Source organism: Homalodisca vitripennis, chromosome 6 (genome assembly GCF_021130785.1).
Source record: "Homalodisca vitripennis isolate AUS2020 chromosome 6, UT_GWSS_2.1, whole genome shotgun sequence".
Classification (NCBI taxonomy): domain Eukaryota; kingdom Metazoa; phylum Arthropoda; class Insecta; order Hemiptera; family Cicadellidae; genus Homalodisca; species Homalodisca vitripennis.
The window spans coordinates 150,560,853-150,705,031 of NC_060212.1; the positions used below are offsets into that span (position 1 = coordinate 150,560,853).

Here is a 144,179-nt window from a genome sequence, read left to right on the forward strand (position 1 = left end):
GACAGATACGGCCAAATAAAAAATAATTGAATCGTAAAAAGTAAGCGCTCTGTGGTGTAATGGTAGCACATTCACCCGGCAAGTGAGAGATCCGGGTTCGACTCCCGGCGGAGCAAGTACTTTTTGTGATTCAATGTTTATTGAAATTAAATAAGGCTATTGCCATTTATAAAATTTAATGTATATATATAAACAGATATGCTCGGTTAGGGAAGATGAATTAATAGATTACTTCTTACTTCTATTCAGTCTAAGGTCGACTTGACAACCCTTAGACAGATGTGACGGGTGGTAAGAGCGGCGGCGGAGTTTCCACTGCAATATCGGGGTCGTTGTAATTTATACTCATAAATTTGATTATTCTGTCAGAGCCCCTATCCTTTTTATCGTAGACTTCAGTTAGCAATTCATAGGATTCTGTGGAAAAAACATAATGTGGGCTCAAATTAATATGAATGAACTCATTGTTTGAATGGTTGTTTGTGCTTCGGTATACTTTAATTTTAGTTCTTAAAATCAACTCCAATTATTCGTCTGATGGTCATACATTTTTTTAAACATAAAAAAATTATTAACTTTAATTTCTCTTTTATAGCAACAGTGATTGTGAACACAAACCGGAATCACTGAATGTTACAGAAGGTCGTTTATGAGACGATCACCAGTCATAGCACTCGTCTGATCCATTCAATAAATGATAATGCCCTCCAGAAGAAAAATCCAATTCATTAATAATTTAAAAATTTCTCTGAAAAATTTGTATTGTCAGTTTTATATTCCATAGAGAGACTTTAGAATTCATACATTATCTATAATCATCCAATTATTTTTTAAACTATAATTGTGAAATATATGAGTAATTTGACTCGTATGAACCAAGAGTAATTTTAAATTTCCAAAATCTTAGGGATGTTTCAAAAAGTTAAGGAAACTTCTGGAAATTCTAAGTCCAGTTACTTCAAATGAATGGTGGAGTGAAAAGAGATGAATGTGTACAGACTTTATAATGACATCTGATTGGGATCAGCGCTGTATCTTAATTTGATCTAATCTAAATAATAATAATAAATAATCTTAATAATTAATGCATCTAACATGAAAATTAAATTTATTGTTTAAACAATAAATAATAGATTTATGTATTCAAATTTAAGGTTTCTTTAGTCAAGCTCAGATCACAAACCAACGCATTCTTAGCAATACAACACAGTTTTCCTAAGAACATTTCCTCTATCAATAGCGTTAGATCATCGAATAAATAATAATTATTAAGAACACACACATATTTTGTGAGTAGTAGGAAACTTTAAAAAATATTTTTCAGCAATATTCGCGTTGAAGAAGTTTTTCTTTTGTGCGTGCGGCGCAATATTCTTTAAATTTAACAATTTTAAATGTACAGCAGAGTGGATCAACTTTATAATGTTCAATAACTTTAAACAGCCACAATCTTGAAATATAAAAAATTATCGGAGTATGAACAAATGTTGTATGAGTATTTTAAGAAAAATATCAGTTTTGAGTTATGAATGAATAAGACATTAGAGGTGGAGTTAGGGCTATCAAGCTCTCCCTACAACTTAAAATCTCTCGTACAACCTGGCATCTTGTATATTATACAATGTAATTAGGAGTTAACAAATTGTATAGTAAACAGAATATTTCGTATTCCCTGTAACCACAGTGGTCTCCAAACTTTTTATAAAACGTAATGAAGTTACCAGCAGCTCGCGTAACGAGAGCAACAACCACCCCTAGCAAGATTGGTAGTAAACGTCTAACAACCATCTGCAGAGAAGTATAAAATCTGAGAATGTCTGTGCGGTGTGGCACTGCAATCTGGCTATCGCGATTTAACCAGAGTCTGGAGAGGGGAGGAAACATTTGATTTCTTACAAGCCATTTCATTAAAACTGATTTACAATGTTGATTAATAAAATGAAGACGTACATTTGTTTCCATCGTAATCTAATTACTTAATATGTAAGCCCGTTATTTTACGTGTTCATATCAGACGAGTAATTAAATAACATTTTAATGGAATAAATACTATTACATAGCCTTTTATAAATTAGCTACAGTATTCATTAACTGGCATTACTGGAAAATTTAGACTCCCCATACGTGGAGTGCCGACGCGACGCTCTGCAGAGCGTTTTTCTTCTCACGGGAAAGACAGTCATTGTTTGTATGAAATACAATTGTCATTTCCAACATTTATTGATCATCAAATCTACTTTTCTGTCCTGGACTGTATAATTCCAACAACTATCTTTGTGAGCGACTTAATAAGCAGATTGATCAATAGGAAATGTTGGCCCAGTGTGGAGTAAACCGTAATTACCAAAGTGTTCATACCCCTAACTATGTTTTAAAATATTTTTGTAATCACTTTATTACGTGTGATTGCGTTACTATATAAATCAATATCAATTATCCGTATTTAAAACAACTAGAGTAGTCCGTACGAAAACAGTCCGATGGTGGCTGGTCCTTTTGAATCTTCCCCTCTCCTTTACACTCTCATTCAATATTATTGAGTTTTACATCCATGGAAAGTTACTGACCCGTCTCAACATTTGATGTATATAAACAAACATCATTAGCTGATATGGTAAAATATATATGTACATTTTGTTTCATTGACCTATTTACAGACAGTGTGTAAACATAGATCACATTGTGATCAACAGAAATATGGCAACACCGCCTTAAATGCCGTCGGACTGTTTTCGTGCGGGTTACGATAGTCAATAAACATGAAAATAATTAATTTCAGTAGGAGTTTGTGGCAAAAAAGCGCAGCATATAAAATATCTCAACAATAGCTTGGAATTTGTAAACTCTTTGAAAACTTCACATAGATTTGTAGATACGTTTTATTAATGTGGTACCTTTTTCATTATTTGAAAAATATTAGTAGGCACTTTTCACTCAAATATTTTCGATATGCTCCGTAGAAGATTCATGTGATACACCGACGGGATGACACACACTTAATCATGAATTCTTTTTTTTTAATCGTTATCTTTGAAAAACAGCATTTTAATTTTACAAACCTTTCTAGTTTCTTTCGACTGAAAATTGTATTAAATCGTATTTTTAAACGCTCGAACAAAGTTTTCAATTTGTTTTAAGTAGTTTTCTTTAACGATTAGAATGTTATTTTTTTATTAGTGCTTTTCTTTACATTCTCATAAATTTTTAAATTCCTCCTTTCAAGCTTATTGAACTTCTAACTGAAGTTATACCTGTCAATAAAGCCAAATCTAAGACACAATAAAACTTTTTACGTTATATATTGTACCTAATCAATTTTAATTACCATATACGAAAACGTTAGTTAGATGGTGCTATTCTTGCTTTTGGGATGGATATTTATATAAAGCAGTAGAGTAAAATCTTGCCGTATTAGTCAAAATTCTTTACAGAATTTATAGCTCACCAGTTCTTCGCAACAAATACTCCAGTTAAATCACTTTGGATGTACCCTGTTGTTGTAGCCGTATAAATGGAATTGCTTCTAAACAGGTCATAGCCTTCCTCAACTAAGCCCATTTTCACTTGAAAGATGTCGGTTATAACTCAGTGTTGGGCAAAGGCAAATCCACATCCCGCGTCTGAATTGATAGCGATATCTTGGCACTGCCCTGACTGCTCGTGTGGTCATACATCACATACATTACAGCCAGTATACTACATGTACCATGTATCATTATCATATGATATCTCCTAACATTTCTACTGACAGTATTTTCAGATTAATTCGAATTACTACACGCACTTTGCTGTTCGTTTCGTTGGACAAATTCAAAACATTGAGTGTTGAAATAAGTTGAAAATAAGAGTTGCAACAAGTGTGGTAATGTTCGTCTGATATTACCGCTTTTTCTGATGACATTTAGGAAATTCTTGCAGTAGGAAATTATATGAATCGTGATCTTTTACTGTGAAAAAAATGGTCGTTTATAAATAAAATGCGCTTGAATTTCAGCAAGACAACATTTGTAAAGTTGTATTCTATTAGTTTTGACACCATATTCCATCTGCAACGTACCAGATCCACTTATGCACTAGTCAACCGTTAGAAACAGTAAAACCTTTGAATGTTAAGGAATATTACTAGATTAAAAATCTTCTTCCGGTCTACACGAATTGCAAATTATAAGGAAAATGTAATCACAAACTATAAAATATTACTTTTTAAGACGACTTTGTACTGAGTTAGTTTTGAAAACAAAAATGATGTACTAATTAAATCAAGACTAATACAGTACGTTTTGCAATGTTAGGGATGAACGTACAAACTACGGTATTAATAGATCATTTAAGAAATTCATTTCCGTCATTTCAGCAAATGAACCTTCTAAAAAATCAATATATTTTCAATTTTAAAGTTTCCAAATTGTTTTTTTTTTTTTTTAATTAGACGTGAAAATAGAGAAAACTTGATGCCTTGTAATTATATTCTTTTTTATATTTGAGCCACATATTTTAGCTATTTAAGAGAATCACGACAATTTTTTAAATAAAATCAAATCAAATTGAAAATATGGAAGATGATAGTAACCAGAGTTACCCGGTAATGGCATCTCTTCTTTAGCGTTTGAGAGTTAAGTGACTTAAAAGAGCGCACTACTGTGTTGTAATTTATCGGAGACGTGTGAGATATAAAAGTTGGCCTTTCTCAATTTCACTTTAACCTATAACTCTGGCCACACGTTTTGAATCATATTGTCAAACCGGCTTCCATTTTCATGGGTTTCAATCATTATTTGGACGTTTTTTTTAATTAATAGCCTTTTATTTTCACCGTATTTTCAATTTATAGAAGGTTTTTCGAATGTGTTTTAAAGGTTTATCAATCTCATACTATCAAATTACATACCACTTAAAAGGTACCATTTATAGTTTCGTAATAATTAATTTTTGAATGAAAGTAATGATGAAGGAAACAGGGATTTTTCCGGACATTTGCCATCGTTAAGTGAAACAAAGAAAACAGTAACACTTACGTTTCGAGATCTGCAATCTGATCTTTCTTCAGGTAAAGAACTAACCTAATACATAATTACAAACTAGGTTAAAATAAACAAATCTTACTAAAGCGTTGTGGCACGCCTGAGTCAGGAATCACAACCTACATGTTGTATGTCAACTTCACTAACACTAAAGACATGCACTTAATAAAAAAAACTATACAAAACACCAATCATTAAACTAAACTACGGAATACAGGTCACAATATGTCTTCACTCGTCTACTAAAACCATTTACGACTGACCAGAGGGGGTTGCCAATGGTAATCGTGACGGCCGGCTAAAACAAGATGGCGGAAATACAAGGGAAGGGGAACAGGAATGGGCCCTTTCGTTATTATTGGTTCATGCGAGATGAACTTCTTAAAACCATATTGTGACTCCGCATTGGTTTATTGCAAATATCCGATCCGTTTGATACTTTTGGTATTCTCTTTAGTTCATTTTTTAGAATTGGCAACCAAAGCGGCCTAATCTCGACTGATGGTTGACTGATTGGTTGGTCTGCCAATTTAATGTATGTTGCCTCAATTAATTTCCTTTTGAAGAAATGTGGTTCCCGATGTATTATGTGGGCTTCATCCCAATTCATATGATGGTCTTCGGACCAACAATGGTGTGCAATTTTTGACTTTTCTGTGAGACCCTTTCTCGTGTTTTCTTTGTGTTCTTTTATCCTTATGTTTAGCGGTCTTTTTGTCTCGCCTATGTATTCCCTATTGCAGCTACATTTTATACTGTAAACACAGTTTTTGGAATCCTGTGTGCCATTTTTTGGTTTTGTTTTTACGAGACTTTGTCTAAGAGTGTTGTGTGTTTTAAACGCGGTTCTAATGTTGTACTTTCTACCTACTCTTCTAATTTTCTCCGATAATCCCGGCACATAAGGGATTGACATAAACGCAAATTTATCACAATTCTGTTTTTCTGACTCAGGAATGATTCTTCTGGTTCGTTTGCACTTATTAATTACTAATTGAGTAGTTAATTAGTAATTAATAAGTGCAAACGAACCAGAAGAATCATTCCTGAGTCAGAAAAAACAGAATTGTGATAAATTTGCGTTTATGTCAATCCCTTATGTGCCGGGATTATCGGAGAGAAAATTAGAAGAGTAGGTAGAAAGTACAACATTAGAACCGCGTTTTAAAACACACCAACACTCTTAGACAAAGTCTCGTAAAAACAAAACCAAAAAATGGCACACAGGATTCCAAAAAACTGTGTTTACAGTATAAAATGTAGCTGCAATAGGGAATACATAGGCGAGACAAAAAGACCGCTAAACATAAGGATAAAAGAACACAAAGAAAACACGAGAAAGGGTCTCACAGAAAAGTCAAAAAATTGCACACCATTGTTGGTCCGAAGACCATCATATGAATTGGGATGAAGCCCACATAATACATCGGGAACCACATTTCTTCAAAAGGAAATTAATTGAGGCAACATACATTAAATTGGCAGACAACCAATCAGTCAACCATCAGTCGAGATTAGGCCGCTTTGGTTGCCAATTCTAAAAAATGAAACTAAAGAGAATACCAAAAGTATCAAACGGATCGGATATTTGCAATAAACCAATGCGGAGTCACAATATGGTTTTAAGAAGTTCATCTCGCATGAACCAATAATAACGAAAGGGGCCCATTCCTGTTCCCCTTCCCTTGTATTTCCGCCATCTTGTTTTAGCCGGCCGTCACGATTACCATTGGCTACCCCCTCTGGTCAGTCGTTAAATGGTTAGTAGACGATGTGAAGAACATATTGTGACCTGTATTCCGTAGTTTAGTTTAATGATTGGTGTTTTGTATAGTTTTTTTATTAAGTGCATGTCTTTAGTGTTAGTGAAGTTGACATACAACATGTAGGTTGTGATTCCTGACTCAGGCGTGCCACAACGCTTTAGTAAGATTTGTTTATTTTAACTAGTTTGTTAATTATGTATTAGGTTAGTTCTTTACCTGAAGAAGAGATCAGATTGCAGATCTCGAAACGTAGTGTTACTGTTTTCTTGTTTCACTTAACGATGGCAAATGTCCGGAAAAATCCTGTTTCCTTCACAATCCTTCCATCGTCAAAAATAACCTTCAAACAAAGAAAGTAATGATGACATTCTAAATAGAACACTTATTTTAGTAAATTTTTTTATGGATAATTCTGGATGATGTATTACGACATATAACCTATTGACTGGTATGTTTATTGTTCCATATTCATATGTGTAACTTGCAGCAATGTTTAGTTATTTCAATTCAAAAAGGCAACAGGAACTTTAATAAGAACGAGTCTAGAACAAGAACAGATCATGTGTAAGAGAAAATCAGAAGGTACAGTTTAGCGGGTATATTAAATTCTCCCACTATTTATTCTGTGGTAATTTCAAAGTGCATGTTGTGGTTGTATGGTGCAAGTGCAAGCTGGGACCCCATGCCCAAGTTAGCAAGTTCTGGGCGGACAGCCAAGTAGTTAACCACAACTTCCTATTATTTAGCAGAATTAATAGGACTAGTACTTAGTATACATTTGAACTAGTACTAAAATGTGATGTTCGTAGATTTAACTTCTATTGTATAGTTACCAGCTTGTGGTTTGTATCAGTTAATTATATACGAATATTCGGGAAAGAAAAGGCATAGAATTCCGATTGAATTTTATTTTTAGGCTCAGAAACATTACTTTATTTCAAAACAAATTTGTTTCCAAATAAATATAGTTCAGGATACACATTTACTTCTGGCGTTGCTAGGAAACAGTAGCTTAAGAAACAAAAACATGACTAATTGTTTTATTTATCATTGACTTTGAAGGAATTCGGACATTTGCCATCGGCACGTGTTGCAAGGATAGAACATATGTTGCGATTGTAACATCTTAATATATTCTTAGTCCAGGAGAAATAGCAGTTCAAAATGGTCAAATAAATAAATGTTTTCTTACAGCAAACTAATGGCACAATTTAGTCAAATACATCAAAATAAATAAAAAAAAAAACCATTCCGAACAAAAATCGTCTATTAGGGGGTATAGGAGGGGTGGTTTTTAGGGGTGAAAATGGTTTTTTGCAATTTGTGAGTAAACAATGCATCCTATTGAAAACAGTCAAATGTAAAAAGTTGTTGGAAATAAAAAATCTACAAATTATGTAGTAATCATTTTTGCCCTAACCTCAAAAAATTTCCCAAAAAAATTCAAAAAACCGATTGTTTTGTTTTTAATTTTTTTCTTTTACAAAAATGGTTTGATTGAGCTGAAAGTTTGATCAAATATACTTTGTGCTATTCTAAAAATACTGTATTTTTCATTAAGAAATATTCAGCCGTTATAATAAAATTTCACTTTAAAAAAATATTTTGATTAATTTTCAATCACCATTTTTAAACACCAATCAAACGAAAATAATGAGCCGTCAGAGAACCTTTTTTGATTAAAAAAAGTTTCAATATGGTGATTGAAAATCATCAAAATATTTTTTAAAGTTAAATTTTATTACAACGGCTGAATATATTTCTTAATGAAAAAATTTAGTATTTTTTAGAATTAGCACAAAGTAAATTTTATCAAACTTTCAGCTCAATCAAACCATTTTTGTAAAAGAAAAAATTAAAAACAAAACAATCGGTTTTTTGAATTTTTTTGGGAAAATTTTTGAGGTTAGGGCAAAAATGATTACTACATAATTTGTAGATTTTTTTATTTCCAACAACTTTTACATTTGACTGTTTTCAAATAGGATGCATTGTTTACTCACAAATTGCAAAAAAAACCATTTTCACCCCTAAAAACCACCCTCCTATACCCCTAATAGACGATTTTTGTTCGGAATGGTTTTTTTTATTTATTTATGATGTATTTTGACTAAATTGTGCCATTAGTTTGCTGTAAGAAAACATTTATTTTTTCAATCAGGTAATACGACTGGACCTATCTTGTTTCTTTCAATAGATTAATATTATTAGCTTGTTTATTCATCCAGGAGTATACGTAACCATAATGCCCAAAAATCCCATTTCCTTCTTACTTTTTAATGGTTGATACATTTCAAACCTCATTTTGAGAAATTTCATATCGTACCCTGAGGACATTTTAAAAATAATTATTTAATGATAAATTCCCCAAATTTCAGAATTTTTTTAATTAAACCTTGGTTCCAATCTTGGCTGGTACAACTTGTTGTACGTAAAATGTTCAACCGTTTACATGAGGCCAATGGCGCAGTGTAGCGGGTACGGCGGTTATCGCAAGATAACTGAATCAAGCAACTTAGAGCGTGGCTTTGCTTGGATGGGTGATCGCTGAGCGATCCTTTCCTTGCAAGCTGTCCGCCTGCCCAGCCATTCGTGGTGGCAAGGTTCGGAAGTCACCTTGAAGCCGTTTGTCCCCTGGTGTGAAGTCTTAGAGAGGATTATAACTTCGCCTGGTAAAATAAGTCATCTTTGACTTTGACATTTGAGGTTCATAGTTTTTTTTAAAGCTGTGAATCTCAAGAAAACGCTTACATTTTTTGAGGTTCAAAACTTGGTTTATTCAAATAAAATTTCATGACATTGGTGAATTAATTACCAGTTTTTGATGGATATGGTCCTTGCTTAAAACTACGTATTATCGATTTACATCTTAGGAAGATTGTAGAGCCCAATTCTCGAAACTTAAGTTTTCTATACTTATAACCCGTACTATGGCAAATCTCTTACTTCTTGTTCTCCTTTTAAAATGCCCTCTTTGTGCTGAACTAAGAAGCATCTTAAATTACCACAATGCTAGGAGTTCAAATAATTTCAAACCAGAACTAAGACACAAGCGGTGGTGGGCGATTGTGTGAGCCATTATTCAGGCAGATGTGCGGCCAAGCGAAACATCTCCGTGTTTGCAGCTCAGTTGTGAATTTGTTTCCACGCAGATTAGCACCACTTCCGCCTTTCGAGACCACTTGGCTGCTTCCTTAATCTTCCCTTGTTGAAAGTGAACAGTTTCTTCATGTGAATCTCCATATTTACAAGTTCTGCCCGAGGAATTGTTACGACAGACAATTTCTCTCAAATTGTGGATTCGTTGTTTCTCTCTTTAATCCTTATTTCGTAAATTCTCAATTAACCAGTTACTGTGTTAACTAGTTTAACCAGTTATTGCTCTAGCTTGTTTAAATCTTTATGCAGTATACCGTGAGATTGTCACACAACTAAGAATAAACACAGCTAGGCTTGAGGATATAAATGGAAACATGCTATGTAAATGATTAAAAATTAAAGATTTTAAAGTGTTTTGTTTTGATATTTATTATTAACTTAACAAAAATTAATATAAAGTAAACTGAACCACTTACAATTATTGAGAAGTGAATTAAATATATTCACCAACAAAGAACTTCAAGAATATACAAAACATTAAAACCTTAAACCTTATCTGAAGGAAGCAGGATCTTTTTCTAGATATTATCTATTTTCGTAGCTATCATTAGTGCTAAATTAATGATAACAATTTGATCTTAACTTCTAGATCAAAGTTAAACTAAATCAAACGGGAGTTCATTCTGTTCTTTTTTAATTCTATGTCCTTTCAAGAATTAAGTATGCGTTCATGACAAAAACAATAGATTTTGGAAATACCTTTGTTACAACTCACACAATATATGACACTGTAAATGTTTAGTACTTTTTTTATATATTCTGTTTTACACCCTGGTATCAACACAAACACAGGCCTAAATGATTAAATGAGAACGTGTAGTGAACAAAGACTGGTACAAAGCACACCAAATAGAGTGCAATTAGAACAAACAGGGTACGGATGTAATTAAAAACTCTGTCCACTCTGTGTTTAACCCTTGTTAACAAAATTTAGGGCTGAAATATTTCATAGCACAAACTTTTAGTACTTTCATATCCACAGTAATGACGGAGTGTATATGACATGCTTTGTACCACTGACGCTACTCGCCTGCCAGTTATTATTATGCTACAATAATAATTGTGGATAATAATTATTGTAGCATAATAATAATGAACTAATATATTATTAGTTCATTCCCTGACATCCCAAGATTTATCTTTAAAATAAAATATCATGGCTGTGCATAAGTCCAAAAAACTGTAAATAAAGTATTTTTCATCAAAACCTCCTGTTATAAAAAATTCTAAATATGAAATGTATGTAATTAGATCTTTTCAACAAAAAATCCTTTTATTTCTCACATAATTTTATATTATTCACATGCACTTGAATTACCGGTAGCAAAATTACAGATAAGTCAACAAAAATAAATTATGGTGCTTCATTACCCACATACACATACATAAATAAATAATTTTAAAAATTAAGATGCTAATAATCATTACACCTCATCATTGGTGATAAATAATGTATTAGATACTATAGTGTTGCGTGAATGGTGGCGCACAAGATGTCTCGCTCGAGTGTAAACGTGACTCGAAACTGCTGAAAACTCACACTGAATTAGAAGTACTCCAACTTCGCTATAGAAGTTTTCACTTCATTATTGAGAACAAGTTGTGACTTGTAAACGCAAATTCTATTATTAGAAATTTTTATTCATACAAGCCCACTTGTTTTTAGTTTATGATTTGTATCTTATGTTATAAAGATGAAAGTTTTAAAATTCTCAGTTACATACTATAAAATTTTAAAAGGGTAGCAATAAAATATTTAAATGTGATATATTTTTCATCTTAAATTTAAGAGTTTAGTTTTTTAGAATGTTTGGAACTCTTTTATAGTGTACTCTTTTGGAACTCTTTTAAATTTCGGTTTTATATGCGCAAATATTGGGACGTTTCTTTACCACTTTACTTAATTTTAAAGGAGTAAAAAAGAGGGGGAGTAAAGAATTGGAAGGAAACATTAACGCTCAGTCCGCTTTGGTCTCGACGTCATCGGCTTTAGTATTTACATAAATTTGCGTATCAATAGAGGAGACTTGTAGGCTAGGAAGATACGGTCGATTATAAAAACAAACGTTGTTGTTAGCTTGTCAAACAGATAATTGGCTTTTTGTTGGGTCGATTACTGGCCCAGCGCCATACACTCAGCCCGTCGAGTCATACAAGCGCTCCCAATTACTTTATAATAGCACAAGCTACAGTACTCGTGATCCTCATTTTCCTTACTTATTCTATTCCAGCCTCAGTCAGTTGCGATTGTGTTCCAGGCAATAAAGGAACTTTGTAAGATGAGCGTAGATGACTCCTATTAAATATTTTCTAGCGATCAACGTTATATTTTAGTTCGCCAAACTTTGGCATAGTCGAGATTGATTGTTTTAACTCAGTAAAATGTATACGAGGAATTGTTTTCTTACTTATCGTGTGTAAAGGATAGAATAATTAAAATTTTACTTCAAACGTTTAGTGTGGAAAATAATAAAAAGACAACGATCCCCCCCCCCCCCCACCCCCCCCCCCCCCCACCCCCCCCCCCCCCCACCCCCCCCCCCCCCCACCCCCCCCCCCCCCCACCCCCCCCCCCCCCCACCCCATCTTCTCCATTGTAGATTGCTTCGATGTCATCACCTGTCTGAGGTCTCTTCTTTCCTCCTCAAACAGTTCACAACTTCATGAGCACATGGTTTGCGGTCTCCAACTCTCCTCCTCCACCAGGTTAAATCTTTTGAGGTTCGCCTTGAAATTTCCAGTGACAAACTGTGTCAGGTAATGGTCCATCTCCAACTTCTGCTGCAGTCTCCTTCTGATGTCCGGCATGTATTTGAAGGTCTCCCTCCCTTTTTCGGTATCCTGCCAGCGCCTCTGCCATTCTTCCAGAGTCTCTTCCCGTCTCGCTGCATTGCTCTCAGCAGTGTCCTTGCCTTCTTCCTTATCCTCCCACCTCTTCACCTTCTCTTCTATTTGCAGGTCAATCGGTGTGTCACTCCTGCCAGCACTCTGATTGCGTCATGCGAGACCGCGTTGTATGCCTTTGCTACCTTCAGTAGAACTCTTCTTTGCATGCTCAGCAATTTCCTCTTCAGTGCAATCTTTCGGGCATTTTTCCCCCAGAACTCACATCCGTACAAACATCACCGGCTCCACGCAAACCTTTGTATAGCGTCATAAGGTGACTCCCCTGTCATACCACTATTGGCTCTTGCCAGTGGTTAATTTCAGTGGGAACGCAAGGGAACGGCGTTCCCCTTACCTCCCAAGAGTGCCGGAACGCAAGGGAACGCTTTTTAAAACTACGACTTACAAGTTTTAGTTAAAAAAAATTGTTTTAGGTAGGATCTCAATATTTATGCTATGCTTTGTATGAGAGTGACTCGTAAGCAGATAGTAAGCGCCCGTACAAGCAGTTGTGAGCTGTGCTGTGATGAGTCTTGCACGGAATCAGGCAGGAGGAAGGTGACGGGCGAGTCATCCTAGTTCGCGCATGCGCGGCTGCGCCTCTCAATAACAAAGCAATACCCACCCCACCCCCTTCCTTTCTCCCTCCATTCCTTCACCGCGCCACCGCCCAGTGATCACAAGTGTGTTGATTAGTTGACTTGACCTTGGTGTGTTTCGCGTTTAAGTTACAAGTTGCATCGCATCCCATCACGCTTAAGTTCGTTTTTGAGGTGCAGCAGGTCGTTGATTGTGTTCGTGTTTATGCTTATTAGTGCTGGTGCAGCTAAATAGTTTCCTAATTGACTATGACTAGTACCAGAAAAATTGTTGATTTCTTTAAACCTAACCCTAAGAAACAAAAAGGTTATGCGAATAATGAGAACTGCAGTTCGGAAGCATTGACTACAACTTCAATTGTTGATCAAGATAAAAAAGAAGACGCAATCGGGAGATCAATGAGGATAATTGCGGATTTACCATTCCCCTTCGACTTCCTCGTCGGTCAAAATAGTATCCAGGTTGGTGGGTTTGGGATCTGATGCAGACGAAGCTAAGGTTAGTAATGAAAATAATGATTTTGTTAATAGGGGTGAACAGCCAGTTTGTTGGTCTCTGAAGAACAAATTGTTGAATTTAAAGCTAAAAAATCCATGGTTAATTGTGAACAGAGAACTAGGTTGCAACGTTTGCCGTAGTGTGAGTACTCTAGGTGCAGAGAAAACGAAGGGCCTAAAGATTAGCGAAGAGTGGGTTTTAGGAACTTTTGCCGCTTATGGAAACAATAAAAAAAGACCAGCAATCCTCTCTTAGGAAAAAGATATTTTTTACACCGTGGGTCTCGAGCTCATTCTTTAGCTGAAAAAATACTCATTGAAGCTAAGAAAGATACAATGAAAAAGCTGTTTGCTTCTATGCATAAAGAGCAGCAGATTGTAAACTGAGCGCATTTTCCGCACGGCTTTATAAGCAAGCTAAACTAAATAGGCCATTTTTTGAGTTTGAAACTGAAATTGATCTTCAAATAATGAATGGCTTAGATATGGGGCGAATCCTAACATTCAAATGTTGCTTGCTCCAATATAATTTCATCATATTTCTGATGAAATGAAATCAGACTTGATAAATGGCCTAATCAATTCAGACTCTAAATTTTCCCTGCTTTTGGATGAAGCCACTTCAGTTTCAAACAAAAATGCTTTGGTGGTTTATATCAGAACTGTTCTAAAGGGAATGCAAAACCCTATGACAGTGTTCTTAACACTTTTTGAGCTAAATAGCACAACATCAGCTGGTATATTACAAGAACTTTTAAATCAGTTACAAGCATTAGGTCTAAGCTTTGAATTCATGAAAGACCATATGATTGCTCTTAACTTGTGATGGTGCTTCCAGTGCTACTAGGCAAGAAAATCTGGCCTCCTTGCTATACAGCTTACTGAAAACGTTCCCCAACTTGTTCATTTGGCATTGTTTGAAACCATCGTTTAGAGCTTGCCGTGCACGATTCCATAGAAGAAGTAGCTGGAATCAGTCATTTTAAGATATTCATGGATAAAATTAGAAACATGTTTAGTTGTTCACCGAAAAACCGCAGGGAGTTGGCAGAAGTTGATAAAGGACTAGAGGAGCAAATGTTAAAAATCGGCCGTGTTTTAGATACTCGTTGGGTAGCCTCCAGCTTTAATGGCGGTGTGAAAGCAGTTTGGACAGATTTTAAAGCTTTGTACAATCATTTCATTGAAGCATCTGAAGACAAACAAAGGGACTCGAAGCAACGTTCAACTTACAAAGGGCTTTGTAGTACATTATCTTCTACAACTTTTGTACACAACCTGGCATTGATGTTCGATGCTCTAGAAGAGTTTATCGGATTTGTCCTTACAGCTTCAAAAATCAAGCCTCAAACCTTATCCAAGCCCACAGTGATGTAACACTGTTAATCAAAAGTGTTTGAAAAACCGAGTTGAAAACATGGGTAGACGTTCAGTGGAAGCTAAAATTGCTATTGACGATTTGATGTTTCAAGATGTTAAACTTTGTATAAGATCCAAGATACCCAGTATTCCAGAAAAACAGTTCTATCGGAGACTCGCTAACAACTTGACTTCAAGGTTGCTATCATCCATCTTCAAATGCGGCGCTGAACACTACACCAAAATCATGAATGACATCAAAGTGATCCACCCCATGTATTGGCCAAAAGACTTATCCATCACCTACGGAGAATGTGAGATCCAGCGAATCTGCGATAGATTTAAGATTAGCAGCTCTCAGGATATAATTAGAGACTTCAGACACTTCAAGCAGGGACTGAAGCCTATGTTAAGTGGGAGAGGAAACCTACTATTCTAGAGCAACCGCCGTCGTTTAAGAAACTGATTTCCATCATAAATAGTATTGCAGTGTCTAGTGCTGAATGTGAACGTGGGTTTTCTGCAATGAATCTAATTATGTCTCCTCTTAGATCTTCACTCTACATTAGCACTGTTTGCGATTTATTGCGGATCAGGCTCCTAGGACCTCCTGTGGCTAGATACAATCCCGAGCGACACGTCAAAATCTGGCTGGCGAAGGGACACCATTCTGCACTTGACACCAAGTCAAAACAACGAGGGCAGAAAACTTACCATGAAGACAGCATTGCATTGTGGGAACTTTTTTCCTAAATCTGTTTTTTAAATATCTTTTAGAATTTCAGAACATTAAGTTTTCATTAAAATAACTAGCCTATGCCTAACTTATAGTTGTGTTCTGAACTCAAGTTTCTGAGTTCTTTTTTGTACTTACAGTTAGTTTTTGTGTATTGTTGTTTTGTTTCTTTTGTAGTTTTTACTTTAAAATATTAACAAACAACTAAAACTAAGTTTACCAACAGTCTTGGCATTACCTTACAATATTATTACTACAAATCCGTACATATTTGTTATAATAACTAATAAGCAAATAAAATAATCAACCTTAAACTTTTTAAAACTACACTAAATTTAAAAAAATGAAACCGTGTTACTCCACTCTGTGTGTCATTTATTTTGTGTGTAATTAAACGCTTCCTTTTACTTTCCAAGAAGTTGGTTTATTTTGAATGTATTAATATTGTTTTGTACCCATAAGGTATGCAATTTTTTTTGTAAAATATGCAAAATTGTAAAAAAAGCTGTTATATTAACAAACATCCATTTACATATTAATATGTATTATTATTACTACTGTAATGTGTATAAATAAAAACTGTGAATAAGGCTCAATTTGTTTTTATTTTACCATTCATTAAAAAATTAATATTGGCGAGCTTCATTGATTCAAACAAAATGGTCAATTGAAATCAAAACCAAATATTTCTGGGAAATTTAAAGTAGGCAACAACGTGTTAATGGAGTAGAGTAGAGTAGAGAGTAAAACTCAATAATTTAAATTCATGTTTTTATTTTCTTACATCCTAATCAAGTACCTTAAAGAAAATAAACAGCATTAAAATATCACTTGGTATTTTATGAAAATGAATGTATTATTATGTCTGGGTGGCCTAAAAACAAAGGTTTACAGTTATAATTTTCAAAAGTTTTCCTGGGTGAGGGCCCCCCTCCTTCCTGGGGTGTATTCCATACCCACCGGTCTGAGCTTCCCGCTTTAAGAGTTCCCACACCTAAAATTTTAGAAATTAAGCACTGGCTCTTGCCTGTCCTGCCAGTTTGGTGTAGACCCCTTTCATTTTCTCGCACACCTCCTCCACACGTTTATCAAAACTCATCCTCTGTCCTACTACCACTGCTAAGTACTTCATTTCCTTTTTGTATCGTATATATTCTCCTTCCACTAACAGCCTAGGTGGTCTTACCAACTTTCCTTTCAACATCACTGTCACTGTCTTTGCTTTTGAAAACTTCAGCTTCCTTTGTTGTCCCCATTATATTACCTTTTCTACGGCCCTACTACCTCTATCAGCCAACTGTTGTGTACTCTGTCCTCTGACTATCAGCAGTGCGTCGTCAGCATATGCAGTGATTGTTACTCCTTCCATTGTTTGTTACACCAAGGAGCTCTTACCTTTTACGATTCAATTAATTTGTATTTGTCGGTTTTTTCACAACATAGATAATTACAATTTGTCTACGTCAAATTTTGTATATGCAAAGTCATTTTAAATTATATACAACATAACATGTGTTTACATATGAAATGTGTGAGATTAGAACTTGGGACCTTATGATTCTGGGGCATCCTCTATTTTTGCAGCTGCAATAAAATTATTTTAAACAAATCCTTTAAGACCGAATTAGTGGGCAATCCATTTGAAATACATTTCTACAGTTAGCTGTCTGTCCCACTAAACATTTGAAACACCCTGTATAAACTCTAACTGTATCGGAAAGAATGGAAATAATGGCAAAAACCAAAACACTTCTTAGCGTTCTCAATATGTATTCCAACAATATTACAGAAATTAATAATCTTGGGTGATAGTTATGTTTATTGAATAATCTACTACCTGAATTTTTGTCGTCCATCCCAATATTGTTAGAATTTTATTTTTAAGATTTCAATGACGATAATACATGGATTTTGTATTCTCGGAGTAACACTGCTACTTCAGACAGTGAGTGACTCCAAGACATTCGCTATTAAAGGACGTACATTTGTCTCGAGAGCTTTCTTAGAACCCTTAAAATATATTTGCGTACTTGTTTCATAAATTGGACAATTTTACCTTCCTATACAACTATATAAAATTTGGCGGACAACCATGGAAACAAAACTTTTCGAATTATTTAGCTTACGAGTATAAAACTAGGATTTGCGCAAGTTAAAATATAAGTGTGCTCTTCACAGGACACTTGGAAAAATATTTTGAGATTTTCGCAATGATTATACAAATGGTATATGCAAAAATAGGTTACATGATTTTTAGATAACATGAATGTGTTTTCATTTGAAATTATGATTCAAACATGGAACCTTCTGTTTTGAAATTATTTAAATCAAATTCTTTAGGGCCGATTCAGTAGGAAATTCGTTTGAACTGAATCTCTTTACCTACTTAGTTAGCTATTTAACCGCTAAACATCTGAGACGGATGGTCTAAAACACTCAGTACGTTTACCGTGCATGTTTACCTAGATAAATGTTCAGTAGTTGGTGGTCCTCTTTTGTAAAAGAATTTGTTTTTTCACTTTCCCATCACAACTATATAATAAACACGGGAATGGAAGACACAATCACGTATAACCGACACTACTGTAGTTCCTACGGAGCTTTCGATATCCTACCAGGATAAAATTAAATGTATCCACCCATTTTCTTTGCTTCGAACTTAAATTTTATATTCTATAGATTTAGATATCTAGGTCATAAAGTTAATTGATTGAAAGAGTTTTTAGAATAAAACGTAGTTGTTAAAAGTTACAATTTTTTATTTTTTGTGAATATAGTTTATTCAAAAATGTTATTGCAATATTTCAAAACGAACGTAATTATTTTTAAACTACTGTTGCCGATTAGAATTTTACGAATTATTCATAGTGGAAGATCAATTTCTTGTGATACGTTTCATTACTCAGGGATCGTGGAGATTCTATTTTGAAAGTTAGTTAAAATCCATATGGAGTCAGACCTCTGTCAAACCAAAAAAAGAAATAACCCTACGTTTGTTAGATCATCTGGCTAGCTAAAAAGTCACTAGAATGTATATACAATGTCTGAGGTGTTCTTTTCTTTGTGAAACCTTCCACTGCTACAACAGAAAAGAGCAAGAGTGGTTTGAGACAGGATAAGGTGCTGTGTGTAGTTTCCTAATGAGTGGATCGTGAGACTTTATCGTCTTTTTTTAATTTATTTGATAGCTAAATTGGTTTACATAAACTTATGCTGTTTTATTATTTTTTCCATAACTGCAATACTAGTTAAGTGACATTTTATTAGTCTCAACTACTGAATAGACATTATTTATTGCAATCTATTTTTTAAACGATTATTATAAATAATGACAATTACTTGTAATGCATCCGTCGAATGTAGTTGGCTGAGCTTTAGCGAAACCTTCACTCGTGGGGATGGAAAAATTTCGTTTCTGTCTGTCTGTCTGTTTGTGTCCGATATCTCTAAAACGAACTAACCAATAGACTCCAACTTATGCATGAAGATTCATTACTATATAAGGAAAATGTGTTCGTTTACTCCATCGGATTTAGCTGAGCTTTAGTGAATATTTTTAAACTGGTCTTATGGTTAAACATGATGACTACAAGAAAATATCAGAAGAAGAAAGTTTGTAAACAAACTCTTTTTTTACAATTTTTTTCTCATTTAAGCCTCAGCGTCAGCTATGCCGGCTTCGAAGTGCACTGGTTTTTCTTATTAAAGTACAAAGTACATGATTGGACCTCCCCGAGATTTGAACCCGTGATCTCTCGGTTAGAGAGCCGAGACTATAACCATTAGTCTACGGAGGAGGACTGTAAACATACTCAATACACCCGTAAGAGTGACATATTCCAAACATGTGAAATATTAACACATGGAACTTAACTATCCCAACACATACATCATTTTATCGTGAAGACTACTACCAGAGTTTATACCCTTCCGTCCAAATTTTGTTAGAATTGTATTTTTTGGCGTTTTAATAACGATAATATATGCATACGCACGCACGCACACTCGCAAGAATGTAAACAAATATGATGAATACAGTAAATGAACAACAATGAATAAAGATAAATATTCTCTAAATGTCTTACGAACAATCTTTTCACGTATTCATCTACTAAGTAATAAGTATACAGCATATAATAAATACACTGAACACTTTCTATCCAGTAAACTTTGACAATAAGAAAAATATGTTCTATTTAGTTCATAAAATTGAGGTCATTACTGGAAGAAAATGGACTACAACTAAACAAAAGGTTTAGCTCGATAATGCTACAAATCATTGTGCAGAACTATATTTTCCGCAATAGCTTACAATGATATCGGCACGAAAATACAGTCACAAACGTGTGCCATATAACCCTTATTTGGGTGGTATTTATTTTAAATTCAAAGCTTGTATCTCTTAATATTGTATAGTTTGAGATTTTTCTTACGGAAAAGTGTTTAAAAAAACGTGTACTCAGAATTTATCAATCTCTGAGCACGATTCTTAGAATATCATCCTCGACCTTTTTCCGCTTCCGACATGGTTGAACAAAGTCCTCTTTACCAAAACCTTAACATCCTCCCTATACAACATTTGTTCACTTTTAAAACATTACGACTTTTTTATTGCAGAAGTGGCAACAGAGGGTTCTCAAGGAGCCACTATAATATGCGTAGTAATAAACTCAGACTATTCATGTTACCAAAAGTAAACAAGTTTATAATAAAACAATCATTCTTATATCTGGGACCGAAGTATTTTAACAAGTTGCCTACTGAAATTAAAGAAATAGAAAATATAAACCTTTTTTGTAAAAAACTAAAAATATGGCTTTTAGATAAAAAAGAACTTACTTGTTTACAGGAAAATATTTGTTAAAATTATACGTATGATTAAAATTTTACGTATGATTAATTAAGTATTATAGTATTATTAGAGTATTGTATCTGTTTGCCTTTGTATTTGTATTAAATATTAAACTGTGTACTTTTATATATAAAATCAAATAACTCTGTAATCGTAGTTTTAAACGGTGTATCCATTGCAAACAAGTCTAGGCTCATTGTAAAAAATTGTAACTGTCTTATCTTATCTTATATTATGTATTGTTCGCCTCCCCCACATCAAGACACGCCACAAACACTGCAAAGCTGCACGTCAACCTTAATTGTACAGTATACTGAACTGAACTCAAATATGTTATATTTATTATGTATTGAAAATTTGTTAACTAGCCACAATTACTGGTAACATTGGTTAGTATTATTCCATTATTGCAATGTCTTGTAAATTTGAATTATTGTGGAATAAACTTCATTATATTCATTATATCATTAAGTCAAACTTCGCTCTCAGAGGCTTGTCACGTCTGATGAAACTCACTTAGAACTACTTCTAACTCGGGAAAACATTAACAATGGGAAAGTGTTTAACACTGTCATACACCGGCACGACATCTAAAAGGATATTCTTTTAACGCATTGTTAATAACATAAACATAACGGAATTATACCGTAGTATAGGGGGTTTTTAAACTAGTTAAAATATGTTTTTAGCCTTGTTATATATCGATCGCACTATGTCCTCACGAATGTTTCTGATTTTTCAATGTATTCTTCTAAATTTCCAGTGTATCATTGAACAATTTCCAAATACGACACAATAGTCCCAATTACTTTATTTTACAACAAGTACTTGCCTGTTCTCGATACGTCCACCCTTTGCATTGTGCCAGGTTTTAAACCAATACCAAATTGTTTAGTCACCAACACATCACAATATAAAAATTGTTTATTTAAAATATGACGGTGGAAGTGAGTTGTTATAGAATTCTTTTACTCTCGTTATTCCATCAGCGGTTAATATTCCTAATAAGTGTTTCGCCGGAGACTCTTATAGAAGAGATGTTGTCCAGTCCCGAATCGTGGAGCGCTGTCGCTGCGTTCTGCAAGAGGGTGCTAATGCAAAAAAGAAGAGAGCAGCTATAAAGCACCAGAATAGCTCATGCCGGTGGATTTTAGAATGAAGTAATGCCCATTGGGCGAACGATGGCACCTTCTTGAAGTAGTTGCAGAGATGCGTTCCCGAGAGGGTTTCCAATGCCTGGACCGGTAGGTTTTTAGTGGGTGAGAGTCCCACACACCAGGGCGAACATCTGTCCCTGACGGTGCATAATGCATTTTCCTATCGTAAAAAAAAATATTCCTAATAACATAAATTATTTGTTTCAGATTTTTCACTTTTTTCTCAAGTTTTATAATTTTAACTTGACTTTTGTTTGATCTCTACTACTGATTTACCAAATATTGTGCATGATAAGGATATTTAAAACCATAAATAGAGACATAAATAATGTGAAATACTGCGTATAACACTACTATCATTGCTATTGGTAAAACAAACTAATTTTACAAATAGGTGAGGCACGAGTCTACACTATAGGAATGTATTTGTTACTCAATATGTGGCTCATTTCCAGTATTGTTCTCCGTTGTCTTGCCGTGAAATCTGTCTGATTACTGTGGAGAACACGCTACGTGTGTAAAGATCTACTTCTATTTTTATATACAATCTGCCTTATTTCTCTTCTGGATTTTTATCATTCCAGTTGTACACATTCAGTAGTAAACATATTTCATTCACACGTGTGTGCTCGTTGAAAAATGTAAAATGCAGTTGTGAAAATTGCAAAGTGTAAATTGCACATGCGTGTAAAAACGCACAATGTTACTGACAAATGCGTTAATATGTAGTTATTTTATTCCTTTTAGAGGATTCATAAATCTAAGAACTGTTGTACATATCACCATATTTATTAACTTTATTTCGATACATAAAGTGATTTCCATACTGGCGCGTATGATTTATATTTAATTTAACATTGAACGAAGATTTCGTTTTAATTTTAAATACTGGAAAAATATTTAGCATTTGTTTTTGAGTTTAGATTCAGTTTTTTATTTAGTAATAAACAAAGGATATTATTGCTTATTTAAATTACCCATACAATATTTTTATTAATTAAAATTAAACCTACTTGGAAGAGACTCCATCGTCAGTCTGCACTTCTACTTACTTTCTGATATATACTTGATATTCTTAAATTTCCTTACCAAACAAGGATTTTCGTACATTTTCTTTCTAGTCACTATTTTTATATCCCTTGATTTCATCCTAGGTGTTGTTAGCTCTTGGCAGATCAAAACCCGACTTTGCAATAACTCGAAATACTTAGTTTAGATTGGTAATTTGGTACCAGTTCACTCAAACACATCACTGTAAGAATTTTGATCTGTCTTTAAACCTGAGTGGGATTTTGTATATTTGTCCTTATCAAGTATCCGCTACCAACAACAACATCAACATTAAATGACACATCAACATTAAATGACACATCACATTAAACATTCAACACACACAACACGCATTAAACACAACAACACATTAAACACACACACACGCGCGCATTTGAACATTAAATGTTCAATCTTACTTTCATATATCTAGTCACTCTATACCTACTTAACATAACTTACAACAGTGTTTTTCTGTATTACATTTAGTATATCAGTATTTCCTCTTTAATTTATATTATTTATAATTTAAGGGCTTGCTTTAAAGCATTATTATGTATGTCTTTTCTAATTTCACTGCAATATGTATAAGATTCATCATTTCAGTTTCTATTATTTTGTTATTACTTTTATAAGGCTGATACATACACTTCGGAGTTAATATATTTACGATATATGCTGTTTAATAATAACAATATTTTATACATGTCAATGTGAATGTTTGTTTAAATGGTATACACTTTATTTTACTAACATAAATTAACAAAATTGCATTTTTGGCAAACGTTGTTTATTTAAAATTAGCAGTTACCCACGTCTTTGCACCCGAGTCCTTATTGAATAATAGGTACGTCATTAGCACATCCATTTGAAATGGCATAATGCACATTCCTGAAATCCATAAGATATTTCATCACCCCATCTACACCCGTCGGATTCCCCCTGACTCGTCGGTCACACTCCGAGTGACGGGTGTGTATTTCACAATAATTGAACTTTAAGTTCGAAGAGCAATGTCTTAGGACTATGAATATGGAGAGTAAAGAAGTTTTTATGAGTACCAGAGTTTTTATGAATATCACCAAAAAATAATTTAACACATGAACTATTATAGACCAATAACTCAGGTCTAAAAAATGTCTTTTTCAGTAAAAAAGATTACTTATGGCCATTGTAATCTACTTCAGTCTAAGATATTTACGGTGCCGTAGAAGATAATTGTTTGGAATTGATATTAATGTAATACTCTAAAAGCGATACAAATGGTTATCCTGCTTAAGAAAGTACTTATAGTTGGTCTTAAAATTCTACTTAGGCCTTCTGCCTACAGCCATTATAATATACTTCCTGTGTAAGGTATTTCCTTTGCCGTTAGTTTGTTCAGAGGAAAAACACATGTGCTTTTGCTTTCACCTATCTAAAACAGCGGAAACTTAAAAAAAAAATATGGTTATTCTAGGGGTTGGAACCTTTTTCTTGCGGGCTCTTCACAAACAGTCTGTACTTTGTCTGATAAGAGTATAAGGCACAGGTATTTCGAATTTCTTCGTCCTAGGCCATCGGTAAGTTGAAAACAAAAATGAAGTTTTTCTTAAAATTACAGGCCTATTTCCTTCCTGTGGGTGGTTGAATATGAAAAATGTTTATATTGATTGTTGAGAGCATGACGTACGTGAATTTCATCATTCTGCCCATCAGGAACTTGAAAAACACACATATAGTTCTGTAGGGGTTGTAATCAAATTTCAATCCTTATGAGTAGTTGATTTTCTTGAAAGATATTATTTGCCTTTCACACATGTAAAAACCCTAAGAGTTTAAAAACAAAATATAGTTCTTCTAGAATTTATAACTGCATTTTAACCCCTATGGATGTTTAATCTTAATTAAAATGCTTTAGTTAAACTCTTTATGCCATGAAGCACACGTGTACCAAATTTCAGCTTTCTGTGATATCGGAAAGCTGGAGAACTAGTGATGAGTAAGTGAGGGTTTTGCCTTTTTTATATAGAGATGTCTGTTTATAAATTAAATAGCGTCATTTTCAAATTGCAAATTCTTTTATTGGCAAAGTATTTCCTGCATAATTTAATCCGATATTAAAAATAGCCGAAAAGAGGATGGCGGTGACATTAATACTGGCGCCCGAAATAATCTTTTTCCTTTTTCGCGCCAATGAATGGATTAATTACGTGTCAACAGAAGGAGGGCAGGACACTGTTGACAGTTCCTAACAGCTGTTCCATCCTGGTAGCAATTTGTGGCTCTTGTCGGAACGTGTTTTGCTCTGGTGATCACCACGGCTCCTTCTTTAATGATAACCCGCCATGTTGTTGGTATGTTAACATACGTACTTTTATCTGTTTATCTTTTTTATGTTAATGTGTCTTACTATATATTACACAAAATTAACAGTATTATGAAAATTGCCTATAATGTCCTACTTTCCTCTTCAGATACCCAAAATGTTATGGCTAATATATATATATATATATATATATATATATATATATATATATATATATATATATATATATATATATATTAACGTTTACATCACACTTTTTTATGTAACTAAGGACGTTTGAAAATGGTCTAAAATTAATTCCAGGAAGAGATTAGCAAAATATTCAACGGATTAGGCTACTATATGTGATTTACTAGCGTTATTCTTGTGTAATTGTACTGAATTGTAAAGTCTTACGGAAAAAAGTAATTACCATCTGTGGCATACGGTGTAAATTACCTCAGTATATAAATTTAGATGTTTCTAGATATAACTAATCTGAAAAAAATAATCAAATTATAGTTTTTCTGTATAATCTTTTTCTGACAATATGAGGTAAATTGCAAATATTAGCTAGGATTGAGGTTATACGACTGCAGTTTGGATCGTAAAAAGATTTTTGCCAATCTTATATATATAAAAATCTTGAGTCACGATGTATGTTGCCAATAAACTCCAAAACGACTGAACCAATTTCAATCAAATTTCACATGTATCCGTAATTTAGTCTAACTTAGAAGATAGGATAGTTATTATCTGAATTATTCGCTTATGTCGTGAATATAAACGAATAAAATGAAGAAAAGTTTTCAAAGCGCCTGCACATTATAACCTGCAATTACGAGATAGATACGTATATTAAACAGTGAAACACTATTTGAAGGCGCTAAGTTATGATGTATAATTGTCTAAACTAAATTTTTGGTTGAACTTAAAGGTTGAGTGGTAGACCACTTTGTAATAAAATACATTATGCATGTACAATACATTTTTGACACATTTTTCTTGATCGTGACATCAAGGTAAAATCTACATCGGGGTTGGAAATATAATTTACTTCAACCAGAAATGCTCATACGCGGGCAAAACTTACGAAAAGCGTGCGAAGCCGCGGGAAACAGCTAGTAAACTATAAAATTTCACGTGTCACAATATGTTACAACATGTTCAAAAATGTACCGCCTTTGAACCTTTCAACCCTTTCATTGCAATGACAAACTTAAAACAAAGAATATTTTAACAGTTAAGAAAGTATATACAAACATACAATAACAAGGGTTGTTTAAGCGTAATAAAGGGACTTATTATTTATTAATTATAAATATACTAATTTTAAGAGCCGGTTATGCTGTCGCCCATCTTGAGTTCAGGCCTACAAAACAGTTTTAAACCTCAAAGTCCTTTTAAGTTCTTATTTTTGGGTCATAAAATGGTGCGAGATGTCACATTTCAAAGACGTAATCAATACGCTTCTGATCGCATTTTTTAGATAACCAATGTTTTTATTGGTTTCCATTACAAAAATTTCAAACCTTTTTGTATTTAACCGCAATACTCAACAAGTATACACTGTGTAAGAAAGGATCGCATGTAAATCATTTCGTTACAGCTAGATTATTAAACTGTTAAACTAGATTCAGAACAATATAGATCCAACAAAGTTAACAGTGCCTTCTCCTTATCGCCATTATCACAGAGCTGAACCTGAACATTCACCTACCTAAATACTAACAGTAAATGGAAGGGGGACTGGACTTTTAATGTAAAAATCGCTGTGTCAACGACTCTATCTTCATTTCTAACCTTAGTGGTGGGCCTTTTACACTAACTATCGTTGACTCAACAACTCTTAAAAATAACAAATAACAGAGGGTCTTTTAGTCTACAAAGCTTTAATACAACGACCCTAAATAATTAAACAAAATAAAAGTTGAATTAATAAGTTCTATGTCACAAAGATGTATATTAGAACAACTAGAGATAAGGAAAAAGTAATAAAATTGCAAATAATATGTCCAATTTTATGTCTAAAATTAATATGGCCAATTATATTTTCTTGAATTTTTAATTTATAAGAATGTCAGCGTAGGAGGGTTGTCACCAAACACACTCTCCAAGTTTTACTATTTAGAACTCAAAGTTTAGCTAAAACTAGTTTCAAACTAGATAGTTTCAGAAACTTAAACTATTATAACACTGAACTTAATAGTAGCGTGATAATGCCACCAGCAGCCTTTATAATGAACTGCTACTGTCACGTACAATTAAGTCAAAATATTTATTTTACAGGCCGTGGTGACGTTCTCCTCCACCTACGTGTTGGTGGCTCTCAGCATAGACCGTTACTACGCCATCAAATACCCGATGAACTTCTCCGGCAGCTGTAAGTCCCTCGCATGCCCTTATTTTTGTGATTTAGCATATCAGTTGTTTAAATAGTTAAGAAGTTATCGCAATCGTAAATTATGTAAATTGATAACTTTATAAGTAACAGTTGTATTAAAACGTTGCAATCTCAATATAATTATGTAAAGAAGTGGCGTAGTCAAGGGAGATATTATGTAGTTTGCAATGCCTTCTTGATGTTTCTCATTGGAAGACTAAAGAATAATCGAAGATAAAAATATTGTGAAAATTTAACTCACGCTATATTATCAATAATAGTACGCAATGAGTTAATAATGTTCGATATGTAACTCACACTAGTCGTATTTTGGTGGTCTGTTTTTTTTTCTTGTGTATTATGTCAACTCCTTGCTAAACCTCCTACCCTTTTGAAAATCCTGAGTACGTTAAATACGTTAAACTAAAATGTGGTGAGTTTCGATATGGTTTGAACCGGACAACTTAGACGACAGTCCTGACTCCATTCGCATTAAGAATATGAAATAAAGAGTGATTGATGGATAAAGATATTACTTCTGTAATACAGGTAAATATATAGGTAAGGATAATTAAACTATTTATTTATTTTATTTCCAACGGTAACCCATTTTTACAATTGATTATATTATGGTAGAGATAGCATGCTTGAACAAAATATAATAATATAAAAGTAATTAACAATGTTTTCATAAATAACAAAGATACTAATAATAACATGAGTAGGGTAACAATATAAACTATCGACAGTAACAAGTAACAGATAATAAAGTATAAAGTAAGATAACAATAGATCAACAGTGCAATTACGATATGAGAACTGAACATATTAAAGAAAAATCAAATAGTCGAGCTTAACAACAGAAGTAATAAATAACAAATGGCAATAAACAAAAATATTAAGTACAACAACAGAGAACAACGCAAAACAACAAGAACTATTAAATAAGCTATAGGAGTATACTATATCTGAGCATTAAACCGTACAAAGTAATTTTATTATATTCTTGGGTAAGTCCTTCTTTTTTTAATTCTATCCCTTTTTTTCAAAAAATATATTTCAAGTGTCAAACACTTTTAATTAATACACTGAGGTAGACAAGTCATGAGCAAAAGGATTTAATTTCCTGTTAATGCTCCAAGATATTGTTCTACGCATCCGGTTCTTTTTAATTTAGTTAAATTAATGATTTTCGGCTGAGCGTCAGCGAAGTCTATCTCTTGAGAGTCACGTAATTTCTGTCTGGTTGTATCCATACGAATTCTCAAGACCGAACTGAGCTATAAAATTTTAATTTTGCATCAAGGCATATAAATATACAACATAACTAAATTAAAGTTTACTTTGGATTTTTCAAACACAAATAGTCCATATTTCAAAATCATGTTCATTTGTCAATCTAGTTATTTAAAATTAAGATTTGTCTTTCAGTTAGTTAAACAATATTTTACTGTCAGATTTAAGTATAAAAGATCTTGTTCAGTAATAACAGATATCGACCGAAATTTTCTTATAGACAATGCTAATGATATTTACTTTAAAATTTTGGAAAATTAATGTTTAAAATCTAATACCTTACTTTACATATTAACTAAAAAAAGGTAAAGTATTGCTCACAGATTTAAAGATAAAATTTGAATTTTTTTAATTCCGAACATGAAGCACTACTCAAGTTCAATTCGTACCGGAGAGGGAAAAGCTGGAGAAACTGCAGACCTACTTTTCCTTCCTGTTGCTTTATGTAAGGGGTGACCTCGACAGACATAAACATCTCACATCCTCGGTGAATTGTTTTAATGTTTCTCTCGCCGTCCGCGCCTCGCTGTAAGGCAAAACCTCGTGCTTTGTAATTCCTCAACTTCCAAAAGAACGTAAGGCATGTATGTTTTGCTTTTACCGCACACCACTAAAGTTTCTGTATAGTGGATTGATTTCCAAAGCATTTGGCCAATTGCATTGAATATGCATTCAACATTTAATCGATTTCCAGCATGGCTTTGCGGCCCATTGTAGGCATTCCATCCACATAAATTTTGTCAATAACGTCAATGTTACCTTATTACTAGTAATTAGTCATTACCAACAATAGGTTTCATATTTTTACATCTAGTTGAATATTAATTGTATGTCCTGTGTGGCGTGGTGACCCAATGGAATAAGGCTCAGTATTTTAGGTAGATACTATCAGCAACTTTTAGTTTACCTAAATAAATTCAAATTCAAATTCAAATTCTAATTAACTTTATTCATATTATTTGTACAATTACATTTGAATTTTATACAAATAAGGAATGGCATCATCTTACATGTTTTTATTTGATTATATCCTATGTGTCCATATATTCTCCAAATGAATACAAAGCCTTATCTGTCAAAAATCTTTTAAAATGTTTTTTAAACAATAAATCATTTTCTATGTTAAATAAAATTCTAGGGACTTGGCTTATAAATTTAATACCTGCCGAGCTAGGTTTTTTTATAATGAAATTCCAATGCATGTTTATGAACTGCCAATTGATTTCTATTTCTAGTAAAGTAGTTGTGATTTGACCCCAATCGGGGTAATTTGTCAAAATTTGATCTAACCATCATAACAGTTTTCCAGTATATACATTCCGTAAATAGTTAAAATTCCTAATTTTGAAAAATACTCTTTCACAGATTCCCCATCCTTTAAGTTCATGATTATCTAATTGCTTTTTTTTGAAGTTGAAGAATGCTTAACAGATTTGAATTACTAGTGGCCCCGTACAACACAACACCAAAGTTTATATGAGAATGTATGTGGGCATAATAAATGGTTTTCAAAATTTCAGTTGAGCAATATTTTGACATGGTTTTAAGAGCAAACAATCCGGAAGAAATCTTTTTTTGCAAAGCCAAAATATGTTCGTTCCAAGTTAAGTTCTCATCTAGAAGTAATCCTAAAAATTTAGTGTTAGTTAATTGAGAAATTTGTATATTGTCTATTGTTATGTTTGGCATAAGTTTTTTTCTATTTTGTTTTGTGCAGAAAGAGATCATATTTGTTTTATTAAAGTTTAGTAATAAGTTTTTACTGCAAAAATAATTATTAATACACACATGAGTTCCGTTTTACCTGCAATTTCTATTTCATTCAAACTTTTACCAGCAACTATTAAATTAGAGTCATCTGCATATAGACACAGCTTGCTCTGATCTTTTGTCAGAACATTTGGCAAACCCAACATATAAAGTAAGAAAAGAATTGGCCCAGAATGGAACCCTGTGGCACTCCATGCTTGATATTTTTTAAAGAAGATTTTGCAATGAGTGATTTGATTTAATTTGGTTACAAACTGCAAGTCAACATACTGTGGTCTATTTGAAATATAAGAAGCAAACCAGTTTAATGTAAAATCTTTAATACCAATATTTTTTAAAATTTCTATTAATATTTCATGTGATCACTATCAAAGGCCTTGGTAAGATCCATAAAAATGCCAACCACATAATTCCCTCTATCAATATTGTCCACTATGGATTCAATAAAATCCGTCCCAGCAGTTATGACAGACTTACCAGCTCTGAAGCCATGCTGTTCTCTGTCAAATATATTATTGGTTTCAAGAAAATCAACTAGTCGTAAATACATCACACGTTTCAAAGATTTTTGAAAAAGTAGACAAAAATGGATAAAGGTCGATAATTATTAGGGTCAGTTTCACTTCCTTTTTTGAAAACGGTTATAATTTTAGAGATTTTCAGTTTTTCAGGAAAAGATTCCAGACACAAAAGAGGAATTTATAACATGAGTCAGGGGCTTGATCAGGTACATTTTAGCTTGCTTGACAATTGGCATTGGAATTTCATCGTGGCCTGCTGAATATTTGTTAGGAAATGACATTATAATCTGATTTAATTCTTCCTCACTTACTGGTTGGGTGTGGAACTTTTTAGCATTAGAAGTTTTAAAGGTACCAGTGTTAACAGTGATGTGTGATGACAAGTTTGGTAATATTTCATTATCTACAATGTCAATAAAATGATTGTTAAAAATTTTCACAGATTTCCTCTGGTTCAGAATATTCATGGTTTTCATAAATCAATTTAATATGTTTATTAAAAATTGTGATAATTTTTTTGTTTCATTATTAATATTTTCCAAGTAAGATTTACATACGTTTTCAGAATTTCTAATTTTATTTTCAATATATTCCTTTTTTTGAAGAGTTTAATTTTTTGCTGTAATTTTTTTTTTCAACTGTTTTAATAGCTTATTTAGTGTTCTATCTTTGGTTAATCTTGTAGTTTGACTTAAACTTATAATTTTCCGCTTTTTTCTTTTTCCAAATCATAATTTATCCATTTGTCTTTATTAAAATTTACCCTAGACTTGACCAGAGGAAAACTAACATCAAAATAGTACATCAAAATTTCATGAAAAACATTGTATTTAGTGTCTACTGTTGCATTGTAGACTTCCAACCAAGTTTTCATTGCTCAACATATTTTTAAAGATCTCAATGTTTTCTCTTGTATATTTTCTACAAAACTGTGTTTCGGTCTTAAAAGATGTCTTTTTATTACAACATACATTAATTTTCAAAAGTTGGGCATCATGATCAGAGAGCTCAGTAATAACACCTTCAACCATAAGTGACTTTTTCGGTAAATTTGTTATAATATTATCAATTGCACTTTCACAATCCAGGGTAACTCTAGTCGGAAAATTCACCAAGTACTGCATGTTATGTTGCCTTAAAATATTACTTAATCTATCATGACTTTTAGAACAATGCAATACATTTATGGTTTATATCCCCAGCTAAAATTACATGCTCATAAGTTTCAGTTAAAATAGTTAAAACAATATCAAGTTTATCCAAAAAGAGGCCATCATAAATTAAAACCTGGAGTTCTATACAAACCCCACTAATACAAAAGAAAAATCAAAAGCTCGGCAGGAAACAATACAGCATTCAAACTCTTTATCTATACATAAGTTATTAATTCTAGGAATTACAACTCTCTTAACTTGGTAAGAGTTGCTGCCTAAAATCATAACTCCTCCACCACCACATGTTTGGCGACAATAGTTGGTTATAACAGAATAGTTATTAACTTTAGCAAATTTTATCTCATCAATTTTTAGTTTATGTTCACTCAACACTATTAGATCTGGTTTCAACTCTTCAAGAACTATTTCCAAAGATAATTTCCGCGATAAAAAGTGTTGGATATTTTGATGTAGAATTTTTTATTGTAAGATTTGCATTTCTTGAATCCAAAATTTTTTTATATATTGTGGAGGAGCTATTTACAGTATGTTTTGATCTATTTGAAATATCTACTTTAATGGTGGAAACTGATTTAGGCTTGCTATAAAAAAAGGGAGTCATTGTGCTGTTGGTGTGGCGTATATAGTGTTGGTGTGGAGTATGTTTGGTTGTGCTAGTGTTGTTTGTGGAGACATATGAACAGTTTGTTACAGATGGACTCAGGAAAGAGCTTTGAAATTCAGGAGACACCTTCCCACTCTCCCTCACACTCCCTTCACTTATCACAAAATCGCCCATTTCACTTTCACTACTCTCACAGACACTAGCTTCAGTTGTTGCTGGAAGTGAAGTTATTTCTTGGGTTGGAGTATGTGAGGAGAAAAAACAAGTTCGCTCTTGTAGGCCTGCGGCTGCGGAGTCGACCAACCTCTCCATACTGGGGAAAATGGAACTTGGGAGCTTATTTCCAGTTTATTACTCGCAGTTTCGGTTGAGGGCTGTGATGGTGTACCACGAAGACAATCTATAGAACCCTGAATCTGCTCGAGAAATTCATCATGTGACAGTCCTATCCTGAGTTTTCTCTGAGATTTTTGATCATAAGAAACTATGGTTACTGTAGCTCCAGTAGCCAATTGAAATTTTGAGAGATTGGAAATTAAGTGTTCAATAGTGATCTCATCTCGAACAGCACCTATTGGAGAACAAATCAGGTGCTTGAATCCCCTCCTCTCAAAATCCATAGCCAATTGATGAAAGGCCAAATCATAATCAGTTTTCTTTGGCTTGTTGTAGTACTTGGGTTTAGTAATGAGGCTGTAAATTCCTGCACCATGTCTGTGATTCTGGTACGCAAGATGTGAACTGACACAGTTTAAATCAGAAGGCTTTCCACATTGCTGCTTAAATATCACGGCAACTCCTGCTGTCATGTGGCGATCATGATCGAAGTCTGCTGAAATTGAATGAGCAAAAAGCCACAGATGCATTCTCTTGATGCTTGACGATAATATCTTTCATATTTGCAACAATTTATTTGAAAAGGTTTTTTTCTCTTTTGAGATTTCACAATCATTGGTGGGTTTCTACAGTGCACACTTTATTCTGTAACGAATAGTCACAATTATTTTTGAAACCAGTTTGTTTCGGAAATGTCATAGGCATTTATTTCCTTGCATATCCTGTTAACTATCAATTGCTTTCCTAAGAAGTTTAAGTGGATGCCATCTCGATTAAAACATTTTTCAGATAAAGCTGTCATGTCCACAAAAGAAACATTCTTCATTATTCTGGTTTGCTCATAGTAATGTAGATTTAAATTCATAAATTTTCCTCATTTATTCTATGGAATAGGGGTAGATCTTGTCTAAAGGGTATGCCACACAATATAAGTCTACAATGCCTATAAGACAGTAAGACAGATTTTAAATTAGTGTAAATGGTTTGAGTGCTTCCATTGTAAACATCATTTGCACCTCCCATGATAACTAAAAATTCTTCTGGTGCAAAAGTTATATTTCTTGTTTGGTCAATAATATCCATGAATTTAGCACCAGGTGATACCAACTCATTTACCTTGGAGGTTTTCTCGAGTTTATCATGAATTTTCCTGGCTAGATACCTGCCATGGCTGTCACCAACTATAGTAACATAAGGAGATGGTATTTGGTAAAATGTCCTGTTTAGGGTAACCTGTAGTAGGGGAGGCCTGTTCAGTTTGTATAGCTTTTTCACAGAGTATTTCAGGTTTTGTTTGGTTCCGAGGGTTTTTTCATAGACAAATCATTTTCCCCGATGTGAGTTTTTTATGCTATCATAGTCATTATTAGAACTTGGATGGTTAATAAAATGACAACACAATGTCTTTAGGAGTTAAAATTCCATTTTTTTTAACATAAGCAATGTAGGATCGTTTTTTTTTAGCACAATCATTTTCAGAAAAATCTGGGATCTTTATGTTCTGAAAGAAGTTCTTGCTGTTGAAATTAAGTAAAATGTAGTCAACTGCATGTAGAAGATACACCCACAATCAAATGAATTATTTTGATTCGGGCCATCAAGTGATATTAAAATTAGTTGTTGGTGAGTTCTGAAAATAATGAATAAGTTTCAGAGACACCAGCTTAGCAATTTCAGAGTTACCACTACTTCTCATAGAGTCATAGTGATAATATTTTATTTGCCACTTTTTCATACACAAGTAGACTCCAATGTGAGCCATTTACTGATTTATAACTATCCAACTTCCCCACTGTCATATTTGGCATTGTTTATAGGGATGAGTAGTATATTCCTTTTCATGTAAGGCAAGGGGATCCAGAAGAAATGATATGTCCTCCAGTTCTTTAATTGCTTTCGACTATTGTTGGGTTCATTAAAAAGCGGTTCTCTTTATTCCCAATCACTTTAACGGTAAGTACTGGAAATAAGAATCTATAGTGTCATCTGTTAACCAGGTCTGGCCTAAAATATCCAGTTTTAGATCTGCTGATTTTACCTGTTGTTTTAATCTCTCATTTTCTTTTTGTAGGGCAATCATATTTTAACTGTAAGTCCGAAAAATTGGTTTCAGACTTATTGTTTGCTAATTTTCTAAGGTCTCCTCTTGATTTCTGTAATTTTTTGATAACAAGGGAGATGGATCCTGATGGGCAAAATTTTTTGTGGGTACTTTTTCTGTTGATGTTTTATTTGCATATTTCAAGTTTCCACCTTTATCCTGCAATGAAGAACTTCTCAGGGGTCCTATTTGTGTTTTATTTTTAAGTTGTGCTCTTGTTTTAATGAATGGACTAGTTCCTGTGTTGTCCTTGATTGAAGATTGTTGTGACATTTTAAATTATATATAGACTATGTATAATATTAATAAAACAATAAAAAATGTCTATGTAACTGTTTACTATCCAGGGATTTAGTTTAATATATTTTTATTTAATAATTAATATTTGAATTCACTCTAAAAATTACTTCCAAGAGTAGCAAAATTATTCAGATTCCAAATGGATTTGAAACCAGGTATCTTGAGTGTGGAAGGCAGTCGCATTGCCAACTGAGCTACACAACCTTATCTAGGTAGGACTGATAAGCTTCACTTCACTCATTCAGCTTTACTACAGATAATACTGGAACCTGTTATCTATGGAAAACCCCAGGCCATTCACTTGTTAATCACTTTCATAAAAATGTCATATCAGCTTTTTTAGTGTTATCTTTGATGTTTACTTCTTTGAGCTAATATATTGTCTTATATAGTGTCATTGAAATTGAATGAATATTAAAGGTAAATATTAAAATATATACTTAGTTTTATAGGTTTAGTCCATCAGTTAAAACTTTTTGTCCTGTTAAATAAATAATAAACTTAGCTCAAAAAGTAAGTCCTGATTGCTGAGAACTTAAATCCTATCATAGTCTTGAGTTATACATTAAAAAATTTCACTACTTTTTATGGTTTTACATTTTAAAACTAATAATACCAGTCACTATCAAAACAAACAAAACATGCACTTCACACAACCACACATGTAGGCTCTCCTATCATATAATAGGCCCTTTATCACTCGCCATGACACAAGGGCCCACTTGCCGATGGTTCTCATGAGAATAGCCGAAAGTCGACCATAGTATAAAGTATTTCACCTATCTTTTGGTCTACATTCCTTCGAACGATCACCGCTGACAGCTACCCATCTGGTGAGGACAATTAAAATCTATTATTTCCAAAATTGTAGCGAAATCTGTAAATCCTATATGAGCATAATTCATAATGACGCTATTGTCTGTTACACGAGGTAAGGACCTCCAATTACAAACTATAAAAAAATCATCCAATTTCGATCTAGAGTGAGAACAAAACAAAATCTATTTTATTTATCGGATGGATATGTGTAATGAAAAAACAAAAATAAAAACCCACAAAATGCAAAATCCTTTTATGACAAGAAAAATTAATACAATATTATTAATATCGTATATTATCACTAATGTATATTATCAGTCGTAGGTGGTTAGTAGACGAATGCAGACGTATTGTGACCTGTATTTCGTAGTTCAGTTTTAATGATTAGTGTTTTGTATAGTTTTTAATTAACTGCATGTTTTTAGAGTTAGTGAAGTTGTCAAACAAAATGGTGGTTGTGATTCCTGACTTAGGCGTGCCACAACGCTTTGGTAAGATTTGTTTATTTTAACCTCGTTTGTAATTATGTATTAGGTTAGTTCTTTACCTGAAGAAGAGGTCAGATTGCAGATCTCGAAACGTAGTGTTACTGATTTCTTGTTTCACTGAACGATGGCAAACGTCCGGAAAAAATCCTGTTTCCTTCATAATATTATGTCATTTATGGTCATGAAAAATCAATGACTTTATTACTTTCTCGTATATACAGGACTTATGTAACGTCTGTATGTCTGTATATAACGAACACTCCAATATGTTTTACTACACAAAGTAGGCAAAGCCTTCCTAACAAGTAATCGCGGTCCTCTAGTTCCGAATGGCCCTCCCGTGGACACGTGTTGCCTGGGGTTGGCGACGATCCAGTTTGTCGCTCCCGGCCATTTGTATTGTTTTCACCAATTCGGTTTCTCTTCAATTTATTTTTTACCCTGCTGGGACGATTATGCAAACTCGAGTAAAAATATAACTTACACGCGAATAATAACCACATCCCTGCACGATCAGGAGGGTATTGTACTGGAGACAAACAAATAATAAGCTACAGTAACAATTACTTGATTAATTTACGTGATAAGTAAATTAGTAACTCAGCCATAATTTTATAAGAAACCCTCCTATGTTTGGAACCCGTCTTAAAGTCCTTACAAGAGCAGTATAATAATAATAATAATGGCTATTTTGCCCTAACTATAATTCAATAATGCAGAGCTACTGAAGTACAGGTTTACTAAACCCCTCAATCAACAAACGCCTTTAAACAAGAAACATCTCAAACTCGAATTCTCGTATCACAAAGATTGGATTGCCTTAAAATTAAGATACTTTTAAGTAAGGAAATACATTACCCAGCAGGAATCAATTCTGGCTGGTTTATACCTTCCAGTTGAACCTACCACTGGACACAGCACAAATCGATGTATCACTTAAATCTGGGTAACCTTATGGATGACCAGGAGCGGTACATCACTAACTGCAAATGTCGAGATTCTCGGGTGCAAAGGTAATTTGATAGGTCTAGTCTACTGTTGGATTACTGTTGGAGTTGGTGGGGTTCGTTCCCTAAGTATCAGAAGTTCTTTCTAGCCTCAGCAAGGGTTTCCAACCTCCTACCTGCTTTGACTGGAGAGGCTGGTTCAGAGCCGGCCTCCCCTTCTTCCGGGGGAGACATGACTGAGATTGGTGCCCTAATTCTTCCTCATGGATCTCGATAGGAGGCGGTCCCTACCCCCTAACCTTACCCATCCTGAATATCCTGTCACACAGGAAGCAGTGATAGTGTTCTTATAGGACTAAGTGCAATTTATGACCTTCTTGTCCTAAGAAAACAAAAAAAAGGAAGATACATTTTTTGTACTGGCTGAACGTTGGCGAACACTATCACTCGTGGGGCTGGAAAATTTTTATCTCTGTCTGTTTATGGTTATCACGATATCCAAGAACGACGTAACCTATAGATTTGATTTTTTTACGAAGCTTTCTTTGCATATAAACAACATCAAGTTCGATTATAATTCCTGTCTCTTTATGGGATTTGGATGAGCGCTAACAAACATGTTTACCTTGGTCTTATGGGTAACCGTGATGCCAATAAAACATTGCAGAATAAACCTAGTACAACAATGTGACATTTTAACATGTGACATAAGAACTCGTGTAGCCTAATGAAACAAACTAAAGGCTTGAAATTGTGCCTGCAACCGCAACGAAGCCTATTACGCACTAAGTGGTGTGGCGAACCTATACTTTGTGTTCTAGAACATCGCGTCAAACATGCCATTTTAATTGTGAGGGCAAACAGACAACATCCTACCCGTAATATTCTCACGATGTTTTTTATCTGTGAGCTATTTGAGTTGTCAAAGATGTTGAGATAGTATTCAAAATAAAAAGTCAGAGACGATGTATTCACACCTCTATCTCATGGGTGTTGGCCTAGTCAAAATAACCGACACCATAAATATAACGGTAATGGAGTGTGTTGTGATTTACACCTCCATCTGGCCAGTTGAACAATGTGGTCACCGCGCAATAATGATACGTGTTCGCTGATGTACGGCGCGTCGCGACGCGCGTTGTCCCGGCTATTCCTGTCGTCCTGACGCCGCTGCGCCGAACACGCCGTATATTCTTATTAAGTAGAAGTGAATCTTGACTTCTGTCGGAAGCGGTCTTTTCACTTTCAATAAAAATTAGTACCAATCAGTTAGCTGTTTCTGGTCAATTGAACTGAACGTTGCGTCGTAGAAAAGAAGCGTCGTAAATGGATTGAAAGTTTAAGGGGGGATTAAGCACGTCCAATGAGATCTGTACCAGAAACTGAAAATCATTTGTACTGGAGGGATTTTTACTCCTAAACAGGGGACTTAGAATTATCTGGGGACTGGGGCCTACTGATAGATTTACTAAATAGGGACAGTGACTATCCCACGTTAAATTTCGTCTTTCAAAATTTTGTAATTAAAAAATATCGTAATCACAAAAATTACAACTAGAAATTAAGATTGTATTGTTTCTCAAGACTTACTCTTCTGCTTCAAGAAACTATAATTTTTATTTTGGCCATATTTAATTTAAGAATTTACCATAAAATATTAAAACTTACCAAAGCTTATCGATTTTCAAGAGTTGATTAAAATTAACTCTTCGAAGGTCACCTACAGCCTTGAAGAGACGCTGTTATAGCAAATTTTCGTTTCGGCTATCAACAAAATAAACCTGAAATTGATCAATTAAATTGTAATATCTTTTAGAGTATTTAGTGTATTAAATTATTCTAGTGGTGTGGCTAGCACCAAAAAGATGTAAATTGTGCATGGTGTTAATAAATATGATTCTATTTTATTTACTTAACATTCACAAACCCTAAGTAAGGAATAGTTTGTTCACTAGGGACGCGATTATCCTGAATGCAGTTATCCGAAGCAATCCAAAGTACATTATAAACACGTTTTTATAATTCATTTGTTATTGGTATAAATGTAATTTAAATATAAAGCAATGGAACTAAAATCTGTTATAGGTTTTTTTTATAGATCACTGTAGTAGTAAAATCATACTTTTGCGTGCAAAATTTTCTTTCGTGAGTGCTGTCAATAAACATTTCATAAGTGACATTTTTGCCGAATTATTATTATGTTTTATCAAATAAATTCTTGTTATTTTTCAAACTTACGAACACAACTAAATTATAATTTAGTGTTGTATATACATTACCGCTATTATCTTGCTTTCCGTTACGGGATTATTTACATACTAAGGTTATAGATAGCAAACGCCGCCCTCGCTGTTGGCGTGTGTGCGTGATGCCACTGCTCAGTTTTTAGATATCAACACACGCCGGAAGCAAGTTTTTAATAGCAGTCCGCCTTATCCAATATTTCGATTATCTGAAATAGGGTTAGTCCCATCAAGTTTGAATATTCGCTTCCCTTGTGTGTTATTAAATGCGTCTACGGGCTAGGTGAATAACATTTGATATAAATTCTTTCAACTCCCCATGATCTATTCTTTTACTATCTACTTTTCACTAAACAAATATTTACCTTATAATAACAATATTTTGGTACGTTATACAATTAAAGTTCATGACTTAACTGTCGTATATAAACGTTTAAGATCAAAATATGATTAAAAACGTTTTATACAGGTGGTCAAAGAATTATAACACGTTTAATTAAGATTCACCAAGGATGACTGATGTTAGGTTAGATCAGACTATATTATATATTTATATAAGAATTTATCAAATTTTATGAAGCTTGTTCAAAAAGTTTTCATGGGAAAATTAGTTTTGGAGTAACTTTAAGACGTGTTTTTATAAATTTGGTAATAGCATGAACCTATAAGAATTTTTTAGGAACTCTGAATTGTCAAATTCGTATCTTTCAAAATTTTTATATATCCTAAATGAATTTGGACTGAAGACAACTTCTGTTTGCTCTCGTGCACTTAAGTGATATAACATATTGGCATATAGCACTGCTAATATTATATGGCTAATCCTGTCGTCAAAGTTGATATACAAATTGATTATTAAAACGATGACGTCGCGTCGTCTTTCTGGTCTTTGTTATAAAATCCGCCGATATCTCTTTCGCACAATAAATACGTTTATAAACTTTGGTGCTGTGACCGAATCCCTTCTTCAGTTGTTTTCAAGCCAAACCACGCGAGGGAGTGTCCCTACCACATTAATAATGTTAACCAGAATTAATCCCTACCAGCCTTCGCGGTTAGCTGCATAACAAGGTCTTTGATGCCAAACCAATTTATTATCAGTGCCACCCAAGTCTTCTTTCAGATATAGCTTTAATTTATAACTATAGGGTTATAGCGCAAACATATTTTAGTAACTCTACTATACAGAGTGTTCCAAATTGTATGCACACTGAATGGCTCTTGGAAACTATATGAGATACACCAAAGATTAAGTGGACAAAGATGTGTGTAATAAATAACAAGACCAACAAATAATTGTAATGAAGTTATTTATTGGTTGCGTCATACAATCTCTGAGTTTTAAAAACTGTATTTCATTACATTTTTAACAGAACTTAATTGACTCTAAATTTAAGTTTTTGTAAAAAATGTAATTAAGTTGCTCAACTATTTTTATATGATGATTTTTTTGGATTATAAATGTGATACAATTTGAAACTGACATTATATTGTGCTAATCAGTCACACACATATCAGTATCAATCGTTTTTAGACTGGCCATCTCTTATAATTTCTGTCTCACTACATATGATACCAATACTAAGCGCAATGAAATATCAGTCAGGTTTACCAACCATCCGAATATTATAATAAGAATTCCCTTAAAACAACCATATAAAAATGGTTTTAATTAATTATTTGACGAAGCATACTAAGAAAGTATAAAATATATAGTATTTTTTAATCCAGTAAAACATAAACTTTCATCTTATTAAGCAAAAAATGGATTTTTGCATTTTAAACATTGTCTTTAACCCTACAACTCCTGCTTGCTAGTCTTGAAAAATGATTCATTATAATATTTAAAAAACTAGGAGAAATTTCGTGTTCAAAACGTTCTATATCAGGTACTAATAAGTGAGCTGTGACAGTTTAGAAATATTGACTAAGACAGTTTATAGAACGCAGCGAATGAACGACGGAGCCAAAAATGAACTTATCCACTTAACCACATTGATTTGTTGGTATTGATATTAAGCTAAGTTCTAATGTTTACGGTTAAAGATCACTTCGCGGTTTTCTTATATATTGCTACAGTTCAGGTCCTTGAACCGTTAAATGGACACAATACATCACAATACATACACAATACTGCTAAATACATATAACTCGATACATATGCAATTATTGGATCTATATTTAAAGTTATATAAAAATTATAAGACAAAAAGTAAAACCCTAGTCTACACAATGAGAGTACATAAATGTTTAGAATACGATGTTGAAATATATTTCTCTTAGCTGACTTTTATTATTACTTTTATTCAGTTGTGTGGGTCCGAAGATGTTCTCATTGAGTACGAAAGGCCTCACAAAAATAAAAAGCTTATATTATTGGAGAGTTTGTTTAAATTAATATATAATTTCCAGTAAGAAAAGAGCTTCAAGAATGTAATGATATTACTATTTTAATAATTAAATTTTAAAAGATTTTGAATTTGTTGTCTTGAACTTATAATTTGTATACTTAGTGTTAAAGATATATAGCTCTAAAATAAATTTGGTAAATTTTTGCAAAGCATGCAAAAATCTGTGTAATGGTAGATGATCTCCTTATATATGAAGCAGAATCTACCAATTTCTCAGCAATGCACTTTGATTGAGGGTTTCATCAAAAATATATGTAAGGCACTGCCCTTCAAAATTCTGATTATTAGAAATGCTGAAAACGCCTACTTTGGCCTTGTATATAACCTCGGGGTATTACATACGGGTTGAGATTTTGGGGCAGTTTTTACAAAAATAAACATGAAAGAATATTTCTAAATCGAAAGAAAGTTGTTTAATTTCTTTCCAATTTAAAGTTTAGTAGGTCATACAAAAATGCATCCAGAGGGCTTGGATTGCTGACGTTACATTGTCTCTATATATGTCCCCCTATACTGCCGACCCAAATGTGAGAATAGTTCGTTGAAGTGACGTCTATCATTAGGGGACTAGAGGCATGGAAAACTTGCGTGTCTATCCAAGAACATATAACAAGCACTATCGAACATTTCCCTCCCCAAGTTGGTGTCAAAATAATCAATCGACTCCCTGTAGAATCAAAAACACAAAATGAACAAAAAGTTAAAAACTCGACTATAAAACCTTTTGGTGACTAAAGCGCCTTATTCAGTTGGACAGTTCATTATAAGAACTGGCTGCGATTAAACATTAAACCAAATTTAAAATTTCATCCTGTATTTCTATATATAATAAAACTGTTTTGGATGAGACTGTGTGATGGAATAAAATGTAAAAAATATGAATGTGTTAATGACTGGTTAGTTATATTTTATGACTTAATTTGTTTGAAAACTTAAATCATATTTGTATTTAGACTTAGGGTATTTACGTATTTGCCGCTTATAATACGATTACTGTCACAATTGTTTATACAATACTTCAATATGTGATATTATTATCATTAATACTCTGATGAATTTGAGTGGCAGTTACCTTTAATAATATACACTAAATAACTTATACCAACTTATATTGCTAACTCTATGTTTTTCCAAAGCAGTTAATGTTTTAGAAAAGTTAAAGTACTAGGTATTAATCCTCAGTTTTCAAAACGTTTCAAATAATGATAATATAGTGCGTAATGTGATATTACTATCTTAAACATGTCCGAATTGTTCTCTACCCTCAAACAACTTGTGAAAGCCCTCATATATGTCCCACTAATCTAGTGTTTAGAGTTGATTCCCAATGTTGGCAAGAGAGATTGTCCAAGTAAGAGGCGTAAACAAGTTCTAACGAATCACCAATATTTCTGATTGCTTCTTCATCTTCTCCGAGATCTTGAAAGCGTTTGTCTAACTGTTACTCGGAAACTTCCATAAAATGCTTTAATATACAAGATTGTACAGATCGTGAAACTTCTAAAAGTAACTGGTAAAATGTTAAAAGAATATTGTAAATACAAATACTTTGCCCTAATAAAAAAGAATATTATTGCAATACGGTTACAATGGTACATCTATAGCCTCTTTTGAGAAATGTAAGGTCGTGTTATATAATCTAATAAACTTTTCTTCAAGTCAGAATTGACGAATTGAATTCCAAAACGCGTTCATACAATTCCCTCGTCGTCTCAATTGTAACTGAACTCCATCTTTAGAATGGAAAAACACACACACACACACACACACACACACACACACACACACACACACACACACACACACACACACACACACACACTTAGTATTGCCTTTACGAGAAAAAAATATTTATACGAGAAAAATTTAACCTGGACGAGCTTAGTTGAAATGGTAGTTGTTTCTTAACGCTACAAGACATGAACTCCCTACTGCTTTTACACCAACTTCCTTCTTATTAAGAATTGGTGGAATAAAATCCATCCCTTACATCGCTGACCCTATCAGTATCTGACGTATTCCGTCAGACCCCAAATATCATCATAATGCCCAACTTTCAGGGACAGATTTACGCAATCATCATCTGTGCCCAACTGGAAATGAAGATGTGATAGGCTACATGAGTAAGGACATGGTCACCATTTCAAGCAATGAACTCATGCTTAGAATTAGGACACAATCATTGCCAAATAGTCTTCAAAATTCTCAAAACTTGCATTGATTAATTATAATATAATCTTTGATATTACGTAACAGACATAGTAACCTCATTCTAGACCAGATGGGATAATCAGGGAATTTTACGATATGAGATTAAATACTATTTCTGCTTGCTCAATGCACCCTGTAATTGCATCAAACAAGTCTGTGAAAACGTCTTTCAGTAATAACACCTTACCGACGCAGAACACAGAAAACTCTGGCAACTCAAACTTAGTTTAAAGCGGAGCTTCTGATGCGCGGCTGCCAGATGACTAGAGTGCTCTTAAAAACCGTTTCTTATAAACCGAATCCTAACTACCGACAAGATGAAACCTTATGACACATGCTTATGCAAACTGACTGGCATTTGATCTGGAAGTTGAACTGGAAATGTATAATTAGCTTTGAACCACAAAAGAAACATCTAATGTAGTTGAACGCCGCAGACAACAAATTACAAGGCGGAGTTACAACCAATCAAGCGAGCACGAGCACTACAGGACAGCAATTTGTCTGTTCTTGTACTCTAGATACCCAGCAGTTCCACAAGTAGTATTGATATGTTGAACAGTCCAGACAACAAATTACAAGGCGGAGTTACAACCAATCAAGTGAGCACGAGCACTACAGGACAGCAATTTGTCTGTTCTTGTACTCTAGATACCCAGCACTTCCACAAGTAGTATTGATATGTTGAACAGTCCAGACAACAAATTACAAGGCGGAGTTACAACCAATCAAGTGAGCACGAGCACTACAGGACAGCAATTTGTCTGTTCTTGTACTCTAGATACCCAGCAGTTCCACAAGTAGTATTGATATGTTGAACAGTCCAGACAACAAATTACAAGGCGGAGTTACAACCAATCAAGTGAGCACGAGCACTACAGGACAGCAATTTGTCTGTTCTTGTACTCTAGATACCCAGCAGTTCCACAAGTAGTATTGATATTTTGAACAGTCCAGACAACAAATTACAAGGCGGAGTTACAAACCAATCAAGTGAGCACGAGCACTACAGGACAGCAATTTGTCTGTTCTTGTACTCTAGATACCCAGCAGTTCCACAAGTAGTATTGATATGTTGAACAATCCAGACAACAAATTACAAGGCGGAGTTACAACCAATCAAGTGAGCACGAGCACTACAGGACAGCAATTTGTCTGTTCTTGTACTCTAGATACCCAGCAGTTCCACAAGTAGTATTGATATGTTGAACCGTCCATACAACAAATTACAAGGCGGAGTTACAACCAATCAAGTGAGCACGAGCACTACAGGACAGCAATTTGTCTGTTCTTGTACTCTAGATACCAGCAGTTCCACAAGTAGTATTGATATGTTGAACAGTCCAGACAACAAATTACAAGGCGGAGTTACAACCAATCAAGTGAGCACGAGCACTACAGGACAGCAATTTGTCTGTTCTTGTACTCTAGATACCCAGCAGTTCCACAAGTAGTATTGATATGTTGAACAGTCCAGACAACAAATTACAAGGCGGAGTTACAACCAATCAAGTGAGCACGAGCACTACAGGACAGCAATTTGTCTGTTCTTGTACTCTAGATACCCAGCAGTTCCACAAGTAGTATTGATATGTTGAACCGTCCAGACAAATACTTCAATAGTACAATGTTCAAAACGTGAGGTTAAATTCAAAAAGGCATTCAACATTTTGTAGAGAGTCTATTTTTCAGAACTTGTGCAGTTCAATTGCCCATTGAGGTTCTACAGTTTTGACACGAGGGGCAGTTAAGAAAGCTAAGGAGACAACATTTCAGGAGTACTTATTTATAACAAATATTCTTCCGTTCATTTACAACTGTTATGATTAGCAATCACTTTATTTGAGCTATGAGGAATCACTGAATATTCAGAGTTAAACATAATAATTGTATTTTATTATGGACAATGATATGTGCACGAAGAAATCATAATTAACATGCGCGGTATGTGATCATCAAAGAACACTGGTTCTTATAAAATTTTTGTTCCACTTAAGCTAATGAGAAGCATGATTACATTTTCTAAGGTGTCTATGAAAGGATATGATCATGTAATGAAGTTTTTTTTTTTTTAATTCTATGAATTTTTATTGAGATCGGAAGGAACATACATCTTTCCTAGGACACATTAACTCGTTTTTTAACCCTAATTCTCTATCCATGAGCAAATTACCGGAACCCTTAGAGTGCCACCTAGTTTTAAAATTACATCCCAAAATTTCCAAAAATTACAAAATAAGAAAAAAAAAAAAAAAGTAGAAAATGACCATTTCCCCAAGATATTGCAAGAAGTGCTGTGGTATTTTTAATGTTTATACATTTGAAAAAAATAGTTATTTTTACATAAAGATTGTTCAAAGTGCATTTAATTATAGTGCACAAAATAGTATAAGTTTAAGTAAAATATTAACTAAATAGAAACAGAATTTTTAGAAATTTTTTTAATTAATAACAAAATCTTACTTTTATGTTACGTACAATTATGGAATATTAAACTAAAGTACATTTAAATAGGAACAACTCCTGAAAGTTTCAATAGTATACGTTTACTTTTGTGTTACAATGTCATTTTACACTAAAAATGTGTAGCATATTTATGCATTCTCTAAGTTTCAATCTTATTTTCGATCACATAATTATTACTCGAATATTACATGAATTCACTACATATTTATATTTAATGTGGTGGAAGTTTAGCAAAGATATTAAAATAAATAACGCCGAAAAAAATAAAATACGAAGAACGATATATTGGCGTAATGTATTTTTCTGTACAACAGACTGCAACGATATATCGTTGCGTGGTATTAAAAAGCCTAAACCATTACTTTTGGATTCAGTGGAATAGATTTACTCTAAAAATTGCTATTTTTGATATATTGCTCGATCTGAGCCAATCAGTTTAATTGAGCAGTTAATTGAGGGTCCAGTCAACAGATTAAGCTAGAGATGCATTTCGCCCCGCAAATTGTACTTTATATGTCTGGCCATCAGATCATGCTGTGAACAATGTTCCAGAGAGAATTTAGTGGTCCTCTTTTCCGTCCCCAATCCAGTCACAAAATGATTGTACTATGAGTATTATAACTGCCAATAATGGCCTGTATTAGACTGTGGCTAACAAGCTTAGTAATCTACAATGCAGTTTCTGGACAATGAGTTGTCGTAAAATACAAAGCCGCTCTGACATGACTAATGGTATCGTGTACAATCGCAAAACAAAACTAAAACACTCTGATAAAGTTCACAGAAAATATTCAGTGTGGCGCTAGCCTACTGTGGATGCGGTGGCCATGATTCATCATTTATGCCCTTGTTTTTCCAATACACAGCATCTGAATCACTTTCCCTTTCCCTGTTTACATCGCCGCTCCATGCCAACTGCTGGCGCACTTTGGTCGATGTTATATCCAAAAACTTCCTTCCTTCCTTCCTGGGGAATAACAGCTAAATCGTCAACGACGTCCTGTATTTGTGACCACTGTACTTTACCACACAACTTCAACATATCATAAGGTTACGTCCACTTGTTATAAATAAATATTTCAAATGTACTTCATCTTCTCTACGCTATCGAAAGGAATTGGTTGGCTTGGCATTAGATTTTTATTTTTATTTAATGTTAACGTACTATATTACTTAGCACTTTTGCTCTTACCAAATTTTATCGTTAATTAAGTGGCAATGGACCTCTTGGGCCAAAAAACACGTTTTTGTACCAAAATGTATGTCCACATCATTGTTTTATTGAAATAAAATATGAAAACTTAGAAATTAAAAATTGTTAGTGCTTTTTATTTTAACTATCTTGCGTAAATACCTTAAAATATGAAAAACCTTTTAATGGCAACTTACATACTCTAATCTAATAAATAAGAGTACACGTAAAACGAAACCATTGACGAGTACAAAATAGTTTTATTTTCTTTATGTAAAAAACTAATGATATATTTCTTTATATTTGTCCAAACACGTTTGCCACCAAAGGTCACAGTAACATTATGTGATGTGTCTCCGAACATCATACACTGCGCTGGTTAAATCGATTTTAGATTTGGTACACTTTTGATGCTAAATTCATAGCCTTTAGGATAATAATTTTAAAATATGTTAACTTTTGCAATATGTACATGATTTATAGTTTTAAATTTATTTATTAATTAACTTATTTTTATTGTATTGTGATTTAAGAAATTTATATTTTTGTCATTAAATAGAATTAAAGAAAATTACGAATTCCCATAACAATTTCACGTGGTGTAACCAATGTTTTATGTGTTTAGGGAAATTATATTAAAGGGCTAAGAATTTAAATTACAAATTATTTGTAACGCCCAAAAATCGATAAATTGATTTTCACAACACGTTAAATAATTAACATCGCTCACTATAAACATAATCACATAATTTTGAGATATGAATTGTTACAGCTTACTATAGTGCTAGATTTGTGTTAAAGTTTAATCAATTTCCCCATACTATGCCCAATTTATGCTGGCTATTTTTAAACCCAAAATACGCAATACAAATCTCAACAAGAAATTAATTGTACACTTACTCCACAATTTTAAATAGAGGCAGGATAAAATTAATTTTTAAACAGCATTAACTTTAAATTATTCTGTGCTTTCCAAGCTGAGCTTTAAGGAGGAGTTTAGGCTACTAGTTGAATATTTTAACTTACCTCTCACTCGCCCTTCGTCTTTTTTTATTCGTAAAAAAGATGCATTAAAATATCATTAAAATAAACTTAAATTATTCTTATTAAAATATAAAAATTCTTATACATTTGTTGTTTTATTTTTATTATTTAAAAGTCTAAGAGACTTGCCGTCTTCTCTTTCAGTGACAACAATTTTCTGTTTACAGCAACCATCAGTTTAGTTTTCGTTTAAACCTTTCCAGAAATTAATATATATGATTAAATGTTTCAATTCAAAGTCTTATAAGCCTAGTAAGTGTTAACTAATTAAAACAATTAAATATCAGTGTACGTTAAGCTTAAGAGTTGTGCGTAATTTAAAACTGAACCTAGAAATAAACTCTCTTTTTGTCAGTAACTGCATCAAAATTAAGAAATGTAAAATGATGAAGATTAAACATTAAGATTAACATTCTAACGGGCTGCATATTAACAGCTATGTTGCAATCTACGTAATGCTTCTAATTCTTGCAGAATCATTCTATATAATCACAGCTGTGTTGACGTGAAACTTTTGGAAAATAATCGTTAACACACTACACTAAGTAGTTTAAACACTACTTCTGTGAATGTTGTTGAGGCTTATCTACAACACTCAACAATGTTGTGTTTTAAGCTTATCACCTGTTTGTTGTTGTTGAGGACCCAAGTTTACCTCCGTGAACTGTTAACATAATGTTGACGTCAAGTAGACTTCAGAGTTCCACTCAAATGTTCCCTCCCATCAGGAAAGTTCAATCTGCAACACGAGACTCATCGTGAGCGGGAGTTTACTCATCCTGAAAACGCTGTTCCTTTGGAAAAGAAAACATCGCACCAAGTATAAATGGAAGATATATTTTGCACGCTTTGTATGCACCTGGGGAAGCCAGCTCTTTTACTCTACGAATCATATCACCGATCTTATTTTTATATTTCATAAGTGAATTTCTGCCTCGTGTAGAAGAGAAACTGAAAAGATGAATTACAAACAAAACAACAGGGACTGTAAGGATTCAGATGGTTATCCTCTTAAGAAGTATGTGCGGGGTTGAATTATTTTAGTGAAGAGTAGATTATCTATATTTTTATTTTCACATGTATATCCTTTTCTTTGTCGATTCCATTTATGCTACTGACAATGCTAAAATTATTTGGCTTCTCAAAAGAGGAAAGAAAAGAAATTGAAATTTGTCAATTTATCCTTATTGAGAAATTGTAACTAATCGTTAAGTATTTTTATTTTTTTAGTATCGTATATATTCTTTATTGTCAACGTCAATGTTGGCTGAAATTATTGCCAAAAATTGCCTTTAAAACACCTAGATAAGAATTATTAAAGTTTCCTCATATTATCAAATTGTCAAAGTATATACTTAAGTATTACTTCTTATTTTTCAGAATGTCGTATTGTATCTGTAGAGTTTGGAACCAGAGTGTGAAACCTGGAAAGTCACACGTTTGTAGGTTATTTCCACCCGCTACATCACAGTCGCCAGTGGGGTACGTTGTTGAAGTGTGGTGGGGGGGGGGGCTCAGCACGTGCGGCTGGTTTGGTAAACATCCGATAATCGTTGTATTGGCTGTTTACAATAACTCCACCCCCACCCTCCCTTGCCCACTCCCGTGTACACGGTGGAGATCTGCCAACTGGGTTGTTGTCAGTGTGCTATGTGTTTTTTGTAATTACAGTCTAAATAAAATATTTAGATTTACTTTGGAAATGCGTGATCGCTCTGTACGCACGCCATTTCTACATTTCTCAAGTTTGACACCTTGATAAACGTTTATCAACAATCCCAAACAATGACAAACAAAAGTATTCACAATGAATTAAACTTAAATGTAACCTACTTTCTTATTTGAACTTAATTTTGTTATTCCATTGAGTTCTGTAAATAATTAACGTCGTGTTGTTCTGTTTTATAAGTGCTGCAACCACTGCAAGTAAATGTAGTGTATTTGGAATTTTTTACTTTAAAGGATATAAGTGGTCAACAACAATTATTCTAATATGTGGGATTACGCGTATATCTTTTAGTATTTTGCACTGTTAAGGGTACGCCCTACGCTCAAAGTCAAAAGTCTGAGAAACTCAAAAACTGGGGACCTAACAGAGACCCGAAGGTCTCAGAATCCCCCGTACAGTGTGTAAGAGTTAGTTTAATGTACATACTTGTAACTCTTAACGAGCCAGGTAGTTTAATGATGTAACATACCCTACTTACAATCTGCATACCACTGCGCTTACCATACTTACAATCTGCATACCACTGCGCTTACCATACTTACAATCTGCATACCACTGCGCTTACCATACTTACAATCTGCATACCACTGCGCTTACCGTACTTACAATCTGCATACCACTGCGCTTACCATACTTACAATCTGCATACCACTGCGCTTACCATACTTACAATCTGCATACCACTGCGCTTACCATACTTACAATCTGCATACCACTGCGCTTACCATACTTACAATCTGCATACCACTGCGCTTACCATACTTACAATCTGCAATGAAATCTACGTAAATCTACTGGCCGATTAGCCAAAAGGTAATGTTTGCGGAGCTTTAGCGAAGCCTGTCGTGGAACTGGAAAAGTGTCATTTGTCTGTCTGTCTAACTCTACATTGGTGTTATATATAACCATGATAGTAACGAGAAAATAACAGAGTAAATCAATTTTTAAAGAAACTGAATCCAATCGTTTCAAATTTTAACATGTATTTTTATTCGTGGAGTAAAAAGAAAAAAAATGTAAAGCTAAAAACCAAGTGATATGATTTGTTCTCAGCGCACTCTTGTGTTACAGTACCCTCCCTAGTTCACTGGACCTTTTATTATTTAATTACAGGTATGTTGCTTAGGCTAACACAGTTTCTCTTTTGCCTGCAGGAGGGGATGTAGAAGTATTCTGTATTGTTTTCCACATTTTTATCGGTCCGCAAGAAATATTTAGAATGAAAAAACTTATGATTTGAATGTTTCTATTCAACCTCAGCGAATCTGTTACGCGAAACGTACTGTGGTGTTGGTAATAGAATTACGGTTGATGTCTCATTTTAAAAATATGTAGCTATGGTGGGAACGGTTGGTCCAGTTGTAATTTTGAGGTTAAGTTCACTTCACCTTCAGCTTAGCGAAGCGTCCGAAGTCTGACGCCGTTACAGACTTGACTCATGAAACTTTGAGTGAACGTCCACGAAAGATATCCAAAAACATTCGACGACGAAAAAGCTCTAAAACGAACTCGTTGCATTATTTCGTCATGCAAAACTACAAAAACAAATGTAATCTATATGAAAAAGTGTTCTCAATGTCTCATCAGGTGCACAATTTTGTGCTCTATGAGATTTTAGAGACGATCCCAAAGTACGGCGGAATAACCGAGTTTTCTATACAAAACTGTTATTACATATAGATTACATTTGCTTTTATACTCTAGATGTCTTAGTGCCGCAACGTTCGTTTTTAGCTTCTTCGTAGTCGACTTATTTTGGAACTCTTCAGATGGACATAGATTCAGATTCCGGAGGAAAGTCAGATTTATGATGCTCCACTCAGCTGAAGGATGGAGCTGAACTCGATTCGAAATAAAAAATATATCTAACACCCATTGAAACATTTTTAGATTTTTGTAGTTATAAAAGAAATAATTTATAGTAATCAAACTATAAAGTAGACTACAAACATGTTTCAGATTTTTTTTTGAAAACCTAATAAACAAAAATATTGCAAAGACTAAAGATTTGATGACTTTAATGAAATGCTTTATGTTAAATGTGTTACTTGAATTTTTCGTGTTTTAGGACACCACTCCATATTTTAGATCTTTAGTCGCAAATCAGAATGTTACGTAACATTTGTTTCTGTTGAGAAATCAAAATTCTTGCAATCACTAATTTTTGTATAATATGTACAGTATTTCATAGTCCATGACTTAGTGGCAAAGAAAAGGCGGTATAAATTATTTTTTAAAGATTGTTTTATAATAATTAAGCGCATTAGTGAGAAACATTTTCAATTTAAAAATACTTTGTTCGTTATCTTGATTGAACTCTTCTGTTTATAAAACTTTTTCAGACAAAATTAAATTATAATTAATCCTCCAACAATAACACTTTATTGTGAATAATCATTTTATATTAGTCCAGGATCCGAGAGTCAATTTGCATTGTATAAGCTTAAAACCTGGGGTATTCTTGAAATACATACAGAAATTTCATCTAAGAAAAAGATCGATTGTCAGTCACGTTAATTTGGGTGGGGGTTGAAATAGGAGGGTATCAAAAACTTTAAGGCTATGAATTACCATGTTTCTCTTAGCTTAACGTGCTTTCGCACCGCCCAAGTCACATAAATCAATGTCAGTTAACAATATAGACATCTTGAAGGTGTCAATTTTCTCTTCGTCTCTTTGTCTGACGGTGGTTCAACGATTGTTTGTGAGTTACGCAGTCATTTGTAAGTATGTCAAGCTAGGAAAAATTATTTGAGAAAAAATTACCGTTTCATATATTTAACCCTTTGTATACCCTCACATTTCAGCCCTCAGCCAAAACTAGCGTTCTGACGATCAATTTCTATTCTATACAAAATCCCTCTATCAAGAAAATCTAGGTTGTGTGCTTATACAAACTGGCTCTTGGCTGCTGGACTACTACATCAAGAGGTAATATCAACATCGCTCGTACCAAATGTGTGGTTTGGTTGCAATTAAAGATTAATACATTACAAGATTTCACGAACAGTCAGACAGAAAGGATGACGTGCTCTACAACTTTGTTTCTTCTTAATTTAAATTAATTTAGAATATTTGCTTTAAACGCTTCCAAGCGGCGTGTATCTATTAATACCACGTATCTTATAACGAAAAGAGATTGTATTTCACTGTTAAAGGATGTGTACCGTAGCGTATGACATTCCAACGACATTCCAATTAGTTCTACACACTAATTGTTCTTGGCTAACCATCGTTTCCTTTCGCCATTAATCTAGTTTTTTGAATGAATGATGGGTAACTCAACAGTGATAAAGCGAATAACTAACGTACGACCACTGTTACAATGAATTGTTTAAACCAGTTAGAGGACATTCACCACCATTGAGGATGAGTGATGTGGACTCGTAACAAGGAGCGATGTGAGGAAGCCCGCTAATCCCAGACATTTTTGTCCACTTCTCAGGGAAATGGACCGATCCGTCTGTCTTTATGTGACTGGCCACCAGTGCCATCCATTCTGGCGCGGATTTATATCAAACTTGTCCATTAAAATTGTAAATAACATCTACTGATTGCAAAACTAACTAGAACTGTGTGACATTTAACATTGCAGAATGGATGTTTCAATTCTATTTGTAAGAACGAACATGAAACAAGAGAGAATGCCAGGGAAGTAAAACATAAGGAATGAAAGCCGATATTGTGATCGTAAAATAATACCACTGTCAAAGATCTTCTGCTTTATGATAGAATAAAGTTCCTTTGGATAAAATTAAACTGTGGTGTTCAACTTCATCATACAACTTTATTCGCTACAGTCTCGCCCCCTCCCCCCTACAAGTCAACCGTTGTTTATGAATATAGATGTTTTAATGTAATATCAAGGCTGACGTTTAAGCCCCTAAAAAGTGCATTTACTATTAAATTTAAATAGATAAAATAATTCCTAAAATAATGAATGGATATTTTCTCTGAGATAGCCTTTAAAATCATATAAATATAATGTTAACCTAAATCTTAAATCTTAAAAAAGGTTCTCAGTCTTAATTGAGAAAGAAGTACTTTATTTGTCAGTAATTGGAAAGTACTCGTCATTAATGGACTGTATTCGTAAATTTATCAAATACTGCTTTATTATGATTTTAGGAAGAAATGTGTTTGAATTTTCCTGAATAAGCATGAATTTTTATTGAATATTACAGACTCAGATAGCACCTAAATCCTAATATTCTATATTTTAGTGTTGTCCATGTATAAGGTAAACAGTTTTGAAAGCTGTTATGTTTCTTTGATGGTACCTGCAATTATAAATAAAAGATGCTTTTTTAGAAAGTATTTACAAGCCAATATTGCAACATCGTATCCAGGAGAAGACTCACTACCTTTAAAATCGACTTCCAGGAAACCAATTAAATTCTATGAGGTATTTTAGTAGTGGTTTGGTATTAAATAAAACTATATTCTACGCTTTGTGCATTTAAGTTTAAAATCTCAAAAAAAAAACAAGTATTTTATTTCGTAAATGACAAGTTTGCATAACTTACTTCGACCCAGCCTTAAGCTAGAAAAGGCAACGAATTTAAACTCATGGAATAGTTTAATAGGCAATTTGCTCACCAGATTGTGCTCGTTTTTATTATATTAAAATGTTTATAAAACCCATTACAATACTGACATTCGTAAGGAATTCCGCCACTGAAAAATGTTTTATATTTTCCTGTGCTCGTTTTTATTATATTAAAATGTTTATAAAACTCATTACAATACTGACATTCGTAAGGAATTCCGCCACTGAAAAATGTTTTATATTTTCCTGTGCTCGTTTTTATTATATTAAAATGTTTATAAAACTCATTACAATACTGACATTCGTAAGGAATTCCGCCACTGAAAAATGTTTTATATTTTCCTGTGCTCGTTTTTATTATATTAAAATGTTTATAAAACTCATTACAATACTGACATTCGTAAGGAATTCCGCCACTGAAAATTTTTTTTATATTTTCCTCTGGAAAAGACTCTCAGTTTGGTGTAGCTATTGTCTACATTTTCATAAATATCATAAAAATTACAATTTGTGGCAATCGTTTGATTCAGTTCCAATACTAAGAATACTTGTAAAAGATTATAAGCTTGCTTGAACAGTTTAAGATGTGCTATACACATTTCAGAATAGGCTTTTGTGCAAATGTTATTTTCACTTTTGTGGTAAATCTCGCAATACCACATTAGAATCGTTTTGAAATTAGACACTCTTCTAAAAATGATTTGTCTATTTATTTTTTGTTGATTTTAAAACAGTTAGTGTTCTAATGTTATCTTCTTGACAAAAAAAAATGTCTCCAATAACAATCGCTTGCTAAAAAACAATTTGTATAGACTTATCCAAGTCAAATAAAAATATAAAACCCATTCGATATAAATAGTTACGTTAAGTTAATAGCACCATCTACTTTTAACATTTAGATTCCTAAAGTAGTACAAATTTTAAGCCTGTTAGTGTGTTTAAATAAAGAAATATATTTATGCAATGGATTCTAATTTACAATCTTGTGGATATTTTACATTTTAGATTATTATAGAGAAAGATACTTATCCAATTGATTCTAATCTACAGTCTTGTGGATATTTTATTTTAAATGGATAATCCCCATCATATTTAAATTGTTATTTCTGGTGCCATAAATGGTGACAGTTGGCTAAACTCACAGTCCACATTAGACTGCGCTGAAACTCTTTTTCGAAATAAACCTCTGTTTTTTTATATTCACCAGTTATCATCCCAACTTATTTATTTAGGTGAATTTATTTATTTACTTATTTATTTACTTTTTCCTCTTAGGTGAATGTCAACATTTTAAGCATTGCAGGTTAATCATAATGGAACAATTTTTGCTCTAAAAAATCCTTTACTTGGGGTTATGGTTGCCAAAACCAATAGATATCTTAAATCTCACTTGTATAAAGTACAACTTTTATACAAGACAAAGGCCCAAGCCACTTTTGTAATGGAGACAAAAGTATGGCCATAACATAGGGCCGCAGTATAATAAGAGGCCACCACCACAATAGAATCATATTTATGATTATCTAAACTATAGAAAAAAAAGTGTTGACACGAATTACGTACGTTATATAAAAACTATCTTTTATGTGTAACTATAAAATGTAAGAAACAAAAGGGTTTAATATTTATTTACTTTTCACTGTTTTTAAGGATATACTATTATTCTATTGTGGTGGTGGCCTCTTATTATACTGCAGCCTAACATAGAACTACAAAAGGGTGTGAAAAGTTATTTACTATCATTCATAATGATCGTAGTAGAAAGTCTATATAGTGACAATGCCTTGTTTTAGGGAGAAGAGCTAGAATCCTTGTGGTGACAGCATGGGCTCTGGCTCTGGTGTTGTCCATACCAATTGGCGTGCTGTACCATGAGAGACCAGTCCAGGGCCGCATGCAGTGCTGGATAGAGTTCTCCGAGCCGTGGCAATGGCAACTCTACATGACCCTGGTGGCAACAGCTGTCTTTGTAGCCCCTGCCTTCATAATCTCTATCTGCTATGCTCTCATAGTCACCACCATCTGGGCCAAGAGCAAACTCTACACCCACAGTAAGTAGTCTCTGCCCACGGGGACCAACCGCAGGAGTATTCAAAGTACCGTCACTGACAGTTTTAGTCGAGCCAGCCGTGATGTAATTTAACTTTTACGGTCCTTGCAAAGTTATATTAAACAATAAGTGTTCATAATTAGGCTAGGCCTACAAATCCAATTCAACCACGAAACTTGCAGCTTCGAGATCTGTTGCAATTTGAAACGTGCGCCATCTAGCTGAAAACGAAGGAAACTACAGAAAATTATACCTCAAAAAAAACATTAAACGAATTTCATATTGAGTACACTCTGACGATAATAAATAATAAAATTTATAAAACAAAAATAAACCGACTTCTATATTTGTTCTAAAATCAAGGAGCTTAAAAGACTTATAATAGCTTAAAATATTTTATAAAATTATTTTAATTGTATAAAATGAAAGTTACTCAAAGCTAATACAACTTAAATTTTGAAAGCGGCAAACTGTTAAGGAACACGTGTATTATAGAATTCATTCTATGGTGCATTATAAACATTTCCCCCTTATTTCAATCCTTCTAAGTATAATTCACAGTGTGGTGTGTCTTAAGCAACGGAAGGAAACTTTAAGATTTAGAAATTTACATCACAATTGATACATGTTATACTATGTGCTTATGTATATAAGATGTTATACCCTCTACGAAAGTCTATAGGTATTAAATCTGCCTTACCAGCAAAGTAATACAATGAAAACACTATATCCTTCCAAGAAAGCTATATCCTTTTAAACTTGTTTTACCTAACAGTGTTCTATTTTCAAATTTCATATTTTTGTATTATATTATTACTTTTCTTTTTTTTAATTTGGCGCCGCCACGCCTTCCTGTGTGGTGCTGATTTTAAGTAACTTTTGATTTGCTTAATTAAAATTGTTTTTTTTTTTTTTTGTTTTAGTAACTTGATTTCAGTACAAGTATAGAAATATGCTTATTTTAATTTTAAAAATGGTATTACCTATTTATTTTTTTATTTTTAGTTACATATGTTGTGTATTAATTCCTGTAATTTGGATGTTGCATTATTCAGGGACCACAAACCAACATTTGGTGGCTCCATTTAGTATATATATGGTTTGTAGAAGGACGTTCCGATTCTTAAAGGGCCATTAACCAAGGCTAAGAACCTTGACTTATTCTGCAATGTTATTTCTTTTCGCATCTATGAGGTAAATGATAGTAGCCATTAAAAATACAAAAGTACTTAATCTTTCACGTGTTTCAAAGGCCTCTTGGGGGAATGCTAATACAAGTAAAAGTATTTCCCAAGTGTATGTGGGGTAAGCTACGTTTATTTGAAAAGCATTGCTTTCTGGACTCTCTTTTATCTTAATGTTTAAGACAGATTCCACATTGCTTCCAATACATATATAACTCAAACGATTAGTATATATGATCAGCGGTGCATTCCATAGTATTTGTGAGTTAAATTATGGTCTTCAAAGGAAATATTGTGACGTGTGCAATTTTACTGTCAACTATGGTATCAGTAATGTAGAACTGATCACTCTACATTATAAATTTCAATTTATCAATGTCGTGGCGCGCTGACATTGTACCAATGTCGATACGTCGTGGTTGCCTTTCAGCATGATAAGAGCATGGAATGTTGTTCACCCCAACACCAGACGAAACGCTTCGGCAGGGACGTCACTCCGAAACCAAACACGGAAAGTGTTTCCTAGTAATTCTGAGGCAAATCGTAGTAATTGTAAGAAAACCGCATCTCCATAATTGCTTTGCCTCGCTTCTCCATATGGCTTTATATGTAAAACTTCCAAAATTGTTTGTCAGGTACTTGTCCAATCCATAAAAACATGTGGGAACACTATGGGGCAGCCCTCTTTCGTTTAAAAAGGTTTGATCCAAATCACTTCAGTAGTTTTCGGAAGCATGGAAACAATATGAATTGCATATCCTAGGCGGTTAAAAATACTCATGATTTTAAATTTATTACAAAATATGAGATAATTACTATGAGACTGAAATGGATTAAGACAAAAGATTTAGTATACTAGCGCTGTTAGCTTTACAGAACAACATTGCCGTCTTACAATACATATATTGATGCATGGTCTATTCACTGGAAAGTCAACTCTACAAACTATTCAATAGTACTGAAATAATCATTATATACGTAAATCTTATAATTCATATATTCATACACAGAAAACAATGTAATAGTGGCAAAAAAATTTGAAATAGTTCCTACTTCCGCCGATAGATCGCAGAGAAATACTGTCTACACAAAAACCTGACTTTCTCGTGACCACTGCAGCCAGCAGAGCCTGCCAACTAATACTGATACGCGATACTGTGTTAAATACTCTATTTTCTTTGTAAATTATATGCAGTCATGATGTAAACAGGGCAATTAATGAATCAGCCTCTCTACTAAATTTGGGCTATTTCAGATAGAAAAGTGACAATATTTCAACGCCTTTGATCATACTCACTATTTGAGGTATTTCAAATTTGAAGAGATGATTCCTGGGGAAGGAATTGTTTATAAATTCCACAACACACACAATATTTCTTCTCTAATGAATAGTTATTACAATACATATTATGTTTTACAATGTACACTGTATATTTTTAATTCTTATATTTCAGAACCAACTCTCGATGACACAAGGCGAGCAAGTTCCAGAGGAATCATTCCACAAGCCAAAGTGAAGACTGTCAAAATGACGTTTATTATTGTACTTGGTAAGTTAAGTTGATCAGCTCACTTAAGTCGAGACTAAACGAGTCATCTGAAATAAAAGATTTTCTTTGAAGTACAGACCGAGAGATTCCGCGTGGTCCTCGGCCTGGCGATGCGCAGTAGCCTACTGGTTGAATGGAGGGGGGAAATCGTGACCTCAGTCGTGAGCCGGTTCCCCTCCACCGTCACTTCCCCTCCTTGCCAGCCGCGGTTCCCCTCTCGCGCACATGGAATCTCTCGGCATGTACCCATGATAGTATTTCACCAGCCCAGTTCAGTTTTATAATACATCACTGACTAACCATTTGATTTTGTTTATGGTCAAACGACCTTGAGGTTTACCCCATAAGTACAATGTTAAACTCCAAACACTTTAACAATATTATTTTTAGCCATAATGGGAGATAGTTCATATTAAATATATTGTTGATATGCATTCATACGCTTTTTTGTTTTACTTGTAAAGTTTTTTTTTAAATATTTATAAAGCAAGAAGTAAAGAAAAGTATGATATTCATTTCTGAATAACTAATAAAGAAATCAAAAACATTTAAAAGCGTTTAGATGTGAATTATAATTTTGAAATGAAACATCCCTTATCCTTAATTAATAAAGATAACAGAGTAAACGTGATTAAGGTTTAATATTGTTGTTAAGGGACTAAAATCAAGTCGACTCAAAATTTGTATTGAAACATAAAATTTTAAAATTGTTACAATTCAAAGTTCATAGAAAATCTCTATTTACATTTACATATATGTGTGTGCGCACATGTGCATGTATGTTACAGAAATTTTCACTTTCATAATTCTTAACAACTCCAGAAAAGATTTACGTGCAGAATATGCTCCTGAGTCCAGGTATCCACATTTGGGCCTCAACGATCATTTAGAGAACACAATCTTATAATAAATGTTTGACACGTATTATGAGTGACAATACATATCAAATAGATTAATATAATTATTACATTGCACATTGCCCAAGCGAAATAAAAAGTCCTCGTGTGACTAATAAAAGTGAATTAGCTAAGAATTTATGAGAGTAAACCCTTTGATCACCTTTATCAGTCTTGTTATAATTTATTGGCTTAGTAGCCAATATTGATCAGAATTTTATTCGTAGTTATGATCTAAAGGTAATCAGGATTTGACTCCTATTATAGTTTATATTATACACTTTTCAATTTATAGAAATATTTGACATTAAACTTAAACCATGAATTATAAACCATAATTGTATTGCAATTTTTGAACTGCTTGTTTCAAAAACCTCACCAATATTCTATAAAATGCTTATAAAACATTACTTGCATATTGTAAAATGACGGTGGCAAGACTGATCATCGCAATACTAGTTATGTTCCAGTGTTCGTGCTCTGCTGGAGTCCTTATATAGTGTTTGATTTGCTGCAAGTCTACGGCTACATTCCTCGCACACAGAGTAACATCGTTGTGGCAACACTGATCATCAAAATACTTGTTATGTTCCAGTGTTCGTGCTCTGCTGGAGTCCTTATATAGTGTTTGATTTGCTGCAAGTCTACGGCTACATTCCTCACACACAGAGTAACATCGTTGTGGCAACACTGATCATCAAAATACTTGTTATGTTCCAGTGTTCGTGCTCTGCTGGAGTCCTTATATAGTGTTTGATTTGCTGCAAGTCTACGGCTACATTCCTCGCACACAGAGTAACATCGTTGTGGCAACACTGATCATCAAAATACTTGTTATGTTCCAGTGTTCGTGCTCTGCTGGAGTCCTTATATAGTGTTTGATTTGCTGCAAGTCTACGGCTACATTCCTCGCACACAGAGTAACATCGTTGTGGCAACACTGATCATCAAAATACTTGTTATGTTCCAGTGTTCGTGCTCTGCTGGAGTCCTTATATAGTGTTTGATTTGCTGCAAGTCTACGGCTACATTCCTCGCACACAGAGTAACATCGTTGTGGCAACACTGATCATCAAAATACTTGTTATGTTCCAGTGTTCGTGCTCTGCTGGAGTCCTTATATAGTGTTTGATTTGCTGCAAGTCTACGGCTACATTCCTCGCACACAGAGTAACATCGTTGTGGCAACACTGATCATCAAAATACTTGTTATGTTCCAGTGTTCGTGCTCTGCTGGAGTCCTTATATAGTGTTTGATTTGCTGCAAGTCTACGGCTACATTCCTCGCACACAGAGTAACATCGTTGTGGCAACACTGATCATCAAAATACTTGTTATGTTCCAGTGTTCGTGCTCTGCTGGAGTCCTTATATAGTGTTTGATTTGCTGCAAGTCTACGGCTACATTCCTCGCACACAGAGTAACATCGTTGTGGCAACACTGATCATCAAAATACTTGTTATGTTCCAGTGTTCGTGCTCTGCTGGAGTCCTTATATAGTGTTTGATTTGCTGCAAGTCTACGGCTACATTCCTCGCACACAGAGTAACATCGTTGTGGCAACACTGATCATCAAAATACTTGTTATGTTCCAGTGTTCGTGCTCTGCTGGAGTCCTTATATAGTGTTTGATTTGCTGCAAGTCTACGGCTACATTCCTCGCACACAGAGTAACATCGTTGTGGCAACACTGATCATCAAAATACTTGTTATGTTCCAGTGTTCGTGCTCTGCTGGAGTCCTTATATAGTGTTTGATTTGCTGCAAGTCTACGGCTACATTCCTCGCACACAGAGTAACATCGTTGTGGCAACACTGATCATCAAAATACTTGTTATGTTCCAGTGTTCGTGCTCTGCTGGAGTCCTTATATAGTGTTTGATTTGCTGCAAGTCTACGGCTACATTCCTCGCACACAGAGTAACATCGTTGTGGCAACACTGATCATCAAAATACTTGTTATGTTCCAGTGTTCGTGCTCTGCTGGAGTCCTTATATAGTGTTTGATTTGCTGCAAGTCTACGGCTACATTCCTCGCACACAGAGTAACATCGTTGTGGCAACACTGATCATCAAAATACTTGTTATGTTCCAGTGTTCGTGCTCTGCTGGAGTCCTTATATAGTGTTTGATTTGCTGCAAGTCTACGGCTACATTCCTCGCACACAGAGTAACATCGTTGTGGCAACACTGATCATCAAAATACTTGTTATGTTCCAGTGTTCGTGCTCTGCTGGAGTCCTTATATAGTGTTTGATTTGCTGCAAGTCTACGGCTACATTCCTCGCACACAGAGTAACATCGTTGTGGCAACACTGATCATCAAAATACTTGTTATGTTCCAGTGTTCGTGCTCTGCTGGAGTCCTTATATAGTGTTTGATTTGCTGCAAGTCTACGGCTACATTCCTCGCACACAGAGTAACATCGTTGTGGCAACACTGATCATCAAAATACTTGTTATGTTCCAGTGTTCGTGCTCTGCTGGAGTCCTTATATAGTGTTTGATTTGCTGCAAGTCTACGGCTACATTCCTCGCACACAGAGTAACATCGTTGTGGCAACACTGATCATCAAAATACTTGTTATGTTCCAGTGTTCGTGCTCTGCTGGAGTCCTTATATAGTGTTTGATTTGCTGCAAGTCTACGGCTACATTCCTCGCACACAGAGTAACATCGTTGTGGCAACACTGATCATCAAAATACTTGTTATGTTTCAGTGTTCGTGCTCTGCTGGAGTCCTTATATAGTGTTTGATTTGCTGCAAGTCTACGGCTACATTCCTCGCACACAGAGTAACATCGTTGTGGCAACACTGATCATCAAAATACTTGTTATGTTCCAGTGTTCGTGCTCTGCTGGAGTCCTTATATAGTGTTTGATTTGCTGCAAGTCTACGGCTACATTCCTCGCACACAGAGTAACATCGTTGTGGCAACACTGATCATCAAAATACTTGTTATGTTCCAGTGTTCGTGCTCTGCTGGAGTCCTTATATAGTGTTTGATTTGCTGCAAGTCTACAGCTACATTCCTCGCACACAGAGTAACATCGTTGTGGCAACACTGATCATCAAAATACTTGTTATGTTCCAGTGTTCGTGCTCTGCTGGAGTCCTTATATAGTGTTTGATTTGCTGCAAGTCTACGGCTACATTCCTCGCACACAGAGTAACATCGTTGTGGCAACACTGATCATCAAAATACTTGTTATGTTCCAGTGTTCGTGCTCTGCTGGAGTCCTTATATAGTGTTTGATTTGCTGCAAGTCTACGGCTACATTCCTCGCACACAGAGTAACATCGTTGTGGCAACACTGATCATCAAAATACTTGTTATGTTCCAGTGTTCGTGCTCTGCTGGAGTCCTTATATAGTGTTTGATTTGCTGCAAGTCTACGGCTACATTCCTCGCACACAGAGTAACATCGTTGTGGCAACACTGATCATCAAAATACTTGTTATGTTCCAGTGTTCGTGCTCTGCTGGAGTCCTTATATAGTGTTTGATTTGCTGCAAGTCTACGGCTACATTCCTCGCACACAGAGTAACATCGTTGTGGCAACACTGATCATCAAAATACTTGTTATGTTCCAGTGTTCGTGCTCTGCTGGAGTCCTTATATAGTGTTTGATTTGCTGCAAGTCTACGGCTACATTCCTCGCACACAGAGTAACATCGTTGTGGCAACACTGATCATCAAAATACTTGTTATGTTTCAGTGTTCGTGCTCTGCTGGAGTCCTTATATAGTGTTTGATTTGCTGCAAGTCTACGGCTACATTCCTCGCACACAGAGTAACATCGTTGTGGCAACACTGATCATCAAAATACTTGTTATGTTCCAGTGTTCGTGCTCTGCTGGAGTCCTTATATAGTGTTTGATTTGCTGCAAGTCTACGGCTACATTCCTCGCACACAGAGTAACATCGCGGTGGCAACACTGATCCAGAGCCTGGCTCCACTCAACTCTGCTGCTAACCCTATCATTTATTGTATGTTTAGTGCTAGCAAGGCCACAAGATAAATCAGTGTAGTGACAATATGTCTGTGTTTTGTACTCAACTAAGTTGTTTGTAGATGAATTAAACAACACACTGTGTGGAAATAGTTGATTAGGATTAAACTATTTGTCTACTACGAATTTAAATTTATTGAAAATCTACCAAAAAGATATACCTTTAGAAAAATAAATATAATGTGTAATCATAAAGTAAAATTTATTGTACAAACCCTGATAAGGTAGAAGTTTAGTAATTTATTTTTACAGAGTTAATATTAATTACACGAGAATTTTGAATTAATATTAACTGTTTGTTTTATAGTTGACAAAACTTCCACCAAAATGCAGTATATTTGGTAGTACAAGAGTAAGTGTAATACAAGGTGGGAAGTATAGTTAAGCCAGAAATTTTGAGAAGTAAATACAGTATATTTCGTGTTACTCTTGGAGTATCGGCCAGACAGTTTGTGAGAAGATGCATGATAGTGTGTTGTAGGATGAAAGATGGCCACTACGTAGCCATTTTATAAATATTACATTATTTTTTATAAAATACTCTACTAATTTTCCTGTGCATTTAAATACCATTTGAATGAAATTAATATCTTATAATATGGTGCAGACAAAAATTATTGAAATAACCAATTTATCTAAAATTCTGTTTGCTACAAATCTTTGACCATTAAAAAGAATACTCTGTCAATTACTAATGCATTTGTTCGAACACTGATTTAATTTTGTGCAAATACTTCACAATAAACATATATTGGTTTATTCCATATTAAAATATTTATGCTATATTTTCAATAATATTATAGATTAACGATTTTCGTGTTTCTTTTTTAACTACACTGTAACTGGCTTTGTGATTTTAGTAAACTTTTATTGCGTTTAAATTTCAAACGAAAGATGTCATTGACTTCAAAATTAGAACACTTATATTTATTTTTAAGCTATTTATCTAAGCTTCATTGTCCAAAAAAGACTAACTCAGATTTTTTGAGTTGTCCAAAAAGCTGTTGCATTCTAGTTTAGGTGAAATCATGAAAATTTCAATATTCAATAGTTTCATGCAAAGGTTGTTCTTTCATAAAAACAAATATCACAAACTACCAGATGACTAAAAAGTATTTTTTGTTGTTATTTTTACTTATCTATACAGTCAGAGTCAGACAATAGATATCCTTAAAAAGCCATGTTCGTGCAGTGGGACATTGGATCTAGTTTAGCATTTTTAAGTGCATCCTCTTTGGTAAACTGAATCACACAAATACAGGGTAATATAAAATTAGACAATTCATATGTAAATCATCCTACATTTTCAGGTTATAATGTTAAATTGTTCAAACGTAAAGATGTACATGTTGTATGTTGGCCATTGATGGAAAATGATAATCCATAAAAAGTAAAACATAATTTGAATTGCCATGAAAATGTGGCATTTGGAATATTTTGAAACCAGAGTGTAACATGTTTGCTAACTATATTATTGATTGTTTTTAGACACAGCATTGACTGGTAAACAGAATAGTAAAGCATTCAGGGCTAGTAAATGTGGAAAAACCCCAGCTGGGTGAATGGCACCAAACAAAGGATGCAAATCTTTTCATATATCAATATCAATACCAGAGACGTTTGTGGTATTTGTTTACTCAATCAGTCTTGTATAATCCTCTAAATCTACAAATCCATGGTTAGAATTACTTGGAGCAGTTTTCATGTTGTACAAAAGTTGTAAGTCAAGGAAACGATGATGGGTGGGTGCCTAACTCCTCAAATAAATATAAGAAAAAAACAAGCTGGGAACATTCTTTTTCCATTTGGATAGTAACAAGAATAAGGAACTTGTACAAAGAATAAGTAACTTGTAGAATCTTGGAGCATTGGAAAAACTATTTATTGTAGTATTACTAGATAAAGGAATACGACATTTTCCAATATATAATTTTTTATTTTTGTGCAAGGCCTTTCTGAATCAAAGATTCCATCATCAGGCACTTCACAAATTATCAAATGTTTACATTTTGTAATAATAATTAATTTTATAATAACATATGGTAAACAATTTGGGATGTATGGTTTTAGCCAGTATCAAATATTTAATCAGAATTTAATTTTAATTTTTTTATAAATTGAGATGAGAGTAAAACTGAATTTTGAATTGGTCCGTCGTTATCATTCTTACTTTTTAGATTAAAATGTAAACCTTTATTTAAAAGATTCATTTCTTCTTTGGAGAAGCTTTCTGATGACAAGTTACATACCAGTTGTTGATCTTCAAAAAGCGATTTGTTTTCTTCATAAAGAAGTGGTTCATTGCCATTCTTAAGTGATTTAAATTTGTTTTCCAATTTTTTGTTGTTTCTTTTTATATTTAAACTCAATACTTTCAAGAATATTTAAAGTATTTCTCTTGAAAAACCTCATGATAAATAGCTGATAAATGTTTTAGTTATTTCCAAGTGTAATTCTAAGGCCTGTAACGATAAGTTTTCTTGCTTACAGTAAAGATTTTTTATTTCAAGATTAATAGCCAATTTAATTTTGAATTATATAAGACTTTATCTGTAGTTTTATTTTTGATTGTATGTTAACTTTAATAAATTTTGGAAAAAAACTTTGTTTCTCTTACATTTTCTTTAAAAACTGAATGTCTAAATCTAATAACCTTACTTTTTGTTTGTATTTGTGAAGTCTGTTTAGCTCACTGGGCTTGAGTGCCATGTTGAATGTAGAATCTTGGAGCATTGGAAAACTATTTATTGTAGTATCACTAGATAAAGGAATACAACATTTTCCAATCTATAATTTTTTATTTTGTGCAAGGCCTTTCTGAATCAAAGATTCCATCATCAGGCACTTCACAAATTATCAAATCAGAAAGGCCCTGCACAAAATGAAAAAATTATATATTAGAAAATGTTGTATTCCTTTATCTAGTGATACTACAAAGAATAAGTAACTATAGTTGAGTCAGTTACTGTTACCTTACAAATTTGAAAGTCGCTACTGCCACACAAAAACTCACTGGCTTCCAATATAAAAATATAAAATTTATATTATAATTATACAATAACACATTATTTTATTACATTCAGAAAAGGTGTGGTTGGGGCAAAAAAAACCTCCAGGAATTGATCAAAAAACTAAACTAACAATCATGAATCAGGTGGTTGGTTTCTTATCATGATATTCACTTGTTTTCCAGCAGCTGTATGTCAGATAACAGTGCAATCCATGTGTGAACATTCCATTACACTCTTAAACCCTGACTACTAGCAAATTTGAAAGGTTCTTGGCCTCTTCTCTTCCTCTGCACACCTGTCAGCTAGACAGATGACTTGTTTTAACTTGTTAGACCTTGTTAGACCATACTGGGATGGTGAATGTAACAGATTGAAAGGAGAGTATATAAAAGCACTGGAACATGAACTCTGCACAGGGAAAGAGGAAGATAAAAGATCCACAGCCGCAAAGAAAAAGGAATATGACCTCAAGCTAAAGACATTACGGAAGCTACAAAATTACTAACCACATAGGCAAGTCCCACAACAAATCAAAAGAGCCTTGTGGCAAGTAATAAATGCAGCAAAGAAAGCCTCAGCTGAAACAAAAAATCACATTGAACTACAAGTCAACGGAAATATCATAAAGGACACAGTGGACGTGGCAAACTGTTTTTAACAACTACTTCACAAACCATGGCAGAGAAGACACTCGAAAACAACAAACATCAACCCAAATAGTACTACCAACTACAAAACCCCAATAACGAACAATAGTTTCAAAATTTCAACAAATAACAGAAACACAGGTGCAGAAAACTATAGATACCCTTAAGCCAAAAACCTCCGCCGGCATTGATGTTAAATATCTGCCAAGCTGACCAAAGACTGCAAAAACGAACTAAACCATGCCGCTAACCAACATTATAAATAAATCCCTACAGCAAGGCATTTTTTTCCAGACAAATTAAAATCTCCAAGATATATCCCAAGTACAAAAAAGGACCAAGAACAGAAACTAATAGCTACCGCCCTATCTCTCTCATTACCAACTTTTTCTAAAGTCATAGAAAAAATTGTACTGGAACAACTTCTACACTATCTGAACCAAAAATAAACTACTCACAAACCAGCAGCATGGCTTCCTAAAGGGCAAATCAACACCACGGCCATAATACAACTCATCGAGCACATTATAGACATGTTAGAGGAAGGCCATATGGTCACCAGTCTTTTTCTAGATTTCAGCAAGGCGTTTCGACTGCATAAGTCATACCTGCCTGATAGAAAAAATTAAAAGCATTGGGAATAAAATGGACAATCAGCAAAATGGTTTCTTAGCTATCTGAGTGATAGAAAACAACTCGTAGAGCTACGACATACTGTTAATAACTCATCAGAAAAGGTCCAATCTGATCTGCTGGAAGTAAAACGAGGAGTACCACAAGGTTCTGTCCTGGGGCCAATACTATTCATCTTATTGACAAATGACCTACCAACGTACCTACAAGGGCCCCTGTCACACTGTAATGTACGCAGATGACACAGTTATCACACTCGCAGAAAACGACAGTGAGTCACTCACCACAAATACCGAAAGAGCTCTTAACCGGACCAAAAGAGTACTGCGCTCCAAACAACCTAGTCCTTAATGTTGATAAAACTGTACAAATAATTTTTAACACTAGATTAAAAAACGCAGAAACATCAGTAGGCAGATTACATGAGTATAAAACCAACACAAAGTACCTGGGCGTCACAATCGACTCCGACCTCTCATGGAAGACACACATAGATCTACTATGTAGGAAGATCAGCTCAGGAGCTTTTCTGATCCGTAGACTCCGTCAAATAAGCACGCCAGAGGCAGCAAAGACCGCCTACTATGCCTTCCTTGTAACCCATTTAAGGTTTGGCATAGCAACCTGGGGAGGAACGTCTGCAACAAACCTGGATAGAGTCCTCATTCAACAAAAGAAAGCTATAAGATCTCTGACAGGGCTCGAGCAAAGAGAGAGCTGCCGAGCGGCATTTGTCGGAGCAAAAACATTCTCACAGTGGTGTCACTATACATACAAGAGGTCATCCTGCACACAGTCTCTACAGAACAACAAAGACACAGAGATATCCACCATCACTACACCAGGCATGCCGCAAACTTTGCCCTACCTCCCTCACCACCGGGCACTCTATACAGCAAGAAACCATCATACATTGGTGCAAAACTTTTTAATCTCCTACCAGAGAACCTGAAGAATGTGCCACCCCCAGAAGCTAAAGAAACAATTAACAAACTGGCTACTGAAGAATCCTTTCTACTCACTAGAAGAATATCTGAATAAAAAACAGGTCGATCTCAAAACTGACAACTTTCAGAAAAATCTGTAACATTTTTTTTTAATGATTTGTAACTTGACGCTAATGCTAATCTCCAAGATTATGTAAATAAAGTCTATTGTCTATTGTCTATTGTCTATTGTCTAACTTGAATCGATTTGATCAGATCTTTCCTAGATCAACATGACAAAATATGTTGTGAAAACAACATTGTGGGTTTTCACGAGTACCCACTGTTGAACAGAAGACTATTAAGAATATTCTGTGGAAGTCTATAGGATGGGGTCGCCAACGTTAGTTTTTCTTTTTTTTTATCAATACAGTGCATGAGATTTGGATTTTCTGTTGTTTGGTGCAATTAGACATGAAAACCATTCTCTTAACTTTATACCCCGATTGCCATGGTTTTACCCAAATATCGACCACCAGACAATATCACAGCCAGCTTTGATTATTATTACTGTATTATTATGATTACTGTGTTGCAATTACTAATTAACTATTTAACACTATCATGTTGCAATTACTAATTAACTATTTAACACTAACTCAAACCCAATTATATGCCCTGTTCATTACATAAATATTTAAAGTATATCAGTTGAGTCTCTATCGTCACCTGCCAAAAACCTGTTAAAAATAAATCTAATAACTACATAATATTCAAATAAATTTGAAAAACGGTATTGGTAACCGATCCAATTAGTCACAACCCCTAACCATTCACTACCTAATAAGAATTATAATTATTCAATAAACAATTATTAAACAACAAGATAAAATAGGACTGTTATAAATTTCTGGTAGGGTACTTATAGAGATAGAATGTGGTCTCAGTCATTTCAGCACTGTCAGATTCTGTCTTATCCAGACATGTACACCATTTCGTGGTAGACATCGAGACCTGTCCATCTCTTGACAGAGAAACTGGCACTTCTAAATCTAGTTTGAAGGCAGAAATGATTAACGTGTCTGATACCATTAAATTTCTCTAACCAACAACCAACACAGAGGGAGTTGTCCACTACAAGAGTGGGATGTATTGAACATAAGTTAATAAAACTCTTATAATAAACTACTAACTTTTATAAGACAATAGACAATAGACAATATTCTTTATTAACAACATCATCAAGACATGTTACAGAGTCAAACAGTTTTTAAAAGTGAATTGTATTATTAAACGAGAGGTCTTTTTAAAATTCATCATTCCATGAGAAGAACTCATCGAGCGTGTGTAGTATGCGTGGTCTTGCAGCCAACACCGTAAGGTTCTCTTTATAGCTCTTGGGTTGTCTTTCAGATGATCTGGTAGCTATGTTTCATTCCAGCATATGATGGTTTTTTTCTTGTATAATGCTGTTCTATGGACTGGTAGAGTGTAATCCCCTGCTTGTCTAGTGTAGTGGCCGTGGAGATCTCTTTGTAATTTGGCTGACATTGACACTCCTGATTACAAAATAATATGATACCTTCATGATATTCTTTCAACACTATGAGTAAAAAAATGATGTCAGGACAGCTTATATTAGTTGATTCTGAACACACATTTTCAGTGTGTCATTTTCAATATACATTTTTTGTGAGGCTCTGTTTGCAAAAGTTTGAATACGAATCACGTAGTGCATTACTGTGGCCATCATCTAGTACATAAAAGTTGGTCAGCAGCTATAAAGCAAAACATTTTATTTAAATGTCATCCCTGTGTCGCAGCAGTGTGACATGATACTTAAGTGGGGTGAATACGGAATAAGAATAAAATTTTTTTTAAATAAGCTTAATTAACCCAATCAGAAAGATCACAGTTATAGAATATGAGTAAATCTTGTGTGTGTGTGTGTATTTATATATATATATATATATAACATATATATATACACACACATATATATATATATATATATATATATATATATATATAAACACAATAAACAAACAATGCAAACAACAATAAATGCAAAGAGACAAACTGATTAATCAAAGAATGACAAAATATCACAATGGTTTGTAATGTTGAATAAATCTAAATCCAATGTTACTAACATAAGTATTACTGGCTGGTCAATACGAAAGCCAGTAAAAATATAAATGCAGACAACTGCCATATTAGATATTGGACATTCTAGCCAACGACCAGCATTTCATATAATATTTATCAGTTGTTAACGTAACACTGACATCCGATTTATTGGGGATAGAGGTTAGAGGTTGAGTAGCAAAGACTATGCACAGTAAGGCTGATCTAGTGTGCTGATCATTGCTTCTACACAAGAATACTAGTACAGTGTGTTCAAAAAGTCTTGTCACTTTTAATTGTTTATAGCTACTCTATTATTGGTCACAGATCTATGAAACAGACATAAATTAGAATAGCTGTTTATAAAATTTTGTTTTCATAAATTGAATTACCCATTGTTGTCATTTAGTAATATGTGACTAACGTTTTAACAAAAACAGTCATTTTCACAGGGCAATTTCGCAAAGAAAGTCATTGTGTTTTGTTCAAGTTTAATTCTGCAATTTCAGCTTGATAAGAGCATCATCGAGTATTTCATGAAAATCTCTCTGACAAATGCAGCATTTATCTATGGGATAAGAAGTTTCAGGAAACATTCAGATTATTGGAGAAGATGCGGACAGGTAGGTTTAAAAACAGGAGATGAAATTGTCAAGAACATTCAAAACAGTTTTGTAAAAAGTCCAAAAAGGTCTTTACAGAAACGTGGACATGTATAATAAATAAATAAATGTAATATGTAAAAAAATTCCATTTTAAACAACTCAAAGTAGTATCATTGCAAATCTAGGGAGAGATCTTAGCTTTAATTTATACACAGTATAATGATCTTCATTGCTTATTAGATCATCGTTATAAGTAATTTCTCAAAGACTGTGAAAATACAAACCTTTAACCACTGTTGGGAATGTAAATAATTTAATTTTTACACCACAAATTTATTTATGAAGATGTCGAAAGTGTTTTTACAGAAAATTGTGTATTTTTCCATGTATACTGAACACAATGTGTACATCACTGCCAATGGTGTATAAGTTACAATATTAGTGTAAATGTACAATACAGTAGACAATATAAGAAACCTTAGCATAATTTACTCTATTAATTTGTGTTTCGTAATGTATTTACTACTAGATAATTTCTTTCAAATGTAAAGTGTATGTATGACTATCATTAAATATTTATACTCAGTACAATTTCTGTTATTAATTACACATTTCACCTTAAAAATGCCTTCTTGGTAAATACATTGGCAATATATTGCCATATGATTAGTTAAGAAGTAGGGAAAATGATAAACACAATACGCTATGGGCAATCTTTGTTAGATTCAACTTACACAGTATAATAATCTTGATGAATTCCAACAAACAGAAGGATGTTTTGCTTACCTCCTTTAATTAAAAACGTTAACACATAGAGGGAGGGGTTGAATATAATTGGGGTTATTGGGTATGTTTCATTTAACAATTACACTTCACTGACATTCATGAACCAAATACAGTGCAACACAGAAAAACGGGAACACTTCTACAAACCAATAAAACTAAAAGTGATAAAAGAAAGAAATTGAATTCATAGTATATGAAATCTTAAAACTTTGTTATTTACCAAACATTGATGTCATTTATCATTTTTTTTTTTTTAATTAAGTCCTTTAGATGATGTCCTGTACATACATTTGACAAATCAGTTATGGAGATCCATAACTGTATACATAATGGAAGTCATCCTGTATGCCAGTAGCCTTGGGTTGCCCAGGAACGCCAATGTTCACAACCACAACACCAGATTTGCGGATGATTTTGCCCTTCCAGCACACAGAATGAGCCTTTTCGCCATGAAACCGTCCTACGCCGGTGCAAGGCTGTACAATTTACTACCACCTGAAATCAAGAAGGGGAATCACATTTCCTTAAAGCAGAGACTACGTAGCTGGCTCATCTCCGAAACCATCTACAGCCTGGAGGAATTTATTGAGAGAGCAAGGAGTGCACATCTCAGATGAACTTTTCCAAAATTGCTCTACTTATCTCTTCTAAAGTTTATTTCTGAGTTATGACTGTTTTAAATATTTGACGCTATACTGTTCTTTACGATCATGTAAATAAAGAGATTTGTCTATTGTCTATTGTCTATTCCTCATTGACCACAGGAACATCTCAGCTGGGATACTGTAGATTTTATCCGAAATTCTCTGTTTTAACTCATCCAGGGTTCTTGGTCGAGTCACTGTATACTTTACTCTTGAGGTAGTTCCTCAAGAAAAAATCACAAACGGATAAATCTGGTGATTTCGGTGACCAGGGAATGTTAGCAAATCGTAAGATCACACGGTTACCAAGTAATTCTCGCACTGATGATTGATTGCTGTTCAGTGGGTGATGTCGCTTCGTCCTGTTGAAACCAGGCTTCTTGAACGTTTGGAAAGTTGTTCAATGCACGTGTAACGATACTCCGTAACATCTCCACACAACAATCTGCATTGACAATTGTGTTTCCCTGTTCATTTCCGAAATAAATACGCTCCTATAATCCCATGTAATAAAACACTACACCATACTGTCACTTTACTGGCGTGTAAAGAGCGCTTATGAGCGTCATTAGGATTTGTGTTTGCCCAGTAACAGTAGTTCTGTTTATTCACGTAACCTGTGAGATCAAAATGTGCCTCATTTGGCATCCACAACTTATTTAGAAATTCATCATCACTGTTTATATTTTTTATCATTGTTGACAGAATCCCAGTCATAACCGTAATCATTGTCCTTCAACTGTTACACCATCTGTAGTTTGTATGGATGAAATTTTAAATCAAGATGAAGAATTCTGCGAACACTCTACCAAGACATTATAACTAGTGCTGTTTGCTTATGAATTGAATGCCATCCTTCATCAAGGACGCCATGTGCTCCGTAAGACAGACTTGCGTACAGCATCAATGTTCCATGGAGAACACACACTTCTTGGTCGTCCTGTTGGTTTCTTTTTGAGGTCAGATACAGACCTCTTCAAAGTTATTAATCTAAAATTTTATCTCATATTTCGACAGAACAGCATCATGACATGCTAAATTATAAAAATGACAAAACTCCCTCTACGCCACTAACAAACTATCATTGTTTAAAAAAAAACATTTTTATGGATAACGCACGCTGTTTTCCATTCCACTGATCCATGACTACTGAAATGGCGGACTGTTTAATCGTTGTCACAAACCCGCAGTGCTGCCAACTGCCCATGACTACCACTACTCATTTCAAAAATGTTATTCTGTGTCACCTGTATATTAAAATAATTTAGTAAAAAAATAAAACTCCAAATATACCACAAAGACACTGATTATTATTTTTGGTTCAAATTCTTCTAAGAGATCGGGACATTCTACTATAGACAGTTGTGTAAAAAAATTGAATATGCCGATCCAATACTTGCCCTATTTGGTCCTTTACTTCTCAAACACTGACGCAACATCCTCAATGACCAGTTCGGACTTGCTCAATGACATTTTCATTTCGGCTTGATCATAATCTGTCCAAATGTTGTTAACTGTCCACTGGTGTGCGACCATCTTTAAAGCAATTGTACCACTCCTTCATATGTGTCTTGCTGAAGGCATCAACCCCAAGAAACTACTGAATCTTACCAATAATTTCCATTTGGTACACATAATTTTTGGTAAAATTTTAATATCTCTGTTCAAGTTTTCTTTCATTTCAATCATTTCAACTAAACTTCCTCACTCTTAGGCCAGCTGCAAGTGACTGATGCTTTTTGCTGGCGGGAAAACAGTGCAAGACTAGCCACATCTCCACCAAAGGATGCCATCCACATTTCTTTCGTATAAGCACAAAAACTGTTTGATATTTTTGAACACACCTCAGATAGACTTGAAAAGTTGAAGGTGAACTAGCAAAAAATTCATCAAACTGGGAGGCCACAGCCTGGTCCACCCGAATTAGTTTTTAAATGCCCCTACAACAAACTTCGTTCAACACATGCATAATCCTCAATTTGTAATAAATGTACTGAAAAACACTGAAATTTGTATTGTAACATGTTTATGTGAAATCATCACTGAAGTTGTTTTTTATAGCGTACAACATGAACTGATAAAAGCATGTTACACGCTAAGTAACTTGTATAATAATGTCAGACTGGTGTACAATTGAAAATGCATCTACAAGTATTTAAAAACAAAGGCATAAAATAATACATTATTTATATCTGTATAGAATTTTTTAGTTTTAGTTTATTAGTGTTCTTTGTTTGAAGCTTGTTTTTGATGATGGAAGGATTGTGAAGGAAACAGGATTTTTCTGGACATTTGCCATTGTTCAGTGATACAAAAAATCAGTAACACTGCGTTTCGAGATCTGCAACCTGATCTCTTCTTCAGGTAAATAACTAACTTAACACACTATTAGTGTTGTAACAAATGTGAATTTTGCTGATTTTTTATCACTTATGTTATCAATCAGTAACAATTATCACTTTTTATATATTTTTATTTTTGTGTACGTCTCCACAAAATTAAACAATTATAACTGCAAAAATGTTTTTAGCTCAAATTGGTTCAAACAATACTGGATTACGAGTGATACTAAAAACATCAGTATACAAAATAATATTGTGTTCTTCTTCTCCTACATCCAAAAATACCCCTTCAGACCTTAAGGACAATGAAACATCTAAATTCAAACCAACACTGGACATGAAATGGTCACCACATGTGTATGACATGTACAACTTGAAACCTGTGAGATCTTACAACTATATCCAAGGAAGTTGCCAGGTCAAGGAGAAATAAAGAAGGATGCAGTTTTTTCTGGACAGCAATTATTATTATTGCATAAAAATACAATAATTGACCGACTATTGGGTTCCTTGTTAATAGATCGTTGTATTCAGTCCAAATGGAATGTAATAAGAGAGCACTAGCTTTATGTACAACAAATCCTCAAATCTAACGTCTAATTGAAATATACATCAGTTAATAACAAGTCAATGTCCTAGGCTGACTTAAAATATTTACAATTTCTCTGCAAAAGAGAAAACAAAAACAACTGTAACAGGGATTAGATTACAAAATTCAATCTTAAACTTAATAGGAGAATATAATTTGCAAATATACAACTGATATTTAAACATTAAATTATATATCTATTTTCTAAAACATAACTATTATAACATTGCTATACAAATTCAAAAGTAACAGTTGCTAAAAAGTTATGTATGTTCTACAAAAATAATTATCAACCCAAACTGAAAATCTACCAGTCAGTTAAAAATATATACAGCAGATATGATTTAATAAGAATATCTTACATTCGAAAGTATTCACTGGAAATGTTATTCTACTATAGAGATAAATAATATAATCTAACTAATCATCAATGACTGAACCAGTACAGTCAACTTCACCATAGATCTGACTTATTTGGTTCTGATTTTTTTTACTTGAATTCCAAACACAAATAAATATCTACTTTAATGTCAAAACTTTAGACAGTTTGGCATATTTGTTCTGAATTTATGGACAAACGTTTCCATCATCCATCAAAAACTACACTGGAGTACTGTGAGACTGTTAGAGATCTTGCTAAAACATTTTCATGTAACCTGCCTTTTACGCCAAGTATAAAATGGACTTGTGGTCCATCAATAAGGTATAAAATAATATAACCTATTCAGTATTTCGTCCTTTTTGTTGGCCAACAATTCCACATTACGACAAATGATTGATTGAACACAGCTTGGTGATTTTGGCTCCACACTATACAACCCACAGAGCTAAAGCAATTTTGTAATGTTTTACAATTTAATTGAAAACAAATTTTGTCACAGAACAACCCAACATGGGTTAGTTATTATAAAACAATTTATTCATAGCATTGAAACATAATATAATTGTCTTTATCTGTGGAAATAAAATACAAATTTTCCCAGTTTCCAGTCTCTAATTTTAGATCTAGGGCTACAACTGTACTGGTCTCGGCTTTAAATACACGGTTTACAATACTAAATCTTTGTACATAACAAGAGCGGTAACTTATGACAGAGTGGCTTACACAACATCTTAACAACCAGTTATTCATGGACGGGATATGATTAGAGAAAAATTTATAACTGCACTAAAAGTATCAAGACAAAATAATCATAAGATCAAATAAAACTGATTAAACTTAAAAGTTATAAATAATTCTAAATTTCTAAAACAAAGGTTTTTATTTAATTAAAAAATGATTGTGCAACGAATACTCTGGGTTTGTTCAGGACATAACTCTACACTATTTCTCCTCAGCATAAAGTCATTCATAAAAGTATGTCAAAGCTAGGCAAGAAAGTTCTACATTAAATAACCAGTCAACCATCAGGCCATATATGACAAACAACATTAAAGGCTCTTAACATTGAAAATAATAAGAATTATGTTAACAATAACATCAAAATCGTAACAAGAAAGTTAGAGAAGACTAAGAGATCACATCTTAAACATTAAAAATATCAAATATGTTTTATAAAAAGATTGTTTTGTATTGTATGCGAGAGATGGACCGATACCAATTGCAGTACTGATACTAAAACTATAGCCATAATTCTGGACCATGAATTAAATCCTGACTCCTGTGTTATTTGTAACCCACCCAGAATACAGCCTGTTCTAACAAATTGTATCACCATTTTCAACAACAATGCTAGGACCCACCATCTTTAACTCCAGTAAACAAATGTTTTCAAATTAAATATATTTACTAATATATTTATTTTGTTAAGCTTATATAGTTGAACTAACTATCATGACTTGTAGATATCTTCTCCTTGAGCACAAAATTTTACAATTATTCCAAATGTAGTTGGCCTTGAAATTTTGAAAGATTTTGCAAATTGGCAAGACAGGGCCTTACATCAGCTTTATATATCCATTAGTTAAAGAAATCAAGTTCTACTCTTGATTGGGCATATAGTTCATCCAATGTGGTCGGCTAACAGCTCTCTCTGATTAACTAAACTCTGTAGCCAAGGCCGAGAGCGGACATGGATTTTTGGCCCACATGCTTGACATTAAATATGATAACCACTAATAAACCTGAGAATCAAAGTTGTGGAGCTGAAGCCTATCCATGGGTCTCCAAGCCCAAAACAGGGCTGTGTGGGATATTAAAGTTTCAGAGAGCCCAAAATCTCTATCACTCACCTACTCAGCATACTCGTGGTCCCTCATTGACATTCTGTAGGAGTTTCCAGAGACTAAGTATGGGCATAATTAGGTGGTTTTTAATGGAAACTGGTATTGGAATTGAGTGAAAATAGCAGTAGTATCAAGCATAGAGAATAGAGTATTGGAATCGACCCATCCCTAATTTTATGTAAACAAATAGTAGCAAAACAATTATATCTAAACTTTTTTGTGCTTATTAGTTTAAAAGAAGGGTTAATTTTTCACACTGGTTACAAAAACAATTAACTAGATCTAAAAATGTAGACTTTAAGGCAGTTTAATATGTAACTAACAACGTTTTTGGATCTAAATAGAAAGTAGTGCTTTGCAGTGAATGAAAGATTTTAATAATTGGAATTCAGTTATAAAAATATTGTTGCTAGGGTGATAAAATAAGATCAGAAGCAGTAGGAGAATCGTAGATTTTTGCCTCAATATGGAAAACAATTATTAACCCTTTTAACCCCAACGTCCGTACTATACGGACGTCGTAAAAATGGCGTCAACTCCCGACGTCCGTATAGTGCGGACGTGCACTTTTTATTACTTTACTGGCCACCTATTTCACCAAATGCTTTGAAATTTCACAGACTTGTGCACAAAGATATTTTGCATCGAAATTATTTAGTTTGTAATGGTTTGACTTTGTATTTTTGTCAGTCTGTGACTGAGCAATTGCAGTTCGTCTCGACTGACTGCTCACGCTTGTTGCAGACAGCTGTATATCACGTGGTTGTGAATATTCCGTTTTCTTTACAGTTTTAGGTTAAAGCAGTATAAAGTACGGCAGTTAAAGTTTAGTTTATTATTTGTTTTATTTCAAAATGAGTAAAAGACATCGTTCAAAGTCTCCCGTAAGTGGAAAATACAATAATTAGTAACCTAGTTGCAAATGGTGTGGATGTGATTAGTGACGACGATTTGAGTGATGGATATCTTGAAAATTTACATTTTGTAGTGATGTAAATATTGTTTTAAAACTTTTTTAAAATTTAGATTATGAACAGTTTTAGTTATTTTGTCAGAAATAACTTTGGTTTTATGTTTATTTTAACACTTTGAATCCCAAGCCCGAGCTCAGGCCGGGCTGTGTCAATATCGTCAATGACCCAAGCCCGAGCTCAGGCCCGGGCAGTCTATTTTTAGTTCGTGGTAGACTGGTTTAATTCGCATTACTGACGTTTTTTAGAGGTTGTGTTATGTTTAGCAAGTCATATTAGACTAATTTTATTAGTCTTTGGTTATTTATAAACGGTTACAAGAAAAAAAAAATATTTATAACAGAAATTGTGTAACAAAACAGCTGATACGACGCCGAGTCACAATTACGCAGTTGTCAGCTGGTGCCGTGACGTCTGCACTGTTTACACTAGCTTTGTGTTTTTACAGTGAATTATTAAGTTTTTTTAGCTAACAGTTGTTTATAAAATTAGTATTTGGAGTGCTCAGTTATAGTTTTTATTATGTTATTTATCTTACGTTAGTCAAGAACTACGTATTTGTCTGCTAGTGCCGTGCCGTGCCGTACGTCTACTCGCTTTGTGTTTTACAGTGAAATAAAAGTTGTTTTAGTTATAGTTATTTATACAATTAGGATTTTGTGTTGATCAGTGTTGTTTTTATTATGTTATTCAACTCAAACGCGTAAAATGAGTGAATTTTTGGATTCCAAAACAACGAAGCTTATCGTTGATACATTGTATCATACAGATTCTGACTTACAGGCAGACATTTTCCCGAAAACATTCCTCCGAACTGATAAGAAGGTCCATCCAACAAGAGTGTTGTAAAGTTTGTTCAGAGAAAAATAAACAAACAAACACAGGCAAATCTGGAAGAAAGAAACTGTGTGGTTTTGCCCAGAGTGTGACACTGCCCTCTGCCTTCCTGAATGTTTCAAATTATTTCACACTAAAGCTAACTACTTGTAAATAGGACTACATTCTCTCTATTCAACTTTTCATCTGTGTTATTTACCTTGATTATAAATAAATATATTAGAACTACAACTTCTTGGCTTTATTTTTGATGTGTAATATGTTATGGTTAGCTGAAAAGAATCATAAAGAAAAATGTATAAACAAACTTGTGCTTTATGTTCCAATTTTTATTCTTCAATATTTTACACACTTTTTATGGACTCAACATTTTCATTGATTTAAAAAAAGTTAATATATTTACCTTGGATATATATACATATATTTGGACTACAACTTCTTAGCTTTATTTTGATGTGTAATATGTTATGGTTAGCAGAAAATAAGTCAAGAAAGAAAAATTGAGCAAATAAATTTATGAGTTATGTTCCAATTTTTTTTTTTTCTTCAGTATTTTACACACTTTTTATGGACTGAATATTTGTATTGACTTCAAAAAGATATGTAACATTTTTAATAGTTTTATTTATATTTTTCTGCTTTTCAATTTGATATATTGGTTGCTAAGAAACTATAACTTAAAATTTTTTTACAATTTAACTAAAAAACCCTTGAAATGGCTGGGGACAGCACATATAAATATTACTAAGAACCCGGGGACTCAAAGTGTTAAGTACTGTGAATTTCAAGGGCTTGTTACATTGCCTTGCCCAGAAATGGCAAAAAGAAAAATTTACACGGCTTTACAAAAATTGATGTTACTCAATTTGTAAATAAGGTAGGCCTATAATTTTTGTTTCCTTTTATTAAGGTTTAAATATATCATAAATTAAATGGGTATTTTTGTGTCAATATTTATTTTTTTATCTATATGGTTTCCATGATCAAACTTGAAATTTTTTCATTTTTATTTATTTTTTATATATGTATATGCATTTAAAAAAAATTACTTTCAAAATAATAATTTTATTTGTATATTTCTGTAAGCTACATGTATAAAGAAGTAAAACAAAAAAAGAATTACCTAAATATCTTAAAAAATAACTGAGTTATGAATTTTTTACAAAACCCTTACATTTTGTCTGAAAATGGCTTGGGATTTCTGGCACATCACTTGATTTAATGGCCGGGGTTAAAAGGGTTTAACAATGAAACCGAATGCTATAGATAATTTTTCTTAGGGAGTTTCTTATCTATCAGAAGGAAAATTTGGATGTTTCCTTTGAGCTAAAATATATACGAATTCCATTACATGCAGGGGTTTCAACAAATTCTGATGTTTTTAGAGCTCTGAGTATTGTTTCAAAAACTATTTATTTCTGTAAATGATGTATTAATTTTAAATTCGTAACCGTATTAGGTCAGGTAACAATTAACATGGATTTCCCCCTTGGCATAGAGCTGCAATCCATCTATGGTTAGTGTTTGGGATATTTGAGACAGTCGCATAAAAGGTGGGGGAGGGGAATTAATTCCCCCAGTGCAACAATCCTATTTACACTATTTATTTGAGAGAAAATGATATAACCATTGTATTTAAACTGTACCTTGGGTAATTATTGAAATACTTAATAAAAACACTTTTAATAAATTCTCTTTACAAAAAAGAGAAAACAAAGTTATGTGGGAAATCCAGTATCTGAAGAATCAAAGACAATGATGAGTTTGAGTCATAAATGAAATGTACCTTCTTTAAAATAGTGCAATTGTTTGGTGGTTTCTAGTTCATTGAATTTCTTTTTATTTAGGTCACAACCAGAAGATAAATTCTCTGCAGATCGAAAAATGTAAAAATGTTTGTATTTGTACAAGAAGAAATTATCTGAATTTACAGAATGAAAATTGGGCATAATTAGGCCAAATAAAACAGCAGAAATAACATTAACTTTTTGATAGATGAGTTATAGCTTCGTTTTTATTGATTTATTACCCATCACACATTGTAGCAATCCCAGAAGAAAGGATATTCAAGGACATTCACGATAAAATCCAATTTACACAGACTTATTTTTATTTCTAAATACACATTTTTTCAATCTGGTCCTTATATAAAAGAATCAGAAGGTTTCCTGAGGCATGACCAAGCCAGGTTCTCAAAATCTAGTCCTCACCCTGACCTTTTGTTAATGGTCATTGTAAAAGCAAATTGCACCAGAAATTGTAAATGTTTCAATTCAAATGGCATGTCTGTTGAAATTATTAGAATACATGGCCACACTTAATGGAACATCTTCACTCTTGAATTTCCCATTCAGAATTTTAGCTTATTGTTGCTGTGTACGATACTGTTCTTAGTTGTTTCATAGAAAGTTTCATTATTTTTCAATAGGTATCATCAATACCTCAATAGTGCTACGTGAATACAACAGAAATGCTCTGTGGGCCAAATTATGCTAGGAGGCACTCGTGTTGTACCTTAATAGTTATCAAGTATCAGAATTGACCCATCCTTAATTAGGATGTTTACATCAAACAGTTGATTACATCTAACAGAATTTTTCTATTAAAAACTCATGGAAACTTCTCCAATTTTAGAGTCCAATGGGACAGAGCACTGAGATCAGTAGGATAGATGTACTATGCCAGAAACCTTAACGGAATTGTACTTAAAAACTTCCCAGAGTTAAATTGCAATTGGATAAATGGTGTTGTAATGAAGGCATTAAGAGCACACAAACATGCATTCGATTTTATTTTTATGGAATATGACTCGAGGAAATAACTTTTATTTTAATAAAATGTAACTCACAAAAATAACATGCTTTAATAAAATATTATTTAAGAAAATTAATTTTATAAATATAAACTTGTAATTCCTTTAAAATATCTCTTGTACATATACATGTAAAAGGTTTACAGACCATTTCATCCATTTTTGTTAGGATATTAATATAAAATTATACAGTAGAACTCCGATTATCCGAACCCCTATTATCCGAATCCCCAATTATCCAAATCACAATTCGGTGAAATTATGTAAAATTTGAAAGTCGTCAAATAACAGTGACGGCGCCCGCCCAACGAAACGTGCCATGACGTAGACAGGGGCAGGAGCCCGGCGCGCCAGGCGTACGTCCCCTTACCGTGGTAACGTGACTCCCGCATGCTATATTTAGAACACCCCGCCCTTCCACCTGCACATCGACTGCAGTCTCGCCGCCCGCCGGTCAGTGCGCTTGAGCCGTATGCCAGTTCCGTTCGCGTGTGTATTTAGCAGTCGAGTTGCGTTGTACCTTGAGAGTTGCGTTGATGTGTGTAGTGTTGCATAGCCTGATATTATAAAATCATTAACGATGAGTGCAAAACGTCCTTTTTTTGCATAATTTCCATGCTAAATCCAACTATCCGAATTTTTGCATATCCGAATCGGCCTGATCCCCAATTAATTCGGATAATCGGAGTTCTACTGTACTATAAATGCTTACAACTCCTCATGCAATTGTAAAAATTTCTTTCTTTCTTCTGCCTTCTGAGAATGTATATTAAATGGTTTTAACTAAAAAATTAGCCAACTGCAAACTTATTGCTCCACTTTTCAATCCTTACAAGGTCACTTACTAGTAATAGTAGTAACTTATTCAGTTGCTGCATGATAAAATTCTTGTACAGGCCTTTAATGGAATAAATTTAAAAAGAAGACACCAACAATATTTCAGTCAATAAAGGATACATAGTATTAACCCTTTGAGTGCCACAGCATATTTTCCCAAGTCATACGCATAAATTGCCGGAGCATTTCCTTCTGCTTTGCAAGCATGTGGGGAAAAAACTATATTTAAAAAACTATTTAACCGATTTGAATAATTTTTTTTTAGTTTGTGTGTTATAAAACAAGTTATTTTTTCTATATAATATTATAATTTTATTTCTATTTACACAAAAAGAATATAGGTTATAACAAAAAACTAAAAAATGAAAAAAAATTTAAGTTTGAACTAAAATTTTATATATACAATATTTTTTAAATTTATTTTTAGCTATACCATATTAAAGAGCATGAAAAACTGAATAAAAATCATGCATAATATGGTGTGTTACAGTAATATTTAACCAGATACTGCAATATATACAAAATACAACAAAAAGCAATTTTTGTTCAAGTTTGTCAAAAGTTTAGAAACAATATTATAACTATCCTATTTCACTCAATGAAGTAAGATGACTGTAAAATACTAGTTATATAAAAATATACACAGGCCTACAATATAACCTTACTTCACCTAAAATCAATAGTTTGACTGGAACTTGCGTTTTACTTCGTCACCAATCCAACAATAAAATATACATCACTAAACAAATAAACACGAAAAAAGAAGTTTATAAATGCATTGTAAGTTTTACTGAACACAATTGCAGAATAGTATAACTACAAGGAGGCGGTGAACAATAAAAATCAATCACAATTGATTGTTCGAAACTTGTAGATTGCCGTGAAATAAGTTATTTGTCAAAACAAAAATGAATTACATGTGATATTAATTAAATACAAATCGTCTACTGGGTAGATGCCGGCAATTTATGCACATTTCACAACATCTACTATGTAGACGCTGCGGCACTCAAAGGGTTAAGTCCCTATACTGACACTTAGTACTTAAATTGCTGTTCACCTTTAAAAAAGCTGTCATCCAGCATAAAATCATCCAATTATTTCAAAACATCTTTAAAAAAACCAATTAACTGCTTTAAGAATATGTTTCCGATGAAAACAATTATAAGATACCAACATTTTACAATACCAAATTCCCATGGAAGAAAGGTTATCATTTAATCATTCCTTCTATTTAAAATATACTCATGTCATTATATCATCATTAGGCCATGATTAGTCATAACTAGAACACTTTCCTTGATTTAAATCATCTCAATATGACTTTTGTTTTCTATGTTTCTTACATTCTTTTATTAACAAATATTCGTTGGCTCATTTCTGATTTTAGAATGCACAAAATACTCATATAAAACATAATTACTGACTTTAATTAAACAAATAGTAATAATTTTAAATTGTTAAATAAATAAGAGAGTTCCAAACAATTTTTAAAGTGCTAAACATAAGGTTTAGAAGTAGAATTAAATTTTGGTAATAGCTTTAAGACCCACAAGTAACAGTCAAAAGGATAAAACAATAGAGAAACTAATTTGACTTGAAGCTGCAATAGCACAGTTGCATTACCACGTTGGAATAGGATAATAATCAACCATTAATCTCGACAGACAGCGAGTGTAAAAATATCTTAACCATACAACAAAAGTAAGATTTGTAACCTTAGTCTAATCTGTGATCTGGAGGGTTTTCAAGCATTTCCATGAGAAAGCCGTCTATGGAAGCATCTCCGATGATCTGATAGAAGAACAGGTGTTCGAGACACTTGAGGCTGATAGAGCGCAAGGCGGGCAGCCGCAGCAGCAGCTTGGCAAATCTCCCTGGTTCCTGGGGGTGTGTGAGTCGCGTGTACTCCTCCAGCGTTGCGTACACTTTCTCCCGCAAAGACTCCACTTCCGCCTGCGACTTCAGTCCCCTTACAGCTGTTTACAAAATATATGTCTCTTACTCCAGGATGTAAAAAATTATGACAGTGAGAAACAAATAGAATCTGCCTTATTCCTGCCATAATAATCTATGCACAGTTAGGAAAAAATTATTAATCAGGGCACGATCAAATACAAAAACTAATCTGTATGCCAACACTGAGCTACCCACAATATCACTTCTTTCAACAACTGTTTTATAACAAGAGTAAAAAAGGCCCTTCCTAATCAAACTAATTAGTTCCAACTGAGGAGAGAGCTAATCTACAAGTGGGTAACTAAATCCACAGAGCTACATAACCTAAAACATAACATCATTTTCATGTCCAACCCCCACCTTCCATTACAGGCTTACTAAATAATAACTGGTAACATAAAATGTATAAATTGTGTAGGCCTAGTGTAGTTGTAAAATAGAATCTGTAAAAGTACAACCTTACAAGAAATATCCCGCTCATTTCTTTTATAATGACACTATGTTAAGAAGAACAACCTTCTGATCTGGTAAAGCCCAGTCTTTCTATCAAATCATCACTCCGGAAGCAACACTAAGGTTCTTATACGACTAAGTACAATTTATAAGCTTCTTGTCCTAAGAAAACAAAAAAAAAAACATAGTATCTTTTCTGCCTTCAGTATATTCCTACCTTACATATGGCATCGAATTCTGGAGTAATTAAGTTGAAGTTAAGTATATTTAGTGTTAATATACACATTTTTTTACAAAACAAACAGAAATTTTAAAAATTCACCAGTAAATAACTAAGTTATAGTCATTTATAATAACCCTAAGCAAATTCCTAAAAATAGCACAGCACTTTTGTAAAACACCTGACAAAAATTTGGCATTATTGACTAACATTCCATAAAAATGGCACTGAAAGGCTTAAAAACCAATTTAATTTTAAAAACCATTAAATATATATATATATATATATATATATATATATATATATATTATTATTATTAATGAATAAAGTACAATTAATTAATTATTATTTTTTTCTATTAGTTTTTTAACAATGGAAAACTGTCTGCGTAGTAGCTGTGTTATATGCGATCACCTGGGCTCATCTTGCGAAACAAATCCAGATATTGGTGAAATAATAAAAAGTAGTAATTTTTTAAATGAAAAGGTTAAAAAGCAATTAATATAGGTCAAACGGGAAGAAAAGAGAGGAACAAAATCTTTACAAATTAAAATTATTAAGGAAAAATAAAATAAATCCTCTCATGGGGAAAAAGTTGCAAAATTAAAATTTGTGATGTTATTCCTATTGATCCATTGTTGCTGTTTCCAACGTATTTGTGTTTTGATGAATAACTGAAAAATTATATGAATTATGAACCAGCACCACATCTGCTTACTCTATTTGAAAATGGTGACTTGCGAAAGACAAAAAATCCATATTTACCAATTATTTCCAGAAATTTCTACTAATTTAAAAAGTTTTGAAAATGTTCACTACATTGCATGTCGTCGTAATTACTGAATAGCTTCAAACGTGAAAGATCAAATGTTGAAGAGATATTATTCTCAAGGAAACAAACTTCCAAGGATTATGTAATTATAGGAATCCTTTATAATAATTATAGTCTCTGCATTCTATAGCCACTCCAGACATCTTTTCTTACTCTCCAATCACATATGTTGGTATAGACATGGCCAGGAACTCTACCAAAAGATACTGACAGATTTCAATTTACTATGGATTCGCCGCACAGTGCGGTCACATGCGTTGTGGTTCCATCACATCAGGTCAAGAGAAAAAGTGTAATATACATATATCTCTGCTGTTGGGAGAACCAAGGCCATTTTTAACAAATGAATAGCCTTAAAGAAGTATTTACAAAATTACGCTGAAGATACCCCATCTGTTTTTGCTTTGCATAGCCACAAAACAGTGCATTGGTGAATGGCTCTACTGGCCATTGGTAGTTCAAGCAATAATGGTAGATATTTAGAACATGCCTATATATAAACTCTATAATGTTGACTGCAAGCTCAGTAGTAAGTCATGTAATTTATTACAAGAATGAATCATTATTATTCATTAATACTGAATTTTTCTGTAAAGTTAAGATATTTTATTACAATCTTTATATGATGCGATTTTTTTCATATCGGAGGTGGCTCTGGTCTTATTTATCTCAATTAATCAAACTTCTACTACAATAGTAATTTTGGTAGCAAAACCAATGGAATAAAAACCTTTTAAGGATAAAATAATAACATTACAGGTATTACCAGTAATTTATGTAAAACAAAAAATTCAATTAAAAAACTAAAGAATATCACATTTTTCTATTAACAAAATGTTTGTTTAAATAAAAACATTTATATTTTTATCATGCAGTTTATTCTTATTCACACAATTAATCAAGAAGTAATTGTTAAACAACTTTGTTTATTTCTATCACAAATTGTCGCCTGACACACAAAAATTCTGTTCGCATTAGGGATATCTGCAGACATTCAATTTAAATCATTATAAGAGACCACCCAAACAATATGAAGATCTTAGTATCAACATGTCCCCCAGCATAAAGGTACATTTTACGTGCAAGAATACACAAAAACACACAATTAAACTCAACAAGGCTCTTGAAAAACCATTAATGTTTTGATTCGACACATCAAACATTATTTTTTTATAATTTGTTTTCATTACTAATTTCTAATGATTAAAATAAAACATTCCAAATAATTTCATAAAATACAAGCTTCAATGTACTCTTTCTGTAAGCCTAACTGGATAATCATTATTGAGAAAATATACTTCAAACTTGTAGTTATATAGTTTTTTATAAAACACTTTATTATAATGATTTTTCATTTAATAACAATTTAAAATGTCAATTCAAATTTGGGTGTTAATTAACCTTTTATAGGTCATCTATATCTTTGGTTTTTTTGCTGTAACGGATACTGGCTAAAGTATTGACCACCGCTCAGGTCACTCTGGTGCTCAGGTTTATTTTTGATATTTTTCCGTTAATGCATACTGGCTAAAATTTACCCACCACTTATAAAGTTCATTATTACTTGAGCGGTCAAGCTAAACTCTATTCTATTGTCATTCAGCTATCTAATGCTGACTCAATAATGATAACAGCTAATCAGCGTTCCTGTCTGGACTCGCTCGGTGCTGGCAGTGGAAATGTGTCTAAGTGGTCAAATATTTAGCCAGTAAGCTTCTGAGCCCTATGGCAGTTGCATTCTTCTTATAGACACCATATCAATTTGATCACTCTCAGTATTAGGTAAGTGATTTACTATTTATTAATATAGTGCTTTATTTTGTTATAGTTGGTGAATATGTTATGAACTATTCATATATTTTGCATGAGCATTATGTACCCGAAATTAATTGTTAATTGAGGTCTCATACAAAAATTTTTTTTAACCAGCTTGGGAAAAATATTTTATAATATAATTTTGCTCTCTACATCTTAAAGTTTTTATATATATTGGATCCTATTTAAGTGCTTTTCAAATTAATATTAATATAAAATGGAAAAACGTTTGCGCCCGCGAGTTATTAATGAATTATTACAAAGCCTGTATGAGAATAGGTTATGAGAAATAGGTTGAGGATCTGAACCAATTATTAATTTTTTTATCTTCACAAAACATTGTATTTGTCTTAAAATATGTCCAAGTTAAGTTGGCATCTTAAAATATGGTTCTAGAATAACAATTATAATTTTTATGTATTTTTACAGAATGGATTCTGACGATGAACAGGAATAAAAAGGGTGAAAAGGTTTCAGTAACATGTCCTCAAGCAGTGGCTGACTACAACAGGTTTATGGGAGGAGTAGACTATTTTGATCATCTACAGTCATCATATAGCATTATCCAAATATCACGAAAATGGTGGATTAAGATGTTTTATGTTTTCCTTTACAGTGTTATAGTAAATTCCTATACAATTTATAAGTTTGTAACTAAAAGAAAGAGGGGCAAAGTGATGACACAATTAATCTTCCGCAAGAAGTTGGCTGAGGAACTTATTGAAAACTTTACAACCAGAAAAACGCAAAAGTCAGGTTGTAGAAAAGGGAAAAAGTTTCATGGTAAAACCGGTTACTGATATGGAAAACAGTGATGTTGGGTGCCACATGCCAATTGCTTCCTCTTTTAGAAGATGTGCGAGGTGCAGCACTAAGGACAAACCGGAAAGATCCAGTATTGAATATGCAAAATGTAAAGTCGCATTGTGCTTACCATGCTTTGCACCCTTTCACAATGTTTAAAATGGCAGGTGTAATAATTTTATTTTATGATTAAACCGTCTAAAATAACGTTTTGTATTTGATCTCACACATGTTTCTTGGGACTTTTAACTATGTACTCCACATCATATTAATTATGAATTGTAAACAAAAATAACAAGTAACATTTTACCTTCACAGACAACTACAAAGCTGGCTGATAGAGCAACCAATATATACAACTCAAGAATTTTTTTTTTTTTATTTGATTTGATCTGTAAAGCAAGAAACCTCAAGATCATAAACTTTGTAAAATTGACGCCATTACAACATTTCCTTGTGATTTTGTAAATAAAGAGATTCTGATTTCTGATGTAGCATTAGTATTTTACTTATTACTAACAATATAAGCAAATAATTTCCATTTAAATACTTTAAATTTAATACATTTAGTTATACGTGTACACATTTTATACTCATATACTCTACTTCTACTATCATTGCACTGCCTACTGGTTATGTAGAGACGGTTATATTCATTTTAATTATTAATTTACAAAGTATTTTATTTTTAATTCCTTGGTGTTTTGTTTAGAGTAAGGGTGTCTCTATTTTTTGTAAAATTATTTTACTCCAACTATATTATACAACAGGCCTGTGCAAAGGGGTTTTATATATTTCATAAACTTTTATAGTGTAAATTTTAATAAACATATATTTCTTTATTACAAATCAAAATACATTCTTATTATTTCTGAACCTCATGTGACTATTTTAGCTTAAAAAGTAGTGGTCAATAATTTGACCAGTATTCTTTAAAAAAAGTAGTGGAAGCGTAGACGCTTACTGGTTAAATATTTAGCCACCACATGGGAAACATATAAAACTGTACAACACTTTTTAAATGTATTTTTAGGTCTTATTGGAGCAATAATAAAACCATATATAATGGCAAAAAGAGAGATTGTTGAAAAAATAGCGGTGTTCATTTCGAGCACTTTGGTGGTGGCTAAATAATATTGACCAGTGAACGTTAACCCAAAAGTTTGCAGATTTTAAGTGAGCACTCAGAGCTCAAAGCAGGTAGCTAAATATTTAACCAATAATCTATAAAGGGTTCAATCTTAGTATAAGTAACCTGTTGGCATCTTACTTGGATTGAATAGGATGATGGATCTCAGGCATCCAAGCTCCGTCTTGTCCATGTGCATGTCCCGCATCTTGCTCACCAGCTCTGTCAGCACTCTGTCGAAGATCATACCGACACCGGCCTGCTGGGCAGAGTTGCGATAGATTGTCACACCAGTCGCCAGAACAATGCCGTCTCTCACTCCTATAGAGCGGTGGGAGAATGCAGCTATCATCAGCTCATTCCAACCTATATTGTCACATCATAAAATGTAGTACAGCTAGGCATAAATATAGCCTATTTACTCTCAGATGAAATAAGTTTAAATACCCGAGTTTGAAAGCTGACCACAAAATAACTAGTAAAGCTACAATAATGGAAGTTACATTAAAATTTACCTAGTTTATTTCTGCATTTAGATATAGATAAAGGCAATAATTTACAACTTCCACTTTTTATGTCGATAACAATGAAAAAGGTATGGTTTTTGGTGCTTTTTAACCAAATTGCAAACTTTAAAATTTTATAACTTTTAGACTTGTGAAACCAAATTTTTAACTGGTGTGAATGAGGTAATACCAACTCAGGCAGTCTAATGGACAGCACATTCAAACAAGCAGGCACCAACTGCAGTAAATTAACAAAACATGATAGATGAAAAAAAAATTATTTTGAGTACTGTTTTTCAGTATTTTAGAATAATAAAAGTGTGTTAAAAAAGATGTTTAATAATATACCATCTTAATTACTATCCTTGACTGATCAATTCAAATATTTGGTGCTGTTACGGAACTCTTAAGTCATTATCTTGGAAGTGTAATTTTATAAACCATTATTTATAATTGAGATTTAATTGAGTAAGGTTTTATTAATTTATTGTGGCTGGTGCCTGCTTGTTTCAACGTGCAAACCGCCGCAGTCCAGTGTAGTGTTGCTTCGAGCACACCAATTAAAAATTTGTTCTTTCTCGGACCACAAGTCTCCGAGTTAAAAATTATCACTGCATTCATTTCTGAACACACTGACATTTTTAAAATATTGACATCATTTGTATATTGAAAAATTAAAAACAGTGATTTTTTATGTTTACTAACAAAATCACTAAAAGTGCCTGCCGTTTTAAGAAAAATATTATGCATTTCAGAGAAAGACACAACGAAAAGATTGGATAAGAAATTTGCTATGACAGAAACTATAAAAGAGTTAAGGCAGTGGACACATCACATGCAAAAGTTATAATGGCTTATAATTAGCCACATGGGCCACGATTTATTTGAAGAACTAGCAGTACTAAAAACAACTTTCTGTACCTACAAATTCTTAACTCTGTTGAATATGTGTTACGATGAATATAGGCGTAGAATATACACTTTACGAGTATGACACTCAATCAGTGCCAGATTTACAGATTTTGAGGCCCTAGGTCAAGATTTTTGTGTGGCCCCCCTCTCCCTTAACCCTTATAACGTCAGTATATCTTTTCACGACTTCCAGCAAACGGCACAATATTAAAAAAAAAAAATTTTAATGTGTAAAGTTCATTTTTATTTTTACTTTCTATAATTATGGTAAGTATAAAAAAGTAAAAATTTTAAAATTATAAAGTCACTGTACTCAGGATCATCAATGTTACGAGACATGTTATTTATCACTAATAATGAACACGGTACTTTGGAATTATACCGACCACACCCAGACATGAATCGTTATTTGACATTTTTATTCTACTGATTACTAGATCAGCGTAGAACAATATTTCGTCAATATAAAACAGGAATTGTCTTATCGCAAACCCCTCCCCATCTTCAGACAGAGGTCAAAGTCGAGCGGTCTAGTAGATAACGTAATTGCAGAGTCTCGCCGCCCGTTCAGCTGGTGCGTCGCTTTGTTGTACTTCCGTGTTTTACCTCTACATTTCTCCAAACACAAAAATTCAATAAAAACAAACATTATCAAACTAAAACTAAACTCTTTATTGAAAAAAAACACTCAAAACTTGTTTTTATTCTTGATCATACTCCGCCACCCAAAATGCGAGTGCCATGCCTTCTCGCTGATGTCAACGAAAGAAAAACATCCCTCGAGATAGTACCTATCAGTAAAAATATCAAATTCTAGAGGATCTGATCAGAAATATAAATTGAATTGGAATGGAAAGGCAATTATGTACCGCGCAAATCATGTGATGCCGCGTGGCCTGTCGTAATCGGGATTCTTGAGAAAGATAAGAAGACAGCGACAACAATACCGATCACAATGCCTGGAGATGCTTGTAAGTTTGTAATTAAAGAGTTGTTTTTTCGTTCTATCATGTTTGTTTAGCTATAAATTTATATTTTTGTGTTCTTCATACTGGTGTGGTCGGTATAATCCCAAAGTACCTGAACACTAAATAGGTGACACTAAACACTAAAATGACACTAAAAACAGTAAATGAATACTAAAACTAAGATATCAATACTTTTAACAAATAAATAAAAACCATATAAACAGAAAACACGACGAAGGAAACCGACTCAGCGATGGTTAGACACGCACTACCTGAAGCCAAAACTGCAAACAAAAGCGCACGCGCTGTACGGCGTCTGTGCCGTGTGGCGGGGAGAGTGTCTAGACACCGCGTCTATTGTTTCAAACAATGTAATGCGACAGCTATATTTTGACGCTTGACATAGGTCAATAACCCACACACATGGTTGACGCATACCGTTAGTGACATTGATCGGATTTAAAAGGAACTTAAATTTGCTATAGACGCAGTTTTGTGTCGATGCGCTGTACCGCGTCTTTGCCGTTTGGAGATAGTTTGTCTATGCGCCATACGGCGTCTGTGACGTTATAAGGGTTAATATCTGAATTTAAAACTATGCCTAAATAATTTAAATGTGATGACAGGTTATTACTCGTAGATAGAATTAAAATACAACTTGTAGAATGAAAAGCATTTCTTTTTGAACACTTTTATATAAATATATAGAAAAATAGAACTTAAAAACACAAATATATATTTCCTCTCAAGTTAAATTTATAGAGATTATTTAGGTAAATTAGTCGAGATTAATATGGTTGTATATGACTTTTTTATGTAATTAAATATTGAAATGTTACAGCTTAAAACTTCATATCGCTAACTTTGTGTACTGCTCTTGTTTAATAAACTATTCTATTGTTTTAGTATGAGCTATATAACAGTATATATATTTCTGTTTAGTTATAAATATGTACATATACACATCTATTTGCTGAGTTGATCCTATTTTGTTTATGTGTATATGCATGCAATAGGATACTTTCAACCAAATCTCTCTCTCACAAAACTAAAACTAGAATATACAAAACAATAATTATATGTCCAGTGCTTTTGTACGGATCCGAAACGTGGAGACTAAATAAGAAGGATGAGAAAAAGCTTCTAGTTTTCGAGAATAGAATTCTACGTAAAATTTATGGGCCATCATATGAACAAGGGGTATGGAGAAGAAAACATAATAGAGAAATCAGGGAGCTCTACAATAGTACGGATGTAATAGGAGAAATAAAGTGCAGAAGACTCCGTTGGGCAGGCCATGTTTTGAGAAGAGAAGAGGAATGCAAACTGAAGAGGGTAATGTACGGTAACCCAGAGGGAAGACGGCCCCGGGGGAGACCAAAAGTGAGATGGTGGAACCAGGTGAAGGCTGATATGGAGAAGATGGGCGCTTCAGAGGAAGATGCAGAGGACCGTTCAAGATGGAGGAGCTTTGTTGGTGCGGCTAAATATCACCTCCGATATAAATGGTCCTGGGAGTAAGTAGAGTAAGAGTAAAGTTATAAATATGACGTCTTGTGCGACCCCTATCAGCCCGTGGACTAGTGGTAAATCCGGCACTGCATTTAATTTTGCCACAAATTATGTATTTTTATGAATAAAGTTGTTTTCAATTCAATTGAATTTAGTACCTGTCCTGAGGAGCAGCACTTGGTCATCCATCGGCAGGGAAGTGAAGTGAGGTATGTGCTTGGCCCATTCCACCAGTTGGAACAGCTGCTTGTCAGTCGCCTGCATCATATTCTGTGACCAGACTTTACTTGTCAGAAACATTACATTCACAAATATCCAAAATAATAATCAATACTTGTATTAACCCTCCATCGGGCGCTAAACGGAGTTTTCCTCCGTGTATGTTTTATTATTAAAAATAGTACTACTTTTCTGATGTCGGCAGTCGTTTCCGCGCAGTGTACTTCACGAGCATCTTTCGGGGAAACGAAACAATAGCCTCCCGCTTTTATTTATCAAAATGTGTCAGTATGAGGTCTACTTCCGTGCGTGACTGGACGATTCCTCCGTGAGCGCCCGATGGAGTGTTTGTAGTGCTTGGACGAAATCACCGTGAGCGCCTTATTGTGTTTAGTTTTTATGTTGTAATAATCCGTGTGCGCCTAAATGTGTGACCTGTGATGGTTTCTTTTTAAATTTTACTATATATTTTATTTGAATTTTGTGAAATGGAGAATGAAGACGAGAGACTTGTTAGTACAGTACCAGTGTGCTAGGGAACATTTCAGTAATGATTATGGAGTGAACATTGTCGCTATAACAACCAGAAGGAAAATGTTTTGAAATTTTGTGCAGTGTGTAAAAAAATTTTTAGTAAAGAATAAATTTTTATTTCAGAGCAATAATTGACATTACAATTGTATAATATCTCAAGAATTGAAGTAAGTAAGTTGTTTTTGTAAGAAGTTAAAAACTAAGTTAATTTCCATACATATTTACAGAAGGTTAAACATTTTTACAATTAATTGCATTATTCCTTAAAATTAATCATGTTGTTATTATACAATAACATTTTTTAAGATTTTGAATTTCTTATTTGGAAAATTCATTACATAAGAGTGTAATTTTTATTAAATTTCTAAAAATGAATATATTACATTGTAATTAAATCAGTATGAATATTTAAACAAATAAAAACAGTTTAAAACGATTATGATATCCATTATTCGCCAACCTGGAGGAAACCTCCGTGAGCGCCTGATGGTGTTTCTAATTTTAAGCGCCCGATGGAGGGTTAATCTCAACTTAACCCTTTCAATACTATAATATCTATGTACGTGTACAGAAACATTTCAACTTCATTTTTCAGAAAAGTTTTTTTGAATCCCTGAGATAACTTTTTCATGATTTTATACATAAAAATAACATTTCAACATTTACTAGAGATATCATACTGATTTGATTGTAAACTCTTCAGAATAAATTACTTTTAGAGAAAAAATAACATTACTACCACTACTCAATACAAAAATCAAGTTTGTACAAATATGTTTAACCATTATTCAGTTCACAACCCAATTAGAATCAACAAAGATCATATCCTGTTTTTTGTTGTACTTATTACATCTTCAGTGTGGAAACATGTTTTTTTAGAATCTTGATACATAAAAAGATGCACACAAACTGAGCAAGGAATAAATAAAGTTTATTTCATTTTTTTTATTAAGTTTAATGTTTAGATAATTTGCTTATTTTGGAAATTTGTGAATGGAACTATAAGAACTCTATCCTAATCAAATATTTGGAATTGGAATCTAATTGTAATGTCGAATAGAGGTTTAAAAAAACAATGCTCATATCTTAGAAATAATTAAAACCACACAATAAAATAATAACAACAATAAAAACAAATTCCTTACGAAACAAACTTCATGCAAATAAAAGCAAAAATCCTATACAGCCAAATCTGATTCCAATTTACTTTTCAAGAGCCTTTTATTCAAGAAGTAATGAACAATACATTCTTAGGTCTAAATTTGATGAAAATAGAAATCTACATATTGGTAAACTAACTTGGCAAAAAACTAATATCTGGATTGTTTTCTATGTGTAAAAAGAAAGGTAAGATTCTGGTAAGACTTAGTTACATCGAAAGCCATTTATTTTGCCTACTTCTATCCAAATATACAATTTGGTACCCATGCGTATGATAATACCTCCAAAAAATATATGAACAGAATCTAAATTTTTCAGAAAAGTTCTGTTAACATTACATTGTGTCTCAAATTTGGCGACTCTGGCAAAGAGCATTTTTAACATCATGACTGTTTATACCTACAATGTGATAACTATACATGCATCATCAATAAACTTTCTAACTAGTGTTAATAAACCACAGAATTAGATTTAATGAGGAACTCTTCCTTATGGAGGATTACTATTGTAGTAGGTTTCATGAATTGTCCTCAATCAAAATTATAGGACAATTTTTGAAAAATTGAATTGATATACAAAGAATGAAGAAACATTTTCCAACTATACCTCCAAACTAGAGTTTTATGAAAAGAAGAGCAGATACAATGGTTGAAAAAATCTTTAATAATTCAAAAAATATACAAGTAAAAATGAAATTAACTGTAGTAAATTTAAAAGAGCATGAATTAATTTTTTCATAAAAACCATTGTGCTCTATGTGGACGAAGATTTTTAAAGTTTTCACTTAAATTTATTTAAGAAATAAAAATATTTTGTGTACATTTATAACATAATATTGACACCAATCTGTGTTTACAGAAAAAGCAAATATAATTTTCTCTAATGAATGGATTTATTATTTTGAATAATGTTTTGATTACTTCTGAATATGTATTTTAATATAGTTTTGACATTCCTTTAAATTTAACTCTTTAAGCCTGGCATATGGTCTGATCAAAATTGTTTTAATTGTTGCATAAGGAAGTATTCACATTGTCTTATTTCAGTTTATTGTGTACATTACAACTCACAAAAGTGCCATGAATATTCAAGAATGCATTAAATAGTAGTTATTGATTTATGATCGTTGGGAAGAAGCAAACTGGAATGCAAAAACACAAATATACAAATGATCTCTAAATGCACACTAATTGTAATAAAGCTAGATTTTCTTCAGCGCTTTAAGGGTTAACATTCTATTTTTATGCTATTCTTGTTTAAGTAATCTATGATGTATAAAATCTTCACACAGGACACAATGTGCAAATCTTTTATAACACATTCAACTTAGTGCTGTCTATCATTTTCAAACGATATAATCAGATCTAACTGTAGTCAGTTTTCTGATTAGAGTCTGAAACTTTTAAAAAAATATTGTCATGCATTATCTCCTCTATTTAAAAAAATTTAAAATGTATAGGAATTGGACCGAGTTAGTACAGAGAGCCACTAAGGAAACTGAGTGATCCCGGAATTGACAACCAAAATGACCCATCCCAAAAATTTCAAGTGTGTCTGGAACAATTTATAACAGACTTTGTTTTTAACACATCTCACATAATTAAAAACATTTACATAAAAATAAAGAGCTAACTTCCGATTATACAGAGGTGAATGAACTATGTTTACATATAAACTATTCAACTATAAATAGATGCATTGAAAATTTGACAAAAAAAAGAAGATTTTTCTCTTTATTTTATAACCTTTCAAAACAATAATACAAAATTAGAAACATTTCAAAAAACAAGTATCTAAATTATGGCAAATTTAGGTTGGATCTGTTGAATCTGCAAAGTTTTAAAATGGTTACAAACCAATCCTCACGTCCTTGCTTGATCCTATCTAATTGTAAGGATAAGTCTCATCTAATTAACTTTTAACATCAAATATTCTTATCTGGATACAAGATGTGCATAACTGTCTTTAAGGGTTTTCGATAGTAAGGAAGTTCTGTTGCTGGGCCTCAGCATTACAATATACCTTCTTTAAATCCAATAAATGTTATGTTAGGCTAAGTAATGACATGGATAACTTAGTTATGAATGAAGCAAGTAATTGGTATGCCGTTAATACCTATTTACTTAACCCTTTCCGGGCCAGGCGGCAATATATTGCCGCCATAGATCGTGTCCGAAAAGTGCCAAGCGGCAAAATATTGCCGTCGGTGATATACACGAAAAGCGCCAGGCGGCAATATATAGTCTCCTTGATATTCGTCGTTTTCTTAAATAAATATGACGTCAAATGATTAAAGTTTTATGTTTTTTTATTCCCTGGTATATTTGTAGATAATTAATATGAATATCCTTTTTATTTTGGAGGTCTATGCATTTTTATTTCGTAATTGTCACGTGACATTATCAGCTGACTCGATCTATTGTTGTTAATTCTTTATGCTTCAGTGTAATCGTACTATTGTATGCTAGATTCTTCTTCATTATTTTATTTTTTGGTTGTAAATATTAGTAGTGTTAGTTGTTACGTGCTCAGCTATTGTGTGTAGTAGTTACAATGACTGACAATTTGCGATCTCACGGGAGTGAAATTGTAAGTAGCACATTTGTAAATAGAAAAAGTGTAAATAAATTTCAAATAAAATTGTGTAAATATTTCTTGGTAAATAGTGTTTTTTAACTGTATTGAAACTGTTTATGGATCCTACAATCATCTGTTTACCGGTACATCCATAATGTGAATATTAATTTTAAGTTTCTTGCAATGTAAGAGTCAGTTGCTTTAACACTTATAAAATGTTGCGAAGTACAATTATGCGTATTTATACAAAATGTGTCATAACAAATTTATTTATGAGAGAAATAACACAAAATTTTGTATGGTTGTTCCTTTCTAAATGTACAATATAATAAAATAGCTTCCCACACTAAAATTATTTTTCCTTTTTTAGTTATTTGCAAAAAAAATAAAAAAATTTTTATGTAATCTATTAAAACATTATTTTTAAAATTTTAAATTACTTAAAACTACATCTATATATTTCTTTTGTCGATAGTATATATATATATATATATATATATATATATATATATATATATATACGAATAATTTGGTGCAACTTTTAGGTCATTCTCTAATTTTTATGAAAAATTATAAATTTTAATCTAAGAGACTGCAAAATCACCAATTTTAGCCTGGCACTTTTGACTAGTCACAAGGGGATATGAGATGTGAAAAAATTTTGCAACATCTCGTATTTGGTCCTGGCCCTGAAAGGGTTGAATATATTATACATTCATATCGTATTGCTAGCTAATTACACAGCAAAATCACATTAAAAATATACTTTTAAATCCCAGTCCATGCTCTTCATGCCTTCCTACATTTACCAAAAAAATAACAAATAAATAGACCCTATTATAGTATACTCATAAATAAATTATCGATAGTACTTAAAAAAAAGGTGATCATAATTTTAACTTCTTTTAGTTATTTATACCACTGTAAGCCATTATTAAAAAAAAGAATATAAATTTAGTGTACTGTTATTAATCTTTACATTTTAACCAGTTTGTGCCATGTCAAATCTAATTTTAGCAAACTCACTCTATCTAGTCATATCCATAGTCATTGTACCAGATCAAATTATACAGGGTGATTCACGAAGATATGCAGAAACTTTGGGAGTTCATTCTACATGTAGAAATAATGAATAAAGTTTTTATAAAAATGGGTCCAGAAATGCTTTGTTAGCGAGTTACGGCTAGCAAAAAATTTCATCCAGCTTCAGTTTACCATTTCTCACTTAATTTATTGGATTTGACAATGGTTTCCTCCAAAAATACATATCTTACAGTTCTGGGACCTGTTTTGTTCAACTTCTTAGGTTAAAAACTATAAAGAAATTATTGAATTCGCTCCTTCATCTGCCTTACCAGAATTTCAGGATGACCTCGTTTAACATGGTAAGCTGAAATCCAGGTGAAATTTTTCGCTAGCTGTAAGTCGCTAATGAAGCATTTCCAGGCCCATGTTTATATAAACTTTATCCATTATTTTTACATATAGAATTAGCTCCCCCCAAAGGTTCTGCATATCTTCGTGGATCACCCTGTATTATTTATAAAACTTACCATAGACTTAGTAAATCTATGTATGTCATCTTTTAATGTGACTAGTATAACGTATTTTAACCCTTTGAACCCCAGACCAAAATATTGATGGTGGGAAAAACCTACCAAAACCATTTGACCTAAGAACTACAGAGAATCCCTGGAGCAGAAACAGCTGTATTGCATACTGTTCGTAAAAAATTAATATTTTTGCTATTTTTCATGCTATTGTCTTCTATTACACACCAAAATGTCCAGAATGAAATTGTGTACACAGAAAAAGTTTAGTCTGAAGTATAAGAAATTGTTTAACAACATTAAAATAACTTTAAAATATATGTTTATAGATTTTTAGGTAAAAAAATAGATTTTAAGATTTTTTAACCCTCCATCAGGCGCTCACGGAGGTTTCCTCCAGGTTAGCAAATAATGGATATCATAGTCGTTTAAACTGTTTTTATTTGTTTAAATATTCATACTGATTTAATTACATTGTTATATATTCATTTTTAGAAATTAAATACAAATTACTCTCTTATGTAATGAATTTTTCCAAATAAGAAATTCAAAATCTTAAAAAATGTTATTTTATAATAACAACATGATTTATTTTAAGAAATAATGCAATTAATTGTAAAAATGTTTAAACTACTGTAATATTATATGAAAATTAACTTAGTTTTTAACTTTTTACAAAAACAACTTACTTCAATTCTTGAGATATATACAATTTTGTAATGTCAATTATTACTCTAAAATCAAAATTTATTCTTTACTAAATTTTTTTTAAACACTACACAGAGTTTCAAAACATTTTCTTTCTGGTTCTTATAACGACAATGTTCACTATATAAACAGTACTGAAATGTTCCCTAGCACACGGGTACTGTACTGACAAGTCTCTCGTCTTCATTCTCCATTTCACAAAATTCAAATAAAATATATTGTAAAACTTAAAAAGAAACCATCACAGGTCACACATTTAGGCGCACACGGATTATTATTCCATAAAAACTAAACACTATAAGGCGCTTACGGAGATTTCGTCCAAACACTACAAAGACAACATCGGGCGCTCACGGAGGAATCGTCCAGTCTCGCACGGAAGTAGACCTCATACTGACAGATTTTGACAAAGATAAGCGGGAGGCTATTGTTTCGCTTCCTCGAAAGATGCTCGTGAAGTACACTGCGGGAGACGACTGACAACATCAGAAAAGTAGTACTATTTTTTAATGAAAAAAATGCACGGAGGAAAACTCTGTTTAGCGCCCGATGTAGGGTTAATTAAAAAATAAGAAAAATTTTTACCACGGGCACCCACATTTTATTTTTGTAAATTTAGTTTTATGTATGTACAAAAACAATTATATTGATATCTCTAAAGATAAAGATTTTGCAACCGCGATCTCACTGAGGCCGGTTGGTCATTGTCCGGAGTAGGCCTAGCGGCGGCGTTACCGCGAGAAGTAGATAGCTGACTAAATGGCATTTCTTCGTCATCTGAGTCCGAGATAGTTGGCCTATAGGTAGGATCAACATCAGTGTCTTCACTGAAAATTGATGAGACGTCAGACCAATCGTCATCTGATAGGTCAACATCCAGTTGTCTGTCCAATTCACTCGGGTGATTTACAATGTTATCACTCATTGTTCACAGAACTGATTATTACTATAAGATTAAAACTAAAGAAAAAGTGACTAAAAACAGTCCTCAATTACAACATTTAACTCAATTCACACGCACAAAGACAATATACGTAACATTAGACTGCTTTGTAAACAAATACAGCTATAGCAACAAAGAGTAATATATTTTTTTGAGCATAGATGTTATTTTAAATACACTATATTACTAACAAAAAATTTTTATTTTACTAAAATACTCATAAATATGTATTAATACTCGTAAAATAAGTATTTTACGGTTTCAAATAAATATGTATTAAACGCATATACCATGGCGACGATATTACATCGCCCGGGGATTCTCGCATCTTCATTGGCAACTATACATCGTCATATTTTCTCGGCGACGATATTTTGTCACCAGGGGTTCAAAGGGTTAATAAACTTCCATTCCCGATAAAAATAACTTTTAAAAAGTTATGCACAAATGGCTTTTGGAAAATTTTTTTGTAATGTTGAAAAGTTTTTAAATACTTAATTTTATGAACAAACTTTTAAATTTAATGCATCTCAATGTTTGTGTTTTAATGAGTATTTTAAACTGATTGTAATTTATATATTTTATTCTGATTATTTATTTTAGTTGAATTTTATTTTTAGGTTACTTATGGCACTGTCTATTGCATTGTATGCTCAAGGACAATAAAGAAATTTGAATTTGAATAATTATTTTAAATTGGCCATAACTCTGCTGCTGTATGTATTACTCAGTTAATCGGAAGTTGGCTATATTTATGAATAATGAAGAAATCTTTTCCCAAAATCAAGGATACTGGAAGGAAAGTGCAGCCTAATAGTGCAACTTATGACACACCTCTATCTCAAGCGATACCTCAGTCTTGCACTCCACTCTCTTCTCAGCCTCCAGTATCCTCTCCACTGGCATGTCTGTCTGTACACTGCTCGTTGATTCCACCTCGATCTGGTCCCTCTCTTTCGTCCTCTGTCTCTCTTCCTATAACAACGTAAACTACATTAGAATGTAACAAACTACTCTCATCATTCAAATACATACCTGGAGAAGGGGAATTATAGAGTAAATTCCACTTAAAATTTTGAAATTTAACCCTTCATGGACATATGCGAGTATATCCGCTACAGACTGTGTTTGTAGTGGATGGTTTGCAGATATATCTGATCTACATTTATCACGGACAGTTTGTGGATATATCCACAAAATCTAACCGATATTGTACTAATTAATTTTTTTATGTAAATCTGTATAAAACCCTATTTATCAGAAGCAATTTACAAAAATGAAAATAAAAATTCTTAAAGAACAAATGGAATAATTATTTTTAAAGGAAGTTTGTTTTGTAGATTGGCAACACTGCAGTCTTATCTGCCTCACCATACCTTTTTACAATAAAACCCTTTTTAAAAGAATTATTTGGTGCAAATATACTACCACGCACTCAGTTTTACATCAAATGTATGTGTCAGAAAAGCGTGTTTCAATGAAAAAAAGTTTTTGTTCCGAGACTAATATGCTTGACATAGGACCATTTTGCAGATTTTCAGCCATCCACAAAGGGTTAAGAATAACCTTTAATCCTTGAATATTTGTGTAATTTTAGCTAATAAAAACTATTTTTTTATATTATACATCTCTAATAATAAAAACTAACAATATATACTATAAAATAAATTGAAAACTGCTTTTCATAAAACGCCCAATCTTTTCTATTCGCCTACTAGTTATTCAGCAGAGACTAATGTAGTTATTAGATACATATAACTCGAACATACATGTATTCAATTTCACCTAATTGTCGATCTTTTTCATATGTATGAAAAGTAATAAAAAATTGTCAAACTCTGCATTCAAATACGTTATATAAATTGAAATACTATATTTTAAAGATTAAATACTAGATTTCCCATTAAACATAAAATATTACTGTTCATCCTCTTCTAACAATCAATTCTAAAATAAAAGTATAATATTTAATGCACAACCTGTATAAAATTCAAAGCATAATACCTATTGACGGTAAGTAATAAGTTGATGTTTGTTACCAGGTTTCATTCGCACACAGTCTACGCCTTCTTTTAAAAAATAATTCACAACATGTGATAAAGAGAAATTTTAGCTAATCTAATTATACGAAAAACCACAAGAGAGTGCAGTTGAGGGAGGAGCCTATTTTGCCCGTGACTTTGGAGCGGCCAACGAGAACTGAGCGACGTTGCCAAACTTGTTCCCCGCTGTAACCACAAGCCACGCGAGTCCAGCGTTCTTAAAATACTTAACCGTTACGCTCGAAAGAAATGTTAGAGCTGTCTTGAATTAATTAACTACGTATTACAAAATGTAATTTTACGGTCATTTCTAAAAAAATTACATCTCTGTAGCTTATTTCCATGTTGAGTTAAATGGATTGAAATAAATTATTGTATTATATTACTCATATACGAAGATCGTGTGATTAAAATCTTTAGCCGAAATATAAATTAAAAAGAAAACATAAAAATACTGCAAAAAATGTTAATTTCCCGTATTTAACAGTTAGATAATGCCATTATCACTGATATATAATAAGGCATTACATGTTTGCATAGTATAATCATGTTATGTTAAATGGATTTTCAATTTGGTAAGAAAGTTATCAAATACATCTGAAATATATATTCTTTTGCATAAATATACTTATTCAGTACATAACGGTGGGAATTGTTGCCGCAACGGTTTTTTTTACGCACTTCGGTACTCATAAATTTATAACCATTAGAAAGCATTTTTCCTACCTGGCTATTAATAGTCTTGAATCTGTGTTATGTAAAAATTGTTTTCACACGTGGGTGATTTAAATATTTAAACTGGCTATAGTTGAAAAATCATACAGCACAAGTTTTTTTTTTTATAATATGAATGCACTTTCTTATAAAATTCTAAAGTAACGGTTTTCTATAACATCCAATGAAATTTTGAACACAGTACATAATAGATGATGTCAGACGAGTGAAAATGTGGAGGAAACGGGTGAAATACCTGTAAACAAAAGCCGCACCAGCCAGCAGTGGTGGTAATACCAGACGGATGAGTCATACTGTTTCCAAGAAACACCCCCTTCCTCATTCCGGTCTCTGACCGTCAGTCAGTGCCTATTGTCGCTTAATCACTGGCTGGCGGTTGAAAATACTGCATTCTCTTCAATTCCAGTAACGCGTATATTATTTTGTGCTGAATTTTACTGTTGGTGAACGTTTTTCGTGTTTTTAAGTGTTGTTTATTGGTAGCTATTATAAGTGTACCGATTATTTTCTGTGTAAATTGTAATATACTTGTTATTGTGATTCCTTATTTGGACAAAATGGAGTGTGTGGTGATGTTTGTTCAAGTGCACAGCCATCCGGAAGTAAGAGCGGTAGTGAAAAAAACCCTATGTAGTGGAGAACGACGTATTATTTACAACGTTTACAACTTTTTCAAAAAACTGTCTTTGACAAATTTCCGTCATACAGTGTCCAATATAAGCAACATGTATATTAATTTTGTGTGTGTTTAGTAATCGTTTAAAATCACTGAAAAGATTGTTGTATCGTATGGAAATAAGCAAGTACTTTACTCTGACTAACTGACGGGACGATTTGTTTGTTTTAATCGATAGTTAGTTTGTAATAACATTAATAAACTATACAAGTAATTTAAATATAGCAAACTGTCAACGCATTTTAAATATTGTTTTTCAATTATACTGATAAGTTTTAAATGTTCAGTATCAGTGTTAGTTGTGACAGCGCAGCGGTTTATCAGCCACAATGCGCCAGCCGTGCCGCGCGGCAGAGGCAGTTGTGTGGCAACGTCGCGCAGGCCAGTCCATTCTATTGGTCGCCGCCAACTGCACTCTCTGGCGGTTCCTTGTATAGTGCCACTGACAGTTAACCTACAGTAAAATCTAGGAGCCACAAGAACGATCTTGAAAACAGGTGAATGTGGGTGAGAGAAGATAGCGTTAAAGATTATCACTTGCCTTTACAGTCATACACAAAACAGAGAATCTACACACAAACCGAAGAAATAGACTGGGCATAGGCGAACGAATCATGAAACCAGGCCAGAGCAGTTACACCAGTAAGGAGGAGTAGATAGGAAAAGCATGAATGCACTACCAAGTGTCAAACCTCATTATTTCACTAAGTAAATTGTTGTAGTATGAGGTGTGTTCAAAAAGTATCACAAATTTTATGTATTTTCAAAAATTATTTAATTATTCGTAAATATCTATTTTGTCCCCTTCAAAGTAATCCCCCTGGGATATTATACACTTGTGCCAATGTTTTTTCCAATCTTCGAAGCACTTCAAAAAATCACTTTTTTGTATCTTGTTCAGCTCCTCCTTCGATGCCGTCTCTATCTCGTCAATCGTGGCGTAGCGTCGTCCTTTCATGGGCCTCTTCAGTTTCGGGAAGAAGAAAAAGTCACAGGGGGCCAGATCTGGGGAATACGGTGGCTATGGTATCATTAGTGTGTTGTTTTTGGCCATGAAGTCACGTACAAGCAGCGATATGTGAGCACGGGTGTTATCGTGGTGCAAAAGCCAATTTTTGTTTTTCCACAAATTCGGGCGTTTCTGGCGGATTGCTTTGTGCAAATTGCGCATAACTTGCAGGTAATATTCCTTATTCACGTTCTATCTTGTGGCAAGAACTCATGATGCACCACGCCCCTGCAATCGAAGAAAACTGTAAGCAAAACTTTCACATTCGACCGAACTTGGCGTGCTTTTTTCGGTCTCGGTTCATGCGGCAGCTTCCATTGACATGATTGAGCTTTGGTTTCCACGTCATAACCATAAACCCACGATTCGTCACCAGTTATGACCCTCTGGAGCAAATTCGGGTCGTCGCGGACAGATTCCAACATCTTATTAGCAATGTTCATGCGATGCTGTTTTTGATCGAAATTGAGCAATTTTGGTACGAATTTTGCGGCGATCCGTCTCATGCCCAATCGATATGCCTAGGTCCTCGGCAATTTCTCTAATGGTGATTCGACGATTGGCCAATACCATTTTCTTCACTTTTTTCAATTTTTTCGTCTGTTGTTGAAGTGCTCGGGCGGCGTCCGGCACGCTCTTTGTCGTTCACATCTTCTCGCCCTTCTGAAAACATTTTGTACCTCCGATAAACGTTGCTTTTGTCCAAAGTAGCTTCTCCGTATGCCACAGTCAACATTCGGAATGCATCCGTGCACTTAATTTCGTTTTTCACACAAAATTTGATACAGGTTCTTTGTACCATTTTTTTGAATAGGTAAAAATCAAAGACGAACCAAAACACGTGCAAGCAAAGCAGCTGTTAACAATTAACTGAAATTGTCAACATAAGTGAGAGACATATGTACCAACATAACGCCACAAAAAAATCAAAATTCGAATATACGTAACCCGCGAAAATTCAAAATTCGCGATACTTTTTGAACACACCTTGTATAGCCTACTAATATTATAAAAACTTCAACAACTTTTATTTAGTTTATTTCATTTATAAAATAATAACAATTTGTTAAAATTTTAATTAAAAAAAAAAAACAACTAACAAACTGACAATTTGATCATTTTCAATTTAGTTTGATGTACGAGGGGTATCCAAAAAGTAAGTTTCCCTGTTCTGTAAAAAGACGCGTACGTAACACAGCGTGCAGCTGTGGGCGGGGATATGTAGCGCGGTTCGGTTGGCAACAGGTGCGCCGGTCACTGGCCCATTGTCACGCTTCTCAGTCAGTTGCTGCCCAAACATCATGGAGACTCCACTGCGTTCTGCCGCCAGTTGCGAAGTCCGTAGTGTTATTCGTTTCTTGACCGCCAAAAACGAAACTGCCGTTGAAATTCATCGTCAGTTGTGTCAAGTGTATGGTGGACATGTTATGTCCGTTCAGATGGTCCGTCGTTGGCGTGCAATGTTTTTGGAAGGAAGAGAAAATGTTCATGACAATGAGCGTAGTGGCCGACCGGCCAATTCTCTGCAACCTGACGTCATTAATGCTGTACGAGCAGTTATTGACAATGATAAGCGAGTGACTCTCGATGAAATTATGGATAAACTGCCGTCAAGTGTTGAAGTTAGCCGGTCATCTGTGCACAATATCATGACAGAAGATCTTCAGCTTGCAAAAGTGTGTGCAAGATGGGTGCCTCGCTTATTGAGCAATGCCCATAAACAACAACGAATGGCTGCTGCCCAGTCTTTCTTGCGATTGTTTGACGATGAAGATGAAAACCTTTTCAGTAGAATAGTCACTGGTGATGAAACATGGATTCACCACTCAACTCCAGAGACCAAACGCCAGAGTATGGTGTGGCAAAAAAAAGGAGAGGCAGCTCCTCAAAAAGCCAAAGTTTTTGAGTCGGCAGGAAAGGTAATGGCTACAGTTTTTTGGGACTGCCGTGGAGTGTTATTGATTGACTATCTTCCTCGTGGCGAAACCATAAATGCAGAAAGGTATTGTGAAGTTCTCACCAGACTTCGGCGGGCAATACAGAATAAACTGCGGACTTTTGTCGCGCACGGTTCTGCTTATTCAAGATAACGCCCGACCACACGCTGCTCGTGCAACAATGGAACTTTTGAGGAAATTTAAGTGGGATGTTTTTGGTCATCCTCCATACTCACCAGATCTTGCGCCTAGCAATTTTCATCTGTTTCCGGAGCTGAAAAGACACCTTGGCGGTCGGCGATTTGCCAACAGCGATGACCTTCAAAATGAGGTGGATACTTGGCTTAAAAATTTGGCGGGTGAATTTTGTGATGCTGGAATAAAAAAACTACTTCTTAGATACCAAGAGTGCTTAGAAAGGGATGGTAACTATGTAGAAAAATAAGGTATGATGTAAAAAGTTGAATAAATGTGTTTCAGTTATTTTTTGAGTCTTTTTAACTTTTTCATAATTAATGGAAACTTACTTTTTGGATACCCCTCGTAGTTCTGTACTCCATCAAAAAAAATATATATATATTATATATTTTCTTCTTTTCATTAATTTCATACACGCATCACACAAAAGGAAAAAAATTATCAATATAATATTATCGTACCTTCAACAGATTTGTTATGGTACCAGTATTTTATTTATATAACTAATTACTACCACAGTTATTTAGTTATCAAATAAGCATTTACAGATTGTATTTTCAATAGAATTGACAAATGTGAGTGAGAAAATAATTCACTGCAAGATACTTGACTGGCTAGTTTGATACTGTTTAATAGATGTACAATATTGAATAGATTGTATTAAAGCATGTCCCGTACATCTAACTCAATCATGGCGAACGTCACTTCCATCCACATTTGTAGCCAAAATACATGGTTAATGAAAATATATGAAGAAATAATCATTTTATTCAGGTCGTTTAACATTTTTTCCACTGACAAAAAATTACGTAACCTAATAAACAAGAACTTTCTCAAAAAATAATAACTCAGATTTAGTGGAATAGTTAATTACGTAGTATGATTATTAAGCATATATGGGACCTATTTCGGCCCATGCAATGGAGCATAACAAAAAATTCTATGAATGCTTTTCTCTAAAAAGTATTAACAAAATTCTGAACACCCATAAACTTAAAATGAATTATTTAGAAATAGCTCATCAGAGGGTGCTACAAACTAAACATCCGGATGGTCTAAATTTAAAGGTATGGATAGCAGTAACATATTAAAGGTATTTGGTCTTCCGATCATATGTTACTTTGCTTATTTAAACACATATGTGACAGATACGGCCAAATACAAAATAATTGAATTGGAAAAAGTAAGCGCTCTGTGGTGTAATGGTAGCACATTCACCCGGCAAGTGAGAGATCCGGGTTCGACTCCCGGCGGAGCAAGTACTTTTTGCGATTCAATGTTTATTGAAATAAATAAATATACATATATACAGGGTGATTCAAAACTAAACGGCAATCTCTCTGGAGCTTATTCTATAGCTAAAAACAAGTAAAAAAGTTCATATAACCATATGCCCGGAAACGCTTTGTTAGCGAGTTACGCCTAGCGAAAGATTTCGCCCGGATTTCAGAACCCTTGGTATTACTTCATGAACTTAATTGTTGATCAGCTGATATTGCCAACCTTTGCAAAGAAAATATGATGATAAAAAGTGTTGAATAAATGATCAGCTGTTACTCACAACCTAAACATTAGTTAATATTTTATGCAGATAAGAATATGCATTTTTGTGCGTCTGTTTTATTTTTAAATAAAGCTAAATTTCAATACCTATTATTAATTTTTTTCCTAAGTAATTCACATGAATCTTTTCAGAATTAAATGTTCTACAAATCTGTTTAAGAAAAAAATGACCTTTATTTAACATTTATGGAAGTAATCTTACCTTAAACACAAAAATGTGTTATTTCTTTGCACCAATTCTTGTGTTTTACGTAAGATATCTCTGAAAGTATTGCATTTACAGCTCTGGGACGAATTTTAATAAATTTGTCAGATATAAAAACATAAAAAACAATCGTATTTGTATCTTTGTAACTACCTTTACCATTTTTATACGGCCTGACTTCACCAAGGGTTCTGAAATCCGGGCGAAATCTTTCGCTAGGCGTAACTCGCTAACGAAGCGTTTCCGGGCATATGGTTATATGAACTTTTTTACTTGTTTTTAGCTATAGAATAAGCTCCAGAGAGATTGCCGTTTAGTTTTGAATCACCCTGTATATGATTATTAAGCATATATATATATATATATATATATATATATATATATATATATATATATAAAATTATTAACACGTTCGCTACCAACCGGCACATATATGTGCCGGTAGGTCCCATTAAAATAGACCACCATTGTATGAGTTGGGCACTTCTCACAGACCAGCTCAAAGTAGTGTGGTCATTACCGTAGCCCAAGAGTACAACTTTGTTCAAATCAATTTATATATCATTTTGTAGCCTTAGGCAAACGTTTAATTTCATTCCACATCCTTTTTTTTACGTTGTATACATTTTGGCTAGTGGCACATATATGTGCCGGTCGGTCAGTAGCAAAAAATTAGGCTTAGGCTTGACCTCAAATATAATCATTTTCTAGTTGAAAATCAAGTAAAAACTGCCATAACTGTGTTAGGACACATTGGGAAAATAATAAAAACGAGTATTGACATGGTAGTTATGTGTATTGTACAAACTAAAACAAGATCTTTGGATAAACACTTTGGAAATAGCAGAATATGTTATAAAAAACACACACACACACAAATGTCTCTTATTTATAAACTTCATTTAGGTGAGCTACATTTTTATCTTTGACATAAAACAGTTAGGAAATAAAAATGTCTTAGGTAACACACTTTTTGTTTTAGTTTTTCACTTGAGCCATTCACTGAAACACTCTGGCATGCAAAGTCCGAATTTATTGCCCTTTTCATCTGTGCAGCTGGAACATGTGAAGAAAGTTGTTTTCCGCTTCTTCTATCTTATTCTACAAACATGACACCATAGCCTCTTGTTCAATTTGACTGGGTCATGGCTTTTTTGACCTGAGACCTTGAACTGCACCAAGGAAGAAATTGTGAACATACCGAGAGACCAAGCGGCACAAATATGTGCCAGACATCCCTGTAGACCGATATGAAAGAATGAAGACGAAAGAATAGACCGATCGTTACCACAGCCCTTTATTTAATAAGACTACACTGGCACAAATATGTGCCGTCGGTCCACTGGAACTGTACCAAGCGGCACAAATATGTGCCATCGGTCTATGAGAATCAACTAGCCGGCACATATGTGTGCCAGCCGGTCCATATTAACGAAAAAGTTTTTACATTTCGGTAGCGAACGTGTTAAGCATATATATATATATATATATATAAAATTATTAAGCATATATATATATATATATATATTTGCTTTGTGTACATTTTTTTGGAGCAACTGTATTTATGAACGGTCGTATTAAATTATTTCTGTGGTCAGATAACTTGAGACGTAACATCTCTTTAGGCAACACTACAGTGGGCTGGTTCGAGCCTGGTAGACCATTCCTGTAAGGCAGGTAAGCGCTGAACACCTATACTGTGATTTCTTGTTGTATTTCTATTATGTTCATGTTTAATATTATACTTTATACATAGGTTTAAAGAGTACAAACATATCTTCATAAAACATTTTCAATGATAATCAAACATAAACTTGTTTTGACAACATAAAGCAAAACCCATAGTGAATTATTATTACAAAATTACTTTGATTTATTTTGTTTGTAATTATAGTTTAAAAAGTTACATTTTCCCACTTTAGTGTTAATATTTTAAAATTGTTTTTATATTGAATAGAAATATATTTAAATTACAATACTGTGTGCAAAAATCAAATAAATACAATAAAGTTGAAGTGAAATATTATTGTTCATCTAACATAGTCTAATAATTACTAATTAGCCTGCTAGGTAGCAGCACGATACAGGATGTCAATTCTGTCTGTTTCAACCCAGGAGTCCAGGAGTGAGTCAAGACGTTCATGATGAACCATGTTTATAAGATACTTACAAAATATTAAAATTGCAGTTCTGTAGTAAAATATCGAAATAAGATACCTGAACGGCTTCCCTCTTCATGCCCATGCCCCACCCCCCCCCCCCCCCACCCCCCCCCCCCCCCACCCCCCCCCCCCCCCACCCCCCCCCCCCCCCACCCCCCCCCCCCCCCACCCCCCCCCCCCCCCACACACTTGAAAGTCTATTTTAAAATTAATTCATTTGACCATGAAGGTTTTATTTTTGAGTGAAATAATTTCTTTAAGTAACTTCTTTTAATTTTTACTCTGGGGAACAAACAGGTCATAAAGTTCTCGTTGTGTGATATGTAAGTTTTTCAAATTTCCATAGAGAAATCAGCATACAGTCTTGTTTAGATTAGTAGGGACCTATCAGTGTAGACTTGATATGGCCTGTGATTGATATGGCCCTGTGATTGGGAGAAGAGCAGAAGGATGAAATAGGAATGGTACAATATCTAGTTGTGATGCAAGAGTGACTCAAGGTTGGGCTCAATGAGAGAAGGTGAATTTGGCATGACTCCAAGTGACATCAGCCCTCAGCCTCTGATGTCTTGAGCTTGTCTATCCATGCTTGGATTAGAGGTTAAAAGTGACAAACATCCACAGACTCGGTGCTTGTATGAACTTTATTACTTTAGGTATAGGTGGTGAAACTGGTACTTCATCTGCATTATCATTGTATTATTTATTTGGTCAAGTGATAAAAAGCTACTAATTTATATACCGTATAGATGGGCAAAAAATGACATCTGGCTTAACATGAAAAAGCATAATCTCTTGGAAATAGAATGTTAAATTGTGTGCATAATCTTCACAATGGCTGAGAGTTAAAGTTGACCAGACCAGAACAGAAAATGTGAAACAGAAACACAAACATCCACATATACAGTGTGTCATAAAATCTTGTACCGGTTTAATTCTAAACGATTAAAAAAAAATCAATGCGATGTGATACATCACCACTACACCTAACAATGTTTTTTTTTTGAGGTAATAATACATTTTACCTCATATCAGTGGACAGCTCAAAAGCAGCCAAAAGAAAATCTTAAATGAGAGCCTAGGTTGAGTAGTATATCGAATTTAAGGGGAGAGCATAATGCTCCAACTCCCAACCTCATATGGTTCACATGTAAAATGACGCGTTTACAGTTTCAAAAAGTTACAGTGTGTAGGTCCTGTTGTAGAGGGCTTCATGTTCTTTTCTTGGCTCAAGTTGGGGAAGTTAAACTTTATAAATACATACTGAACCTAAGAAATAATCTTTTAGGGTAGTTAGTGATTCTTCACCACCCATTGGGGGTTGGTCCACAAGGTGTTCAACAAAAATATTAAACGCATATGTCAAGGTGTACATCATTTTAAAAGGGTATTATCTACCAAAGATGAATATTGAAAACAACAGTTGTCCTACAGTACTGTGACATGGTTCACTCAGGAACCTATCAATGTTTGTTTACGTAATGAGGATTGTATTTCTGATCAGTGCATAATGGACCCTTGCCTACCTAATAAATTTCTCTGCACTTGAAAAAAAAATTGAAAAAAATTGCACTTTGTGTTTGGTGTATTGCTTTTTGGTTCGTTTGTTTGTCGGAATGAATGGATCTTTAAACCATGTTAGTGTCCAATTTGTCTTTTTTTATTCTTTCAGCTAATTTAAATATGCCGTTCCACAATGTCAAAGGAGGTCAATTTCATTTACTTGCAAACATTCTTAATTTTGTTAATAAAATTGAATAATATCGCAATGAATTATATAATTTGGAATTTGTCACTCTGCCATCTAGATTAAAGATTGTATAATACTAATGTCATATCTGTTTGCACCATTCTACTATCTCACCAAACGTTTGTATTTCTGTTTACGGAAGCAATTAATTTTAGTTTGTTCAATTATATCGACTGGTATTTGTTTCTCCAAAATTAATATACTGTGACATAGCCAATATCTTGACACAATCAGCTGTATAAGTATGTGACCATGTTTACATAAACTTGTTTTAATATTTTGGACTTGGGAATGTCATTCCTTTGCCAGCTCAGTCTTATTTACAAAGATCAACTAGACATTGACTCCTTTGTAGCTTTCAATATGGCTAAACAATATTGCAACCTAAATGATTTGGTTTTAAATGAATCAAAAAAACCCAACAACCAATTTTTACAGCTACTCAAAATAACTATCATGGTCTCCCAGAAGTAACTACAATAGAATTCGGAAATATTTTAGGACTCACCTTGGAACCGAAATTTTATCTTGGGAACCACACATCAACCAGCTCTGTCAAAAACTAAATAGCAGTCCTTTACGCAATAAGGAGAATTGCACAAATCAGCAACACTGATGTAGCTATGACAGCATACTACTCGTTGTTTGAATCTCACTTGAGATACGGCCTGATAGCCTGGGGAGGCACGACAATCTCAAATCTCCAAAGGGTGCTGGTTCTACAAAAAAGGACAATTAGAGCTCTAAAAGGACTAGGACCACTTGACACATGCCGAACAGCCTTCAAAGAACTGAGAATTCTGACTGTAGTAGGACTCTACATCAAGAGACAATCCCTCTATACAATCAAATCAGGGCAAGCAAGGACTGGAGACGGACACTCCTCACTCCTATAACACCAGACACAGGAGCAACTTTCTCCTAAATCAACATCATCTCAGCTTATTTGAGAGGAAACCTTCTGATCGAGGAGCAATGTTCTTCAACATTCTACCTGAATCCCTAAGAAGACTGCCAGAAAAGAACTGCAAAACCTCCTTGAGAAACTGGCTACTGGAGCGACCAATTTACACCATCCAAGAATTTGTTCAATGTAGAACACACAATTTTTGACAAACACTAACTCATACACCAATTGTAACATAAACATGACTTTTGCCCTGTTCTCCAAGAATATGTGCAATAAAGAATATTCTATTCCTATTTATGTGATTTGCTTTTTCCCTGAGTTCAGAGTCCAGCACAGCTGGTCACTAATGATTTATTCTTCTCTTATGTCTGAAACAACCAGCCATATCAAACAATTTTTATATTCTATGTTATTGCTAAGGAAACATAATAAAGTGCTGGTCTGGTGCAGTGCTGGTCACCCGACTTGAAAGGACATTTTGTAAAAAACCCACCCGAAAGCAAAGGTTTAAAATTACTTTTTTTAAATATTTATGATTAGTATTTTGGAATAAAAATATCTTACCCTTTATTCTTATACCTAAGCAATGTATATACCAAATAGTTTTGTCGAAATATGTCCACTATATTTAGTGTGACTGAGACTCAAACATCCAAACATCTTTACAAACTCTCACATTTATAATATTAATAAAAGTGTTGCTAATGGGCTGCTACAAATGATATGGAAACAAATTTTAACTCTGTATTTAAGTTGAAAACTTACTACTAATTTTATTGTATTGGGTCACACATTATAATGAAAGGAAACATACATCCTCTGTATTCATATTGTTATTTGTAATTTTATTTTAATATTCTATTGTAGATTTTCTGTATAATAAGATCATGAGAAATATCTGTAATTTAACGTTGGAGATGGGTAAGGTCATTCTAATACTGAATATTTTATATAGTTCTTAAACTAAGTTTTGTGACCATTAAAACAATTTTTTTAAAAGGAAGATTTCCATTTGTATCACTATCATTTTTTATTTTAGTGGAAGTTTAGGGTTTTAAATTAGAAATGAGGCAATTGAGGTAAACTAAATAAATAGAATAGGTTTGTTTTAACAGTTATGGGTTTATCAATCTGTATAGCGTGGTTTGTCTGTTAAAGAAGTTAGGCAAGCAGATGACATGTAAAGCGCCTAAAGTAGGTCAACTGACTAGTCATACATAACAATGCATTGCCTATTTACATTTATACATCACATGTAAAAAACATCATTGTGGTACCAATGTTTCTGTTTCAACTGAATTAATCTGTTGTCACAAAATGAGGTAACTTTTCTAATAATCATAAGAGATGAAAGTCAAATTAGTGAAAGGTATTTTCGACAAACTTGTTGTATAATGATTGATTTGATTATCTTTTGTCATATAACCTTTGGGTTTCAGCCCTTTATGCTGTGACAACAATATAAGTTTTTAGAATCAAATATTAAACTTTGTCTAAATGATGTGTGTTATAAAAGTCTTTATGTTAAGTTGAAAATTGTTCTTGACTAATAATTGTTTATTTTTACATCTTTAATACTGTACTAAATAATTAAAGTTTTTTGTAGTGATCCAACATATCCAAAACACCAGAATGGTCGGTTATAATTAATTAGAAATTAAGGAAGGCTAGTTTTTCTTTGCACTCAGTAATGGTATTATAATTATATCAGAGACGTTTTTTTGGATTTTGTACACTAAGTTCATTTCTCTTTAGAGTAAAATTATTTGAGTATAATCATAATGTAATGAGAGCGTAAATCCAGATTTCCAAAGGTCAAACAGTATAGTATAAATATCATGGAGGTTCCTCAAATCTCTTATCACTACCTCAGAATCTGTATGTGTTACAAAATAATATAAATTTTAACAAAGCATTAAAGGTTTATCTAAAGGATTATGACTTTTCCGGAATGACATTTAATAAATTTGGTAGTGATTTTACAAAGCCTCATGGCAAATACATAATGAATATATCAACTTTGCTAGCAATCTTTTTACCAACTTTCTGATAGCACTGGGAATACTGCAGTTTTGCTGATGATACTCTCTTAAAGCACCTTATGTTGTATGATTTATTGTAGGATTATATGATTTTACCTGTCATCTTGTTAACACCAGTTTATTGTTTTAAGTAGGCCTATTGATTTTGCTGGCAACTGTCCCTCTCTTATAAATTTTATAGCAACATTAAGGACATCAGTGTTGTATGTGTGCTGTTTATAACATTTTTGTTGTTGCCCAAAAACATAATTTGTAGAAATCATCTGTAAAGAACCAAAAGTATTTAGTACAGAGAGGTGTAGCAAGAGGTCAGACCAAGTTTTATCAAATGGTTTTTTTGTAACCTGAATAACACACTGCGCCGTTTTGTACCTAGGTGTACTAACATTACTGGCTTTATATGGTCCGAATGATGCATGTAAAATGAATATAGATACCCTGTATAGTCTTTAGTCCATCTAAAGTCAAGATATCTTTAGAAAAAATCATTAATTAATAGTCCTGTGATAGTAAAACTATGGTTTGACATGGCCTCTAACGGGATTTCAGACATATGCCGTCATTATATATTATAAAATATACCGCTGAATGTTGGCTGTTAATGTATTGTTGTATGTTACACAACATATAACGATGGAAAATGTCCAAAAGCCTGTTATCCTTTAAAACCATCCATCGTTAATAACAAACTTTAAACAGAGAATGGACTCTTAAACTATATATGTAAGTGTAGGTTTAATTTTAGTTAGCAATAGTTGTAACACTGTATTAGTAATGTACACAAAAACACACTGTTAAACCTAACTGAAGCAATTTTTCTTCTTTGTTGTTAAACTGCATTTCACGATATAAATCTCATTGATTTTAGAACAACGTGTCTGTTACATCAAATCAAAGTTCTCTTTAATTATCTCTGTACAGCCTTACTTACTCTTACTCTTACTCCTGTGGCCACTCGAAACCCAGATGGTTTTTGACCTCGCCAACAATGTCTCTCCAACTTCTTCTATCTTGAGCCACTTCCAGTGTAGCGCCAATCGTTCTTAAATCCTTCTCCACCTGATCTCTCCATCGCATCCTAGGTCTGCCCAATGGCCTCACTCCCTCTGGTTCCCCTCGCCACACACCTTCTTTACCATTTTATCTTCTCCCCTACGGGCAACATGGCCCATCCATCTCATTCTTTTACTCCTGATCAGTGCAATCACATCGGGATCTTGGTATATTTCTCTTAGTTCTCTGTTCTTCCTGATCCGCCATATGTCTCCTTCTTGAACTGGTCCAAAAATTCTTCTTAGTATTTTGTTTTCAAAGGTTATTAACTTTTTTTGGGATTTCTTTGTGAGTGCCCATACTTCTGACCCGTACATCAAAACTGGTAAGATCATGGTTTTGTAAATTCTTAATTTAACTTTCCTCATTAATAGTTTGCTTTTGAGAAGTTTTGCAAGGCTCCAGTATGTTCTATCTGCTGCTGCTAATCTACATTGGACTTCAACTTCTTCTCTATTGTCATGTGTTATCGTCACTCCTAAATACTTAAATTCCTTTGTAGCCTTGAAATCATGGTTGAGTACTTCTAGCTTTTCTCCTTCCTGTTCCATTCTTCTGCTTATTTTCATGTAGTGCGTCTTGTCTTCGTTTACTTGTAATCCTACTTTTGCAGCCTCAACTAAAAAGGCTTCTAGTTGTTCTACAGCCGGTACATGAAATAGCATCATTGTTTTAAAGACAACATAAACAAAACTATATTAGGATTAAAATTACAATTTACTAAAATTATAGTGTTATGACTTAACTAACTAACTCATAAAAACTCCTAAAGTGAATATAATGCCAATTCTATTAATTGCTCCTTTAAATTTGATTTGAATTTCTTTACGCAGTTTTCATTCTTTAAATCATTTGACAATTTTTGAAAACAATTATTTTCAGCATAAGTGGTCTTTTTTTGAAAAAATCTAAACTGTATTTTTTTACAGTACAATTTCTTTTGAAGGAAACAGGATTTTTTCAATTGACAAACAACATGTAGGTTGTGATTCCTGACTTAGGCGTGCCACAACGCTTTTTGGTAAGATTTGTTTTATTTTAACCTAGTTTGTAATTATGTATTAGGTTAGTTCTTTACCTGAAGAAGAGATCAGATTGCAGATCTCGAAACGTAGTGTTACTGATTTCTTGTTTCACTGAACGATGGCAAATGTCCGGAAAAATCCTGTTTCCTTCACAATCCTTCCATCGTCAAAAATAACCTTCAAACAAAGAATTTTCTTTTGCTCTAGTGTTATATGGATGTTGGATCTCACTTTTCATACTATATTTATGGCATCTGAAGAAAAGAACAGATTCGAAAACATATAAATTATAAACTGTTAATGTATTTAATTCTCTAAAATACCGTCTTATTGAATCTCGCAATTAAGTTTAAGATTAGCTCTCAATGCTTTATTTTTGAATTTTAAGAATTTTATCTAGATTTTCCTTACAAGTTGCCCTATATAAGCCAAAACTATAAGATATATGGGAGTATATGTTGGCAAAATGAACTGATTTTAATACATTGGGTTTGCATACTTACTAAATGTTCTTTCTAACATGTTTACAGTAACAGACAAAAGATATTTTCCGTCAATTTATATGTAACATACCACAGAATAGAAGTGTTGCCATGATTGGATTTGGATTACTTGACTGTTCATTAACTAGTTAACAGTTTTCACCTTTGAGCTTACAGACATGCTCGAGAGTATGCTTGGGAATATCAGATTCCTACAACAGTTTTTGATCAATTGTGTTGTATGTTGCAGGGCTGAGCCTAGAAAGTAACCTGTCTCTCAACTCGGTGGGGCCACAGTCCCCTCTTGACATGAAGCCCGACACAGCCAGCCTCCTGGCGGGCAACTTCAGCCCTGGTGGACCCAACAGTCCAAGGTAAGTTAATAACGATAGAATAGAATATTTTCATTGTGTTGACATTATATTATTAAATTGTATTGCAATAGTCAATAATAATACCAATTTTTCTCAGTATCTTAAAAACTAAATCCATTCTCTCGACTTTCCATTGTTTTTTTTTTTTTTTTTTTTTTTTAAAGGAGAAGCCGATCTCCTTTTATGCCTTATTCTGCCCGTCCTCATGGGCCACTGGCCTGCGCGAGGATCTTATCAAACAGAATAAAGGGGAGAGTCGATACAGTACAAGGTCGATGGTACTGATAAAAAGTGCAACGGTCACAAACAGGATTTGAACCTGCGCTATCTCTAGCTCAGACTCAAGTCCAACGTCTTAGACCGCTCGGTCCCATCGGCACTCTGTGGCAGTTGTGCGCAGATACACGTTCTTTCACATACAAACAAACAAAATTCATGCTATAAACCCCTCAGGATTGCAACACTGCCACAAAAATTAATCCCGAGTGTGCTCCATGAAATGAAATAAATTGCATATTCATGTACAAAGAATGGCGTCAATGTTAGATATTCTTCATCTAATAAAACAATCTAATAAAAGTTAGTTTAGCATAGTAGTGCTCTTACAATTAATTAAAATGTACAAGTTATATACAACAAATTTTACCTGGTTCAGATTTAATATAAACACTTTATAAGGTGAAAAGAAATACATTGATGAGTTATTATTGATTATTATTATTATGATTGAAAATGTAACATTCTTTTAAAATTAATATAAGTTACTTACCTAAAATTTAAGTAAATAGATTACATACAATAAATAAATTGGCGAAACACGTATAATTACAAAAATGTACATTTGTTCAAAGTTTATAATAAAAAAATACTATATTATATTTACAATCCAATTATTTAGTGAAAATTTCATACTTATTGTTTTCAAAAAATTCACCTGTTGAATATAGAGATTTTAATAACATGTATTTTTTTGATCCATTTGATTTGAATGTATTTATATCACTCACATTTTTTAAATCACTGGGCAATTTATTAAAACATTTCATACATACATAAAATACTTTTTTCAAAGAAAGTTAGCCTATGGGTAGGTATGGCAAAGTTTTCCTCTGTTTCTAGTTTCATATTATTGATCCCTATCGTCAGTTACCATGAACTTGCCAACTGAGTAAAAGGACAAGACATCAGGTAGTTATGACAAAGTTTCCTCTGTTTCTAGTTTCATATTATTGATCCCTATCGTCAGTTACCATGAACTTGCCAATTGAGTAAAAGCACAAGACATCAGGTAGTTATGGCAAAGTTTCCTCTGTTTCTAGTTTCATATTAATGATCCCTATCGTCAGTTACCATGAACTTGCCAACTGAGTAAAAGCACAAGACATCAGGTAGTTATGGCAAAGTTTCCTCTGTTTCTAGTTTCATATTAATGATCCCTATGTCAGTTACCATGAACTTGCCAACCGAGTAAAAGCACAAGACATCAGGTAGTGTTTTAATTGGGTTTTTTCAATTGGATCCTAAATTTCATTTTCAGGAAGACTGTTAATGAGTTTGATCCCAGCTTGAGAAGGGTGGTATTCAAATGCTGCTGTTCTATGCCGTCGAGCTTGAAAGCGTTCCCGAGCTCTTGTCTCATATCTGTGTGTATCAATATAAGTAGATATGAATATGAGGTTCCTAGACCACTTTTGGGACAGACAGAAAATCAATGGAAAATCTTGTTCAAGGTACCGAACACGAATTGACATGCAAAATTACGTTAAGTAGAACATAAAACACAAAACTCACGTTCATGTTATGTTCGTGTTATCAAATTTTACGTTCAGAACGTAACATAAAACGCAAAAATCACGTTAATGTTATGTTCGTGTTGTCAAATTTTACGTTCAGAACGTAACATGAACGTGATTTTGCGTTTTATGTTCTACTTAACGTAATTTTGCATGTCAATTCGTGTTCGGTACCTTGAACAAGATTTTCCATTGATTTTCTGACTGTCCCAAAAGTGGTCTAGGAACCTCATATTCATATCTAGTAATATACACTTAAATCAACAGTAAAATTAAGTCTCTAAAATGTACAAGCTGGGTAGAGTTAGCAAGTTAAACTCTGAAGGCACTTTCGACACAGCTCTGTTGTTGAATTTTGCGATGATTCAAACAGTTTTTTTTTTTGCAGTCAGAATACTCTTTCAAGTTTGATATGGCAAAACTGCTCTGTAGAAAAATTTTATATTATAGGTATAGAAATATTAACCCGTATTTAGCCATCATTAAAACATCAAATGTAAAAAGCTTTGATAACTTTAGAAAGGTCAAAAAATTCCAGACACTAATTTAGCTCATACACTTTAAATGTGAACTTTCTAGGTTAATCCTTTATCTAGGTGTATTCCTAGAAATTTAGCAGAATCACCTTCCACCAGAACAATGTTATCCACCATTACCATTAGGGTTTGATAAGTATTTAAGTTACGTATACAGAAGTTGAAGTAATTTGTCTTTTCATTATTAGTTTTTATATTATTTACCAGGCAATTTTGAATGCAGGAATTGAGAGCAATGAACATTTCAATCTCCAAAGAAGTCAGAGAGTTGGCCCAGAAACGGAGTTGTATCATCTGCGTATTGAATGATTTTCCTATATGAGGCTGGCGCATGGATGTTATTCACATAAATCAAGAAAAAGATAGGATCCAAGACAAATCTCTGTGGGATTCTTTAGTTACTCTAATACTACTTGATACTGCATTTTGGACCTGAACACATTGACTTCTGCTGCTCAAGTAAGAGTGGAGCTACTGGTGTGCAATCCCCCACATAAAGCCTTACAGCTTGTTTAGCAATATACCATAATTAACAGTATTAAATGCTTTTGAGAGATCAAGAAAGACACTGAGTGTTTTATGACAAGTCTCAAAGCCTTCTACATTAAAATCTACAAGTTATGTGATTGTTTCAACATTTGATTTTCCTTGTCTGAAACCAAAATTTATGAATCGGACAAAATTTTGTGTTTTTAGAGAAAATTAAAAAGTTGTGTTCCAGGAACAGTTTTCAAAAATGTTCCTAAAACAGGTAAAATTGAAATTGGTTGATAGTTAACAGCTTTCTTTGGATCACCTCTTTTGAAAATGGGCACGACTTTTGCCAATTGGAGTGCTGATGGGAAGGTGCCAGTTTCAAAAGAAACATTTATGATTCTTGTCAGTGAATTTAAAATGTGTCGATAACATTGTTTTATAAGCCACATTGATATTCCATTTATGTCATTGGAAGTCTAGCTGCAAACCTTCGTACAATACAAGGTGGAAACAGAAAGTTCCTGGACTAGGTCAAAATTTCTGTTTTCTTACCTGTTATTTGTTTCTGAGTTATTATTGGCTGTTATATCCTTCGAATTAAGCTTCACTTGAGTTGATACAATGAACCCAGCATTTTTTTCTATGACTGGAAAGTGTCAAAAAGCAGCTTTTCCAGAAATTTGTTGAGAGAACTTTTGTGGTTTCTGTCTTATGTCTTCAACACTGTCAAAACGGTGACCTATCTATGCATTTTCATTTTTGGGAAGAGAGAAATGTCACAAGGGGCTAAATCTGGTGAAAAGGCAGGATGTGGAACGGTAGCCATGCTGTTTTTGGTCAAAAACTGTGTTGTTTTCATGGAAGCGTGACCTGAAGCGTTGTCATGATGCAATAGCCAGTTTTTGTCTTTCTAAAATTAGGCCTTTTTGATGCACATTTTCCCTTAAGCAACTCAAAATGTCACATTAAAAATCAGATTTCGCTGTAACACCAAGTAGCATAATCTTACGATGGACAATGCTTTTAATGTAAAAAACACCACAAGCATTGTTTATGTTGCACTTCTCACTTGTTTTTGCTTTTTTGGCCTTGGTGATTGTTGACTTTTCTATACTGATTACTTTTTTTTCTGGATCTTAACCATAAAACCAACTTACATCTCCAGTTCTATGGATATGAATGTGGGGTCACTTTTAGATGTTTTTGAGTTCACTGCACACATCAACTCGTCATTGTTTTTGATAGACAGTCAAAAGCCGAGACACAAATTTAGTGGGCAACTCGATGCATGCCTAGATTTTCGGTTAAAATTTCTTGACAGCTTCCATAGCTAATACTGACACTACTAATACATAATTTATTTATTCTCTAACAATGGCCTTCATGAATGAGGTGCTGAATTTTTCCAACAATTTCATCTGTTTTGCTTGTGGCAGGCCGTTCGGAACGATGATCATCTTCAATTAAAGTTCTCCCAGCCTTGAAATGAGCATACCACTCACAAATTTGTGTACTGCTCAGTGATTTTCAATTTGATCCTAATTGTGTTCTTTGTAATGTATAGCGAGGGGCTTGTCATCTCCATGATTGTTATCAATTGTTATTCCAGATGAGACAATAAGAGAATTTCTCTTTTTCTTGATTATACTTGATTTTGTGGTTAGGTGTCCTCCGATGTCAAAAAGATGCAGAGTTTGTTTTTGAGCTTTTTTGGATCTCTTCAGATGGACGTTGATTTTCAGATTCCAGGAGTTAAGTCTGTTACAGGGTCAGATATAGACTCTGCACGAAGTGGAAGATGAAATAGCAGTTGAACTCAATATTCACAAATAATAAAAAGTTGTTTAATAATTGAATGAAATGTGTTTTTGTTTATTGAGAACATAAACAAAACATAAACGATTTGGAATTTCCAGCTGAAGTTTGTTAGATTTCATAGGTGTCACACCTGAAACAGTAACAGTGCTGCCAGTTTGTCAGTCGAGATTTTCATGTGAAACTTAAAAGGTTAATATTTTATCATCCTATTACATAAGGACATTTGCCTTTCAAGTGAGTCAGATTGCCCCCCCCCCCCCCCACCCCCCCCCCCCCCCACCCCCCCCCCCCCCCACCCCCCCCCCCCCCCACCCCCCCCCCCCCCCACCCCCCCCCCCCCCCACCCCAATTGCGATATTATTCAATTTTATTAACAAAATTAAGAATGTTTGCAAGTAAATGAAATTGACCTCCTTTGATATTGTGGAACGGCATATTTACAGTAGCTGAAAGAATAAAAAAAAAACGAATTGGACACTAACATGGTTTAAAGAATCATTCACTCCCTGACTACAATTTTAGGAAACATATTATTAGGCACAGCAAGCCAGTGACAAACAAACGAACCAAAAAGCAATACACCAAACACAAAGTGCAATTTTTTTCTATTGCCGAGAAATTTATTAGGTAGGCAAGGGTCCATTTTGTACTTATCAGAAATACAATCCTGATTACGTAAACAAACATTGATATATAACTGAGTGAACCATGCACAGTACTGTAGGACAACTGTTGTTTTCAATATTCATCTTTGGTAGATAAACCCTTTAAAATGATGTACACCTTGACATATGCGTTTAATATTTTTGTTGAACACCTTGTGGACCAACCCCCGATGGGTGTGAAGAATCACTAACTACCCTAAAAGATTATTTCTTAGGTTCAGTATGTATTTATAAAGTTTAACTTCCCCAACTTGAGCCAAGAAAAGAACATGAAGCCCTCTACAACAGGACCTACACACTGTAACTTTTTGAAACTGTAAACGCGTCATTTTAACATGTGAACCATATGAGGTTGGAGTTGGAGCATTATGCTCTCCCCTTAAATTCGATATACTACTCAACCTAGGCTCTCATTTAAGATTTTCTTTTGGCTGCTTTTGAGCTGTCCACTGATATGAGGTAAAATGTATTATTACCTCAAAAAAAAAACATTGTTAGGTGTAGTGGTGATGTATCACATCGCATTGCTTTTTTTGTAATCGTTTAGAATTAAACCGGTACAAGATTTTATGACACACTGTATATGTGGATGTTTGTGTTTCTGTTTCACATTTTCTGTTCTGGTCACTTTAAGGTAAGAGTGTTTCAGATTATTGCACTCTCGCCATTGTGAAGATTATGCACACAATTTAACATTCTATTTCCAAGAGATTATGCTTTTTCATGTAAGCCAGATGTCATTTTTGCCCATCTATACGGTATATAAATTAGTAGCTTTTTATCACTTGACCAAATAAATAATACAATGATAATGCAGATGAAGTACCAGTTTCATCACCTATACCTAAAGTAATAAAGTTCATACAAGCACCGAGTCTGTGGATGTTTGTCACTTTTAACCTCTAATCCAAGCATGGATAGACAAGCTCAAGACATCAGAGGCTGAGGGCTGATGTCACTTGGAGTCATGCCAAATTCACCTTCTCTCATTGAGCCCAACCTTGAGTCACTCTTGCATCACAACTAGATATTGTACCATTCCTATTTCATCCTTCTGCTCTTCTCCCAATTACAGGCCATATCCAATCACAGGCCATATCAAGTCTACACTGATAGGTCCCTACTAATCTAAACAAGACTGTATGCTGATTTCTCTATGGAAATTTGAGAATTTACACATCACACAAGAGAACTTTATGACCTGTTTGTCCCCAGAGTAAAAATTAAAGAAGTACTTAAGAAATTATTTCACTCAAAAATAAAACCTTCATGGTCAAATGAATTAATTTTAAAATAGACTTTCAAGTGAGGAACTGAATAATGTGCAAACACAAAAACCAAAATGTACAGTTTCTGATAGAAAAGAATAAATAGAAACGCTGAATAGGTTCATAAATGTTTGACTTTCCAAGAAAAGAATACTTACACTACAGTTATAAAAAAACCTTCTAACACCTTGTGATTGATTTGTAAACCACTTAATTATTAACTGCCAAATACAATCAAACGGGATAATGCAATCGGTCTGAACTTAAAAGTTTGGATAGTTTAAACATTTCTCCCGGTCCCTTAACATTATTATATAGTAATAACAAAGTCTGTATAGTTCCAAATCTTGGATAAATCGGATTTTTTAATCGATCACTTGAGCTTCCATTATGCAGTTACACTATATGTATGTATGTGTGTTTATATAAACACATAAAAGAATCTTAAAATAACACATGTTTTATTCAAAATTTAATAAACAAGCAAAACACGTTTTAATATTATATAAAAAGAACTTTTTACTGATAGTTTACACCTTGAGTTGACTACATACATATTATTTACCACGTGTCTCTCCCTTTCCATTCATACTTGTAATCAAAACATTGTCAAGAGCAAATATAACTTTAGAACTTAGATTTCTAAAGTTCAATCAGTAAAGCAGTTGGGGAGAAAACTACAATCCCCTACCATGTTATGCAATGAGAAGGTTTAACGAAAACCGACATCTCCTAAATTTAGAACATGACTGTCTGACAAGACTGGCAATCTGTGGTGGAGTCAGCCGGTGTGTTTTTGTGGTGTCTGCCTGTCTCTGTATTTACAGCGTCTATAACCTTGGACCAGAGCAACTGCAACTCTCCACAGACGGCCACACATGACTCTTCCTGACTGCTTTACTTGGCTTATAATAAAGAACTACCAATAGTAAGTCATCTGTAGAGGTTTTGTCTACCAATAGTAAGTCATCTGTAGAGGTTTTGTCTACCAATAGTAAGTCATCTGTAGAGGTTTTGTGTTCTTAACTACTTTTCCACCTAAAAATGAGCTACCGAGTTTAAGTGACAGAGACACATCATAAATAACAATTACTTCAATAAACTATAATTGTTATACTTTAATTTAACTATTAAAAGCATTTAAACCAGTCCAAACAGAGATCACTAATTGATGTCATTGGATTGCCCACCATCATAGACTAGTAATGTGTTAACATTAGCAACATCAAATATTATTGATACTATTGCTAGCAAATTTTGAATCAATCCAATTATTTTTTAACTGCCTCTTCTTAAATGAACAACAAATTCACCTTAGGTAATAGCCAAAGAAATTAAGTTAAAGAGCAAACCAGTTATACAATAAATTACCTCTGAAAATTTAAAACTCAAATGTATTGTATAAGCTTGAGCTTTTGTACTTTCTTCGGTTGTGAGGGTTTCTGTATTTCTGAGTATGATGTTGACAGTCTGATTTCACTTCCTTTAAGTCTACATTTGGAAAAAGGCAAAATTAGCAATTCAATTGAATAGGAATGCAATTTCAATAAAAGCTATCAACCATTCAGTAGTACAGCGACTACGCCTTTAAAAGAGCATAAGGGCCTTTTTATCCTCGCAATTATGTTATGCAAAAATTCACAATAATTTGCAAGCAACTCCTCTTTTTCACTATTGTGTGTATGATCTGTGGCTCATTTGTGAAAAACATGGCATATTAATTTACAAAACCCAATACCGTAACAAAAAAGTTTAGTGCCCTAAATAAGTAAAATAACAAATTAACACCATGTGCATACTTATTTAAGATTCATAATATCCCAACAAGTAACAGTGTGCTCAGTTACTGTTAAAACTTCAAGTATGAAGGAGCCATTGTGAGATACAATATATTATATTAATGGATTTATTAAACTCTAGGCAGGAAAATATAAAGTTTAAAATTACTTTTATTCCTATAAGTAACATAAAATTATGTTACTTCGCATCATAAATCTACTAGTTGCGAGTATTAAATGTAGTTGGCTAAAAAGTTACAGATAAAATGTCAAAATGCAGAATTTAATATGAATACATCATAAATAAATACACTTTAGTACAATTTAATAGCTAACAATGAAGTCTTACTTAAACAGAAACATAATGATACCTCCACAACGATATCTCAGCACGAGATAGTTTGTAACGAAATTACACGCCTGTCAGCCATCAATTTGAGTTAAAACACAGAATCACGGCAGGCAAAGTGTAGACACTGCAGATATTTATTGTCTGCTGTAAACAGTGCAAATCTACTTAAATTACTGTTATTATAAAGGGCAGCATTTACTGGACTCTGGCCAAAATGCATGTTCTGTTCTTGAAACAGAAACATTTTCTATCATCTTCTATGATTTACTTGATTGAAACACAAACAAACTTTCTAAAAGTAAAAAGTACTACACAAGTTAAAATTTTCAGGACGTTAAATCTTAAACTTTCTAAACAGGACGGAGAACTGATTGAATCCCAACATTTAAAAAATTATGTAATTTCAAAAATTTATGATAAAAAATATGATTATATACTCTCATTGCAATGATTGATTTTAACAGTCATCATATGAGTGTTTATCTCAAGTAAATGAATATAATAGCAACAGTTTAGACAGACTATATAGTACATTTATCTTTTTCAATAGACAATAGACAATTTTCTTTATTTCACATATTCGTAGAGAACAGTACAATGCGTCAATACAGGAGATATTTAAAGAATGTTAATAGTTGAGAGTTACAGGATTTAAAAATTATTGAATAGAGTAGAAAGGTCGCTCCTGGAGCCAGACTGTGAGATGTTTCTTAAGGTGGTGTTCTGGTTTTTCTCTGAGGTGGACTGGTAGATGATTGTAGAGCAAGGCTCCCTTATAGGAAGGCTTGCTTGTAAAGAGTGTTAGATGGTGAGGCGGCAGAGCAAAATCTGAAGCATGGCGTGTATTTTGGTTGTGTATGTCTCTTTGTCGGGTTTGATTGGTGAGAACAGCATACATGATTGCCTCTTGCATGTAGAGCACTGGGGCCGTCAGGATCTTGAGTTCCTTGAAGGCATCACGACAGCTTTCGAGGTAGTTTAGGCCTGCTAGACATCTTATTGCCCTTTTTTGAAGTTTTAGGATTCTTTGCAGGTTGGTAGCAGATGTTCCGCCCCAGGTCACAATTCCATACCTGAGATGAGATTCAAATAGTGCGTAATAGGCTATCTTTGCAGTTTCCAGATTGCTTGTGTGTTTTACCCTTCTTATTACATAAGTGCTTGAAGAGAGTTTTTTACAAAGTAATTCTATGTGTGCTTTCCATGTGAGCTTTGAATCCATTGTAATGCCCAGGTATTTGACTGTATCCTGAGCTGCAGTTCCAGGGATTGGTAGAGGTAATTCTTTGTTTTTTGTGGTGAAAATTAGCTGTATTGTTTTTTTCTCATTAAGGGCAAGGTCATTTCTTAGGCAATATTGTTTTGTGTAACTAAAAGCAGTGTCAGTAGTTCTTTTCAGGGTTTGAATAGATTTATTTGCTATGGTGAGGACTGTGTCATCTGCATACATTGTTGATTCACAGTATTCCTTTAGGTAGTCTGGAAGATCGTTTGTTAGGAGGAGAAACAGTACCGGCCCCAGTATGCTGCTATTTTTATTTCTCATTACCTTAATAATCAGTACCAAATTTGCGAATTGAACCGTTTAAATGACTACCCACAAAGAATCTCTGTGATTCCAATATTATGAGAATACTTCTCTGAAGCTATAACCCGAAACTGAGTGCATAAAACATGCATACCATGTTTCATAACATCAGATAAGTAAAAAAAATATATAGATTAGTCAGTGATAATATGCCCTTCAACATGCATCATCAAATAGGTCTGAGTTACACATGATGTACTGAATACCATGTTAATTTTTGCACAGAGTAGACCAACTTAATGGTACCAACCCCACAGATTGTGGAGAAATGATTAAAATTGTACAGATTTCTTGGTGTTTCTATGCTCCACAAATGACTGAATTTCTTTATTGATAAACCCATGTGTTTTTCTCATATTTACTCTTTTTTAGTCTTATTTTTTGTCCTGTATTTATATCTAAATTTTCTTATTGTCTTTCCACTTTCATTCAACTGTTTTGACATTATGACTATGTACTTTGAGAATAACCAAACTTCCTGGAAAGCAGAGTTGTCAGGGGTGGGTATATCTTTTAAGGTGTCCCAGTTTACTCCATCTTTACATTAACGACTGATAAGGTTTCAATCAAAACATCTACAAATACTATGAGATGTTAGGAAAGTTGCCAGACCAAGCACATTTGTAATTTGATTTGAAAAATATATATGAGAACTTACAATATTAATTTGGTTGTAGTAAGTGTTTTTTACATTACAACAAAATTATCCATCTAAGTGAATTTTAAGTATTTATATTACGCTTACTGAGTGATAACATCAGTGTACATTTCTTCCTGTGCATTTGAAACAAACTATCTCCTTAATTTCTGATTTAAAAAGTACTACGTAAACAACTTGTAACCAATTATTACTTTTGTAACAACATAGAAACTCGAGTGTAGACAGGTTATCTTAACCACAAGCCAATGTAATGTTTTTGTAACTTGTAAACTGTTTATGCCTGGCATTGTTTTGGACATGGCAAAAAAATCCTACGAAAATAATTTTGCACTGTCCCTAACGTTCCCTCGGGCCTCGGAGGGTTACAACACTAACAGGAAGATCTAATGGCTCTAAACTGGCTCTTTCGACTTTACATTGTAAATTGGGAGTTCCACAATTTGGATAGCACTCATAGAGACACGGAGACACCGGCAAGCGCAGGATGAGAAGTGAACAGCCTTGAAGGATTGGTAAAAATAGCGGTGGCAGCTGAGCCGTGCGGTGAGCGCTGAGCCAAGTATTCGGGACCGACTCGGACAGAGGGGCCGCAGGGCGGGCATGCGCGGAGTTGTGCGCTTGGCGCTTCATCATGACATTGAGCCGAGCGGCCTTGAGGCGACCAATAGCGAGCAGCGAAAGTATCCTGCCGTCAAGGTCACAAGACCGGCGCGGCCTCTGCGTCTGCACACGGGGTCCTGTCACGCTGCCGACCACGCGACTTCCTTCCCCGATTCGCCTCCCGACCACTCACTCCTTCATCAAAATTTTCCTTTCCACAACACTGTTCCTAACGTTCGATTCTGATGAACTTTCAACACAAAAGATCTCCCACCTGTTATACGACTATTTTTGTTTAGAGGTAATATGACGCCGCCATACACCGAAACTTATAGGAAAAATATGATAGAAGAAGAAGAGGGAAGGTTTTAATAATAACGCATCTACAATACTGCTTCTATTTCACCCTATTCCCCACGTGGAAAAGTCGTGGATGAAATATAAAAAAATCGCGCTGCTATTTTTATTTCTCATTACCTTAATAATCAGTACCAAATTTGCGAATTGAACCGTTTAAATGACTACCCACAAAGAATCTCTGTGATTCCATAAGCAGTACAGATTTAGTAATGCCAAAACTTACAAGAACATAACGTTAACCACGACCAAATTCTGACCCGTGTAATCGTTCACAACTGTAAAAGTCTGTTACCAGACTCTACATTAACACCCAAAGCATTTTAACCATGAAATTAGATGTTACTTTTCATCTTAATAACTGGATAAACTTATGGGAAATCTGATTCAATGCTGCACTTATAAGCACTCTCTCGGTTTCAACGACAATGTTAAATCAACTTTAACTGGTTTAAGATCAATCTTGTATATTGCATGCGGCGCGACAGAAGTCTGTTGGAGATGACGTGTTCTTGAATCAGCCAATAACCGTTATGAGATGTTGTCACACTGTTTCCTAAGTTTGACGACGCTGGCCAACAACTAGAATATGAATGTATAATCCAAGCATGGTTGACCTATAATTTTGCATATAACCAAATAACATTCTTGCATTTGGCTGTGCATTTAGCAGTTCTACTGATGGATATCATCAACAATTGCATGTGATTGTCGTAAAACTGCTTCTGAAACCCGTAAAAAATGTTATGAAAACAGTTCATCTTCTCTACAGTTGAGCACTTGAGCATTTTAGTCTATTCGGGGGGTTCTGTCCGAATTGACTGATTATAGATTGGGACAATATATTAACCAACCACTCGAGGTAACAATAGTGTGCTATTCTACCTTTGGATATTACTAAGTGGACTTTTATCGTGCCCTCAGTATATAATCTTTTTTTTCCAAAAATGCACAACAGGGTTGCTACCTGAGTCCCAATAATGAAATTCCCTGACTTTTCCCTGATTTCCAGACCAAATTTTTCATTTTTCCCTGACTTTTTTCGACGCAATCCCCAGGGTTTTTGGCAATTAATGGGTGGAAAAAAGCGGTGTTGAGGCTAACAGGGTGGCAAATATAAAAAAGCAAAAAATAAAGTGAACACAGTTTAATACGTACAAAAAGATTGACTTAAATGATCAGGCTTGGACTCGGCACGGCGGCAGTAAGTTTATTTGTGTAAAGAGATTTTATATTTTTCCCTGACCAACGTCAAAATTCCCTGACTTTTCCCTGACTTGAGACCGGATTCCCTGACTTTTCCCTGATTTCCAGTCCTGTTTTTTCCCCTGACTTCCCTGATTTCTCCCTGACCTGTAGCATCCCTGCACAATATCATTTTAACCATATCGTCTTTACCTTATAACTAACTGTTCCTTAACGCATTATGATATGTCTGTAGTTAACTGTATGATGTACCTTAATTTCAACTTTACCGAGTTTTTTAAATTGTAATTATGTAAGGCATATCTGAATACACTACACTGGAAACATAAATCCAGTGAGTTTTTGGGGTGAATAATCCTTCCCCCAATCCATTTCTCTGGCGCAAAACAGAATAAGCAATGCATGTAGGTAAACTTCATAGTCAAGATTATTCTAGTCAACGAAAACGGGCTACACCTTAACCTTAACCTAACCTTAAGTTTTCATTCTTAATACTTTAAAGAGAGGACTAGAAACTTGTAGATACTTAAAAATGAATAAGCAAGCAAAGCCGTATTTGGCCCCCTCCGGGCAAAGCATAAACAAGAAACACGAAACAGCTGTTATAACGAAGTTAGAACGCCATAAATCCTCGTCGAATGTCAAAAAAAAAACGATGAATCGGTCACATATATTCAATTTTATTCTTTTAGGGCACTTGCTAGGTAAAAAAAGTATTTTAAATGTGCAGGAAATGTTAAGACAGGGTTCTGTCAGAGTAAAACTCAAATGTTATACACCTGTTACCATAAAGTTAAATACCTTGGCTAATTACTTGAACCGAGGCTACCCGGCAGTGATTAATCATCTCATATCACCTAAGTTCAGTTCACATGATTCATAATAACGTGGAAAGTCTACTTCAGACCATGGACACATCTAAGATACGCTATAGATTATTGCTCAAGTGCAAGAAAACATTTTACAACCATGGACTTCTTTATCATATCAACTCGTGCAATACCGATTATCCAATAGAGGACCACTGTAGACGTACTAGTTCCTAAGTGATCCTTCAACAGTCGATTAAGTGAAAACGACTTGACAAGGGGCCAGACGACAACAGACTCGCGGCTTCTACAGTGACCTGACGACATTGAACTCTTGTGCTTCGTGCCAAAGTCACGGGGGAGTGTTATATGTCTGCTTCCACTCCATCACTCACGCCGACGTGACCATTATACCCTTGCCGCTTTGTGTGCTCACCATTGAACTTTACTGGCAAGGTTGTTCACTTTCAGATCGATGGTCGATACTGGCTGTACCGTCTTCCATTCAGGTCCACAATTACACTCATACGTCCTTTGTACTGCATTTATTACACGGTACAACTGATAACATTTCGCATCGTAATGTTTATATTTTCTAACCGTTCCTGTCATATTGTTCAAACTAATCAAATTTGGAAGCTAACTATTTTTTAACTAACTAAAATTTGGTTATTACATCCAGATTTTATGGATCTTTAAATACTCCATAAATTGACATGAAATACTGGTCTCAACGCGTATTCAACTAAGGCAAATGTATGTTCACTATTTTTCAACTTTAGCAGCACCACGTAACAAGCCAGTTCTCATATTAAATCGTGTTTTTTTTTCTTTTATTTTAAATTATAAATTTTATGTTCAAAATTCTAGCACATTCTATTTATTAAATGCTATTAAAGATATCAAGTTCTTCATGTTAAGTTATCGTGGCGGATGATCAACTGAAGCCTGCGCACAGGCTGAATGCTCATGCAGGCTTTATTCCTTATTAATTATTTAAGTAATATCTTAGCTAGATAACTAGTAAACTATTGTTTTCAAAACAATTCTGTTTAGTGCTTTACTATTGTCATTGTCATTAATTTTAAGTGTATTTCATGTACAGCTGATGGAATAAACATTCATTCATTCATTCACCATTATTAGGAACATATTGGTATAAATTCTCGAAACATGGACGTCAATGCTATATAAACAAATTAAGTCATAAGAGTTATTAGATGCTTGACAAATCCTTGGTGTTAGACGTTTTTAATAAAAACAAGAATGAAATTGTCTACGAATATTCTTCAGTCCAAATGTGTGAGAGACAAACACCTCCAAAATGATGGAACGACGGACTAACGAGAACATGGTAGAATAATGGACCTGCCTCACCAACATGAGTGCTGACAGCTGTTGTCGTGCCTCTGTGACTGTCCACTACCGAATTACTATTTGACGCCAGGAACTACATAACAAAACTGTAAATGGCCTTTATTAAAAGTTGCACTTCATCTCTTCTACTACATACCATGTAATGCATGAACTTTCAGTATATCTTAAATGATCTCGTAGTCGTAGCAGCTACACACAAAATACAATTGCGAGATTTTTAAGTAACAATGGTACAACCGTGTTCTCACAGCGTGCTCACTTTTTATTATGTTCTATGACAAATTCCATGCGTACATTGGGGTTTTACCGTATATGCGTCAACCACAAGGCCACAAGTTTTGGAATTTGCTACTTTCAGCCAATATTGTTGGCCTTTAGCCTAGACTGTACAATCAGGTGATGCTGATTTAACATTAATCTACGCGCCTGGCGCTTAATTTTAAGTGTGTCAAGCTAAAAAAATGTGGTATTTCCTCATATTTTTCTTATTTTTAACCCTTCCATATCAACCTCCACAGAAACTAACGTGACTGAAGAATTATTTTTTTCTTAGGGTAGATTTCTCTGTCGACTTTAATAAAAGCCTAACTGTGTACTCTTACAATAGAAATTATCTCTCGGCTCCCGAATTTAAAGGGCCAATATCACCCACGTACTCATTCAAATTTTGTGTAACCTGAACGTGAAACGCCATATGGAAATGACAGTACTTTTCTGTATTTTAAATGGTTTTGTCTTACACACATCACTACATATTTCAAAACAAATTTTTAGTCATCAGGTATTGAAAATATCTGACGATTGTAAGCATTTCTACGTCGGTACGGCCTAACAATTTCCATGGCTAAAAGTGAGGGTGTTGTACAATGTACACGAAAGCAGGAAGTGCAGGTGTAGAGAGAGAGAAGACTAAGGGGACGTGGATAGGTGGCTGGCAGGCTGTCAAGGCTGACCAGGACCACATACACGAGCACTGGGGACTGAACTATGGCATGTGTGAATTCAAAGTGCAATGGTATATTGTTGAGTGTAAGTCTACCGTTAGGGATTTCAATTCAATTTTCTCTTAGACATAAAAGTACAAGTATATGTTTCTTACTAAAGCAATAATATTAGTGCAAAAATAATCAATACCTTGGTACAACGGGGATGAAACTAGTTCGTCTATGGTCATCTTAGTGATAAAATCTTATACATAAGACGGCACGAACTTGCTTAAAAAGTTCCAGCGGTAAAACCTTTACGTTGACGCCCATCTTCAATTTTCTGAACAAGTATCAAATTTACATTATCAATTTGTTATTTTTTAATCCCTGAAATTTGAGATTTTAATTTTTGGAAGATTTACACACGTACACTCCCTTTATACAATTATTCTTGATATTTATATTTTATGGTTATTCATCAAAATATTTCACAGTTTGCAATTATTGCGATTAAATTATTCAAACTATTAGACAAACAGACTAGAAAAACTCTAAACTATTTCAATGCACATCAAATGTATTAAAAATGTTAAAATATAATAAAAACACAGTTTTGTCATTTAAGATATAAAATTGTTCGCCTCACAGCTCTAAAGACTCGGCGCGCCGGCTGACCTTGGCATCGCCACGGCAACACAAGGTGACGCAATGATACCGCAGTTGTTAAATGGACCTTTAAACAGTTTTCATTTGCCACATACCACCTAGGTACATCGTAGAAGCGGTCTATGTGACCGGCTCGCCCAGCTCAGCGTGTGTGCCAAGTATCAGGCCAATCGACGATCGTGAGCCGCTGCTCTTAGTGTAACTGTGGTTGGACACGACATCAGGACTGTTAGTGTTGAAGTGGTCTAGTACACCGCTGGAAACCGGCTGTATTGGAGACGACCACTAAACCATTGTGATTCCTTTCCTGATTGTAAAGCTTTGCAAGATTTCTTATTTTACAGTTAGTGTGTCCAATTTCGTTTAGTTTTCGTAATAAACGTAACTGTTCATATCCAAAAATTTCAAAAATACTGCGAGTGTAAACACTTCAGAAAGACGTTTCGTTAGTGTAAGGATTGTATCAAAGTAAAATTTGTATAATGAAATATCCAAAATTACAAAAGTGAAATGGGCTGCTTGTGGGACAACATTCAAGTTCGTGGTCGTATTATAAGAGCAGAATAGGATCCCGGGTGTGCCATTGCCTACGGGTCAAATAGGTACTATTCCTGTACATTCGCTTGAGGAAGTTATCAGATATCTCATAGCCGTGATTTCTTGTTTTATTTCATTAACACTGCAACGGTGGTACGTGGTTACACGTAAATGTAAACACGCCTGCTATATTGAATAATTTATTTTCGGTTAATTCACCACACACTCTCTTAAGACCATCAACTAGTCAAGTCAAATAGGCAAATAGGTCAGGTACCTTTCTCTTAGTGCATCGTCTGGAATGTGTTCCTGGAAGTGTAGGCGCTGCACTAAGAGTAAGGTGTATTGAAGCTAAACTCAACATTCACTTTGAATTAACCCTTCCCGCCATAGCCACGTTATGGGTAGAAATCTCAGTTGCTCCGCCGTGCTTAAGGATCGTGTCAGAAACATTGTAACCCGCTCAATTGTGTACTTGAAGATACAATGAGAATAGCTCTTTGCCTAGATTACACTACATTTATTTATTTTGTAATCTTTGTGTCTTTGATGTTGAAGCGATGTAAAGAGTTCGTTTTCACCTTATTCGTCGCTGACGTCTTTTTAGGATCTCTTCAGACGAACGTGACTCCAGATTTCAGGAGTCAATGTGTGACGGCGTCAGCTTCCAGACACTGCACCGGAAACTAAACTAGGTGAACCGGAGCTAAACTCAATGTTCATAAAGCTATAGCAAAATAGGTAGAGTATCTGATACTAATTCTTTAGCTGTTGAAGATTTAGAGTCCAAGAATCCACAGTTTCCCACCTGATAACCAAAGGATTAAAATGCCGAGTAGTATAATTTATAATCTTTTGTGGTTAGAATAAATTTTTACAGATAGAAAAATTAAAAAATTTTACTAAAACTTCTTTTAGTGCATTCTCACTATTGGTTTACTACATAATATAAATAAACATAGCTATCGTGTATTGAATGTTTGTCTAAATGACATGGATTATTCTAAAGGTATGGACATGGTATTAAAATTGTTTTCACATTTTCAGTGTTTTGTTATTTTAATCTTTTGGACATTTTTACACCACTCCGGTGTTTTGTGATAATTTAAACACTTAAAAATTGTAAAGTCATACACAGAAAAAATGAGGATTTTTGTATAGTATAGTATAATCATGGTGTGGTTTCAACGAACCAAAAATAAACAAGGAAAAGTACATCCACAAACATTCTCTTCCTGAAGTTGCTAAAAGAGATGAAACCCATATTTCAATATTTGACAAACACTTTTATGAGTAGGTTTACTACTTTGACATGTACTCAAAACCCGAACGAGTCCTTCAACGTGGTTATTTTGAAACGAGCTCCTAAAACCTTTTATGTTGGAATTACACCGAACATTGGTGTTTATGATGGTGTTATTTCATTTAACAAAGGTACAGTTGGAAAACTTGATATTTTAACAGCTTTAGGACTGATAATTTAAACCCTTTAGGACGTGAAGCTGAGTAAAGTGTTCAAGAAGTGGAAAAGAAGAAAAGAAAAAAAACATTAGACTGTCAAAGAGAGAGAAATAAGAGAACAGCTTGCACAAACACTATGAATCTTTCATTTTTTAAAACAGCAAATTCACCTAAAAGCGTAATATAGTATTGTCTTCCACTTTATTTGTGTTTTCTGAAAAATACCACTTTTGCCCACTTTGGTGCACTCTTTTCGAGAACTAAAGGAGATATAGGGATACAATTTTTACCAGATGTCTATATAATAAGCTGTACTACTTTTAATTGATTATGATTACAAAACAAAATGAAAAATTGAATTACCGAAACCTACGCATCAGGGAAAAATGTATTTTTTTAATACAAAAAAATATTAAGCCTGCTCTTTAAAACACTAATTTAGTGCAGTATACACTTAAACGTGGTACAAATCAGATGTACAACTTTCAAAAGCCTACCTCTTTTAGTTTTTTGAGAAAAGTGCACTTGAAAATTCAAAAATTATATGGAGGAGATAGGGAGCGCCATGTCCCCTTAAACCTTCTTCAAAATTCCACTGTTCACTCATACTTTACTGTTACTTGTTCTTTTACTGAACTTCCTCTCTCCCTGACGAGCAATACGTATTTACAATGAAACGTGTAAATGAACACACCGACACATTAGCAAGTCTAAATTCGTTTGTGTAGTTCATTACAAGTTGAAATAAGCTTCCGCGATGGGTTTTCAGGGATGTGTAAAATAGTATAGGATTACATTCGGTTTCAGAATACAAAGCTTCGTGGTATTAATACTGCTCAGACACATAGCACTATGATCGTGTTATATCGGCCCAGAATTTTGTATGAGCTGTGTGAATCACGTCTGTGTGAATCTTAGAGCCACACCATTGCGTAACTTTTAACACAGCACTTATATTGGTTAACACTTGATGTAATTAATTGCTAAATACATTCAAACAAAATTCAAACGTTTATCACATACAATTAGACATTTCAGAATTATCTAATACGATTAGACTAGACTGCTTTCCGAAAAAGACCGTCGGAAACATTTGATATTGTATCATATGATCCAGCGTTAGCTAAATATGATACAATATTCATTAGAGGAGTTTACATCTCTCCTGTCACCCAACAAGGTCTAAATGATTGTCGGTCGGGTAACCTTTCCAAACTAGGTCTGCGGTTTTAGCCGGGCGCATCACACTGCAGACGACACAGTTTGGGCCCCTCAAGGTCACACCGAAGACAATGGTTCATCACCTCCAGCGTGGGAGCTCTGTCTAATTGTAATAATAAACCACTAATAGTCTGCCTCTGAGTCGACACAGAATAAAATATTACTGTATTCAGTTCTGCTTATCAAAATCGTTAAAATATACGAGGTGTTCATAGTCACAACTGTACGTAGGAGTTTTCCACGAAATACGCGTTATTTGTAAACTTGGCCGAATTATAACAGAGTGATCTCAAATTGCGCTTAACAATTTGGCGAACTAAACATGTAAAACAAAAAACAAGTTACTATGACTGCTTCCCCTAAAATGTCTACCTGTATGTGTGTGTGTTTTATTTTGTACTAAATAATTCTTATTTATGAAATTATCTAAGATATAAATTTCGAATTTGCAATGATTACACTGATGTTTGTATTGTAAATTACGATTTACAATAAAATTTAAATCCCTGCCAAATGGCAACAGCGCAAATTTTCTGCAACCAAATTTTATGAAAACTAATGACAAGTCAAATTAAGAAGATCAATAATAAAACTAAAATTTTCAAGTATAATCCAATTATATACAAAGCAATAGGTGTTTATGGGAGTAGTTTCAACTGTAACTTTATCGTTTGACTACACCCAAATTAAAGCTCGATTAAAGATAGAATTTTGTATTTTTCAGTAACAGTACCCATTTTTGATAGATGGTCAAAAGTTGGTTTCCTTGGTGTTATTGGTGTTGTGTCATCTATTAATTTGAATTATTACTCAAATGTCTTGGGTTTTTCGGGAAGAGGAGGATGATTTTTAAATTCTTAACACTCCTCAGACGATATTATCTATTAAATATTCCCAAACGAGATTTTAAAATACTCATCCCGTCAAAAGTTATGGTGGAGGGAGGGTGAAACCTATGGGATATCCCATGTAGACTACACTCAGGACAGGAAAATAATCCGATAACAGGGAATACTGCCCGTAAAAATGAATAGCTACATCCTTACAGATTCTTATCGACTATATTAAAAGCAAATACTTCATGAATTTATTTACTTCATGAATTGTTTTACTTCATGAACCTAGCTATGAACTTGACTGAGCGTCTGTCAGAGCGACTTGTGTCAAGCCCACCGATAGACATGCTGCTTTAATCAGATTCGATTTTTTTTCGGCATCGATGGTCCCGACTGCTGATGCATCTGTTGCAGCAGCGAGCTGCCGCGCCGCGACTCGAAGGTGCAAATCAATAAGACATGGTAAGGGGGAGGGGGGCTTGTCGGAGACTGCCTCAAGAAGGGAATGCTATGCGGTCGCAGTGTAGTAGCAGTAGCTGGTCCAGGCCGCGGGCGGTGGTTAACATTTGAATTAATTGGCAAGCCGAGCCGAGCCGACCGGTTAGCGGAGTCGGACCTTATCTGGCCGGTACACAGAAC

General features: G+C 33.9%; 2 protein-coding genes across 2 annotated transcripts; one reads left to right on the forward strand and one right to left on the reverse strand.

Moving 5' to 3' along the window:
* Positions 1–25,410: 25,410 nt before the first annotated feature.
* LOC124365597 (cardioacceleratory peptide receptor-like) lies at positions 25,411–65,772 on the forward strand. Its single transcript, XM_046821588.1, has 5 exons — positions 25,411–25,419; positions 27,660–27,753; positions 57,749–58,006; positions 60,644–60,739; positions 65,481–65,772. Exons 1-5 carry the CDS (start codon positions 25,411–25,413, stop codon positions 65,657–65,659), a joined length of 636 nt encoding a protein of 211 aa, XP_046677544.1. The 3' UTR covers positions 65,660–65,772.
* A 21,280-nt stretch (positions 65,773–87,052) lies between these two features.
* On the reverse strand, positions 87,053–115,054 carry LOC124365012 (retinoic acid receptor RXR-alpha-A). Its single transcript, XM_046820889.1, has 5 exons — positions 115,028–115,054; positions 105,298–105,420; positions 96,912–97,023; positions 92,997–93,221; positions 87,053–87,622 (listed from the first exon to the last, which is right to left on the reverse strand). The coding sequence occupies exons 1-5, from the start codon at positions 115,052–115,054 to the stop codon at positions 87,363–87,365; spliced, it is 747 nt and encodes a 248-aa protein (XP_046676845.1). The 3' UTR covers positions 87,053–87,362.
* Positions 115,055–144,179: the final 29,125 nt, after the last annotated feature.

Bases quoted from the DNA above. Each gene is read 5' to 3' on its own strand.
- LOC124365012 (XM_046820889.1), bottom strand. From the start codon at position 115,054: ATGGGCATGAAGAGGGAAGCCGTTCAG. The intron at 105,421-115,027 runs GTATCTTATTTC...ACGTTGTTATAG, and splicing joins TGAAGAGGGAAGCCGTTCAG to GAAGAGAGACAGAGGACGAA. The intron at 93,222-96,911 runs GTACTAAATTCA...GTGACAATATAG, and splicing joins AGTGCTGCTCCTCAGGACAG to GTTGGAATGAGCTGATGATA.
- LOC124365597 (XM_046821588.1), top strand. The intron at 27,754-57,748 runs GTAAGTCCCTCG...GCCTTGTTTTAG, and splicing joins GATGAACTTCTCCGGCAGCT to GGAGAAGAGCTAGAATCCTT. The intron at 60,740-65,480 runs GTAAGTTAAGTT...GTTATGTTCCAG, and splicing joins GACGTTTATTATTGTACTTG to TGTTCGTGCTCTGCTGGAGT.